This window comes from Pinus tabuliformis, chromosome J, assembly GCF_031772625.1.
Source record: "Pinus tabuliformis cultivar Carrire ecotype Pingquan chromosome J, CPIR1, whole genome shotgun sequence".
Taxonomy (NCBI): domain Eukaryota; kingdom Viridiplantae; phylum Streptophyta; class Pinopsida; order Pinales; family Pinaceae; genus Pinus; species Pinus tabuliformis.
Window position 1 is genome coordinate 606,333,461 of NC_142295.1, and position 144,179 is coordinate 606,477,639.

Genomic DNA, 144,179 nt, shown 5'->3' on the forward strand with positions numbered 1-144,179 from the left:
GAGGTATAAGGATTTTATGCAAATTTTGATTGTACTTATTCATTTTTCATGCCACTTAATGAATGAAGGCCTCCCCAGTGTTGAGCAGGGCCCAGAGACTTAGTCCAAATTGGACGAACTCCATTATCAACTCTTGTGTCCTCTATTTATGCTTCTCGTGATCTTTTCTTCATGTTTTATGTGTGCTTAAGTTTCCTTGGTTAATATGATCTTTTACATGTAATTCTTTATACATCCATAATCAAAATATATTGGATCAAGTTTGGTATCGGAGCAGGTCTTTGGCGATGCAAATTGCATGAGTATATGATAACGAGGAACACACTGCAAAGAGGTGAAGGAAAACTTAAGTCCTTTGATCCCGAAGCAGGATGTGCACCACGAAGAAGAAATATGGCAGATGAGGAAGCTTGTTGGGAAGAGGAGTGGAATTACCGCAAGGAATTCTACAACATGGCAGAGAAAGTGGACAAGCTTTTTTCAAAGTATGAGAAGGCAATGAAGCATGAGAAGAAAGATGTCGATGACCATGGATCGGTAAATCATGGAGGTGGTGGAGAAGAGTCTCCTCCCTCTCTATCTTCTATTGATAGTTCATCTTCTTCTTCTCATCATTCTCGCAGACGTGATAGACCTACATCTAAGAAACCTTTCCTTAAATTAGATGTAAAGTTTGACTTCCCTATGTATGTTGGGTAATATAATGCAGAAAAGCTCAACAATTGGATTAGACAGATTGAGGTCTACTGCCAGATTCAATAGATCAAGGAAGATGAGGCAAAGATCCAGTTGGCATCCCTTCGACTGGGTGTCATCGCTCTCATTGGTGGGATAGAAGATTGCAAGGCAACAAAAATGTGGGTAGCCTTCTCTCCTCATGGTCAAATTTTGTTTCTGCATTGAAGAATCAGTTTTACCCTTTGGGATATAAACAAAAAGCATTAATGGAATGGAAACACCTAAGGCAAGGCAATTGTCAAAATGTGCAAAACTTCAATGAAGAATTTGAAAACAAGCATTGAATTTGAGCCTTCCATTAGATTCACCAGAGATTGTAACTGAGTATATTGGTTCTTTACATAGTTAAATAAGGAATTCATTATTATTTTTTGATCCTGCTACTATCGATGAGGCCAGTGTGAAGGCCATGCATCTTGAAAGCACAAGGACACATGAACAAAACGACCGCCCAAAAAGAGTCGCAACAGTCAAGAGAAGAGGGGAAATCCCTCTTGTACACATTGTGAGAAAGAGGGAAATGATGAAGAGAATTGTTAGAAACTGCACCTTGAGATGAGACCTAAGAGGAATGATAGAAAAGAGAAGCAGAAGATAGTTGCCACCATGCAACAAGATCAAGAGTCTGAATCAAAGGAAGATGAGTAGGTAACAATTGCGAGATTTCACGAGGTAGACCAATTGACCTAGGTTCAAATTCCACAGACGAAAGGAAGATTGCAGCTATTGGAATCACGGCAGATGGACCCGTCGATTTGGGTTCCAATTCGGGTGATGAAACAAGAGTTTCAATAGATATTGCACCAAATATGAAAAAGACACCCAATGCAGCATGACTCCAAGAAATTGAGGAGAACAACTAAAGCATTCAAGAAGAGAATGTTTAGCTAAGGAGACTCCTACAAGAAGAAGATAGGGAGAAACAAAGGTTTCTATTCCAGTTGCAAGCTAAGGACGAGGCCTTGAAAAAACCACAGCAAAACCACCTTGAGGTAAAAAGTTATTCTTCGGTTTCATGTACCTTTCCTGATCCTTATTTTGGTACTTTTGAAAAACAAAATACAGGTATTGAATCCAAACTGTTGAATAAAATGGGGTATCAGGGGAAGGGCCTCGACATTAATGGGAAGGGCATCATGAACCCCATTAAAGTAGAGGAATTGTCTCATCATGCAAGACTTGTGTATGTCAGGAAGGAAGTTGGGGAATGCTCCAAAACAACCAGCGACCCACCAATGGCAGATGATGAGGGAACCTCATCACATTCCAGTGACAGTGAGGGGTCCATGAACACTTATTAGAGGAACATCAGGATAAATCACTCTAAGACGATCCAGAAAGTCTGGAAGAGGAAGAATCATTGCAACAAGGATGAACATCAGAAACCTGCATTTCAGACACTTCAGGCCCAAAACACACCCATGAAGGATCCAGTCATTGAACATATTCCACAAGAAAATCCGCTACAGGAATACGACCCATTTACTTTATTAAGTAAAAGATGGTTCTTTTAGATAGTAGATTGTTATGGCCACAGTTTGTAAATCATGCATTGCAAGTAAATGTAAAAGTGATGATGTGTTTTCCATCGCTTCAAAATGCAACGATGATGTTTGTGGCCTTTTCTTATGAGTAGTTGAGGTATTGGTTTTTATTATGTAATCCTTGACCAAAGAGTGTGTGCTATAAACTCTTGGAAAGTGAGGGGTTGTTTGAGTCATGTATGGTTGTATATGATTACAAAGGATGTACTAGTTCTGCATGCAGGTGATTGAAAGTGTGGTTTGGTGAGGACACCAGCAGTGTGTTGGATTTGATAATTCTTTTGGTGGTCCAAAAGCTCCTTGGTGGGGAGTATTGATCCAAGTGGATCTCTAAAGTACCAGTAACATGGAGAAAAGGCTCAAAATTCAAAGTGGCAAAATCTCAACAAGCTCATCATCAGATCGAGGTGTTCATCGCCCTGATCCCAACGACGTGAATGACACTCAAATATGAGCTCGTATGGAGGAGATAGAGCCAGTCAAAGTTCAGGATTGACTTGGACAAGTGGTGGACTAAGGGGGCAGCAAATTGGCCAGTTCTGGCATCAGAATCTGATCAACTTCCAGGAAAATTCATGAGGCCATTAATTTGCATAATATTCCCTATGGTTCTAGAAATTTTATTGAGTGGTTGTGGTTGCAAAGAAGTTAAAAAATGTATTAAAAAAAGGGTGGCAGGCCATCAACCTCACCACCCAAAAATCATAACTACTATACAACATTAGAAAACCGAAATATATGTTGGGGGGGCAGGCTGCCACCCCTGCCACCCCTGTGGAGCCTAACCATATAAAACATATATAATGGACCCCTGGTGGAACTACACAGGGACAATCAATGACTGGGCTGCTAATGTTTATGGCAGTGGTAGAACTAGAATACGGGACCGGTGGGGGTCAAACCCACCTGGCCCACGTGGCCAGCCCCCCAAACTGGTGGTCCCTAAAATTATGGACAACGCCAAAAAGAACGTAACCAAATAGCGCACCGTTAAAACTAGACTATGCCATATTTAAACTAGCACCAACCAACAAAAGGACCACACCATATTAAGGAGGGGCAGGATTTGATCTCCCGACCTCTCCTCAATGACCGACAAACTTTTCCATTGCGCCAAACAGACTCACAAGGTAAATTCCACCTACGAACTTGTATAAGAGTTGCCTTCGCAAATGCACTTGGGGAAGAGACGACGTGGTTTTCGACGAAAATTAATATTTTATTTGTAGGCAGCGAACCTTGAACCTGATAGGAGGTCGGAACCTTGCCCCAGGGAATCTTGGGGGTATCAAAATGATTCTGAGAGGTGCGGGAAGGATTTTTCTTAGAATTGGGTGTTTGGACAGGCATTTTTGCACGATTTTTTGCCACGAATTCAATGGTGTTGTCTATTTCTGCAGCTATTCTCTCCATTTCTTGTCCATCTTCCAACAAGGAGGTATATGGAGTTTATGTAAATGTTGATTATACTTATTCATTTTTCATGCCAATTAATGAATGAAAGCCTCCCCACTGTTAAGCAGGGGCCGGAGACGTAGTCCAAATTGGACGAACTCCGTTATCAACTCTTATGTCCTCTATTTATGCTTCTCATGATATTTTCTTCATGTTTTATGTGCGCTTAAGTTTCCTTGGTTAATATGCTCTTTTACATGTAATTCTTTATACACCCATAAGGAAAAGATATTGGATCAATGGCATTCAAATTATTTTACTCTTAATGACTTTAACTTTCAATATTTTCATTATTAGTATTAGATCTCTTAATTATCTTTTCTTATCATCAAGATTAATTCCAAGAAATAAATTGAAGAGAACATATGATATAGGCACGATGCCATCAAAAAACCCCCCTTGAGGGGAAAAACTGATCACAAATTCTTCATTCAGTATATTTTTGATGAGACAACCATGACCTTACAAACTAGACTAGAATCCCTCCATCAAGTCAACATTCTTTCATTGTGTTTGCATCGAATGTCACTCAGTTTGCACCACGACAATATCACCGAGACCAAGATATTAACACTGTAATAGTATTGAGACCTCATCAGAGTTGGAACACCGAACCCTTGTCATTGTGGTTACATCGAGATAGAGACTGCATCGAGACCATGTTAGGCACACAGATCTTCTTACTATGATGAAAAATTTCTCACTGTTGTGATACCAAATTTGTATCATTATATTTATACCAAGATGTATTGTCAATTGTTCTTACTGTTGAGGCACTAAGATTGTGGTAGCCAAGAACCTTAATCCGCATTACCTTACTGTGGTGCCCGAATTGAATTTCAGGGATAATTTGAGTTTCTGTGACTACACTGAGATCATCCCTATTCTCTATCTAAACTCCTGTAGTGACACCAAAATATTACTTCTGAGATTCTTGTCTGAACTTTGTTATAGCACCAAAACCGTCCCTGTAACTCCTCTCTGAGATGGCACCGAAACTTTTCTTTTGATATATGAACTTCTATAATTGTTCTAATTTGAAGAACTTACCCTCATATATATATTTGTTTCCATGCATAATAGGCTGACATAACTTCGTCGAAAGGTTGTGTCTCCATATATGATTAGGCTGACATGATTTCTCTTGAACAAAGCCAAAATGGTGATGATATATTTGAATCCGACAGAAGGAGACTTGATGGAGGATTCTTTGAATAATAAAAAAAATTATTTTGACCCAAATAAATAATCATAAAACCTACAATGGAGGCTTGACCTATGACAATTGACCCAAACATGAAACACATTCTTTAACAAGTCAATTTAATTTAATAATAAAATTATTTTTGCTTTCTTTTGATAAATATATTACATTTTGACTTCAAGTACGTTTATGAAGACCGAAGCTAGTTACATTTTCCAACACTCCCTCTTAACTAGGGAGGTATTCATATTTACATATAATCAAAGAGGTACATGGAAGATCTAAAAACACGTCATCTATGAAGAAGTTCAGGCACCGCAATTCCATGGACTAGATTCCTGACCAGGGAAATCTATCCATTGGTCTCTCAACAATTTAGGCACTGCAGTGCCACAGACTGGATTCATGACTAGGGAAATCTATCCGGGTGGGACTAATATGGACTTAAGATTTCACCCTCTCTAGGTACCATCAGGCTCACTTTCTAACCATCAACCCAGGGACTTAGGTGCGTATCCATGGTCAAAGCTCTACGAACGATGCCACCCTCCCTACTTTGGGACCTATACATCAACACAAAGTGTCGACCAAATTTCCTCCCATGAAATGCTTCGCTCACAAAGCCTCTCCTTGATCCAATAGATAAAGGACAACAAATCTCTCCCGATCAAACTAATCGGTAACCAACTTTCTATCAAAACCTTCGAGAGATTTACTTGTACAAAGACAACCCCAATCAATAATATACTTTCACATGTACATAATCAAATACAAACCTCTGGGCTCTTCCAAAAAACTTAATGTTGCTTCTCATATTTTCATAGTAGAACTATCAACTACATCTTTAACAGAATATTCATCAATCATACACTTTCCTTTCCTACTCCATATGAAACAACATATTCTTCAATTGGATCATGCTTTCCTTCTTTCAGCAACACCTCAAAATGCATTCTCCAGTTTCCTTCTCTCACTCATGGCCTTCACTAAAATTTATGGTTGTTAGTCATAGTCTAGTGCATGACACATTAAGTAGAGAATCATATCTATCACCCAATCTTAAACGAAGAGGATCTAATTATTCGGGTACAAGGAATATTCTCAACCATCCTCTTATCCTAGGGATATTTCATCCAGGCTCCCTCTTAACTTAGGAATTTCTACTTCTTCTTTACAACATCAAAGAATCTTTCATGGATTCCATCCTTCTTATCAAAATAATTTGTATATCATTCTTATCACATCAAATTTACTTACGATCATCTTCACCAACTTGAATATGATGCACCTACACAATTTAGATAGCAAGTACATCCAAAATTATAGAAGCTTAAAGTTAGCCATATAAAAAACTTATAATAGCAGAAGCATTAGCCTTTTCAAGCATAATTAGCAAGAGACTATATTTCAACTTCTTACTCAGGTTTAGTTACAAACCTTAACTCACATTCATAGCTCATCAATCAAACTCATTATATCTAGGGTTTCAATATTCTTTCAACGACAAATTCCTTCATATAGAAAACCCTAGAAACAAATCAAATCAATGAATCTAACAACTTTCAAAATTCATATGTTAGACTCCTCACTAAGATTTTCATACATATCCTAGATTTCATATATGAGCTTCAACAATCAAAACCAATCACAACTTAATCAACATCATGACTAGTATCTACTAAGGTTTGATGTAAACCCTAGATTTCAATCTACAAATTCTCAACAATCACTATATAGATTCATTGATACATACTTATAGAATTTAACTAATACTAGGGTTTATCTACAAGACCCTAGATTTTCAAAACATCATCCTAGACCATCAAACTTTGAGTAAGGCTTGTTTCCAAATGCTAGGACACATGAGCATTAACACTTAGGTTAACACATATATCTAGGAATTCATCAGCATATCATAAGCACATCATATGTTAGAAAATATTAATATGTTAGACATATATCGACCTAGAACAGGCTAGGGTTTCAACAATTGTTGGGTGCAGCCCAACTTGGCCCAATTTTTGGTCAAAACTACACATTTTATGGAGCAGAGTTCATTGTACTATGGAGCTATGTATTGCACGATGTTTTAGGGGCTTCAGGGTGGGTTAAAGTCCCTACTTTTTGTAATGGGTTCGGGCAATAACTGATTGTTTTTAGGAGGACCATGGTATTTTGATGTACCCGTTGATGTAATTAGTATATATAGGAGAAAAGATGTAAGTCGAAGTAATAGAGGAATGAGATGATAGGAGCATAAGAATTTATCTCTATAATCTGTGTTTGGGTCTTGAAGGAAAGGCCTCGTAGCTGAGTGCGTGGAGACCTAAATTCTACAGCTCAGTGTGCAGACACCTACAACTGGGTGCGCAGGTCAAGGATTTCTACACTGTTTCAAAGAATTAATATAAGAAGTACAATTTTGATGGACATAGATTGCGTATGATTATTATATATCTTTTTCTTTCTATTCAGTATTTTGGGTATATTTTACTTCCACATAGTATTGTTTATTGTTTTTAATGGCATGGTTAAGTAGATAATCCAATCCTACGAAGTAATCTATGCATGTTAAGGATAAAATAACATAAAAATACCACATCAAATCATCGCTCAAGGATGTAGACACCTATTTATGCATCCTACCATAATCACTTCGGGAGAGACTGCGAAATTCTTGCATATCGTTGCCGAGAGGGCCAGTGATTGAGGGTTTTGTTGGTGTGCAGTAAAATCTGAACCAAGGTCATCCCAACTAAGCCAACAAATGGTTCTGTTGCCAGGACCGAGATCTATTTGAGGAATATGTTTATGTGGAATCCATCAAAGAAATAAATTTAGGATTGGGTATAATAGAAGGAACGTGAATTTGCAGACCAAGAGAATAAAAGCCCTCGTTTTTCAGCGAAAGGTGGTTAGAGAAGTATATTTTTGAAGACCAATATGAAATATTCTTCAGTTAATTTAATGTTGAGCTATATGAGTGGATATTAAGGTTGACTAAGAGAAAAAAAATGTCTTAAAGGAGACAAACCTAAGGAGTGGACCCATGAATTGATACAATGACTCAGGAGTACCGACAATAGGATTTCAAGAGTTGTTGATTTCTGGATTGATAACATATTAGGAGGATTTTTATTGAGTTCAAGGTAGACTAGAATGTGTCCTACAACGAAGAAGAATGGAATTTTTTCAAAGGACCGTGAGGTAAGTACTTGAGATCTTTGAAACTCTAGATTAAGATGTTTTTGTGTGAAAGGAGAATTTTACAAATGTAATCAGATTATTAGTTACTTATGTTTGGGAGAAGATCCAAAGAAGATACTGGAACAATGCGAAGTGGGAAAATATATAGAATAGACACTAGAAATAGATCTTGTGGCCAAGACCCGAAGAGTTTTATAGAAACTGATTATAGCCCTCTTTTAAGTGAGTCTGAAAGTGAAGAAACCTCCTTGAGAACCCTGAAGTAACTCCATAGTATTCACTTTTCCATCCTGAAAGTTTTCCAAAGCCTGAATTGAGTAGTAATTATGGTGCTTTTTGTTTTCCCTGTCCCCCTACCCCCACCGCCCTCCCCTTACGAATCCCCCACCCCCTCCCCCTCCCCCTCCGAAAAGAACTATGGCCAATGATATTAAGCTACATGTTTTAAAGGAACTGGATCAGAGGATCCAAAAGAGTTCTAGTTTTTATGCGAAGCAGTTTGGACAACAAAGCAGGTCCATGATGAAAATATAAATAAAATGCAACTTGTCACGACATTCTGAGATAGAGAATTGACATGGTATATGAAATATTCTAGCAATCAGATCATATCATTCGTATATATTAAAACAACACTGGTGAAAGAATTTAAGAAGCCGAAGTCTAAGTCGCAGTGCATCATAGATTTAAAAGAAATAAAAAAAAAGGCCTACTGAGTCTGTTTGGGAATTTGATCAAAGATTCAAGGTATTATTGGATCATGTGAGCTTTGACATAGCTTCACAACAGCATAAGGAATGGTTCATAGTTGTGTTACTTCCACATATAACATTTCCTTTGACGTACAGAAGATAGAAACTCAAGACGAATCTTTAGAACGTGCGATGAAATTAGAAGCTTCGCCTATAGGGGATACCAATGCAGGTATGCAAAAGATCCAGAGTTAGCTGGAAAATTTAACTCTGTAGATACAAGATATGAAGAAAAGTAAGGAAGTCAGAGAAGAAGTGTGGTGTACAAATTGTAAATCAGAAGGTTGTTCTAAAGAACAGTGCCCTCTCTTCAGAAACTACACAGATAGTGGAGCATTGAATCCTTTGAATGTTGGATCCAACTTATGGTGCGAGATATGTAAAAATAGAGGTGAACATTGATTAGAAGATTGATATTTGTTACAAAAATATGTTCAGACTCCAAGGAACCTATACTGCAAGTTGTGAAAATCAGTGGGACATGATGAAAACAAATGTCGAGCCTATGAACTAATGATGGAGCGAGGTGTTGATGCATATAGAATGAAGGTAGAAGAATAGGGACACGAAGATTAGAAACATCATAATGGTTGAGGAGGAGGAGATGGTCAAGGATGTGGCCACATTATTTGTTATAATTGTGGCCAAGCAGGACATTTTGCAAGAGATTGTCAGAATCCCACCACCACATGTAAGTATTGCAAATCCTTTGATCATGTTCTTGAGGAGTATTATGTTCTTATGAAAAATATGTAAGAGAAAATGAACCAACAACCAACAAAAAACCTACAAATGATGTCTGTGGAACCGAGGACCGATGAACCTCGCGTTAGTATTGTAACAAGGAGTGGAGTTGAGACTAGAGATGATAAATCAGATGGAAAGAAGGAAGTTGAAGCTACATGAGTAATAAATAATGCGAAGAAAGTTCCTTCTTTCAATGTTCAGAAGGAAAAAAAAGTGTTTATGGAAGCAAGGAGAATATTTATGCATTTTGGGGCCTCAACCTCTAGCGCGCAACCAAAACCAATGTAAAAGAATAACTGCGACATAATATTAGTTGCGACACAAGATGTGGATCTAGGTATTTTAAAATATTTCCTACAAACTTGCATAAAGATGTTAAGAAACCAGAAAGTTGTAGAAGGGCTGCAAGAATTGATAGATTCTTGTGCTTCTAAATAAGTACCGCGAAGTGACATGTGCGCAGTTAACAATTTACATCGACATAAGGGGAGGACTAGAAAAGAAATGAAGGTCACTACACAAATTGGAGAATGTGACATGGATCGGGTTATTCTGGATTTAGGATCTGATGCCAATGTTTTACCAAAGTAGACCTGGGAATTAATGGGTAAGTCAAAGTTACAATGGTCACCAATTTAGTTGAGAATGGCCAACTAGCAGAAAATATTCCCTATGGGGAGGTTATCAGGTGTTACAATAGACATTGAAGGAGTACGCACTATTGCAAACTTTGAAGTGATAGAAATTGTGGATGAAAACAACCCCTATCCAACATTTCTTGGATTGGATTGGGCATTTGATAATCTAGCTATAATCAACTTAAAGAAGAGGAAAATGGTATTTGAAAAGGAAAACATGAGAGTAATTGTTCCATTGGACCCATCAGAAGGGGTGAGATATACAGAACCTATCAGAAATGAGTATTTCGCAATAGATATAGACAACATTTATCAGATAACAGCCAAAGAAGAGGAATGGATTAACCCCACTGTAGATGGAAAATTGAGTTGGGAGAAGGACAGTTCTTGTACCTCAGATTCAAAAGAAGAATTGGAAAATTGGTAGAATAGGCTACATGAAGTGTCTACAAGGCGATGTGCAAGGATCACTAAATCACTTCGTTGTATAACTTCTGAGGTATGTAATTTGCCTTACTATGATGGTTTAGGTAATGTAAGCACTTAAATTGATGATTATGAAAGACAAATACCAGAAGAACACAAGTTTCTAGCTTTGGATGTAGCCCTGAGATCTACCCCTGCTAGATGGTGGGGTGCACATAAAATAAATATAGCAAATTGCCAAGAGTGTCGAAGATTAATGTGGATCAGGTTTGGCTTAGTAGATATAGAAATAGAAGTGAAATATGATGGCAAATATGACCCTAGGGAGCATATTCACCGATGCACTATAGTATGGGAGGAGATTCCACAGCAGAAATTGGTACACAAGTTTATCCACATATTAGTGACAATTACTATGAACTAGTACCTAGAAACATAATTGCACCATGATACTGTAAATTGGGAAATTTTTTTGATAGGTTTATATTAACGTTTAGTTTTGAAGATGATTACCCATGCATAGACTCAACTCTTCAAACAATTAGAGAAACGATATTTGGAAATAGGACCCCGCTGACATGGCAGCAACTGGATTGGACTACGTAGGTAGAACATTCACTGGAATGCTATAACATTATTGCAGAAGAAGATGAATATCCATGCAATAGCGATATAGCAGAATCAGAAGGACACCGCGAAGTCACTGGTCCTGAGCCAGAAATACCAGATATAGTGAAGACATTAAAGACTAATAAGGTGAATATATGATCAAAAGAGGAACCGAAGTTCACAATAATTGGAGACTATTGGGATGAGGATACAGTTAATAACATTACAGAGTTGCTACATGAATACCAGGAGTTGTTTCCCACTAAGTTTTCATAAATGAAGGGTATAGTAGGAGATTTAGGAGTTATGAAGATATCTCTTAAGCCTGATGTGAAGCCAGTCAAGCAAAGACCTTACAGATTGAATCCAAAATATAAGGATAAATTAAAAGTTTAGTTGGATAAGATGATAGCAATAGGGGTCATTGAACCTGTGAAAGAATAAGAATGGGTAAGTCCCATGGTGGTACAAGAAAAATCAAGGAGAAATCAGGATCTATGTTTATTTAAGGAAATTAAACTATGCATATGTGCATGATCCCTTCCCTACACCCTTTACAGATAAGGTGTTGGATAATGTAGGAGGACATGAGGCCTACTCATTCTCAGATGGATTTTCTGACTATCATAATATCAGAATTTCACTAGAGGATAGGCATAAGACCAAATTTGCAACAAAGTGGGGCTCATATCAATATACAGTGATGCCTTTTGGGTTGAAGAACACCCCTACTATATTTTCAAGAGTTGTGGTCGCAACATTCAAGGAGTACATACACAAATTCCTAGAGGTATACTTTGATGATTGGACAGTCTTTGGACTGTTGAAAAAGCATGTTGCAAGCTTAAGGCTTATGTTGGACACATGTAGGCAATACCAGATCTCATTGAACTTAAAGAAATGTATATTTTGTGTGCCTTTTGGCATACTATTAGGGCATGTTGTGTGCAAGTAGGGTTTGATGGTGGATCCCGCGAAGATAGTTGTCATTGTGAACTTACCTCCACCAAAAATAGTGAGACAGTTGTGCACTACATTGGGACACATTGGATATTATAGAAAATTCATTAAGGGGTATGCGCAGATAACTGCGCCAATGGAGAAACTATTGAAGAAAGATGTGACTTTTCAATGGAATGAAGAATGCCAAAAAAGTCTCGATATATTGAAAGAAAAGATGGTAACTGCGCCTATATTGGTTTTCCCATATTGGAATAAGGAGTTTCATTCGCATTTAGATGCATCTTGCATAGCTTTGGGATTAGTATTGACATAGCTTGCTGCAGGAGAAATCGATCACCCTATAGCTTTTGCAAGCAGTAGTTTGTATAAAGTGAAGAAGAACTACACTACAACAGAAAGAGAAGGTTTGGCTATGGTATATGCATTGCAAAAATTTAGACATTATTTGTTGGGATCACATTTTAAGATGTTCATAGATCATTTTGCATTGAAATATCTAGTGAAAAGCCTGTCCTAGGAGGGAAAATTTGCAAATGGCTATTGTTCTTTCAGGAGTACGATTTTGAATTTGTTGTTAAACGACGAAGGTTGAATGTGGGCCTGATCATATATTAAGGTTGGAAACAGGGGAAGAACCAAAAAACATTGAAGATAATCTACCCAACATGCAGTTATTTGCAATCATGATTGCAGATGATCACTTTGCAGACATTATTCAGTTTTTGGCTATAGGAATGGCCCCTGCGGAATACACTACGCAGCAGAAGAAGGAGTTGGTGGTAAAAGAAGCGGAATTTTCGTTGATAGTAGGACATTTGTATAAGATGGGAGAAGATGAAATAATGCACAGGTATGTCCCCGAACATGAAAGAAATATTATTTTGGCATAAGGTCATGGAGGTGTAGCTGGTGGACATTATGCAGGGAAGGCTACTGCGCAGAAGGTTTTAAGAGCAGGATTATGGTGACCCACAATACACAAGGATACAAAGGAGTATTTTCAAGCATGTGATGTATGTCAGAGAACTGGGAAGCCATCAAGAAGAGATGAAATTCCATTGGTGCCACAGGTGACTTTGCAGGCCTTCGACAAATGGGCCATTGATTTAGTTGGACCTATCAAACCTCCTGGGAAGAAGACCGGGGCAAGGTATATAATCACAACAACTGATTATTTGACAAGGTGGGTTGAGGCACAAGTAGTAAGGGATTGCAATGCAGAAATTGCTGCAAAGTTCATTTTTGAGTATATTTTGTCTATATTTGGGTATCCAAAGGTATTGATGAGTGATCAAGGACCACATTTCCTGAATAAGACCATTGTGGCATTGGCTGAATAATTCTAGGTGTATGATCAGAAGAGCACCCCATATCACCCTCAGGAAAATGGCACGGTTGAAGCTTTTAACAAGATTTTGGAAAATTCACTGACCAAAGTGTGCAATGTGAACATAGATGACTGGGATCTAAGAAGTCCAATGGTGTTATGGGTTTGTAGAACCACATGCAAGAAGATGGCATTCCAGACAGCTTTCAGGTTGGTTTATGAGCAATAAGTTGTGATTCCCATGGAGTATATTGTGCCAAGCTTAAGGATTGCAGTCTTTATAGGCATGGTCGACCCTGACATAATGGAGGAAAGAATGGCACAGTTGCTCGCATTAGAGGAAGATAGATTTGTCCCAGGATTTCATCAGCAAGTGCAGAAAGTAAGAGAAAAACTTGGGCACGACTGACATATCAAGCAAAAGGTGTTCCAGGAAGGAGATCTTGTTCTTTTGTATGACAGTAAATTCATAAAGTTGCCAGGAAAGTTTAAGATGCATTGGTTGGGCGCCTATATCATCAAGCATATCACAGATGGAGGTGCATTTCATTTGGAGAAGTTGAATGGACAATTTATACCAAGGAGGGTGAATGGCAGTAAGTTGAAACTATATAAGGACAACCCTCCCATGGCAGCTTCACTCTAAAAATACATAAAGGAGGAAAGTCTTAGTGCCACCTGCAGTTGAAAGTGGGCACTAGACTATAAACTACACTACAGAAAAGGGATTCGACATAGGAAGGTTACTTCATGACAGTCAGGAGTATGTCAAAGTTCGTAAAGAAGGATTGTTCACTACAATGAAAGGTGCATCAAAGTTTGCTGGAAATATGACCATTAAAAAGGAAACTAGCCATTGGAGTGGAAAATTGCATTGATGGAGACAGGTTAGCAAGGATCCAGGGATAGATATGTAGTTAATAAATTAAATACCCGAAAAATATAAGATAATGATGGGGTTAGAAGATCAGGAAAGCTATAAAAGGGCACGTCCCACCAAGCTTTTAGCACTTTGCTGACTAAGAGCTCAAAAATTGCTAAGTATTGAGAAATTACAGAATTTGCGCTATTGCATGAACACTAAAGAGCTCATCCACAAATTCAAAGAAGGTGGTATAGAGGGAATTATGGAATCTACAACACCATCTAGTACACCCACAACATCGCTCCTCACACAATGAAGATCGCTAAGGAAGAAACCAACTAAGGAGCAGAGAAAAAAGAAGAAGCAAGATAAGAACCTAAGAAGCCTGTTGAACCATGGCCAGATCCCCACTCTGTAAGAAATAATGAAGAAGAAGTAGAAAAATAATAGATGGATACAAAGAGCAAAATAATCCCGTCCATGTTGTCTCCATATTTACCACCTAGGAAACCCAACGCCAAACCTATCAAAGACTCCAAGGATTTGAAGTATGGCACATTTACACCATTACTACCAGAAAAAATACCATTTGAAGGAGAATTGCTTGAAACAATCCCACAGTTGAAGTTCGAGGATAATGACTTCAAAAACCATAACAAATACCCGTAGTTCGCACCAAGAAGGTACCTGAAGCAAGTCCATTACCCGAAGAGCAGAGTAACAATATTGGAACCACATTAGTGGGTGCAAGGGTTGGAGCGATCGGGCTTATTGAACATGCTAAACATGCCACACTTCGACAGAAGTACACCTAACAAGGCCTACGTAATACAATTGCTTGTGTTGGTGCATGACAAATGCCTCTGGTTGGGAAAGAGGATCCCCATTGACGAGATGATAATATCGCAGATTACCAGGTTGCCATACCAAGGAAGGGACCCCGTTGAAGAGTTCGTGGGTAAGGATCAGGAAAAAGTGATAGTGCAGAACATGAAGGAGAAGTTTGGCTTAGTCAAGAAAATGTGAGGCTATGACATAAATTCGATTAGTGACCAATAATTACGCTTTGTCGTGCATGTCTTAGCTAGGGAGATTATGCAAAAATGCCAAGCCAATGAATCCCCACAGTCATTGTTTCCTTAGCTGCACTGTGCAACAACAGGGTCCAGTACAACTAGGTTGGATATCTATGAAGATAATTCCTAGAATATTTTCGGGAAGCTTAAGAGGAAGTTAAGACCTTTCATTATGAATGGTTGATTTTGAGCATAGAATTGTTGGCATGGAAGGAGCCTGAGGATTCATATTTTCCTCCCGTAGAAGCAGACATGTGTGAAATCACATAGTATTCCTCATTCTGGTATACCAAGGAGACATCACGAGCACAGGAGAACGAAATATTCTTTGTCTTATATCACATGGATTTACGCATGGTGGTAAATCAACACCCCAGACTGTCACCAAGCTTGTACTAGCAATATAAGTATGTTGCGAAGTTTAAAGCAGACTTTCATAGGATATATACATAGGCTCGAAAGGATAAAATGAATACATGATATCCTCTACCATACTTAGTCACCCAAGATGATCTTGTGACATCAATACAGCAGTGGTCCATAGAATGGATGATTGCGATGGAGAAAGATGCAAGAGATAGTGAAATAGAGGAAGAAACTTCGCAGCATGGGGAATCAAGTGGAAAAGATAAAGATAAGGATGGACATGACCAAGAGCATGACAAAGAGCAGGCCAGGGAGTAGACAGAGACAAAGAAAGGAAAGAGGAAGATGCATAGCGAAACTTCACTGAGCAGAAAAAAGAAGAAAAAAGATAAACCCAAGGCCGCAATGCCATTGTGCCTTACTGATGGGGGCCTAAATGAAATTGGGGAGAAAATTGAAGAAGTCATAGCAGAGTCATAGAACAAAATAGAGGATCACTACGGTGTGCTCCTGAGAGGTGTTGAGCAGAGTATTGCAGAATTGAAAATATTGGTGCAAACATCCAGACAACTAGCGCAGATAGGCCAAGGACTCCATCCACAAAGACTAATAGAGATGACATTTGGGATGAGGATAATGTAGATACCTGTCGGAGCTCTGCAGTTCGAATCTGTTGAAGTCAAGAAGCAGGCAAAAGGTTGGGATCATGTCAATATGAACATGGCAGTGTTGCCCATTCCAATATTACATGACCTGCACCAAGGCATCACAAATGAGCTAAAGGAGTGTGAACAATGCACCCCACACTTAAATATTTACGTAGAACAAGAGTGCACTGCGCTGAAGAAATCACTCAACCAAGCCATTAATGATAAGGATCAGGCAAAGTTACATCAACAGAGATTGAAAGAGGTGGTCGAAGCCACTTGCAGGGAAGTTCCAGACATGGATTTCTACAAGGAGGAATCGGTAGAAAATAAGGTCATGAAGTTCGACATTGCAGTCAAGGAATCAAAGAATAAGATCACATATGTGTAGTTCGAATATGAAATAAATATTAGTGAGATGAAAATGAAGTTGTAGGCAACCACGCCACCAGAAGTACACGAACAGAGGGAGATTGACCTAAATACTGCAGTGACAGGCATCTTCGAGACAGTGGCAGAGTGTGGAAAATTATTGGATGAGACCTTGCAAATTTGGACTTCACTGCAAGAATATCCGAACATACAAAAGATAGAAGACAACATCCAGCAAAAGCAGAAGCAGCAAGAGGAGATTCAGGCAACTGTGAAGACTTTACCAGTTTCGCAGAAGCTCGCCAGAATCAATGAAGGCAAGGCACTTCAGAAACAGATAGAAGAACTCAGAAGGGAAGAGAAAATTTTGACAGAGAGAACTCAACCATGGCAGGATGAGGCTCTCTAGTTATCACAGGAAGTGGATGAGAAGCTCCAAAAGCTTCGGCAAAAAGAAGGAGCAGTGTTGTAGAAGACTGCAGGACCAGTGATAGAGGCACTACTGGAAGTAGTGCATAGAGAAGAGAAGAAGACAACAAAGATACTATAGCAGTACAACGTCGCTTACAACAACATCGTAGCAAGGATTCAAGGAAAAGCAACTAAGCGACTTGGGAAGAGTCACATGTGAGTGTTGGGGGCCTATTAGGTGCAACCCAACTTGGACCAAGTTTTGTTCAAAACTTTGCATTTTAGGGAGTAGAGTGCGCAGTACTGTAGAGCTATGTACCACGTTATGTTTTATGGGCTTTGGGGTGGGTCAAAGTCCCTACTTTTTGTAACAGGTTTGGGAAATAATTGATTTTTTTTAGGACCATGGTATTTTGATGTACCCATTGATGTAATTAGTATATATAGGAGAAAATATTTAAGTCAAATTAATAAAGGAATGAGATGATAGGAGCATAAGAAATTATCTTCATAATTTGTGTTTAGGTCTTGAAGGAAAGGCTCCATAGCTGAGTGCCCAGAGACCTAAAGTCTGCAACTGAGTGCACAGACACCTGCAGCTAGGTGTGCAGGTCAAGGATTTGTACGTTGTTTCAAATAATTAATATAAGAAGTACAATTTTGATGGACATAACTTGTGTATGATTATTATGTATATTTTTGTTTTTGTTCAGTATTTTGGTTATATTTTACTTCTGCACAATATTTTTTATGGTTGTTAATGGCATGGTTAAGTAGATAATCCAATCCTGTGAAGTAATATATGTATGTTAAGGATAAAAGAACATAAAAATACCACATCACATCATCCCTCAAGGCTGCAGAAACCTGGTTCTACATCCTCCCATAATCACTTTGGGTGAGACTGTGATCTGCTTGCAGATCATTGCCAAGAGGGATAGTGATTGAGGGTTTTGTTGGTGTGTAGTAAAATCTAAACCTAGGTCAGACCGACTAAGCCAAAAACCACATGGACACATGCCTAGGGTTTCATTACTAGGAATCTAAATATATAACAAGGGTTTTTCTTATGGACCCAACCAAACCCTAAATATCTAGGGTTTCATAACATAGTAAAGAAAACCCTATTATTCCAAAATTTCAAAGGTTCAGGATCTCAAGCAAACATCATACAACTCTAAGTTATTATTTCATGATCATACTGAAATCCAAAATAGGACATCATAAAAAAAAACTTCAAATAGAATTTCACAATAACCCTAAGCAGACTAGGGCTTCTCACATTGTTAGTATACCCTTAGGTTAGGATTTTCCAGAGAACCAGTTTGGGATTCTTTAAAGTCAATTAAGAATATGAGGGGTTAGATTTATCAACTGATGAATCACCCAAAGAAAGAATCATTATGATTCAATATAGATAGACATAATGATGTTAGTAATATATGAGTAAATATTTATTATAAGGAAATAAATGTCTTGTAGTTTAAGACATACCTTTGTTCCTTGACAAACCTTGTAGGGACTCCTTGAAGTGTCGTGATATTTTGTACCTATAACAAATACTTATAGACAAAGTATATGATACCTAGAATATTATTTTAGCTCTCAATGACGTTAGTAATATATGAGTAAACATTTATTATAAGGAAATCATTGTTTTGTAGTTTATGACATACCTTTGTTCCTTGACAAACCTTATAGGGACTCCTTGAAGTGTCATGATATTTTGTACCTGTAACAAATACTTCTAGACAAAGTATACGGTACCTAGAATATGATGTTAGCTCTCAATCTATATTTTCTAACAATGGAGGATGGAATCCTTTATATAAAAACCAAATTTTTCTTTCCTTCTAATTTTACTTGACATCCTAGATTTCTTTATAAATCCTAGAAGATAAGGGTTAAGGTTCTTGTATGTTCTAGACTAGGATTATGTGGACCATCTAAGATAATAAAAGCTTATAAATATTTGTACCTTAAGTTTACATACCTTGAACTTCTTTAATTGAGAGATCAATGTTTCATAGGACTTGATGCTCTCCTTGGAAACTGTAAACACATTGTTAGAAGACTAAAGCATAGAAATCATAATACTTACTTGAGTTCCTTGAGATGGTTCTTTGTGCTTTCTAGACTTCAGGTTCTATTCAAATTGAATACTTCTTGTAGTCATAGATACCTCAGATCATTGGTGGGTTCCCATAGGAAGCTATTTCGAGATCCCTTTCCTCAACGAGTCGTAGAACGAATGTGCTACTTCATTGTATACACATATCACTACTTCAATCTTATCACTGCTTCAGTGCTTAGTGCTTCAACACATCAATGAGCACAAATTATTCTTCATGACTGTGAATGTGACTTATTCCATTGTTGAAGTTGTTTTGAATTACGAATTCAATTGATTAAGATAATCTAAATTATCCTATTATCTAAATTTCTTCACTGTGATGAAATTGAACTTCACACTGTACTTACTTTTGAGATATCACTAAAGTAAAACCTTGTCACTTGATTTGTCTTCTTGAAACCTTTTCTGTAATTTAAGTGAAGTATCATTCCTTGACTGTGATTTTACCGATCCTCATACTACTTCAAATTGATCCGAACTTGTCACCTTAAGGAATATTGGGATCCTCCTTTTTCTTCAAGGTGTGAATGAATTAGCTCACTGTAATCTGTTATCCATCCTTTCAATATAATGCTTCAAAGATTTATGAGTGTTCTTCAAACTAACTTTAACCTTGACCATAGCTCTGAAACCCTGTTGAGAAATCCATAGAGATGGAAGTTAAATTATTTTCCTCTTAATGACATTAAATTGTGATATTTTCATTATTAGTATTAGATATCTTAATTATATTTTATTATCATCAAGATTGATGCCAATCAACAAATAGAAGAGAACAAAAGATATAGGCACGCTGCCATGGTAAAACCCCCCTCGATGGGAAAACCCAGTCACAAATTCTTCCTTCAGTAGATTTAATATGAGACAACCATGACCCTTACAAACTAGTCTAGACTCCCTCCATCAAGTCAACCTTCTTTCACTATGTTTGCATCAAATGCCACTATGTTTCCACAAAGACATCATCATTGCAGTATCACCGAGACCGAGATGTTACCACTGTAATAGTATTGAGACCTCATCATAGTTGGAACACCAAACCCTTGTCATTGTGGTTGCACCGAGATAGAGACTACACTGATACTGTGTTAGGCACGAAGATCTTCTTACTGAGATGAAAAATTTCTCACGGTTGTGATACCAAATTTTGTACCACTGTAGTTATACTGAGATCTATTGTTGATTGTTCTTACTGTTGAGGCACCAAGACTATGGTAGCATAGAACCTTAATTTGTATTACCTTACTATGGTACCCGAATTTCATTTCAGAGATAATTTGAATTTTTGTGATTGCACTAAGATCATCCTTGTACATTATTTGAACTCCTGTAGTGACACCGAAATATTACTTCTCAGATTCTTTCCCGAACTTTTTTATAGAACCGAATTTGTCCCTGTAACTCCTCTTTGAGATGGCATTGAAACTTTTCTTCTTAGATCTAAACTTCTGTAATTATTCTAATGCAAATACCTTACCCTCATATATAGATTTTTCCATGCATAATAGGCCAACATGATTTCTCTTGAACGAAGGCGACATGATGATGATCTATTTGAAGACGAAAAAAGGAGACATGATGGAGGAGTCTTTGACTAATAAAAAAATTGATTTTGACCCAAATAAATAATCCTAAAGCTTACAATGGAGGTTTGACCTATGAAAATTGACCCAAGCATGAAACCCACGCTTTAACAAGTCAATTTAATTTAATAATAAAATTATTTTTTCTTTCTTTTGACAAATATATTACATTTTGACTTCAGGTACATTTATGAAGACCAAACCTCGCTACATTTTCCAACAATGTCATCATGCAAATGACTAGGTAACCCTAGGGACCCAAGCATAGATCCTGGTCACATGGGACCAGGGTGCTAAGGTTAAAATGCCAAATTAGAGCATTAACGAGAGCATGGTCACATGGTATACTAACATTGATCATATGGAAGATGTAACAATTGTATGAGATGGAGTTAAGGTCGCATTGTATGACCATCCCTAGTCATTTGGAAGATATAACAATTGTATGAGATAGAGTTAAGGTCACATGGTATGGCCATCTCTGGTCATATGGAAGAAGGAACAATTGTATGAGTTAAAGTCACGTGGTAGGGGCCTAGCCATTTGTTACATGGCTCACATTTTAATGGATGTCGTCCCTATTGTAAATTTGAAACCACGGGCATTTTGGTTGGCCCTCCGCAAGCCTAGGACCATAGAACCACGACAAATATGCACCCAAGCTACTTAATTTAAAAATTTGTGATCAAGAAATGTATTGGTAGCTTGTGAAGTCTTAGTCTTTGGAAGCAAATTATTTGAAGTCCCGTTTTTTTGAGGAGTATTGTGATGAGGCTCTGCATTTCATTCATTTTATTGGTTGGTTTTTATTCGAACCCGTATCACTAACTATAACAAACCTAAGTTAAGTTTCCATGTAAATAAAATCAAAACAAGGTCTTGGGACATGTATTCCATGCTGAATGGAGGGGAAAATATTATATTGGGAATCATTTGTGGTTTATTATCGGCTATGGAAATTAGCACTGGCATTAGAAAAGGCAAAAGACAATAAATAGAAATTTAATATAAGAAATAAAGTAAAATAGGAGAAAAGGAAGATGAAGAGATAGGAATATGAATGCAAGGGAAAATGAAGAAAAAGGGGAGGAAAAGAAAAGAAAAAGGGAGGAAACATTCTAGCTTTCTCACCTATACAAGAATAAGCAAGAGAGGGAGAGAACTTGGACACAAGGAAGGAACAAGCAAGCAAGAAAAGGATAAGGAAGGAACAAGCTAGGGAACACAAAAGGAATTTTGGACAACAACAAGGGAAAAAAATAGTTGTGGATTTGTAGGTAATGGTGTGCATATGTGATTTAGCATGCTAGGATTTGATGCATGGTCTATGCATTGGTTTATTGGTCATGTTTGTTGTCATTGGCATGGGATTTTGCTGGATTGATAATGATGTACAACCTTTCCTTTGCCATTCCTGGATAACCATGATGTAGTGGGTTCCCTATTTCAATTAAGCTTTGGATGGCCATCATATTTTGGATCCTGGTTAAGGTGGTCTTAGAAAAATTACCAAGGGTTAAGGGTGGAAATGGTTTCCTCCTCGAACTATAGACAGGTGGGTGGAGACAAGAAAAATCCTCTGGGTATGGTGAAGAAATTATGATGCATCCAAGCTTGTTTGGTTTTGGTAATTTCTAGACCGGTTTAGGTGAAATCACTATGGTTGAGGGATTGAGGTGGTTTATCCTCTGGATTCACTGGTTGATTTTTTTTGTTTATCCCATGTGATCCCACATTCATGCTTGGAATATGGCATGGGGGTGATTAGCTGAAAGAGACGTTTGGTTCAACCCAATCTATGGTTGGGTGGTACATGGAAGTCCTTGACTTGGTTGGTTTTATGCATATGTTATTATGTGTTATTTCTTATTGAGATCAATGAGCACATGTATTGGTTATTGTGTTGGTTTTATGACTGGTTTGTCATGGATTCATTTTGGTTAAATGTTGGTTATAGGCATGGTTAAATGATGTGATATTGTTATGGATCTTGTTCATGATTCGATAATTTATTGAATGACTATATGAATGCATGAGCTACAAAAGTGTTGTTGCAGCTAACTTGAAAGTGTAGTAGGCCTTCTTGATGATTCTTTGATGAAACTAATGAGACAATGAACATATATGAATTCATGACCTTTAGTTACTATGTTTACGAAGTGTTTGTCTAAATGTTTATCATGTGTTTAGTAAGCTTGGGAAATATCTAAGCCTAAGTATAGATTATTTAGACGTATCATCATCATATACTGGATTCTTGAAAGTTATCGGCAATGGCCTGTAGTCTAGCTCCGAAATTTAGGAACTAAATCCACGGCCTCAGGCACAAAACTAGAGAATTCTGACTGTAGCCACACAGAGGATGAATTGTGCATATGGATGGAGCCTTCTAGCCAAATGGACTGGACTACATGTGTGCGGCTAGGAAGTAAAGCTTGGTAAAAATATAGTTCCAGCTCAGGGAAAGATCATTAATGGATGTTGTTTGACATGTGGGTGATCAAGTGTCCCTAGGAGGTTGCAGTAAGTTTCATGATGGTAGACCCCACTTACATAACTGGAACTTGGTTGTTGGGTCATGAATAGTAACTCTTGTCTCATGTTTACCCGCGTGAGCTTGTAAAAATAGGTAAAAGTGGGGTGGGGTTTTATACTAACCTTTGATATGGCCGTAGTATAATACAGTGGTGATAACATAGTATACTCCACATCATTGCTGTATATTGGTTTATATAATACATGTTTGCATGCATAGTGACATGGTGTAACAATATTGGCATGAAGGTCCATATACTTGCTCAGATTTCGAGTTGCAGCGAATATAAGTTCTAGTGCATTAATTTACAAGCACTACATATATCTCGGTTGGTGTTGCACTGGTGTTTTATTCGCTGAGACCCTGGTTTAAGACCCCATGGTAATTAGGTCGGTGCAATAATTTTTTTTTAATGTGAGATTCATTTTGTAGAATGATTAATAGATTGACAGTGAACATTCTGTCACACTAGCACTGTAATCTTTGTAGTTTTTAGAAGTGTTCCTAGAAAAGGGGCATTTTGTAGAACACTTAAATTAATATATGGTTTAATTTGGTTTCTAAAGGTTTTTGGGCTCATTATTGGTCCAAATTGGGTTTGAGAAGAAGCAGGATGATCAGGGCTTAGAGGTGGATGCTTTTGGAGGCTTGGAATTTGTTTTGACATATACTTGATGATCTATAACCGTCTTTGGTGTTCTGAAGGTCTATGAGTAGGTTGTAGTGGTTTTGAATACATGATGAATATAGGTTGTAGGAAAGGGTATGTTTGACGAGATGGATGACCAAGTGTGGACAACAACATGAAAACTAGTGGTATTATTTTATACGAAAATTTATGGCAGTGACTAAAAATGGATTGAAGTGACAGTGGCTACAGGTGTTGCAATGACAATGATTACATATTAGGAAAAATTTTGCAGTGATAGGGATTGACAATGATTACATGTTGTGTTTGATTTTATTTTTATTTTGATTTAGTGATTAAAAACCTTATCTGATGATAGTGGATCTATTTTGAAAATGATATGAAATAAAGTTCCACTAGGAGTTGAAGAAAGAGGTGGGTGCCTCCACTCAGGTTGGAGCCTAGAGCAAGTTGGATTATGCTCATCATCAAGGTTGTAGGCTCAGTAAGGTTGGATCTTAGACTAAGTTGGAGCTTGCTCATCATCAAGGTTGGTTACTAAATCATGCAGTAACATACAATGAGCAACAAATTACATTCTTTTGAGGTTGGTGCCTCAATAAGGTTGTAGCTTGCCACAAGTGGAAACTTGCATATCTTGGCATGGTTTCCTCTAGCATGTTGTAGCATGAAAATATAAATGAATTGAAGCTAGAGAATAAGAACATTTTTGGTTTTCTCCCACATATATTTCCACATGAAATTTTGTGCCTCTTATATGATGTGATGACTTCTTGATATGTTATTGATATAATGGTATCTTGATGATGCATTGTTCTATTTGAGTATATGATGCTTATGGTTATGATTCATTACTATATGATTGTTTGATTATGAAAAGTTGTGTAATGGTAAAATTGATCTCACACTTATTCACCCCCTAGTTCTCAGTGTGACCTTTGTGCCAACACTATATTTTCCACATTTTATTTATTACATGCATAAGTAGAAGAAAAAACAATTAATAATTTTGGAATCTAAGGAAATTCACCCTTTTAGTACATATTACGATCTATTTTTATCAAATATGTTGTGATGAGTTGTGTAGTGGAATATCCATGGCAGTTTATAGATCACTCAGAGCCAAAAGAATATTGTAGTTATGATATGGTTGTTGGGATAAACATCCAAATAATATTCCACAACCATTTTATATTTGAAACACAGTGGTTGAATTTTAGGGAAATTAAAATTATTTCTATTAGATACACTTAAGAGCCATTTAGCAACAAGTGCATTATTCAGAGCCAATAATATCAAGGTTGAGATCAAAGGTTTGATTTACACTACTACCTCTTTCAATATTGAATATCCCCTTACTTTTTTATTTCAACTTGAAGGCAAGGAAACCTATTGCACAAATCTATGAAGAGGTAGCTTAGCATCTAATCTATTAGAATTCTTACCTGGGTAGCTCTCATACAAGGGAATGCACATGAGACATATTTATATACGCCCTTGGGAATTTATCATCCTTCTTCTCTTAATTATAATTGTCTTATTCGTATCTTCACTCATCAACACAAGGGACTCCACCACCTCTCATGTTAGTTCTTTATAAATCCCTTGTTCCTTAGTTTAGAATCATTTGAGTACTCTTAATTTCTCTCTTAAGCTAGAGACCTTTTCTTTGGCAATAAGAACATGTTTTTGGATGAAAGTAACATTTATTTTTTGTGCATTTCTATTGTTAAAATAATTAAGTGTTGTGAAAATCATACATATACCAGAAAAAACAAATAATCATGTGGAGGAAAAGATCACTTATAACAAAACTCACAAACCTCTACTTAATGGGTATCTTATCAAAGAGATGTTGCTATTGCGGTTTAATGAAGAATGAAACTTACAGAAGTGTGCAATCTATGAAAAATCAAACCTTACAAAACATCACTATAACATTGCATTGTTATGATGAATCCAAATACCATTTTAATCAAAATATTAAAATATGAAATATCACTCTAACATTGCATTGATATGATGATTCTGAATACCATTTTAATCAAAGTCTTAAAATATTAAATATGAAATATATGATTACATACAAAATCCAAAAAGCAAACCATCCAATATTTTTGTTAAACAACAAGGCTTATACATAAACAAAACAAAATTAGCAAACTGAAAACAAAACTAGCACACTGAAAGGACAACAAGGTTAACATCCAAAACTAGCAAACTGAAAGGACAATTCTTTGATTAGTTTAAAATCTCATATGTGTATTAATATACCACACAACACTAATATATAATATTAATAGTAAGGTGTTAATTAATACATGGTATAACCATTAATATTAATTAATATATATTAATACTAATGAATAGGACATCCATTAATATGATGTAATATATGGTAATGTTAATATAAAATATACTCGTTAATATTAATTAATATATAGTAGTATCATACCATAACACCAATAAATGCAAAAGAAAAAAACATATCACATAAGAGGGAAAACATGAAAGAAAATCCATCAACCCCCACGCTAAATGGTCACTCAGATTGATATGTATGCACTTTGTTGGATTTATTACCTAGGCATCAAATGCAACGAGACTTCATTACTTCCCGCATGGGTGGCTACAAATTTTATGGATCCATGGAAGAAAATTGGTGATAAAACCCCAAATCGACTAATGATTGAGTTAGTCTCTTATTTATAATTTGAATGTATGCAAACTAGTTCACCACCAATGCATCTTACACACTTTCAACCTAGATCCTATAGAACAATTTTCTTTGGCATTGTTTATCTTATTGTTGTTCTACATTAACTTTACACCAAGGGATATATATTATTAGAAATATGTGGAACCCTAGAAATGACACTCACATCTAAAATTGACCCTACAATCCAAGACAAAACAAAAAGGTTGCATGCAGTAACATGAAATAAACATCAAAACATTTTTACAGTAAACCATAACAAAGAAACTTAGGTGTGTGTGGCCATGTAAATATTTGCTCAATGTAATCTTACATATTCATATCACAACAAAATCAATTCAAAAAACAACCTATTAGCAATCCTAAAAAGAAATCCAAGAAATCAACCATACAACAAACACTATGCGATCATATGGATCCATACAGAGACACATAATACCCCAAGAGGAGTGAGGAAGGGACCAGTAGGTAGATTTCAAAAAATAGAACCTGCCAAAAAAATAAATTCCACAAAAAATGGATTTCTATAACAACATATATCAACTACGAAGAAATTATTAGGCTCGGTAAGAAAATTGGCCTAGTCGAAAATTAGGTGGAGTAAATACCAACCATAAAAATGTGCCTAGAAACTTTAGTTTAAAAAAATAAATTAATCTAAGCTCAGTTAGGAAAAATAATTAAAAAAGGGCAAACCAAAGGCAAATTTAACAAAACAATAGTCAATTATAGTTGATTTCATTGTTTGAGAGCTAATAGTGAAGTTAGAATTTTAAGAAAATACATTCTTGTAGAGAAAATTCCCATATCTAAAGAGAAGCCTTAATGGCTACTAGATCTGATGACATATACACAAAATAATATGTGTTAAAATCGAAGAAACTATTGTTATTAAAAAATTACTAAATGAAGTGGAAAATAGAAGTGCTCTAATACCATGTTAGAATATTGAGAATATGAATAATCATTCAACAATATAAAATAAACATATAACCTTACCAATCTAACCTCCTATGCATATAATAAAAAAACTTAATCAATATAAGAAAGGACACAAAAGACAAAAGAAAAAATGCAACATATTTACGTGGTAAAATCTCAATTGGAGAAACATTCTGGAGAAGATAATAATGACTTTATTATCTTCAGAAATGTCCAATCTTACATAGAACAACACCACACAATGATGAGACTATCGTGTTTTTTGTGTGTCCCATGGGATTCCCTAACCTCTATTATATACAAAGAGATATGGAGGCATTACATCCCAATAATACATGCGGGATAATGTAATTTCATCTCTTTATTAAAAGGGTATTTTACTCCATCATGAATATGGGATATACTTATTTTCATAAGATTAAAGTTTCTTTCAACATAACATGGACATTAATACCTTCCAAAGGGAGACATTCCAACACTTACAGAAATCCAATTTATATTCAATCTTGGGATATGGAAGGCCAAGGAGTGTTTTAATACTTTCACCCACGAGGTTCAAATTAAATTTTCCTTATCTTATGGTTCTAGATTTTTAGTCATCTCCTAGGTAAATATCACCACCATCATAACTTTCATATCCACAAAACCTGTTATGAAACCAGCTCAAGAAAAGATAGAAAAGATAGATCAACGCCTTAGAATTCAGCCTCTTCGAGGGGGCAACCTCCTTTACATTACATAAATGAACAATTCTTGGATGATACAAATGAAAAGACCTCCTTTCTATATATAGGAGTCTAAGGGGTCATAACATAATTAGAGCCGACATAACAATAATAAAGTAAGGGCACAATAATAACAATAGTGGGCTTCTATGGGGCACAATAGTAACAATATGGGCACTACATGGGTACATCAATATAATAAGTGGGTTATACTAATAACAATAAGGGGTTACACTAGTAGTATAGGGGCCTAACATGTCCCTCTCCTTCAAAAAGCGTTGTCCTCAACGCTTGAGTAATTCTTGATGCTTATGTATAAAATTCTTGTCCTCCCATGTGGAATATTCAGCGGGTAAGTTCTTCCACTTGATGAGATACTCTGAAATTGATTGTTTTCGTAGTTTTCGGGTTCTTGTTTCTGTGACTGCTCCAGGTTCCAATATGATTTTTCCTTCCTCTTCAATTTCTGGCAATATTGTTTGAATTGGGATCTTTTGCAACTTTTTAATAAGTGGCCATACTTCTTTGTCCTTCTTCCATTCATCCCTTGCTTCGTTTATCCAATCTGGTTGGATAATAGAAATAGCACAAAACAATGCTTCCACATCCTCATCCTTGAAGAGTCTTCCCATTCGGTAAGGTCGCCATTTTTTAAGTTCATGTAGTATTGCCAACATTTCCTTCTCATAAATAGCTTGCTTTAGATGTAGCAGTAAAAATACCCAATCGCCTACATCAAAACATTTTTCACTATGATGTTGATCTACCTGTTGTTTCATTTGATTTTGCACCGAAGTGGCGTTATCCTTTAAAAGTTGGAGAACTTGTTGTTGATGCTCGATGTGATCTTTCACTGCTTGAACCTTTTTCTTCTTGATATGTCCTTCTATCTTTAGAGTTTGAGGCGTGGTAATTTCTTCCAATCCTTTACAAGATATGGTCGGATTCATTTCTTGACGCTTGATGTGATCTTTCACTTCTTGAACATTTTTCTTCTTGATATGTCCTTCTATCTTGATAGTTTGAGGAGTGGTAATTCGACCAGTGAATTACAAGATATGGTTGGATTAATTTCTTCTTTCGTGATGTGATCTTTCACTTCTTGCACCTTTTTCTTCTTGATATGTCCTTCTATCTTGAGAGTTTGAGGAGTGGTCATTCTTGCCAATAGTTTACAAGATATGTTTTGATTCATTTCTTCTTTCTCTGGGGTCGGGTCCTGGCATATATCCTCTTCTTTTGATGTTTCTTGATCCTTTTCTTCCTCCTCTTCATACTCTATGTAAAATAATTTCTTCTCAGCACACTTATGACCTTTAGTGCATTTGCTATCACAATTGTAACAAAGCCCTTTTTCTCTTTTTTCTTCCAATTGTTGTGGTGTAACCCTTGTAGGTTGTGGAAGGCTAGGAGAAACAACATGTCCATCTTTATAGTTGTGAGGGGTAGACTTCCTTGTTTCCATAATTTTACTTTCAAATATGTCACAAAGCCTTTTTACTCTTTCAAATTGTTGTGGTGTTTCTCTAAAGAAGGTGTTGCTCTTTGTATCCTCATAATGTGCTATCATTTCCTCCGTGAGAATTGACCACGTAACAAGTTGTTTATGAGAACAAAGCCCTTTATACCATAAAAATTGATCCGGTTCTAAATATGAAGATGCAATACATACCTTTTGTAACAGTGGTACAACATGTAAATCAAAATATTGCTCCATCTGAAGTATCCAATTTACCGTATCCTTGCCATCAAACTTCCTCATCTTGCTTTTTCTTGATTTTAGGACCTCGATCTTGAAACGACTGTAACTCTGTACTTTCGGATATTTAAGTTCTGAAATTGCTACCTGTAGTAGCCCTCTGTGTCCGTTTTCCAATGCCACAAGTCTGATCCAATTTGGATACTCCAAGAAAGAGTTATGCACAATCTCCCAAGATGACTTGATTATAGACCTTTCCAGAAGAGCGAACTTGTATGAAGTGCCACGTGTCAATTTCTCGACCTATGGATCTGAAAAATGCATACAAGAAACTACAGTTCGTCCTCTTTCTGTACCTTGTTACGAAATTTCAATCCGATCCTCAGAGAGAAAGTTATGACGATTTTCCCCAGGTCACCTGTTTTGAATGTAATTCAGGAGTCTGCAAAAAGACCAACTTCCTCAGATCATATCTCCGCAAATATCACGCGAAAAGCTCTGAAATTCGGACCCAAGGTTCAACGCGATTTCTTCTGAAATGGGTTTTTTTGCGACTTCTGAAACGTCACAGAAAAAAAGTTATAGCGAAAATTCCACAATGACCTGTTTGGAGCAGCGAAACCTTAGAATCCAAAGCTCTGATACCAAATGTTATGAAACCAGCTCAAGAAAAGATAGATCAACACCTTATAATTCAGCCTCTTCGAGGGGGAAACCTCCTTTACATTACATAAATGAACAATTCTTGGATGATACAAATGAAAAGACCTCCTTTATATATATAGGAGTCTAAGGGGTCATAACATAATTAGAGCCGACATAACAATAATAAAGTAAGGGCACAATAATAACAATAGTGGGCTTCTATGGGGCACAATAGTAACAATATGGGCACTACATGGGTACATCAATATAATAAGTGGGTTATACTAATAACAATAAGGGGTTACACTAGTAGTATAGGGGCCTAACAAAACCACTCCTTGTGAGGAGTCATATGAAAAGATGCACCTGAGTCCACCAGCCATGCCTCATGATGTCCATGGGTGCTTGAAGAAGCCAATCACACACTCCCTTTTTCATTTAAGGAGGTTTTTTCTTCCGTAGAAGGAGCATCATTAGATCCCTTCCATTTCTTAGAAATTTTGGATCTACAACCTTTCTTGTAATGCCCTTATTTTCCACATTTCCAACATACCTTTAAAAACATTCATGGAGGTTTAAATCTTCCGCTAGCTGATTTAGATCTCCCACTTAAGGACTTACTTTTCTTTATATTCTAGAAGCATCCTCTTATAAACATGACATCTATAGTCTAAATTTCTATATTTTCTTCCTTATATCCTTCAATAACAAGGATGAGACTATTTCATCAAAAATTAAAGTAGTTGAATCACTACCTATGGCGACAGCCAGATTATCCCATGATTTTGATAGACAAAAAAAAAAAATAATACACTTATATTAATCTAAAATCTTAATATCAATAAATACAAGTTGACTTACCACAATATTGAAGGTTTTGAGATTCTTTGTAACAAAGTCTCCATCCTTCTTCTTCGGGGTATATAACTTCTTATGTATGAACAATTTGTTCATAGGGGACTTAGACAAATACAAAGCCCTTAACTTGTTCCTCAATTCCTTCATTGGAAATTCTCGTAAAACGTTCACTAATATTAATTTTGAGAGTCACAACCATATTTTTCTCTTTTCCTTCCAGTTAAACTTGGTCTAGTCTTCTGTTGACATCCTCGTAAGTCTAGTAGCCAGATCCTCAATGATTTTCTAACCTTATTCCACCAAAATATCTTCCTTTTGAGCTTCCATGGCTCAAAACTATACCCATTAAATCTCTTGATCTGTATATTCGAATTTCTCACAATTTCTTTTCACCAAAAGAATTAATTTCATAGATTCTCCACAATAATAAGGTACACCATAAGCCTAAGCCAAACTCCTTAGTAGAAAATACATCGTCTTGAATATAAACTAATATGATACTAGATGTTAGCTTCAACCATGTACATTTAAATGTTGCAAACATATTATCAATACAAAATAGAAAAGATACAGTGACATACACACTTGTTAATGTCTAAAAAAACTAGAAATATTTTATAATATCTCCATTCTTTACAATGTTTCAATACATTATGTATACTCTGTAGCATCCATAACCCTTAATCCATGAACCTTGGATTATAATACAATTATAGTTAATGAACTGTGATTACAAAACCATGGGTTGAACCACCATGCACTCCAAAACTGATAAAGGTGAAAACCTTGTACAACCCCTTAGGCATCGGGGGTATCAACCCCCTTTTATGACCCCCTGAATAGGGTAGGCTATTGCTCCCCATGACCCTCCTACTATACCTATTGCATATGAAACGCACATGGATATATTCATGCAAAAAATATAACACATCCCCAACATTATGAAGAAGAAGATACTGCCATTTGTAGCCTCCATACCAACACTAGTAGTGGGGAGTCTACAATCATTAAATGTAAGAGATTCTCATATAAATAATAAACAACCATTCAATTATTTTCTATTTCTTTTTCGTAGTTATAAATTGGAACATAACACCTAACTTGATATATTTTAACATTGGAGACAGCATATGTTCTTTGAATTGGTTTGATTTACAAGATATCAATAGGAATATGAAAAAAAATAGAGCAAAATCTACACAAAAGCTTGTAAATTGGGTAAAACTAGCAGTAGTTTGAGAAATAGAGGAACAAGTAGTAGATGAAGTAGATCAAGTAAGATACTCCTAAGCTATGAAGAATAGCCCAATCAATTACCTAAATAGATTACTTCTAAGCTATGAGAAATAGTCTTATTGAATATGCATCTCTATTTGATTGTGCTTACACTACATGCATACTGAGGTGGTAGCTTGAATAAGAAGCACCCTACATTAGTTGTAGAGATATGCTTGTACAATGTCGAAACCTCTTTACATACTAGTAAATTTGTTTTTTAAAATTATTTGCAGCTCTTGACAACTAACCAAAAAAATTCACATACACCAAAAAATAAAATCACATCAAAATAAATTAAACCAATAATTGAACTGATAAAATTAAAAAAAAATTGAAAAATAATCTATTTAAAAAAACCAAAATACATAAATAAATTAAATTATACACTAAATTTTGGAAATAAAGTAATTTTTAAAGAATGTTGTTTAACTTCAAACCAAATACTATAGTGTATAATATAAAAAACAATCCCAATACATAAATATGTTATTAGTATAATAAAAGTAAACATTGCAGTTATTTCATAACAATGTACCATTAGATGAGGAAGAATATTGTGATAAGATTTAACGTATGCTGAAGTAGTTCTAATATTTAACAATGTACCATTAGATGAGGAAGAATATTTGTGATAAGATTTAACGTATGCTGAAGTAGTTCCAATATTCACTACTTCAATATTTAAGAATATGGGTATATTTTTGGATTTCACAAGAATTTGTACATGTTGAATAATTAATATTGATGTATTATAATGATGTTTTTAGAGATAGTTGTTCTCTAGAGTAAAACTCCTAATAATAATAATAATAATAATAATATTTACTCTAAATAATAATAATAATAACAATAATATCTTTAGACAGAATTGAAGCAAATCTGAGCACACCAGAAGATCTTGGACACCAAAATCAATACCCATGCTTAGATCACCAAGGAGAAACATGAGGCCAACCTTAATCTCTTTCCTCACAGAGTTTCATCCCTTTAGGAGCAGTTCAATGACCTCTCAAACAAATGCAATCATGTCCAAGAGTCCATTGACACCCTGAAGTACATCCTGGAAAAAAATAACACTCCTAGAACCAGCTCAACAAATTTAAGGAATGCAGGTGCTGAAGGCAATCCTGAAGTATCCATTGCCCACCAAATCAGTCATATAGACATTGATTAAGCATGACTTGCAAATTCTTCCTTCTACTGTTTCAGTTTGTTAGAATCTACACTAGTTCGATATTTCAAAAAGTTAAGAATGATAGAAGAAAAAAAGATTTTGTTCCTCCTGTTATATTTCCCTACTCTTCTTCTCATACATGCCGCCTTGTAGCAATGGAGCTTAGTCTCCCTAATCTTTTTGAATACAAACAGCAACCGATTATGTAAAATAATAATAATAATAATAATAAAACAACATTTGTGATAATATTAATAATAATTGTTAAATAATTAATTATCATATTGTATGCTCTACCCACATATTCAAATATATATGTGACATGATAAGGAAATGGTGTGAAAAATGATACTTAAGTTAGAAAGCTCTTCTACATATATTTATTATGCACCTTTCATCATCTGCATATAGTATTCCTATTGTTATTGGTCCCTACTTCTAGTTAGTGACTATAGTTATCACCTCTTGGCCAAAAAGATTTGAACACACATTGTTAATTATTAAAATCTTAGATTCCTATATTGATATTGATTGAGGGCACTTCAATGGGACGCAATTCCCTAGTGTATGGGAGTTATGTTTCCATATTTCTATGATTATTAAATCAATTTAAAAGTAAACCATTTTTCGGTGGCACAACCTTGGGGTGCTTATAAGGTATTGGAGTCCATGTTTTGACTACATTGTAGGCTCTCACTACATTGATGTTTATGTTTTGACTAGGTTATTGTTCTAACCATATTGCGGGTTTGACCATTGCTAACACTCGCACCACGAACATCATCCCTACCACCTCCGCCTCTAACCTTCTCACCTTGCATGGCCACCACCTCTACTTTCTACATTGAACTAGAGCCAGTGGAAAGTTTTGTTAAATCTAACAATGAAGTGCAATCTCAAGATGTACTAAAAAAATAATAATAAAATTGATAGAATCTTGCCATAGGCCAAGATAAACGTACACTGGTTTAAATGCGCCTCTACCACTTGCACTCCATACTTTTCTATTGATATTAATATTAAGATAGGTTGCCTTATACTTGAAGCATCTGAAACTATTTATGTCTCTAACCGGGGCTCAATCTATACTATGGCTCTATAATTTATGTGCATGGTATGTGACTTATATTTTTTACTTACCAAATGAGCAAGGGTGGAAGATGTTCTTACAAGGTCAAAATGTGATAAATTGTGATTTAGTGGCCTAGAACTAAAAGAGAGGTAGAACCAATTTTTGCGGTGAAGCAGTTGTAATTGCAATTGCAATTTCTTATATAAGTCTTTGTAATAGTCTAAGGTAATTAAGTGTAGAAGACGAGTTATATATAAAAAGCTCTTTAAGATTATTCACGTAATTTGTTAGCTATGATTCAGTTGAGAATTCCACATTTCTAGGGAGTAAATGATACTAGAGTGAATATATAATAGAAAGAAAGAAACAATGGATTTTGGTGATGTTGATTCCACAACTTCTCTTTTTTATTTGCAATTTTTTTTTTCAACTTTTTATGATAAAATATGTTTGAATTTTTTTTTTTTCTTCTTTCTAAATATTATATATATGAAAAAAATTTCATTAAATTTCTACTTATTATTGACGAATCAAAAAGTGAATCTTGTGGGTGATTGAATAATTAGAGAACCATAAAAATTGTGTATTCAAAATGATACTTTAAGAATTATGAGATTTCTAATTTTTTTGTATGGAAATGAATAGGAAAAATTTTAGGGGTTAATATTCATAGGTGGACTAATTTTCCATACTTTTCCTAAAAAAGAATCACCAATTTCTATTTTTTCTAAAAAAATTGCCCAAATTTTATAGTATTAAATTATTTTATCTTTAAAATCGCCAAAATTCTATACAAACTAATATAAAATCATTAGAAATTAAAAATTATCATCAAACAATTTACAATTTGCATATTAGGGACTAGTAAGATTTGCCAAGGTTTCTAAACTTTAAGATAAACTTCCATCCTTAAGATTTTCCCCGGAAACAAAACAAGCTCCTCAGAGACAATACATGGTACTAGAGGAATACCATCTGATTATGAATGCTTCGTCTTGTTCATTAACTTATCAAAATACAGAGGTTCATTATTAGTGAAGGATTGACATATCTAAGCAAGCCATCTAGAATCATCTCAAATATAAAGTTTCATGGATATTTAACAAATGCTATTAATCCAAAACTATTGATGTGCTCTTATGTATATTAAGTATTAATGAAGATGAAATATAAGTCTCAAACATATAATATCTAGGCCAATTGCATCAGAGCATTAATGGGGACCTTAGTAGGGAAAGGGAGCAAAACCACCTAAGGTTGTTTATTTAGTAGGACCATGGTAATGTAAATTAGTAGAGTCATAGAATAGGAAAAGTAACATGCAAGTGGTAAGCGAAGAATGATGAGAAAACTAAGGAAGACATAGATATGATTGAATCTCAAATTTACTATAAATTGTATGGAAATGCATCTAGTTCTCTGTGGTTTTTTTTTCCAGTGAGGAAGTCTTCTATTAAGTCACGATAGCTAGGGAATGTTGTGAGTTTTACATACTTGTAGCTATGATCTATATGAAAAATATTGAAGCCCAAGGAAAATTTGAGGGGTTAAATTTTGCAGATGGGATAATTTTCCATTTTTTTCTCAAAAATGATTCACCAATCTTCATTTTTTATAAAATTGATTCACCCAAATTTTATAGAAGAAAATTATTTTACCTTACAAATTGCCAAAATTTTATAGAGACTATATATAAAATCATTAGAAATTTGAATATTTTTACAAAATTATTGCTAAACATTTTATAGTTTTCACATTAAAGACTAGTAAAATTTGTCAAAATTTCAACAATTCCAAATAATTTTTCATCCTTCAAATTTTATGTGTGAAAATCAAATGCCTTAAAATAAAAGAATATTGATGCAAGATGCCTTCAAATAAATTTGCCTTAAAGTAGAAGAATATTGATACAAGATACCTTGATATAACTCAAATGTTAATGCTATCAATGGTTTTGGAAACAAAACAAATTATCTTAGATTGTTTCCAAACTATCTCATATCGGGAATTGAGATTATTAAAACTTTGGTTTACTATTTTCTTTGGTTACAAGAGTGATACTTACATGTGGCATAGTGCATACCTTTATCGTTGCCATGTCCTTGTCACGCCATATACATATCTACTTAAAAAATTATTGTAGTATAGTGTGTGATTAAATTTATATTTATAAAGTATATGAATCTAATTTTAATAGAAATAAATAAAAAAATTCCTTTTTATATTTCATAGACATATATACTTCAAATATGTTGTATTTTAGTGGGTGAATAGCTTTATAACAGATATTTATATTGAATTTTATTAGATATAAAATAAGAAAAATGAAAAAAAAAATTATGAACACTTTCACATTGAATAGATATAAAAAAATGTATTTAAAATTAATAGTAAACCAATTTTAATCTTATAATAAAAAAAAATCAAATTGATTGGTACCTGGTTTTTTTTTCTTAGCATTTATTCATTTTAGATCATTTTTTTCATTCTCAAGATCATTAAGGTGAACATTAGAATACACTTTGACAACCATGTTAGCTTACATTTCGTAGTTTATTGTTGGATCCCATAGTATATTAAGGGATTTTCAATTTCTTTATAGCATTATGTACAAATCAACATGTTCTTAGCCATCTATACCTATCAATTGTCTTTTCCCCAAGGTAAATATTTCTCATACAAGTCAAGTGATAATAGGAATAAAAGCTTCACAGGCTCACTATTTCAGACAATAGAAGGAAGATTATTCAAACTCGTACAAGAATGATTGGCTCTAAGAATGAAAACTTGAGTCTTAGCAGTAACTTCCTCGGTTGATAGAATTCTCAACATCTTTAATGGTCATGAATATAGTGTTGATATTAATAACTCTAAATCTCTTTGGTGGTCATGAAAATAGCATCCTCTGCCTTATAGTCAAAACAATACCAAAGAATCCCAATATGTGAATTGTTTACTGAGTCTACCACCCTTCACACATTTGGTGTTTGTGCCATTTTTCATGTGTCTAAGTTTATCACATAGAGAGCATTGAGTGGATACTCATGTTAAGTTACCAACCTCTTGTTTCTATGTGGCTTTTCCCTATCATGTAAACCAAATGAAGCCAGGTTAGCATTGCCATAACATGTAAACAAAGTGGAGCCTTATCACTTTCGAAAAATGTAGAAAAATTAATGAGGTCAATTATTTAGAAACAATAATATAGGGTTTGTTCTTTTAATTGTATGGCCACTTTGGCTATTTTTCAGTTTTATGAAAGTTTAAATTCAACAACTTTGATAAATTTGTAAGTGATTTTTGTAGAACTTGAATAATTGAATTATACCAGAGATAAATAAGGCATGAAATGGTTGGCTAATTATCATATTGTTATGCACATGAAAAATCACACATTTTTCTCATTTAGAAATAAAAAAATAGTTGTGTTGTAAATTTCAAGGTTGAAAATGTTGTTTCTGCCTATTCTAATGGTAGGAGCTTGGAGTTATTGTTCATAATTGACCTCCACTCATCACTAGTTTGATATTGTAGAAACAATGCAAAAAATGGTCTCCTGGACTTCTCCATTACTCTTCTATCGTGAGGCATGGCAAGGCCCTTCCGTGTTACTTACATTTACATGTTATAGGATTGAAAAGAATTATGGATGGTCCTAAATACAAATGCATTATAATTTAGGGTATTACTTTAGAAGTAGCACATAAGCATAAATTTAAACTAAGGCGCCAACTAGTTGTTATGCAACTTTTCGTTGTTTCATTTCATTTCAAAATAGATAACACAACTAGGTCCATGTGACACATGGATTGTTACAGGACCATTTCCCAAGAAACCTCATGACAATATGTAGACCATTTTTTAAATATACATTTTTCGTATTTCATAATAATGTGGAATTTTGAGTGTGTCTGGATGTGATTTTATTTGAGATATATTCAAAGTTTGAATTAAAATTATTCATTTAAAACTATGTAAATTATTTATTTTTAATGATTTGTTTGAAATTCCTATTATTTAAGAGCATGTGTTTCCTCCTAAGTGGTCACAGGTTCAAAACCAGAGGGGGCTAGAGTATGTATGCCTCCGTAGATTTAGCAGTCAAATCACTGCGCGGAGGTGGGTCCCTTGTCCCACAAACAAGGGGGTCTTATACACTAATGTGGTATCTAACTTGGTCATGACCTTAAAATTGTATAATAATAATAATATTAATAGATGGTCGTGGATGTATTATATAGTAATTTAATTCAAAATACAATTTAAAATATTTAAGATAAAAATTACAAAAGAATTTGAGATTTTAAAATGATTGTATAACATTTAAGTAATTATTACATTTTTAGTAATATAATTGTAAAGTTTATTAATATGGTGTTTGATAACTTGATTTAAAAACAAAACTATCTTGTAATATATTAAAATATTTCGATTTATATAATAAAAAAAGAGCATGTCAACTAAGGATTCTTATTTGATGTCCACTTAAGAGTTGAACTCTAGGGATGCATTTTGATTTACTATGTCTCATTGCACTTCTTGAAGTGTTTCTTCATCATTGACCATTGCTCTAAAAAACCAACATAAATCTAAGGAAGAGAAAACATAGAATGTGAGCTCTTAACAAGACCCAAGACTAATTCATAAAGCATATTGAAGTTTTCTTCCAATTTTCTATTTGATTACTTTAATGGGCCACAACTTCTAATAACTTTGCATTCCTAGTTTCTTTGAGAATCAATTTGAGTTGTCATCCTACTAAGTAATGAGAAAATGTCACTTATAAATCATCAATCTAGTTGGTATTCATCTACTATGCTCTACAAAGGTTCGACATTTACAAGGGATACAACAAGTAGATTGATTATGGCCCTTCATTGTTTCCTAAACATTGAAGTTGAATCAAATTTGAGAGCTAGAGGTAATTCCTATAATCTTAAAAATTGGGGACAACCAATACTTCCAAAATGAGGGTAGAACATAGGGTTGAGCACTAAGAATGAAAGCCCAATACACTTAGGAATATGAACCAAAAGCAAACCATGGGACCCTGCCTGACCTCTAGGCCAAGGAGAATGGGATTAAGCTTATAAACCCAACCCTGCCAACATTCTATAAGACCTACAGAGAACATTTTAAAAGAAAAATATCTAACCCAATGGGGTTTTTACTTGGAATGAACTTGGGTCAAGATGCTCTTCGAAATAATAATGTTTCATAAACTCATAACTTAAAAATGTTATGGAGCCAAGTGACTCATAACTGATGTCATTAGGGTAACACTGGAAGCATAAATATTCTCGGATGTCTGATGTAGCGTTCCCACCATAGGTTCTGCCGCTTAAATCAAACACACAATAAAACTCTAAAATCCACACTACAAGAATTTATATAACTCTCAAATATAATTTATTAAAGACATAAAATATTTACAGGAGAACTTCTCATTCCTCACTCTCACACTTATCTCTCCTCCATGCCTCATGGGCTCCTCTTAATTTATACAAATGGATTAGAACCCAAATAGGTTCTAGATCCCTTAACAAACTCCAACAATATCTCTCTTGATCCCTAAAATCTCCCATCCAAATCCTAAAAATCCTCTAATTCCACATTTAACTCAACTAATCCTCTATTCTATGATTCCCTAATCCCTAAGATCTCTATGAGATCTTTACAAGTCTATCATCACTCCTATTCTCTCATAATTGAGAATATTTACAATTAAAACCTCACACACAAATTTTCCACTCAATTTATTAAAAAATATACAAATAAATTAAAACATCACACCCCCTAATCAACCCAATATACAATGATTATCTAAAGCAAGATACTCCTGCATCAATGTCTTTCGATTTGGTGTTCACACAATGCTTTGATTCACTTTGCAATGTAATTATTATAATACTAAAGAGTTTTGGATGATGATGATTCATGCCCATCCTCAGTAATAGGTACCTTCTTGCAATGTATAAGATAGAATACCTTAATGGATAAATAAAGAAAATCAAATCAAGCATTTTTCAATTTTACTCCTTATTTGATCTCCCACATCAAAACACAACCCCATGTAATGGCGACTTCATATACTTTATAATTATGAAATAAGTGCATAAACTTTGATTGAAAGTTTTATTGACAAGGTTTGTGATTACTTCAAATTATCCATCCAACATACTTGGATATCTAAGACTTTGATATTCTTAGAGGTGGTATTGTAAGGCCTTAAAAGTTATTGTAAGTATATGTAATATTATATTATGGAAGGATGATGATTTTTATTGTCTATTCATTATATTAATATGCATCTTGAAACAAAACTTGAGCATATAATGTGGCATACAAGCAAGATGTTTCCTCCAAGTGAGGATTTTAAAGGCATTGATGAGGATGATGAAGAATTTCCTCCAAGTGAGGATTTCAAAGGAACGGATGAGGATGATGAATAATTTTCTTCAATCAAGCATTTTAAAGGCGTTGATGAACACAATGAAGAGTTTTCTCCAAGAGAGGGTCTTATGGGCATTCATGAGAAAGATGAAGATGATTTTAAAAGTACTAAAAATGATTATGATGAGGGTGGAAACATTCTTCCCAATGGGGAATCTAAAGGAACTAGTGGGGATGATGATGAATTTTCTTCAAGTGGGGAATTTAAAGGCATTTATGTTTATATTGTTGACGGTAACTTGCATTCCTATTAGATATAAATTTGATGGCACTAATAGTGTTAAGGGTGATGATTATTCTCTCAAGTGAATACTTTCATGACAGATCCAATGGAAATGGTGATGATGGTATTCATTTTTCTATTGAGTTTCATATTCCTCTTATCAATGATATTACTAATGAAGTTGATGATGGACCTAGAAATGAAGACCATGTTGTAAGTCATTTAGGTGCAACAATTCAAGATAGTTGACGTTCTCTTATTGGGTCTCCTGACAATATTGAGTATGATTATAGTGAGGATAATATTCCTCCTAGTTATGAGGAAATTCATTGTATCAAGGATGATTAAATGATGGAAAAATTGCAAACAAATATTCTATGTAGGACTAAGAATAGACATTTTTATGAATCCAAATCATTCCAGTTATACAAGGTCTAAGAATTTCTCATGATATCCAGTTCCATTATTGATTTGATTTAAAGTGAATGTTGTCAAAAGAATTGCTTGAAAGGAATAAACTTCATGTATGCCTTGGAGAAAAGGAAGGTATATTTGTTAAAGAAGAAATGCATGCAAAATTCATATTTTTAGTGGGGCTCATGATATCTACGAACACAAGTTATGATTATCATATTGGGAATATTTTACTAAGAAATTTCACTAAGTTTCCAATCTTTGTATATTAAGAATACAAACAAGATTGGAAAGATATCCTACATTATATTCAAAAGTACATCAAATGAGCAAGTGGGAAATTAAAAACCACTATATTTTCATGGATGCATGATTTATTTTCCAAACATGGAGAACGTTTGCTAGATAAAGAAAAATCACATATTCTAGATAATTTCTTGAGATGGGAAGTCTATAACTTATACAAAGAATATGTTGAAGGTGTTAAAGGAAATGGTAATTACATTGCATATGCATATTTTACAAGCATATGGAAGAAACTATTCAACAATGTTTGTATCCCTAAAAGGTTAAGGATGGGGGTTTGTAGTATATGTGCTACTCTTAAATAAAAAAGAGATAAATTTAAAGGGGTACAAAGAACCATGTATTTACAAAATTATTCGTTTAATTTTATAGTTATCAACTATAAAAATGTATTATCAATACTTCATATTTATATTATGTGTAGATTCCATTGTCAAGCAATTTAAGAGCATCACAATCAACAGTCAAGTGAAGGAAAAAGTTGTACAATAATCGAAAGAAATTTCATGATGTTCCACATAAATATTTAGGTTTGACAATTGATGGTATGGAGCAAAAGAAAACACTTCTACCACATTTTGTCTGCACACCACAAAATTCACTATTCAATTTCACTTGGTTGCTTGAATGATTTTTAATAGAGAATTGTGTCTAAGGGTTTACTTTGTAGGTCCAAATATTCATAATTATGTAAATCAAACCATCACCATAGTTCATCATGTGCTCACTTATTGGTATGGTAATCTTCCTCAAGTTTTGTATCTACGATTGCACAATACTAGTAATGAAAGAAAAAAAAAAAAAAAAAAAAATATATATATATATATATATATATATATATATATATATATATATATATATATATATATATAGATAGATAAGCATGCTTGTTGAATTGGGAATCCTTCAAAAAGTAAAAGTCGGTTTCCTTCTTGGTGAACACACTCATAACCATATTAATCAAATGTTAAGTCGTTTTTAGTAACATTGAAGAGGAAGAATGTTGGGAGTTTTCCATCATTAATGGAATGCATTAAGAAATTATACATTCCCATTAGGGGAATTTTAAGGTTTAAAATGGGCTTCCTAAGGAAAATAATAAAATAAGATCTATAAATTTTAACAGAAAAGAAAAGAAAAGAAACTATTTTATTGTATTTTCAACTTATCTTCTTATAGGTTTACTCCAATGTCAAGTGTAGATAACTATTGAATGCAAAATTAAATTTTGCATCCATATAACATCTATCCACTCTACATATTTTTTAGTAGAGCAACATCTTAAAAAATTAAAAATACATGGGAAAAATGTGTTTCTTGAATTTAACATGTTTTATTTTTTCATTTTTTTTAGTATGAGTCTATTGAAAATTATGTATAGTGGGTGCTTGTTGGATGTAGAATTTCTTCAAAAGTACGTGTCCAACAGGCACCCAAACTTGAAATTTGAGTGAACCTGTAAAGAGATGAGTTGAAAATACAATTAAAAAAATAGTTTTCTTCTTTGTGCTCCAAAACTTTTTTCCCATGGGGATGACATCATCATCTTGAATCTTATTATTTTCTTTAAAGTTGATTTTGTTAGTAATTTTTTTGTTTTGAGGCCCATTTTTTGCTTAAAAATTTCCCTAATGATAACCTATTTTCACATATTGGAAAAAATTGTTGGCATGCGCAAAAAAATTATGGGATTGCATGGTGAAGAAAAGTGGATTGAATAACTTAATGCCATTGGCTTCCAACATCAATTCTATATCAAAAATAACAATGGGAAAACACTTATATGGGTAAGATATATTCAATTACTACATAATTAGGGCCTTCATCATATTTATCATTTTTGAAGTTCATTCCAAATCACCCAATACTTGCATCAAAGTTATTGTTATTACAATCAGTTGCTAAAATCCATAATGTACAAAGTAATAATAGATATGTAGATTATTTTCAATGCTTGGAAGAAATTTAAAAAAAAAAATCAAATTAAAGGTACATATGAGTACTTTGATGTTGCTGAATATATTTGGTGAGAGTCTTGTTTCGATGATAAAAGTGACATAATTTCAAGCTCAATAATGGAGATACATTGTTGAAGACTCTATTTATTTGGCCACATAATATACGAAATGACTTTCAGGAAATAAACATTGTTGAACAACAATAATCTCAAGGTATTGTTGTATCTTCATTAGTAGAGGAAAGTGAAATGTATATTGGTTCTATAAGATCAAGTGCACAATGTGAAGTTGTGGAAGACATTTTCATGGGATTTGTATGGTATATTAAGGAGGGTTGCATGATTCCATTGTTAGTGGATGGAGACATACATGGTTATCCATTCTAGCTTTCCAATATTATAAAATTAATTAAAAAATAATAATATGTTGCAACAATAGAAGTACAATGGTATGCAACAAATGCTTACACATTGAATGTTGTTTATAATCCAAAGATGGTAATTGAGAAATTAATTAGCAAAAATGGAAAAAGAAAGGGTCCAAATATAAATGATCGTTGCACTAACCTCTTAATATCAGAGGCTGTTGAACTACTTGTTTATGACTTCAATTTAACAAAGAGTAACTCTTCGCTTCAAGACCACAAAGATTATCAAGAGGTTGCTACCACAAGAAATATCAGCAAGATGGGAGTCTGTTAAACATAGCCATAGGGCTAGACTACTTTTGACATCTATAATTAGGCATACATGTAGACCTAGATGGTGCACTGGTTGATAATAGGGAAGAATATAGGTCATATAAATTTTCATCCAATCATTTATTTGAAGATGATGTAGATTCTAATGGTGTGTTAGAATATATGATTCAATTTGAATAATTGTATAAAACATTGTATGTATTCTTTATGAATATGGTGTTTGCGTGGTAACCTGACAGGATTTATTTAACTTGTATATGATCTTACATGAAGTTTTGAGTCATTTTTGTGTTTGTTGGATTATATTTTTTAATTACATAGAATATAATAAAAATTTTAGCTCATTTCTTTTGAATTTTAGCAACTCAACAATAAATTTGAGAAATAATTTATGTTTAGTTCAAAATAAATAGTACTGAGCTTTTGATTAAAAGTAAAAAAACATTTGCCCCCAATAGTAGCTCACTTGGAAATTCCTTGTAATGTAAAGGTATGCAAGTGATGAAGGTCTCATGATCAATCCCCTAACTTCCTAATTTGTGTTCCTTCTTGGGGGCTGAGGTGGTTACACCTAGGGGTTATAGTGGAAATAGTCGGAATCAACTTTGTGTCACACGAGTATGAGTCCATCCCAATTGCCAATTCCTATAACATTTTAAAAAAAGTAAAAAAGATTAATGTTGAATTTTAAATTGCATGGTGATATTATCATGCAATTATGTATCATCTTGTGCTTGGAATGCTAAGCAAACCCTAAATAATGAACATTTAGGGTTGTTTTTGTGGACCATAGTTTAAAAAATGTTGCAATCTTAATGCCCATTGAAATAGTGGTGTTACTGATTTTTTTTCAATTATACAAATTATTCAGATTTATGTTTAAAAAATGTTCCAATTTTAAGCTTAAAAAAAAGACGTGAGCGACTACTAGCACTACTTTTCAATTTGATGGTTGACTTTTAAGTTTTGGTTGTAATGATATTAGTTGTTAACGCTAAGATTTCAAATGAACTATAATTTTAACCTTAAAAAAATGCTCTTAATAGAACCATATTTTACTTATGTGTTGATATGTAAAGCTTTCTTAGTAATGATAATGGTTTTTTATTTATTTATAATGCCATGCTTGAAAATTGTTGTATTTTTAACCCCAAAAAGGGGGTTCTGTTGGTAGCATCAAATTTTGATTTAGGATATTATCATATTTTAGTCGCAAAAATAAGGATCTTGAGAGCTAAAGTTCTCATTTTGAGGTCAGAATTCATGTTAAGTTGATACCTTATTCATTCTTAGAGCATATTTTTCTAAGCCAACTACATAGTTGACTTCTCTTATTATAATGGATTCCATTATAATAACAATATATCGATTCCCTTATCTTAAACATATATGTTAATTCACTTACCAATAACTTATGCACGTCCTATGTATCAAACATATGTATGTAATAATACATATCAGCTTATGGGACAATCTTATTTATGCCCTCAAGATCTTGTCTTAGGAAGGGATCTATACTATTTGAGATTGTTTGATCATAAATTCTAGAAGAATCATATCATATGACATCACAAAATATGACATTACAAAATAGGGTTATGGCATTTAGAGAACTAAGGAGATATCTGAAACATCAAATTTTTAACCACTTCTAATACATGATTGAGAGAGGGATTTGTTCAAAATGGATCTAAAATAATTCCTCCAAACTTTATATAAAGAAAAAATGACAAAAGTCGAAGTCAATTGTCCATTGGAAATTACCTTCAAAACTAAAGGCCAAAGACCTCCTTTTGGCCTCACATAGATGAAACAAATCACTTGGTTGGGATGCAAAGGAAATAATATAATTTAAATGCTTACTTGATGCAAAAGCTACCCAAGAGAGATGGAGAAAAAAAAAATGAAAGAAGGATGCAGTATTGGAAGAATGAATACTTGGAGTAAATAAATGTGCTTACATATTAGACCATGAAGAGGATTCCTTGTTTTGCAAGAGGAAAAGATTCTCCATGCTAAAACAATCTACCAAATACCACTAGCGATTAAGAATATATGAAACTTACAATTGCAAGTGTATTATAGATCCCATTTGTAATAATTCATAACCACAAATAGAAACCATAAGTTGTTACTTTTCCCATTTGGGGTTTTTTTAAGAGTGAATGTTATTATTGATGGTGATTGATTTAGTTTCTTTATGTTTGACTTAGTAATTGTTATGTTTAATTCCTTATATTCATTATGGTAAGTAATTTTGACATTGTCTAAAATTGATTCACAATGAATCCATCTTTAGTCCATTTTCCTTATTAGGATTAATGATATTAGTAATTAAATGCATAACATTACTATTAATTTATTGAATCATTAATTTGGTAGAGAAAGTTAGTTTTTGCTCAATATTAAACTATGAGTATAAGTAATGCTTCCCACACTATCCTTTAATCAAATCATTTTCTATTAACCTGATACATCCAGGTCTATTCCACAATCAATTCTCTTATACCTTAACCAATTCTCCTATAATTTGTACTTGATTAATAGTCCAGACCATCACTCTCCTGCTTTTAGTTCAACTTTATGGTGAGCACTTACATCCATTTTTGGAACTACCCTTGTATTCTATAGTAAGTCCACAAGGAATCAAATTGCTCTCCCATGCATTCACTTTGATAACTCCTCCTAGCCACACACATATAAACAAAGGGACACATAAATACACACTAGTCATAATGGCATTTGATTCTTTTAATTAAAATCGTATAATATTAAGCTGGAAATTTAATTAGAGCACACTTATATTTATGCAATGCATATCCAACGTGTACACCATTGTAATATGTATTAACAGTGTAGCATTAGCTTTCAACCGTCCACCTCTACATTACATAAATATGTATTTCTTTGTACACGGTTTTCACTTTGAATTTAAGTCTTTGTTGATAAAATGATGGATTTGATATTTGAATAAAGAGATCGTGTTCCTTAGCCAGCATACGAAAATTATAGAGTACATTTATTATTTGGCATTTCAAAATTGTTGAGGTAGAGTGGATTTGTTTTTTAAGTGAGCATTGGCCTAAGCATTATAAATCTAACAAAACAATTTTGTAACACTAATCAAAATACAGATATATAATATATATATATATATATATTCATGTCAATTAATGCATAAAGAAGATAGAAAATTATTATTGTTGTGTATAGAGATGTTTTATAAGGGAAATGTTGTCAAGTAACATTATATTTAAAAATAATAAAATAATACTTATATTAGCAAATTTAAAAATAGTAATAACAAAAAAAATCAATATCAATCATATATAAATTATTTCAATTTTCATCTTAATTTTACATCAATTTTTTATAGAATGATAAGTAATTGAAAGTAAAATAATAATAATAATAATAAATAAATTCATTTTAGTGGGAGAGAAATATGTAATTTATTCACTACTTAATATGGAGTTAAAATATGACATGTAAAAAAAATATTGATATTATATGATTTGTAATTTATTTTATGATCAGTGGATATGTAATATTTAAAACAAGATATATATAAATAACAAAAAACTAATGCCTTAAATAAAATATTTCAATGTCCATGTTAAATAACATACTAGTATTTCAACTTTATATAGAGAACAAATAAAGTAATTTAAACTAAAATTTTCTTATGTTTTCATATTTCATTGTAAGGGACATGTGTAATTTACTCAATTATTAATATGGAGTTGATATAAAATATTTAAAAAATATTAATAACAAAAAACCTTTTAAGGTTGGTCATCCATCAAATATTCCAATATGCATGTTGAGTAAAAGATTTTAACATCAAATATGTATATAGATATAGAAAGAGGAAGTGTAAGACAATTCTTATTATGTTGATATATTCTTTCTAATTCAAGATATGAGGGGGTTTTGTAATTCCTTCAGTGTTTAATTTGTGTGTAGAGAGACTAGAGAGACTCTCTATCTCTCTCTCTCTCTCTCTCTATATATATATATATATAATCATAATTTTCATTAAAGAGATATGAAAGTTACATTCAAAATATGCAGACAAGTGCATGCAAAACTGGGTTGTCTTTATGCACAACCATCGAGCAAAAGATCAAAATAGAAAGTCATTTAGGCCTTTCCCATGTCTAGTCAAATAAGTCTATCCATACAAAACATAAATACATAGCCAAAAAACAATAAACTACCAGTCATCTCAGGAGTGTATCTTAGAGAAAATACATCAAAAATGAAATGTATTTTCTTCATTCGTGAAGGCTATCCTTCTACATGCCTTCTATGAAAGGCTAATGATAGTACTCATTAAAAGTGTCATATAGCTACTCTGATCTTCCACATTCCCAAATTGTGATCAATGCTCGCTTTAGAGTGGGCATCTGTAGTAGTGTTCCTTTCTCTGTATGAAATCTGATCAAAACGATGTTTCAACTGTAATATTTCTTAAATATTCAGTATCAGTGTGTGCATGTGACATCTAGTGATCTCATTGAACCAATTGATAACAATCAAAGAATCCCCAAAAATATGAACATGTTTGCAACCCTTTTCTACAACAAACAAGAGAAAAATCTTTGACTAAGATTATGCATAGTTATTAATTTGTACCCCTACCTAATCCACTTTGAAGTTTGAAGGACTGGTTTTCCTTTAGAAATAAAATGCCCCCCCTACACCCCCACATTCATCCCGGCAAGGGAATCCCCATTGAAGTATGCCCTTGGGGAAGAGTGATCAACTTCTTCAATAGTAATGTTTTGAAGATGATGCACATTAAAAACTTCAAAAATTAGTCCATATGTAGCTAGAGCTTGTGTTTCATTAAGAGTTGTAGACTTTTCCTAGAAAATATCATTGTTCTTTGTAATCCACATTCCCCAACTAATTATTCGTAGGAGATTTCTGAGCTTTTAGGCGTTGTGTAATCCCACCATGTTTGCTAAGCTTCCATCCAGGAGGGACCCTACCATAGGGCATCAAATACTAGAATATATCTAACAATATTCCAAACAACCTGAAAAAAGGGCAGACAAGGAAAATATGGTCCACTAACTCCTCTGCATTTTTACACAGTGTGCACCAACTAGGCCCAGTCATGAATATCTTTTTTATACTATCACCAGTGGGGATCTTGTCTTCCAAAATACACCAATGAAAGAACCTCTCTTTTACTGGGCAACTTAACTTCCATAATTTATTTCACTACAAAGCTATATCCCCTAACTCTTTGTGAGAAATAATAAACAGATAACTCATCTTTGGAGAATATTCCTCTTTAGGGGAGTGCACTTAACACAAAGCGTCAACCCTATCCCGAAGATGAGCATGTGAAATATTGAGAGAATTTGTGTAATTTTACCACTGACTTGAAAATGCAATCGAAAAATTTAGCTAATTTGCATCAACCCATCCATGAGCCCATATGTATGTTTGAGCTAGATCAACCATTTGATTCAGTGAATACCTACAATTTGCATTTAGGTATTCAACAATCTCTTGTGGCAAAAGATAATATATATATATATATATATATATATATAGAGAGAGAGAGAGAGAGAGAGAGAGAGAGAGAGAGAGAGAGAGAGAGAGAGAGATTATCTCCTATGGATATGTGTTTTCTAGTTTTGAATATGAGGTCCGAGCATGTATTGACATTTAATGTGAAGAAATGTGAATCATAAATAAAATATTTCAATATATATATTGTATAAAACAATTGAAAAAAAACTATAATTAAAACATTTTGTTAGTGTTTTTCTTAAAACCAACATAGATTCATCTTACCTTTGGATCTACCAAGCACCAAGAGGAATAAAATCTCTTGAGGTGCAAACCTTTCCTCAAGTTTTGCACTCAAGAAGAGGTTTGCATCTTGAGAGTTTTGATCCCTCTTGATGGTTGGTAGATCCAAAGTTAAGATGGATCTATGTTGGTTTTAATTCCATAGAGCATCCATGTTGATGAGATGAACAAACTATAGGCTTACCATTTATGGATTATATGGTATCACATGACCTTGAAGAAACTAAAAGCACTTTGAGGAGAAAGCAAACTTAGCATGCTTAAAGAATTAAAAATAGAGATGTTAAAATACCTATGTGACATTCATGTGCATATTTTATTAAAATTTGATAGATAAAATCAATAATTTCAACAAGAGGATAGTAGACTTGTGAAAAGACCTTGATATTTCTATAAAATTATTTCTTTTATTAAAGAGCACTTTCTTGAATACGAAGACTCTCTTTCCAGTCTTATGGTAGATTGGAACGATAAAAAAGTTCAACTCTTGTATTCGGGAGAGATTAATTTAGTTAGACGATCAGGAATTATATAGGCTCACTCAAATTATGACTTAGTAGCTAGTTGTACGAAGAATTGATTATGGAGGAGGAGGCACTAGCTAGGCTATACATAGTTATCCAAGAGACCAAGAAAGCACAAGCATATTCTATTTCCATTATAGAAGAATATAGTATTGATTGAGAAAAGCACGCTTAACTCAACTTACGAGGACCATTCTCAATATATTTAAAATGGTAATTTTGACAAACATATTATACGTAGAGATTCCAAACTATTGAGACAAATATGCTACAATGACCAAGGCCTGTGCAATAGACATTGAGAGATTCTAAACCCTATTGTAGTTGAATGTAGGATTGTTATTGCATATTTTGACACCCTAATATTAATAGATGCTCTTATTTGGTTTTATCCCTTGCATTCACATCATCTACAACATGGTTCCTTCCTAACAATCCACATGTTATTTCTACTCATCAAAGGAGCATGTACACACATTTGAACATGTCCCTTACCCTGAATGCTAACAGTTTGAAGCATGTAATCCTATGGTTTCGTTCCTTTCATTCGGTTAATGGTTATGACAATATACTTCCATTTATGTCCCTAATGGTAGCTTTTGGTTAATCTTTTAATCTTATTACTACTAAAGGAGAACCTCCCCCTTCTCCTTGGAAACCTAGTAAATTGCACAAAAAAACTAGAGATTTTTGTTTTCTTTCTCATTGTGGCTTTAGTTATTGATTTAATGATTTATCAAGAGCGTTCAAAAAGTATAAAAATATCATTGTTATAACTTTGTCTCATTTCTACGAGCCCTTGTGGCACAATAATAATCACGATAATTCCATCTACCTAGAAAGGGTTAAATCATGATTACTTAAAGCATTCTAGAGCCATCCATGGGAAGGGAAAGGTGGGGGTTGCAGTGAGGAATTTTCCCCTTTGTTTGCGATATCTTTAACCATTAATTCGTGAGACCATTTGATAGGTCAATGTGACTGACAAACAAGTCTTAGGGCTAGAAGGGATATATCTCAAGTGTAATTGAAAATGAGTAGATGGAATGAAGTTTGTAAACACATAGACAAAATTAGTTAGAAACTTGTAGCGAATTCACACCAAGTGCTTCCTTCCAGTAGGAAGAAAGAACCTTTTGTGTTGTATGCCCCAAGTCATCATACCAAGTTCTAGCACTAGTTGGGGTAATTCCAAAATCATCTTATTTCCAACCAGTTCCTACTTCTACAAAAAAAGACTATAAGTGCCCATATAAAAGAGGAAAACAAAAGCACATGAGTTTCCAATTTCCATGAATAACACTTATCTTTAACTAATGAAGCATATACATAGGCTTCTTTGAAGAAGAAGATATCTCTATACTAATATTAGTAGGTAGCCTACAATCAATCAACTTAAGAGATTTTCATATAAATAAAAAATAATCATTTACTTCTTTGAAACTTTTATTTTGTAGACATGGATTGAAACATAACACCTAACTAGAGATGTTTTAACACATTGAGCATTATCAAAGAAGGTATTCTTTGTTATATTTCCAATATAATCCTATAAGATGAGGCATAACCAAATTTAATTTTTGGGTTTTAATTGGATAGATTTATATGGTGCTAGTAAATGAATGAAGAAACCCAGAGCAACACCTACACGAAAGCTTATAATTTGGTAAAAGTAGGTGGAGAAGTAGAGGAGCAAGCATTAGAGGCAATAGATTGAGTAGCATATTTAGTGTTAGAAGCAAATACACTAGATACAAGAAAGGAGAATATGGGTTCACAATCAAATAATTATCCAAATAAACTATTTCTATGTTATGAAAAATAACCCAACCGATTTCCTGAATAAACTATTTCAAATTATGAAAAATAGTCTTACTGAATGTACCTTTATTGGAGTTTATGCTGCATAAAAGTTATCCAAAAATAACCTTACTGAATGTACCTATATTGGGGTTTCTATTGCATAAAAGTTATCAAAATGACCACATATATGATAAGCACCTTGTATTAATTACAAAGATATATTTATACCAGGTTAGAATCTCTTGTATTAATAATTTTATTTTTAAATTTTATATATATATATATATATATAAATCCAACTTTGAAAATCAAACAAAATAATTATAAATCAATGTCATCCAACTCCGAATCAAATTCGAAGCAAATAATATAATCTACTTCCATATGTACAAACAAATATAACATCAAATGTAATTCCACTACTTAAATATGTCGCTAGTACCACAATAGTAAAAGCTGCGACTATTTCATAGGAGTGGAGCATTAAATAAGGAATATCATTTGCGATAAGAATTAATGATGAGCAAATTCCATATTCATCAGTTAGGTAAAGAAAAAAAGGGAAAAAAAAAAAAAATATGATGTGACATGACAAGGAAAAATGATACATGCAAGTTTCATCATTTCAAAAGAGATCATAGTGTTAGTGGGCCCCATGGAACATGGTTTTATAAAGAAGATAGCACAACTAAAGAAACAAATGAGGTGGTCCCACAAAAGAAGATAGCACAACTAAAGAAACAAATGAGGTGGTCCCACAAAAGAAGAACTAAGGAAACAAATGAGGTGGTCCACGGGGCACATGGTATCGTATGCCGTTGTTTCCTTGGAAACCTCATGGCAATGTGTGCACCGTTTTTTTAAATTTCATAATAATGTGGAATTTTGATTGTATATAGGTGGAATTTTGTTTGAGATATTGAATGTAAAGCTTGGCTAGATTTATATTATTTATATTGCAGTGGTATTATTTAGTAGGTTAATACATAGAAATAAACTTTAAAATGTTTAAAATTAAAGTTAAAAAAAAATTAAATGTTAAAATGATTGCATAGTATTTGGGTAGTTTTTATATTTTTAACAATATAATTATAAAATCTATTAGTGCGATGTTTAATAAATTGAGTTGGTAATATAATTATTTTATTATATATTTAAATACTTGCATTTAAAAATAATTATTTGATAATTATTTGAGACTTGGTTTTTGAGGATGCATTTTTATTTATTGTTTTCCTTTATACTGGTTGAATGGTTTCTTTATTGTTGTCACAATGTTAAGGTTTTTTAGGTGGACTGTGATCCTTCAAGCATGCAATACCTATGTGTTTTACTTTTGTCTCATGGAGCACAAAGTTACCTTAGCTAGACCATGCCTCACAAAAAGCTCACTTATATAGTCTCTCTACCATTAGGTATTTAGCAGAATATCATAACTCTTAGTTATTTATAAAGAAACAAACCTTTGACCTTCTTCTATTATTAATTAATCAACCTTACAACAATTCATCGAGATAATGGCTCAAGCTACAAGAGTGCAAAGCCAAAATAATCAAAATATAGAGGTTCCAACCTTGTTCCACTCTTAGACCCCACCTGGGTCTCCAACACCTTCACAAATCATCTCAACACCCTATGGGTCGTCTTGACACCCTCTTGAGTTGTCTCAACACCATGTGGTTCATCATCACCCTACTTAGCCTGTCCTCAGCTGGTTGCAAGTCTCATCTCATCCTCGGCTCAAGTTTGCACGATCATAGGCCCCCAAGCCTTCCTTCATTTGGTTCCTTCACACTCCCTTTCGCCTTTGTTTGCGAGCTCGATTATGCTATTGAAGGTTAGTTTCGTTCATTCAAGTTGTGCTTCCTCATTCATGTGACTCCTCTTACTTATACAAGTCATGCCTCATGTCGTTCCACCTTTGCATGTGTCAACTTGCCCTTATGTGTTGGGCACCTTGGTCCATACTGACTTGTCGTTCCACCCAATGGCCACATCATTTTCTTGTCATGTGCACATATCCTCTCATAACACTTAGCCACTATGCCTCTTGATTAGTCATGCATGCCACTCGTATGTCGCTTGGGTTTTCATGCTACCAAGCCAACATGGCTCTCAGTTGGTCATTCATTCTATCTTACTTGTTTCTCATCCTGCCATGCTACCAAGTTGACATGGGCCTCGGTCAATCATTTAGGGGACTTGGCCCACCTCTCATTCCATAATGGCACCCTCCTCTTGGTCCAACATGCCCCAAGATGACCTCCTCTCATCGTTCAATTGCTCATCTATGAGTGTTTTGGCCCGAACCTTGGGGTGCTAATGTTGCCTCTCATGGAATCAACTTGGGCCTTTTTACCCATTACTTGGCCAAGTTGGGTGCTCGGTCACTCACATCCATCATGCCACCAAGCTTCCCACACGCACCCAATGGCAACCCCAAGTGTTGGTTTTCTGAAACCTTGTGTTAACGTGTCCACGCCCAACATCCTCTTTCATCACGTTTTTTGTGATATTTTAATCGCAAATCATGTGATGGAGATGTCACCCATTAAGCACACCTTGTTTAGATGTGTGCCCAACTCTAGGGCCCAACATCCTCCCCCACTCAAAGTCATTTTCATCCTGGCAATAGTTTAGTCACAACACTCCAATCATCTCCCACTAGATATCGTCATCATGATGAAGCTCTTTGAATGATATCTCTAACTGCATCTCTAGATGTTTGTGTTTCCCTATGCTACACTTCTAATTATCTACCCTTAGATCACCCAACCCATCATCATGGTGTAGGGATACCACCCTACACATGTTAAGCTTGTGGTTCGCTTATTAGTAGTGAACCTCTAATTATCTCAATGTTGGGTCACCATTCCTACATCTGCTCAATATCCAAGACTCATCCTTGACACTTGGCTTGCCCATTGAGCTCACCCATTTCCTAGGTTGATCATGTAGCTAATCCGATCATCACTCCTACTTAAAGAGAATGTACCTCCTCCTATCATTTGGTCCTTGTTTGTGCTTATGTCTACTAGCCTATCTCAATGCCCTTGTTGTTTCTTCTTGATGTCCCTTTCCAATTATCCCTTGTGGTTGAGATGGCTCCCCTCTATTACTCTTGGGAGGAAACACCACATGCCTCCATCGACCTCTTCTAGTGAGAGGGGGCTCGAAACACCCCACCAAGGCTCTGAGCTACCATTGTGTTTGAAGAGTAGTCCTGATCAAGATAATTCCTAACTGCCTCAACTTTTCTGTCAATACATCCCATACTATTCAATCCTCCTAGTGTTAGCTAGAAATCATATATGGCCATAGCATATTTGCGAGACTCCACAAAGGAGGAAGGATCTTTACCTTCCTCTTCCACCCAATTGTTGGACCCAATTCCTTCTTAATGATTTTCACCCATGTTATACATGGCGCATACTCGAGTAGGATCCCACTTCCTCCTTCAAGAGTTAGTCTTCTAGAAAGACTCTCTATATTCACCACTAATTGGTTTCTTTTCTTAGAATGGTGATGTTGACTCACCTCTTGTTGAATCATTGTTGTATATAGCCCATCATCAGATAACTTGATGGTTGTCATCCCGGATCGATGCCCTAAATTTATCTTCCTTTTTAGTGGAACATGTATGGTTGTTTCTCCTCCTAGAAACACTAACTCTCCCCTAGAAAGTGTTGGCATTTCCTTGGTTTCTTCTGTAACAACCCCTGGTTGATTTTCCATGTAAATAAAATAATACCAAGGTCATGGGACATGTATTCCAAGTTGAATGTTGGGAAAACAATTATAGTGGGAATCGCTTGTGATTAATTAATGGTTATAAAAATTAGCAAAGGAATTTTCAAAGGCAAAGTGGCAATAATTGGCATTTATTTATGAAAATAAAGGAAAATAGGAGAAAAGGAAGGTCAAGAGATACAAATTTGCATGATAAGGAAAGTAGAGGGAAAATGAAGGAAAATGAAGAAAAATAGAGGCCTCAATGATAAAAAGGCTTATGAGGATTAGTTCAAATTTTTTGTCAGTCCAGTTTTGTCTCTCTCATTCTCACATACTCTTGCACCCTTAAAGAAATCTTGGAGCACTTGGGCTTTCACTTGGATTTGGATAAAGAAGGCGAAGGAAAGTAGGGAAGCATAAGGAAACAGTGGGATCAAAAGTTACAAATAGATTTTTTTGCAGGTAACAGGTTACATGTGTGATTTCCTTGTTGATTTTTGGATGCATGTTATATGCATGTGAGTCTCTGTTTATGTGTTTTCATTGGCATGGAGATTTTCCTAGATTGACACTGGGTTTTAGCCTTGCATTTCCATTTCATGGATATCCATGATGTTGTGGTTTTCTTCCGCTTTTTTTCTAATTGGTTCTTAGGTTCCTTATGTTTGTGGGTTGGAACAAATGCTCTGGAAGCCATGGAACAACTTGGGTTGAATTACTAGTTCCTAGAGCTGTTGGTTGGGACAAACGCTCTTGAGCCCTTGGTGGGTTGAGTTACTAGTTCTTGGAGCCACAGTTGGAACAAATGCTCTAGAGCCTTGGAAGGTTGTAGGTTGAGTTACTAGTTCCTGGAGCCCTAAACAACTTGGGTAGAGACCGATCCAGTTGATGTTAGTGATTTCCAGACCGTAGAGGTGGAATCTGTGATTGAGGGTTGAGGTGGTTTGGCCTCTGGAAGCCTTGGTTTGGTTTTATTTTGGTTATTCCATGAGATCCCACATTCATTCTTGGAATATGGCGCGAGGGCGATTGGATGGAAAAGAGATTTGGTTTAGCTTAACCTATGGTTGGGTAGTATGTGGAAATCCCTAACTTGGTTGGCATTTTCACATGTTAATATGAGATATTTTCCTATTGTGATATATGAGTATTTGTATTGGTTATGATGGTGATGTTATGGTTTATTTTCCATGGTTTCTATGCTAGTTATTTGTTGGTTATATGATGTATTTGATCTATGTCTCTTGACATGTTTTGATAAGTTATGGAATGGTTGATGAATGCATGGAATGACAAATGTTATTGCAACTAGTTAGAGAGTGCTTGGAGCCTTCTTGGGATTCTCAAATGAAAACTATCATTTTGTGATTAGATATGCATTCATGACCTGTAGCTTACATGTTTTCCATATATTTGACCAAATATCTAATGTGTTCTAGGCAGTATAGGTCAAGTTTCTGATTCAAGTTTGAATGTTTAGATTTGCCATCATGTTGAATATGATTATGGAAATTTACAGGAAGTTATGAGCAGTGATCTAGAGGCTAACCTGGAAAAGTGGCTCAGATCTTGGGAATACTGGCATAGAATAGGGGAACTTAGGCTATAATTGCATGGAAGCAGGCCTATGCGTGCGGTTGGAGGCCTACAACCACACCCTTTCCTTGTTGTGCATGCAGTTGGGGTGTTAGGTCAGTGAAAAGGGGTCCCAGCTCAGGGATTGATCACCTGGGGTGGTGGTTCAACTCCTGAGTGATCTGTAGTTCTTGTAGGATGTCAGTAAGTGTTCTGTTTGTAGGACCCACTTCCTTAAATGGAAAACTGGAGGTCAGGTCATGTCATAGTGACACTTGTCTCATGTTTACTTCGACGAGCTTGTGAATTTGGGGAAATATGGGAAGGGTGGTTACATATTGGTATCATAACTTTCAGGTTCAAACAATTGGACTGGATGGGCTAGATGTGATATTTGTGCGTGCATGTTAGTTGGATGCATGCATTGTAGTGGTTGTGGTTGTCATGTATACTGCCAGTGTTACTGTTTTAGTTATCTTGCATGATGTTGATAGGTTGATATGTTGATGTCATTATGACTGTATATACATGTATATCATGCTAATATGGACTGATTTGTGCGGATGGTATAGCCTCCCCTGACCTTCAATAAGGTATGTTTGATTATGTTTATATTTGGTTTATCTGGCATGGTATGTTTGCAAGAAGAAGAAGATCATATATGACAAGTAGAATGGTGGATTATAGTTCACATGACTCTCCTTACAGATCATCTGAGTAGCCTGGGGAAGAGTGCTCTCCTGATATAGTAGATACCTTGAGAATTCTTAAGGAAGAAATTAGAATTTTCAAGGCAGATAATGACATAATAATTCAATCACAAGAAAGGCTTGTGAGAGCTTAGGAAAAGAAAGCAAAGGTCAATGCAATGATTCTTCAGAGCTTGTTAGATTTGCAGAGACATGGACAGCTAAGAATCAATTGGAAAAGAGGAAAGGAAACATGGGGCATAAGGTAGCAGGTTTCACGGAGGGCACAGGTCAGACACGGATGACATGATCAGAGGTGTCAAGTGGATGGATACACCTTATGGGAGAGGTAGTGGTTATGGGTTATATTCTAGTTCTTGTTTAGAGAGACATCATGGTCATCATTGCCATCATCCTTATAGGAGGAGTGAGAAGCAATACTTTCCATATGAGTTTAAGAAATCCAAGCCTCCTACCTTTGATGGAGAGCTAAAGAAACCGGAAGATGCAGAAGTATGACTGCTTGGGATAAAGGAGTTCTTCAAGTTGCATGATTATTCAAAGAATATGAAGTTTGAGAGAGATATTTTCAGTCTCAAGGGAAAGTCATATATTATTAGAGAACTTTTGAGGTCTAAAATGGGCCTCCTAAGAAAAATGTACAACCAAAATAAAATTTATAAGAACTAATAGGATTCAAGATGATGATATCAACCATGGGGGATGATTCACTATTTTTGGGATAAAAAGTAAAAGGATTAAAAAATAATAAAATAATAAAACTACTTTTTCAACTTTTATTTTCAACTTATCTCCCTAAGGTTTTACTCAAATTTTGAGCGGGAGTACTAGGTGGATGCAAAATTTAATTCCTCATCCAAGGAGTACCCATGTTGCATACTTTCGATGGACCCTACTACACGAAAAATGAGAAATACATGAAAAATGTGATTTCATTCGTGTAGTAGGGTCCATCAAAGGTATGCAACATGGGTACTCCTTAGATGAGTAGTCAAATTCTACATCCACCGAGTGTTCCTGCTCGAAATTTGAGTAAACCCATAGGGAGATAAGTTGAAAATACGAGTTGAAAGAGTAATTTTTTCCTTTTTTCCTTCTAAAATTTAATGATGTAATCTAATCTTATTTTATTATTTCCACCATTATTTTATAATTTCCTTAGGAGGCCCATTTTAGACCTCAAAACTCCCCTAATTCTAGTGGGAATATGTGAAGCGTGTCAAAGGAATCAAGACATAGGAATTGAGTTGACATGAGTTTAAAAGACTCTTCAGAAAGAAGAGCTTGTCCGAGAGATACTACGAACAAAAGGATAAGGAGTTCTATGAGTGTAAGATGCTTTCTATGATAGATGAAGAGTACACAACCAAGTTTATGGAATCGTTGCGGTATGTGCCATATCTTAGGGATGAGAAGACGAAGGTTCAAAGATTCATCAATGGGTTACCTTTAGAATTTAAGGATCAGATTGAGTATGATGAGCCTCAGTCATTGGAGGAAGTCATTGGAAATTTTAAGCATTGTTATGAGTAGTCTAAGCGTAAGTATGAGCCTAAGTGTGATTGGAAGGGGAATGATATGTGTTATATGGGATTTACAATTGCAGACAAAAGTATATCCCCTAGGTTGGTGGCTAACCTAGAACAAAAAAAAAGACAAGGAACACAATGTTTTTCTTTAAAGTAAATAGAGGACAGATTGAGGCCTACCTAAAATCCTTCGCACACTTCAATCCTTCTTGAGCTTGGAAGCTCCAATTCTAGCTCTGAATGCCAAAATTAGAACATGCACAGTCAAATAACACAAGCCAAGAAACTATGAGATCTATGTAGTATCATCTAAGCACTTCATTCAATAGATCAACATGGTATAGTAATAAGTGAAATAACAACATCACATATAGGAAAACAATGAATTATTTTCATTAATATAAATGGAAGGAGATTACAACCATAAGTAGCAGTTGATCTTGTAGAAGAGCCCATCCAAGTTGTTGACCTGTCTTTTCCTTGTCACAATATGCACCTCCAATCACCCTAAATGCATGAAATGATGACCATTCACTACAACATCATAGGGGAAAAATCACTCTCCAAAAGCCAACCATCAACCACATAGAAGGATGGGAATATATAAAGAAGTAAGGTAAGTCGGGAGTTATTATCTTATTACCAATCTAGGGTTTGAGATCCACCTTTAATGGAGGGATATAATCAAAGGATAAGTGGTGAAAACTCCAAAGTAGGGAAGGATAAGATTTGAATGTTTTATCCAAGGTAAGTAGTTGAAACAACTTCTGGAAACTCCTAGAAGGGGAATCTTCTCATTCTCCCATATTTCTAGAACCAACGCAGGTGCAAAGGGGGGCAACCTATTGGTGATCAATGCAGGGCACAGTGGAGAAACTTGTAGGTGATCGTACCCCTGTAGGCATACATGGAGTGTTGGTCCTAAAACTGGCGCAAATGATGCAGTTTAGGGCTAAAACTCTAGGGGATGAAGGGAACATGATTAGGGATCTGTGCAAGATGGTGACAAGGGGGAATATTATGTTGATTGATCCCGTTAGGAGGCTCAATTATCGGATGTGACAAAATGGCGTATAACAAAATTCCCCCATAAAGTGCAAAGTCAAAGGTGATGACTGATGACTAAAGTATTTTACCTTGTCACAAGTCAGGATCAAGGACAACTAGCGAGCTTCATCTGTTACAATACATTTATAACATTACATGTTTGTTTGCTGAGAGAGGCATACCCATACTTAGCTCATAAGCTAACATAACATGTATATTGATCAAAAGACGCATTCACAGATGTAACTGGTGGACCCATGACTGGATCATTGTCTATATGATCACGACCATCATACAATGTGATCTTTGTATGACTCCTGAAATTGTAGCCCGGATGGATGAAACTAGATCCAAGGTATTCTATCTCATTCACACGACTAACCAATGTACGAGTTTAACCATGTGAATCAATGAGATGGAGTCGAACATGGTAAACACCATCTGATTACTGGCCAATGATGTAAGTCATTAATAGATGTGAGAAACCACCTGTTGAGTCTTGAAAATGTCATTCATTTCCATTACACTTTCACTATTATGTCCATTATATCACCTCCATTTCACCTCCATTTCACTACTATGTCACCACATTCATCCCACTTTCATTATCATTGGGCCACATTTATGTTTTTCCAATCTTTATTAATTCTAAGCCTTTTAAGTGAATTTGTGGTTTAAAAATTAGAAAATAATGTGCATATGCTTATACCTAACAAATGGGTTGAGATTGTTGACATGTGTAGGTTGAAAGGAGGCTTCTAGAAGACCCTTATGTGGCACTCTAAGGCCAAATTTGAATTTGAGTGGAAAGAATCATGGGATCATGAGGATATGTGTCACATCTCCTAATTGTATTGTAACTCTAAGAAGACATGTGTCTTATCAGTTTCTATTTTGATTAGGACTCTAGAGGTAGAGGGAGAGATTCGTGGACTCTCATTAATGAGATGGCTTCTCATCTTTTTGTATAAATAGGAGATCTCTCTCCTTCATTTGTTAGTCTTTTAGCTTATTAGCCTTTAGCTTGTGAGTTCTTTAACTTGGAGTTTGTAGTTCTTCCTTGATGGCTTTTGAAAGCTTTGGAGAACTTTGTTGTACTTTGTAATTTTTAAGAATTTGAATAAAGCTTTGATGTTCTCAACATGGAAGGAGATGTGAAGTAGATGTCATGGAGCATATTAGAATGTAAGGTAGAGTAGATTTCGTTTTGTAAATTTTGCTTTGATTTCATTATGTCATTTGATTGCTTTCAAGTTTGGTAGATTAGATTTTTTATTCATGCAATTTTAATTCATGCAAGTGTGTTCAACCGGTTGATTGTAGATTAGTAATGCACATAGCTTTTTAATGACTAATGACATGATGGAATCATCTTGTCCTTCTGCTGATTTGTTTTCTGAGTTCTAATTCCAACACTGTTTATTTCTTTCAGTTTTGTTTTGTTCATTTACTTTTCTGCAAGATAGATATTAGACTTCTCATGTCATTTTCAGTTACCTCCTATAGCCATAGTGACTCAAATGGTGAGGGATTGAAGTATGAATGCGTAGTTTGATATTAGTTTATTTTTCTGCAAGTTAGTTATTGAATTGCTCATGTCATTTTCAGTCACCTCCTATAGCCAGAGCGACTCAAATGGTGAGGGATTGAAGTATGAATGCGTAGTTTGATATTAGTTTATTTTTCTTCAAGTTATTTATTGAATTGCTCATGTCATTTTCAGTTACCTCCTATAGCCAGAGCGAGTCGAATGGTGAGGGATTGAAGTATGAATGTGTAGTTTAATATTAGTTTCATTTTATGCAAATTAGATATCAGATTGCTCAATTTGTTTATGATTACCTCCTATAGCCAGAGCGAGTCGAATGGTGAGGGGTCAGAATATGACTTGATGTAATATGATTTAGTTTACTTTGCTTACAGTTTTTGAATTGCTTTAAGTTCAGTTTTCTTTTTATACAACAGCAAGGATACTGGGTTTCATAGTCACTAGCTCATTGATTGGTTGTTGCATTCTATTTTGATTGAAGTAGCTGCATATTTACACTTTTGTTTAAGTACTAAATCCATCAATAACATGTTTTGAGATCTTTTGAAGTGCTAAGTTTTGGAAGTTACCATTAGGGACATAGGCCTTGTCTTGAAATCTCTATCCATACTGGTCCTTTAAAAGTATTCTTAAGACCTTAGAATAGGATTTCCATTTGCATTAGATACTTTAGGAAACCAACAAAAAAAAACCCCAAAACAAAATAAAATCTATAAAACAATGAAGTAAGAAAAAGGTTAACTAAGCACATATGGTGCACCACACTTCATCAGTTTACGATACGCAGATTGATAATTTATGTAGAGCAATTTAAGACGTTAAATTGACTAGACACCACCCATGATGTTAATGGCTCTCAAGGTACTATAATACAATCTGTATGGTGTGAGTAAATGAGTTGGTGTCGAACACCACACATAATCTTTTGGTCGAAGGCCATTGATGTAAACCTATCGCCGAGAGCGACGAAAATTTCCATTGATGTAAACCTATCGTCGAGAGTGACGAAACTTGCCATTGATGTATGTAATCACTAAGGTACCAAAGGTGTGTTTCTAAGTCAACTTCTTAGATGACGTGTTGATGTCGATAGGAAGCGACCCATCACAGGAGGGCCTTGATGTATCCCCCTTCAACGACATGAAACGGGTATCATGATTGAGACAGAATGATGATGAAATGGAACTAGATTAGGAAAGATAGACATGAAATGAAGGCTTAAGAGTATTATAGTAGAGATCAACTGAATGACTTCTCTTGAACACACTGGTGACACTGAATGGAGTTGGCAACATTGACCAAAAACTGAAAATGGAGGCTCTGAAAATGGTACAATAACCAAAAGAATAGAAGATTACCCAACCCAACAGCCACGAAGATGAAGTGGAAGAGTGTCATGGTCAAGAGCGACTCACTGCCATTAGTAAAACATAATCCCTTTTTTTCCCAATTTCCCCAACCATACTGTTCAGTACCTCTTTATTTTTTAACAAGCTCGAGGACGATATCATATGCTTGATTTGTAAGTTCATCGTTCAGATGAATCCCTCAGAGTATATTTAACAAACCCTGAGAAGGATTGGTTCAACCCTGTCATGATTGAGGAGTCCATCACTGTTTGATGTTTTAACGAGTCCAGGGAAGGTAAAACTCGACATATTTTTCATGTTTAGAGAGTTTGAAAAAGAGGCAAAAAATAAAACTCCAAATTTCCCTTTTCGTAAGTAGTCCCTTAGGTCCTTAAGTTAGAAATCAAAACCCAAGAGAAACTCTTAGCCATGTTCGAATAAGGTATTCCTTTTTTGTAGCTAGTCTATCTCTGTCCGAAAAAGGGTTAAACTTATACTGAGTAGACATCTTTTCATTTACTTTTATGAGTTTGAAAAGACAAGTGATCGACAATATTTTCATATTTTAGGAGTCTGAAGAGTTGAAAGAGGCCTCCTCCTAGAGGAACGAGTGGTATAAAGCATATCAACTATTTCCAGTCACAATGGAACTGTTGAAAACACGTAAAGTCAAGAGGTTGGCTAATAAGGCCACTCGTTGCAGCGGTTCCTTAGGTAAGGGTAAAACAACCAAGTGAAATTGTATGATCAGCTAACTAGATCGTGAAAATGGAATGAAAAACCAAGGCTTATATGGAAAAACAGGCTGATAAAAATGGCAATCACAAGGGATAAAATGGGAATGGTTTCATTTTTACAGAAGCTTGAAACATGGGAAACTATGCTTGAAATTGGTTTCATTTTTACACAAGCTTGAAACAGAGAAAAACTATGCTTGAAATTGGTTTTCAAGCCCCAACATAATGAGTCAATTCGAGGTACATGCCCCCCAAGCTTCATTTCATTCACCTAAGTAGACTAGCAGTTACTAACAAGTGGATGGAATGAATTTTCATTTACGAGATCAAGTGAAAGACTCAAATGGTAATTTAGGGGATCTAATCAAAGACTCAAATTGAAAGGGGATCTGTTTCATTTTTTAACGAGCTTAACACAGGAAAAGAACTCTTCTCATAGGAACCTATTTCATTTTTTAACGAGGTTGACATATTAAAAGAACTATCCTCATAAGATATTGTTTCATTTTTTAATGAGCTTGTCACAAGAAAAGGAACTCTGGTCTGAAAGCGTGTTTCATTTTTTAAGGAGCTGTACACAAGAAAAGGAACTTTACTTAGAGGACCTTGTTTCATTTTTTAACGAGATTGACACAAGAAAAGGAACTATACTCCAGAAATCAAATCATGGCCTCCAAGAGACCATGGCTTCCAAGAGGTTCTCATCAAATGGGATAAAAATGCTCTGGAAGGGATAAAAGAATCCAATGGAAAGATCAGACTCCAATGCCCCCAGTAAATGATTCACCTTATTACCTACTAGATCAAGGCAAAAAGAAGTTAAGCAGATAGTGAAACGTTCATCTTTAGTAGTAGGTATGTGAATGGGATAGGTTGCCACATAATTAACCTGTGGCGGGGAATATACCACTTGCACATTCAAAACACTTAGGGAATTAGGATGATTGGAGGTTAATTCAGGACCAACAAATGAAAGTTGATAGATAGCCACAATCTGTCCATCATATGGGAAGCACTGATTCAAGTGGATATTGGTGGCCACCTACCAATTCCACTTGGACCCCCACCATTGCTTCTTTCAGTTTTTCAGTTTCCTTAATTATAGCACAGTTTACTATTTTTAGCAGTTTTTTGGGTCCTAAACTTCCGAAGCTGTTTTGAGGCCCTAAACAACGTTTTTTAGGAAATCTACTGCCAACAATTTTTTGTCTAAAATCATATTTTCCGTCGTAGTTCTTGGAGAAATATTTCTAACGGGCTATTATGTGCATCAAACGGAGATAATATGACCAAGTCGCAACCCTGGGAATTTGGCTGTCTAACTCACCCCAACGGGGCCCATAAACTCTTGGTGTTACATCTCCTCGGGTTAGGGTTTTGGTTGTTTAGGGTTTGCTCTTATTGTTCAATAATAAAAAGGCCCTTGAGCCTCATTGTAAGACAGTTTAGAGGCATGTAGCCACCACATCTCTTCTCAGAGATAAGCTACCATCGCCCTAGCTGGTTTATTTCCATTCCTGTTTGTAAGCATATTTCAGTATTTTACATTAATGAAATGAAGTATTATTTCCGCTGCATCTCTGTGTTTACAGTTATCTCTATAATTTGTTGCGTTCTTGTTTAAATCCGGATCAGTGGTATCAGAGCGGTCTGCTTTTCTTCTCTATTTTTTCTTTGCATGTCCCCAACGAGGTCAGGATATAAGGAGTTAGGGCTTGAACTGATCGAACCTTTGCAAGACTAGCCTCACAAATCCTGACGGCCTCCCATGGTGGATGGAAAGAAAGACGAGGGGGCAAGAGATCCTATCAAAATCTTTCTCTAAGAAGCCCCCGAGCAACAAAGGAACGCGATGATGGACAACTTTGCCCAGATCCTTCAGTGCTACCCAGGGGCGACGCATCAACTTCTAATAGCAACTCTGGAAACGCCACACCATTTAAGGTACAAGTTAATTTTGAAATCCCCATATTCCAGGGTCAGATAGACGTAGATGCCATCGATAAATGGTTAAATGTGCTAGAGGGTTATTTTTCCGTTCATGATTTTTCCAGTCGGGAAAAGATTTTTTTCACTCGTCTCAAAGCAGCCCCCCACGTCAAGGATTGGTGTGAAACCTACTGCGAGCAGAAGGATGAAAGTACAAGCACACTATTTTCAGCCGCACCCACTTGGAATTCATTCTGGGATGCCATCAAGGAGCAGTACTACCCTGTTGGAATCTATGAGGATCAATACATAAAGTGGACCACGCTGCAGCAGGGAAGGGACCAAGACGTGCCAGAGTTTACCAATATTTTCCATACCCTTCACACAAGTTGGGTATCAAGGATACAGAGTATCATTTGGTACTCAAATATCGTGGCTGCCTGCACAAGTACATACAGGAAGAAATAGAATTCCTGAACATCTCCTCGCTCGGCACAGCATACCGGTAGGCCATCAAGGTCGAGAAAAAGTTTAAACAGAAGAAGTGAGACTTTGGATCTGCGAATCCAAAACAAGGGAAAGGTGCTCCCAAATTGCAGAACAAAGGACAAAGCCAAGGCGGGGCGGCCCAAGACAACCCGCAAAAGCTGCAAGCAAAGAAAAACACCGCGAAGCCGAAAAAGGACACGGGAAAGTGGTGTGAGTTCCATAAGAGCTCCACTCACAACACAAGTGAGTGTCGGTCCAAGCAGTCACTGGTGGCCGAGCTAAAGGTTTCAAAATTAGATGCATGTTCTGACTCTGAGTCAGAACCCGATAAGGGGAATGACAAAGGGAAGCAGATTATCAATGCAGATCCCAATGCCACCATTTTTGCCACGAAGATCCAAAAGGAGGAACCCGAAGATCCAGAGGAGGAGGAGCGTCTCTTCCACTCCCAAATGTGGGTAAAGGGCTCCCTGCTACAGTTCATTATCGACATCAGGAGCTAAAAGAACCTCATTTCAGCAGAGGTCGTGAAGCGGTTGGGCTTACTGACCACAGCACATCCACAACCGTACACCATTAGGTGGCTTCACCAAGGATAGGATCTTCGCGTGAGCCAACAGTGTCACCTTCCATACAACATCAAGCCCTTCACGGATGAGGTATTGTGTGACATTGCTTCCCTTGAAGTTTGTGATGTATTATTAGGACAACCATACTTGTGGAAGCAACATGTTGTGTATGAAACAAGGCCCCATGCTGTTATTGTTACTTTCAGAAATAAGTTGTACAGGATACCAGAGGTAGCACCGCCTACCGGCATCTCTTTGGTTACTGCAAAACAATGCAGTAAGCTCATTTCCAAAACCGGGAAATTTGTTTTCCTGATGATACGCCCTCAAGGAAAGAAAAAGACGGTGGCCACGACCTCCAGACAAGGCCCCTTCACACGAAAACTACAGATGGAAAAGGTCATGGAGGAGTACGAGGACATCTTCACCTCCCCCACAGGGGTTCCTTTGCACTATCAGGTCAAGCACTCCATTGATCTGACCCAAGGTGGGCTGCTTCCCAATGGACCAATCTATCGGCACTCCATTCTAGAGAACGATGAAATCAAGAGCAGATTCAGGAGCTGTTGCAAAAAGGTCACATCCGTCCAAGTTCATCACCCTGTGGGAGCCCGATCGTGTTGGTACAGAAGAAGGATGGGACTTGGAGACTCTGTATTGACTATCGGGCATTGAACAAGATCACTATCCATAATAGGTACCCAATCCCACAGATTGATGACCTCTTGGACCAACTGAAGGGGGAAAAATATTTCAGCAAGATCGATTTGAGGTTAGGATATCACCAGGTACCAATCGAACCCTCTGATGTGTGGAAGACTGCCTTCAAAGCCAAGGAGGGCCTTTTCGAATAGTTGGTTATGCCTTTCGGATTAACAAATTCTCCTGCAACCTTCATGAGGCTAATGGATGACATCTTGTGGCCATTCAACAACTCATTTGTAGTGGTATACTTGGATGACATACTGATCTTCAGCCAGATTTGGGAAGAGCACCTCCACCACATCTGACAGATTCTCCAAACACTGCGGCAACACAAGTTATGTGCCAATTTGGAGAAATGCACTTTTGGCATGACCCAGGTTCGGTATCTGGGATACATTATTGATGAACACGGGGTGCATGTGGATCTAGCCAAGATCCAAGTCATTCTGGATTGGCCATCTCCAACCACTCTGACAGAGCTTCGCAACTTTCTAGACCTTGCCAACTTTTACCGCAGGTTCGTGTTGGGATTTTCTCATATCACTTGGCCCTTGAGTCAAGTCACCAAGGGGGGAGCAAAAGAAAAATTCTTTTGGTCTGAATCTCAACAGAAGGCATTCACAGAGTTGAAATATCGCCTCTGCTAGACACCAGTTCTTGCATTACCAGACTTGCAACAACCATTTGAGGTCAAGACGGATGCCTCTGACTATGCTATTGGGGCAGTCCTTACTCAACACGGGAATCCAGTGGCATATCACAGTGAGACACTTTTAGACACAGTCTAGTTCCCACTTATGACAAAGAGATGTATTCCATTGTGTAGGCCTGCTGACAATGGAAGCATTACATTTTGGGGAAGGAAACAGTCATCCACACAGACCACCGACCCCTGCAGTTCATACAGACCCAAGGGAAAATGCAGAATGATCGCCATCAGAAGTGGTCCACATACTTGCAACAGTTCCATTTGAATATCAAGTATAAGAAGGGCAGCACCAATAATGTTGTATATTTCCTTAGTCAACCACCGATCATGGCGTTAACCATCGTGCTCAACTCTTGTGGTCACGAGACTTCTGATTGGCCACTTCTCTACAAAAGAGACCGCGAATTCGGCCACACATACCAGACACTCTTGGAGGGTCAGCATGTTCCAGATTTTCACCTCCAGGATGCCCTGTTATGCCACCTGGGTCACCTTTGTTTTCCTTCAAGCAAGCGTGCCAAGATGATTTGGGAAGCACACTACATTCGGGCTGCTAGGCATTTTGGGGTCGAAAAAATGATGGCAGTACTGCAGAAGTATTTCTATTGGCCTAATCTTCAATAGGATGTCAGAAAGTACATCAAATGATGCACTACCTATGCCATTGCCAAACTGACCATCAAGAAGCAAGGCCTCTATACCCCACTGCCTACCCCTAGTCGACCTTGGGAATCCATCTCCATGGATTACATGTCAGGACTTCCTTCCACTAAGCATGGAAGTGACTATCTTTTGTGGTCATCGACAGGTTCTCAAAGATGGCCATTATGGCGTCCTGCAAGAAGAATATCACAGCAGAAGCCACTACTAAACTCTTCTTTGAATGAGTGTGGGTACACTTTGGGATCCCACAGTCTATCATCTTAGATTGGGACAACAAGTTCCTTAGTACATTTTGGTCCAGTCTTTCGTCGATGCTGGACACCAAACTCACTAAGTCCACAGCCTTCCATCCTCAAACTGATGGTCATACAGAGGTTTTCAATAGGATGATTGTACACATTCTGTGTATGTACAACTCAAAGCATCCACGCACATGGGACAAGAGCCTCCCCTATGTTCAGCACAGCTACAACCAGGCTCTCCACAGCTCAACTGGCCACAACCCTTTTTAGGTGGGCTTGGGATTCCAGCCACTATGTCCCATTGATGTGGCCATGTCATTTGCAGCTACTCACGCAGATTCGGCTCATGTCTAGTCCGAAACAGATAAGGCAAACAACTTCATTAAGCACATCCAACATATTCACCAGCAGGTCCATGACATTCTGGAGAAATCAAATGCCAAGTACAAGCAGCGACATGATCAACATCGGGTGCCACACAAGTTTCAAGTGGGTGACAAAGTCTGCTTGCATTTGCAAAAGGAATGCCTTACCGGAGCCTATTGGAAACTCAGACCACTCTGATATGGTCCTTACACCATTACCAAGGCTATGGGAGACAATGCATTTTAGCTCAGCATTCCCCCATTCCTTGGCCTACACCCAGTGTTCAATGTGGACCGCCTTCGGCCATACTTTCCACCATTACCAGACACATCCGACATTGCAAGATAGATCACACCCACAAAGTTAAATCCAGATTGCATGGAACAAGCTGCAACTGATCAAATCATGGACACACAGATCAAGCACACTCGCCAGAAGAATATCCAAATGTATCGAGCGTCAAAGCAAGCCAACTCCTTCACCAAGGCAAGTGGCTCACCAGGAACCAAGTTCAGTAGAAGTTCCCTCATCTCATGGAGGAACTCAACGCAATGGGGACCATTGCTTCCTAAGGGGGGAGGAATGATCTAGGTGGATATTGGTGGCCACCCGCCAATTCCACTTGGACCCCCACCATTGCTTCTTTTAGTTTTTCAGTTTCCTTAATTATGGCATAGTTTACTATTTTTAGCAGTTTTTCGGGTCCTAAACTTTCGGAGCCATTTTTAGGCCCTAAACGACATTTTTTTGGGAAATCTACCACTAGTGATTTTTGGTCTAAAATCGTCTTTTATGTCATAGTCCTCGGAGATATCTTTCCAACAAGCTATCATGTGCATTAAACGGAGATAATATTACCAAGTCGTGACCCTGGAAGTTGGTTATCCAACTCACCCCAACGGGGCCCATAAACTCTTCGTGTTACATCTCCTCGGGTTAGGGTTTTGGTTGTTTAGGGTTTACTCTTATTTTTCAACAATAAAAATGCCCTTGAGCCTCATTGTAAGACAGTTTAGAGGCATGTAGCCGCCACATCTCTTCTCAGAGATAAGATACCATCGCCCTAGCTAGTTTATTTCCATTCCTGTTTGTAAGCATATTTCAGTATTTTACATTAATGAAATGAAGTATTATTTCCACTGCATCTCTATGTTTACGGTTATCTCTATAATTTGTTGCGTTCCTATTTAAATCCGGATCAAGCACATCACTTGAAAGAGTGTGGATACAACAACATTCATAGCATAAACATAGTCGCGCGCTAGGAGAAAATTGAAGTCCAAGGGTCTCTGACTGTTAGAGTCGGTCTTTACATCCCTCCGTCAGAGATCAATTCTCTTATTGCATTTCATTTTTAGGTGTCTCATTCAATTCTTTTATTTTCATTCTGCTAGGGGCATGCCATAATCTGATGGGAGGGTCTTGTTATTCATTACCCCTCATGCCTTATACCTGCTGGCTCAGGTCTTTTAATCAAGCTTTTAAAGTCACTTACAATCATGTTTTACTCTTTTGATCAGCAGAGTCATTTTAGTTACTAGGTCTAGGGTTTCACAAATTGTGTCTTCAAAGTGTCCAACTATGCTAGAAAGCTAAAGGGAGGTTTTATTTCACAAAATTTTATCGTCATATGGATGGATTATGACTTTTCTTCAAAACTCTGTTTTGAAGAAAATTCGTCATTTCGTTTTGTAATAAATTGCCATGTAATTTTCAAAAAAAATTCAGTTGTTGAAATCTCCAGGCGCAGCCCTAGTCTTCCTTTGTCAAAACCCGATGCCACCATCCCTGCAAAAATCAACCAAGAAAACATTATTTCAAGCCAAAAATCAAAAAAAGAAATTTGAAAAACAGAGTTATATTAAATGTGAAAAAGTGCCGAGCTAAACATTACAAAGATGGGTTTATGAGAAACAAAAATCAAAGTCATGTCTTTATGAAGATATTTCCATGAGATCAAAGTCATTTGCATTCAATAAGATCAGAAAAAGTTGAAGTTTGTGGTGAGAGGACGATTTTCAAACCCCAAAACTGTGTTCAGAGTGCGCGTGGCGCATTGGGTAAACGCGCGACGCACACAGGCTGCGCGATGCATTGGGCCTCCTGCCACAGTGCTTTTTTTCCATTGGCGTGACGCATCCACGAGTCGCGGTGCACTGAGTTTGTGCGCGGCGCACAGAACCTCCAAAGCAAAACTCATCAGGCTTCAATGAAAATCAAACCCATCCCTCCATTAGCCATGTTCATTGCTTGAAACATATTTTGTTGTGCCAAGAGGTCAAAGGATATCAACTTGAGGTTTGGAGGAGCGAGTTTCTTGTTTGAAGAGCCGAGACTGTGCATTGGAGGAGGTCGCGACGCATTGGAGTAGGTCGTGGCACACATAAGGCGCGCGGTGCATTGCGTGAAATTCCACAATGTAAAATTCCACTGTCGCGACGCATCTAGGAGGCGCGACGCACTGGGTTTGTGCGCGGCGCACAGAGCCTACAGGCCAGTTTCATGCCACTTCGGTCATCAAAACTCACAATTTCTTCTGCTCCAAGTAAGTTCAAGAGCTCTTCTAGTGAATTTAACTTGTGTGGGGTGTTGTTTAGAGGGAAGAGTTAAAGGTTTAAGGTGTGAGAATATAAACCCTATATATTAAAAGTTGCTCCTTTGGTGTTGAGAAATTGGTGTTTTCAAATTATAATTTTGGTGCCAAGTTTATTTTCCCACTTGTGATCCCTTCCCTTTTCATAATCCTGTCATTGTAATTAATCCCTTATCCTCTAACCTCCCATCCCTGCTTCCCATTTTCCATATCCTAAGATCCTATCATTCCCAATCATTCTCCCTTTCCCATATCACTTTCAAAATCCCTAAATTCCCACATCCCTCAAAGTGACTGTTGCACATTTTAAATTTCACTTGGCAAGCTCCATCATCCACTTTTCCCACTGTCCCATATTCTTCCTCACAATCCCTCATTTTTCCTGTGGCACATTGGCATTGAAAACACATCACCTATTTCTCTTTGCCAAACCAAACACCTACTCAACATACACATTGCAACACCATGACAGAGACAGATTCATCATATGAGCAAGAATATGAGAAAAATAGTGACTCAACCACTGATCTTAATGTGCCGAGAAGGCCTCAAAAAGGTGGCAGACATGTCAGAAAAGAGCCTACTTCCTTAACTCAATTGTAGGCCTACCCGCTTGCAATGACATGCTTTCAACAAATGTCATTCTTTCAGTATTATGAGATGATTGCTCAGATCTAGCATCATAAGGAGTTAGTTCGGTTGTTTGTTTTACATTTGCATGATAGTCATGTTACTCTTGCTGGAGTAAACTTTACCTTGACACCAGAAACCATCTCTCAGGCCACAGGGATACCGAATATAGGGGAAGAGTGGAACAAGAGGCAGCAGCTGGATAGATCATATTATGAACCTTACATCAGGCCTAGCTATTTGAGACACCTCAGAAGAGTATTCCCATTTTAGTTTCTGAAGGAATCTTATGCGCCATTGATGAGACTCATTATCAGATACTTCAGTTGTGAAGGTAGCTTCTCACGCCTCTATGCATACCATATCAGGTTATTGGTGCATTTCACGAGAGTGAGGTTCATGAACATTCCATATTTCATGTGCCAAAGCATCAAGAGGATGACCACTCTTGTGCAGAAGAAGACTTCGGAACAACAGTACAATAGCATTTACCACTATGCGCTCATCAAGATCATTGTTGTGCATCAACTTGGTTTGCAGGGTATCACATGGGAAGATTTCATTTCCCGTGAGTTTTTTACAACTTCAGTAGTTCATCAGGAGGTTGTCCATCATACCGGTGAACCTTCATATCAGCATGGAGGTCAGGAGGCAGAGACTTCTAGTGTGCCAGCATATGTCACCTATCATAGAGGCACGAGAGGATTGTTTGTAGCAGCAAAGCGAGTGTTATCTCCACCCGGGGTGGAAGGGGCCTCGCTTCCTCCATCAGCGCCACAGGTACAGGATAAAGGCAAGAGGCCAATGTAGGATGAGGGGCCTTCAGGTGAATGAGAGACCGACTTCATTCTCATTCATGATGATGATACAGATACGGGCCCACCAAGTGCACATCTTAGAGAGATCATCCAGGAGCAGTAAACAGAGATCAAAGCCTTATCCCTTGACTTGGAGAGGGATAAGTGGACTATGAAATACCTGGAGCAGAGGAACAAATAACTTGAAGATCAGCAAGCAATCATGGAGTTGCAAAACATCCGCGAGAATCGCCAAGCTGCACAAAGGAGGAGGATTGAGCCCACTTCATTGGAGCAAGAGATTAATGAGGATCGGGAATCTTGGCTCGAAAGAATCAACATCCACTTGGAGAGACTGCTGGACAAGGCCGATAGAGATAAAGCATTGTTGAGACACATGGTTTTCCATTACAGCGCGCGACATATGAGTTCCAAGGCACGAATAAAGAATCTAAAGGCAAAATTGAAGAAGGCGACAAAGAAGCAAAAGAGGCAAAAGGAGCATGATTGACTCCAAATTTTGGCCGAAGCTTCTTTGGCTGAGCATGGTTCTTGATTGGGGACCTACAGCCCAAATTTCAAGAAATTTGGAGAAAATTGTGTCAATTTTGAATTTTTTGGCTTCAAAACAGGTTTTTCTGCCCAACGCGTAGTGCCACTTGGCGCGCGCTTATAATTGGGAGGTCCTCTGGAGGAAAACTTTGTATTTCTGAATTTTTCATCAAAATTTGTGTATGCTCATGGATTACCTAAGGATTTCATCAAGTTCTTGGTTGCCTAAAGGGTCAAAAACACCCTAAAAATGACCTCACTGCCCCTATTTTGACACACAGGAAGAAGTCTTGGGAGATTGAGGTTTTGGAGGGGAAAATGAGATCCAAATTTAGAAAATCCACTTGGGTTGGAAAGTAGACAAGTAGGGCTTTCCAACAAGCACACTTTGGCTCAATTTGAACTTCAGGAAGTGCCTCAAAATCAGCTCTAAAGTGGCACGCATAGAGAATTTTGGCATGTTTTTCACTCAGCAGCTCAACATTTCGCCCAGTTTTGACCAGTTTTACTTTTTGATGTAATTATTGATCTATCTTGATGTAACTTGATGACTATGATGTAATTTTGGCACATATTTACTTGTTCTAGAGGATTCATTCACTAAAAGGTGAAAATTAAATGAATGAATCAGTTTCCTAGCATATAGGGGTAAGTTGTTTGACTACCTAGATTTCAGTTCCTTGTTTAGAATTAGTTCAAACAGCTCCTAGAATGATGAGCTCGACCCCTAGAGGCAAGGGAATGGGTTGGGCTAGTCTATATCATGTATTTTCTAAGTCATTTTCAGGGTTGGACACTTGGGATTGCTTGGCACTCTATTGTACATTTCATTTCTACAATTTTGGCAAAGGAAAGACCAGGGTTTTGCGGCACTTTTTGGGATCCATGTGGCTCTATGTTTTGATGGTGTGTTTCTCTATGTATTTTTAAGTTCACTGATGTTTATGTGTATCATTTTCCCTTCTCTTGTCTTCTGCAATTAAACAAATGAGTGATTAAGGTAGAATTCATTGGAATGCTATGCTTTGCCTGGAAATTTTGTTTAATTATTCATGTTTTCATCTGTTTGAGGAGGAATCTTGAGACCTTCTTGCCCTCCTTGGCTCCTCACCAGCCTGATCCACCGATTCATTCAATCCAAAGCATCAAAACTACTGCCTATCTTGCCCCTACCTGAACTCTGCAAAAATCTGGACTCATCCTCAGACCTAAGATTTGCCTGTCCCTTTTTTCCAACAAAACCCTCAAAAACTCAAATTAAAACTTTGCACTTTCATACCTAGCCTAATATCAGTTGTTAAATCATTCATCTCAAGCCCCATCGATTATCTTTCGCTGAGATTGACCTAGAGAGAGCCCTCTCCTGTCCTCGTAGGGCTAGCTATGAGGCTGAGCGTGGTTTGATGTGGACCTAGAACCTTGTCTTTTCAGCCTGAGGCAAATCTAGGCTCTAACACTGACAACCATAACATCAATACATACAATTTTTCCTCCCAAGATAATAGGAAACTGAGGAAGGATCCCTAAGGGTTGACTGGTTCTTCTGTTAAAAGCTAACAGATTCAGAGCAGCACGAACACAAGTTGTGGGGAACCCAAAGCTTTCCAAGCAGAGGAGGATAAAATATTAACATAAGCTCCCTCATCTATAACATTGTGATGGATGTCCTTATTATAAGACTTTACCATGATCTTAAAATGCATGTAATAAGGGAGACGAGGTTCTGTCAATCGACTCCAATCAAAGGCAATGAATCATTTCCTTGGAGGGGGTTTTGTAGCGATGGGATAAATGCCCCCTTGTCTAGTAGAATCAGAATAAACAAGAAGAACCTGAGTGGTATTATCCTTACTCTCTACGAGAAAAGTATGATCAATTGAAGGTCGAATCTGGTCAACCATTTTATCAACCAATGGTTGTTCAAGAACAAAGTCATGGGATTCACGTTTAGAGAGAGTGGGATTGATGGGGTTCACATTCTGATCAATCACTTCATCAACTACTGGAGGATTGGGAGAAATATTTTGGTAATCAGTTGGAAGTCGTGGTTGAGAAGCTGTAATATCTTCCAACACTTTTGAGGCTTCATCCATATAAGGAAAAATATGAATATGATGATTCCCTTCACATAAATTATAGGGAAATCTAACTTTACCCTTTTTCCCATGGACCTTACAATCACTAGTTGAATTTTTATCACTAGCATGATCTCCAGAAGTTGATTACAAAGGCCGATGTGAGCTTGTAGACCACATTTCTAATTCCTTGGGAATACTAGGACAATCTCTAAGAAGGTGGTCACCCTTACATAACATGCAAGGGAATTTAAATTTATGGGGTTGATTGGAAGATTTTTCCATACTAGTTGCATCCATATAAATTGTTTCTTGGTTGCCCCCTTGCTTATTTTACTCCTTCTTCTTTGTCCTTTTCTTCTTAGTCTTACCTTCCTGGTTACTAGATTCAATAGTTTCATCGGGCAAAGAGGAAGAAGGGGATGAAGAAACATAGGTGAAGAAAAAAAAGGGTCAATTTTAGGATCAACATAAGGTTGATGTTGTTCAAGTGGAGGAGAATTTAGTTGAGAAGCAGTTTGGACATTCAAAACCATAGGGGTTGAAAATAACCAAACTAGCAAACCAATGGTAAATCCAGGAAGGGGCAACATTGCCATTAAGGAGCACCAATATTTCCAAAAGAAGGAAAAGGACGAGGATTCTTGTTAGAGGGGTTCCCTTGATTGGTAGACTTTGGAACTTCTTCCATTAGTCTCAACCTAAGATCCACTAAGGAGTTGTTGCATGGGGAGGATGTTGTTCCACAATCAATTAATTGATTTTAGAAATTAGAAACACACACAAAAAAAGGGGTAACTAGGCATAACGGTTTACCAATCAATCGTGAACTGCAATAAACACCTTGGTGAACCAAGGACTTAATGTATGTGCATGAAATCTCCATGAATTTTGTGTTCGGTGGATCACAGTATGCAAGGCAGTCAACTCAGTTACTTATGGATGGATAACAACCTATAGGGGACTCCCAAAATATACTCGAAGCACATGGGAGTGGAGTCCGTAGTAGTGCTTTCTAATGTGTAATCATTCGATGAGAGTGTTCCCATATAATTTTCATGCGTGGAGAACCGTCTTATATACCTGAAGGTATGTGGAGAACGATCCTATACACTTGCGCACGTGGAATGGGATTTCACCCCTGGGATGCAAAGGTGGAAAACATCGACAACTCCTCCATATAGCAACATTGGAACATGTCTCTATCCTAGACCTATAAGTTTTTGCATTAAGTTTCAAATGCTCCTTAGGTTAATTGAGATGAATTTTAGAGTTGATCTTGAATTAGATTTCAGTTTCAAGGCTCAAAACTTGATGTCACCTGAACACGCCTATGATGCAACTAATATGAAAAAAAGAACTATTTTCATTTTCGATGAAAGTTATATAGTGTAGGGAATAGGTGCAAACAATGATGCAACAATCAAATATGTAGTAAACAAGAGCTTCCTAACCATATCTTTCAATTCCACTATTCCAATTCAATTCAAAGCATTAAAAGATGCCAAACCATGCAATGCAATCTATGCATGATTCCCTTGAAAACTTAGCAAATGTAATGGATACACAATTTCCTTTCTTTCTCTGAAAATGAGAATTATAATTATGCAAATGTGATATATGCAAGAAAATTATTCAAAACAAACACAAGAGGATTTCAATGAAATCAAACGCAATCTGAGATTTCATGAACAGAGGACTCAAATTGAAATTGTGTGAAATTTTCAAAAATCAAAAGAGATGACACTCAAAGGTGATTAACACTCATACATAATTCTGCACCCCCTCCTCTCCCCCCCCCCCGCCCCCCGCAACCCCCCCCCCCGCCAACCCCCGCGCCACCCCCCCGATCATTGAGGGGGAAGAAATTTTGCAAAAATGAAAGAAAAATTATACAATTTCACACTAGAGAATTCCAATTTCACACACAAAACCCTAGATGAAAATGCAAAGATTTTTCTTTTCAACACACTTAGTTTTTGAAATGAATAAAACTAAGATACAAATGTTCAATTGTGCTTTTCAAAATGAGGACTAAAACAATAATTCATCTAAGAAATCAATAATCAAATGGAAATAGTTTGCAAGCGACTAAATGATAAGAACAAAGAAAAATCAAAACCAATTCTTACCAAAAGCAAACAACACAAATGCAAACCAAATGAAGGCTTTAGAGAGACCACAAGACACTCAAGATTCAGGGAAGTTCAACTGGAAGTAGGCTGATCAAATAGAGGCTCAAGAACCAAGGAAAAATTCATGCAAAAACAGGGGCCAACGCTAGTGCAGAAGAGGCACCAATGCATTGCAATGTTGGTGTGGAGTGGGCTAGGGTGATGTGAAATTCTCTGTCAAAGTCACAGAGGCTGCGTTGGGCCCGGGAAAGAGGATTCCAAGGGAATCAAACACAATGAGCAAGGAAACCACCAAGGGAATACTTCGTTCCCCAGTAGAGTTGCCAATTTTTTATACAGGATTTACGATTGCGGACAAAATTATATCCCCTAGGTTAGTGGCTAACCTAGAACAAAAGAGAGACAAGGAACACAATTCTTTTCCTTAAAGTAAATAGATGACACAGTGAGGCCTACATGAAGTCCTTCGCACACTTCGCTCCTTCTTTAGCTTGAAAGCTCCAGTTGAAGCTGCGAATTCCAAAATTTGAACATGCACAGTTAGATAACACAAGCCAAGAGACTATGATATCTATGTAGTATCATTTAAGTACTTCATTCAATAGATCAACATGGTATTGAAATAACAATATCACATATAGGAAAACAATGAATTCTTTGCATTAATATAAATGGAAGGAGATTACAACCATAAGTAGCAGTTGATCTTATAAAAGATCTCCTCCAAGTTGTTGATTTGTTCTTTCCTTGTCACAATATGAACCTCCAATCACCCTACATGCATGAGATGATGACCACTCACTAGAGCAGCATAAGGGCAGAATCACTCTCCAAAATCCAACCCCCAACCACATAGAAGGCTGGGAATATATAGAGAAGTAGGGTAAGTTGGGAGTTCTTATCCAATTAACAATATACGGTTTGAGATCCACCTTTTATGGAGGGATAGGATCAAAGGATAAGTGGTGAAAACTCAAAAGGAAGGAAGGATAGGATATGAATGTTTTATCCAAGGTAGGTAGTTGAAACAAATTCTGGAAACACTTAGAAGGGGAAACTTATGGAATCCTGATCATTCTCTCAGATTTCTAGAACCAACACAGGTGCAAAGGGGAGAAACCTGTTGGTGACCAACGCAGGTCACAATGGAGAAACTTGTAGGTGATCACACCCCAGTAGGAATACAAGGAGCGTTGGTCCTAAAATCGGCTCAGATGATGTAGTTTAGGTATAAAACTCTAGGGGATGAAGGGAACATGCTTAGCGATCTATGCAAGATGGTGACAAGGGGGAATAAGATGTTGATTGATCCCATTAGGAGGCTCACTAATAAGATGTGACAAAATGACCTATAACAACAAGATTAAAGGAAAGTGGGATAAGAAGTGAGGAATACATCAAGATGTAGGTAACAAAGGGAATGCAACACCATACAAGAAGTTCAATGTAGTTGACAGAGGACATGGGTCTCAACCTGAGGAGAAGAACAAAGGTGATGGAAGGAATCCTTTGCAATGTTGGACTTCTGGTGGAGAGCATTGCAGGAGATATTTTCCACAACATCAGGGTGGAAGACCTTAGATTTACAGTGCTTAGGGGGCACAAAAAATTGGGGATGTTTGGAAGAGTATTCCTCAGATTTATGCAGTAATGGATAATAGGCAGGCTGATCATCAAGAATCCATTATTGAGATAGAATGTAAGCTTTGTGATCAAGTTGTTTCTATTTTGATTGACCCTAGATCTAACTATATTTATATCAGTCTTGACCTAGTGGATAAGTGTTGCTTGAATAAAGAAGTGCATGCATAATCTTGGTTAGTGCAGTTGGTTACAAGGACCAAGAGAAGATTTCATCATTGGGTGAGATCTTGTGCATTTGAGCTGAATGGTATGCCTACATCAACACATCTAAATGTGCTTCCTTTGGGTTCATACAATATGCTTTTGGGCATGGATTGGTTTTTCATTCACATGACTAAATTGGATTTCTATGATAAGGCTATTGAGTGCCTAGATGATGATGGAGAAAGAGTAATATTATAGGGAAAGAAGAAGCCTACATCAGTAACAATGGTTACAATTATATAGGAAAAGTGTACTTTCAGGAAAGGATGTGTATTTTTTGCAGTTCATATTTCCAGTGACAAAGAGAAGGACGTTGAGGATGCTTAAGTCTTGAAGAGGTATCATGTTTTGCAGTAGTTTCATGATGTATTTCCAACAGATATTTCATAGGTGCATCCTTATAGGGAATTAGACTTTTCCTATTGAGTTAATGTCAAGAGCAGCACCAACATCAAAGGCACCTTATAGGATGAGCACTCCATAGATGGTGGTGCAACTTAGGGAAATGCTTGATAAGGGATACATTAGGCCAAGTGTGTCACCTTGGTGTGCACCAATGTTGTTTGTAAATAAGAAGGATGGTACTCTTAGGTTGTTCATTGATTATAGGAATTTGAACAAGGTGACTCTCAAGAATAGGTATCCTTTTCTACGGAATGATGCTTGTTTGATAAGTTGAAGGGATAAAAAATGTTTTCGAAGATTCACTTGAGATTAGGATATACCAGGTATGCATAAAAGAAGAGGACATCTACAAGACTGCATTTTGTACCATGTATGGGCATCATAAGTTAGTAGTGGTTCCTTTTGGTATTATTAATGCTCCATCTACTTTTGTATGTTTGATGAACAATGTGTTGCATCCTTATCTAGGCAAGTTTGTGATAGTGTTCATTGATGATATATTGATATATTCTAAGAATGACGAAGAACATGCAAAGCACCTAGAAGTAGTACTATTAACATTGTTAAGAGAGCATCAATTGTATGCCAAGATTAGCAAGTGCAGTTTCTTTCAGGCTAAAGTTCATTACTTGGGACATGTTGTTTCCAAGTAAGGCATAACAGTGGACCCAAAAAATATTAAAGTTATCATGGAGTGGCCAACTCCTAGGAATGTGGACGAGGTTAGATCATTCATAGAATTAGCAAGTTACTACAGGAGATTCATTGGGAACTTCTCAAGGATTTCCTATCCTATTACATCTTTGCAGTGAAAAGGAAAGAAGTTTCAATGGAATAAAGAGTGTGGAGCTAGATTTGAGTAGTTGAAGCATTTTCTTACAAATTCTTTTCTCATGAAGATTGTAGATCTTGATAAGGAGTTCGTCATTTGTGCAAATGATTGCAAGAGAGGACTTGCTAGAGTCTTGATGCAAGAGTGACAGGGGGTATGACATGAGTCAAGGAAGTTGAATGAGCATGAGCAGAACCATGTGACTTGGGATCTTGTGTTATGCTCTTAACCTGCAAAATGATACCCAATACAAAATATGCGAAGAAAAATACCCAGAACACAGAATAGCAATGATTTTATTATTCAGAGAGTAATGTTCACTTGCCTCTTCGAGGGGGCAACCTCCAATAGAGTAGAGCTCGACTACAAAATAAGACACTATGCTCCTCGCAGGGAGTCTCTATCCTTTATATATGACTCATACATGCAATACCACGGGCCAATACCGTGGGTTTTATTAATACCATCTATCTAATACTACGGCCCATTTGCAACTAACTGTGGTTCCGTCATTAATTGCGGATTAACCACTTACAATTATTAATATGGGCTTTATTGACTCTTGACTATGACATGATCCCATTACATAAATAAGGGGGTTAGGGTGGGACCCTAACATGCCCTCCCCCTTAAGACGAGCCTTGTCCTCAAGGCTGAAGCTGCGGAAACTGCTGAAGAATAGTGGCTGGTTCCCAAGTTGCATCTTCCGGAGAGGTGTCTTTCCATTTGACGAGGACTTCCTTAATCATGTGGCCGCGCAGTTGCTTGTCTCGTGTGTCTAGGACCTGTTCGGGTTGAAGCCAGATGGACCCTTCTTCGTCCAATTCAGGTAGACTGGTCTGAATTCTACAATTGTTCCCAATCACTTTCTTGAGGCATGAGACATGGAAAACTGGATGGATTTTTGCAGTAGGTGGCAAGGCCAACTTGTAGGCCACTTCTCCAATGCGCTGAAGTACTTGATATGGTCCGTAGAATTTGGGAGAGAGTTTCTGACACCCCTTGTCCTTGAGTGATGTTTGCTTATATGGTTGTAGCCGTAAAAAGACCTGATCCCCTTCTTGAAATTGGCGCTCTGAGCGATGTTGGTCTACCTGTTGCTTCATGCGGTTCTGAGCTTGATGAAGATTCTCTCGAAGATGGGCGAGCATGGTTGCGCGGTGTTGTAGGAGTTGATCCACTGCTTGTACTTTTGAGCATCCCTTGAGATACGAAGTAGGTGAAGATGGGAGTTGACCATATACTGCTTCATAGGGAGTCATTTTGGTGGTGGCATGATAGTTGGTGTTATACCACCATTCAGCCAGAGGTAACCACTGTACCCAAAGGTGTTGCTTTTCTGAAGTGAAACACCTAAGGTAGGTTTCTAGACATTTGTTGACGGCTTCGGTTTGACCATCTGTTTGCGGATGATAGGAAGTACTGAGTTTGAGTTGAGTGCCTTATATTCTGAAGAGTTCTTGCCAAAAATTACTGGTGAAGATCGGGTCGCGGTCGGACACAATAGAAGTGGGCATGCCATGCAATTTGAAGATCTGATCCATGAAAGATTGAGCAACCAAAGTTGGTGTAAACGAGTGGGGTAGGGCGCAGAAATGAGCATACTTCGACAGTCGGTCCACAACCACCATGATGACTGACTTGTTCCCTGACTTTGGAAGACCTGTAATGAAATCCATAGAAACCTCCGTCCAAATTGAGGCCGGAATGGGCAATGGTTGTAATGTGCCTAGTGTGTTGACGGTTTCCCTTTTGTGGCGTTGACATACATCACATTCTGCTACGAAAGTAAGGATGTCCTTTTTCATGCCTGTCCAAAAAAATGATCTTCTGGTGTGAGCATACGTCTTCTGAAAGCCTGAATGTCCTGCAATGGGAGATGAGTGCAATTCTACCAAAATGGGACTTTTGAGGGTGGATGTTGGTGATATTACAACTCTGTCCTTGTAGCGAAGAATATCATCCTACCACGAGTAGCCCTTGGTGGAATTTGGATCTACGTGCAATTGAGAAATGAGTTGGGAGAGTGCGGGGTGTGAAAGCCATTCCCTGCGAGCCTCTTCAATCCATTCTGGAATGGGGAGGGAAATTGCTAGCAGAGTACTTTCCTCCTCAAATTGGCAGGATAATGCATCTGCTACACTATTGTCTTTCCCTTTCTTGTAAATGATCTAATAATCATATCCCAGCATTTTGGCTAGCCATTTATTTTGTTGTGGGGAGGATAGGCGTTGCTCCAAAAAATATTTAAGACTGTGATGATCTGTGCGGATTTGGAAACGTCGCCCCAATAAGTAAGGTCGCCAGGTCTCGACTGCATGTAAGATGGCCATCATTTCCTGCTCGTAGGTAGATTGGCCCAGATTCCTCCCACTGAGTTGTTGGCTTGTGAAGGCCAACGGTCATCCTTCCTGCATTAAGACCGCCCCAATACTTGTACCCGAAGCATCACATTCAATGACAAAAGATTTGGTGAAGTCAGGGAGTGCTAAGACTGGAGTGGAACACATGGCATTTTTGAGAGCTGTAAAGGCCTGTTGTGCTTCCTCATTCCAGAAGAATGAATTTTTCTTTAGGAGTTGGGTGAGGGGCTTCGTTATGTGACCATAGTTGCGGAAAAATTTACGATAATATCCTGTGAGACCCAAAAATCCTCTCAAGCTCTTCACAGTCTTAGGTTGAGGCCATTCCTACATTGCCTGGATCTTTTTGGGGTCCACCTTGACACCTTCACGCCCCACAATGTGGCCCAAATACTCTACTTCTGCCATTCCAAACGAACACTTGGACATCTTGACAAATAATTTATGCTTGCGGAGCAGTTGCAAGAGTAGATCTACATGCTGAAGATGTGCGGCCCAAGTGCAACTATAGATGAGGATGTCATTGAAGAAGACAAGGACAAATTTCCTGAGATATGGTTTGAGAATGTGGTTCATAAGGCTCTGAAAAGTAGAGGGGGCATTACAAAGACCAAATGGCATGACCAGGAATTCATAATGGCCTTCATGAGTTCTGAAAGCAGTCTTGGGGATGTCGACTTCCTTCATGCGAATTTGGTGATAGCCTGAGCGAAAATCTAGCTTAGTGAAGAATTGAGCCCCATTGAGTTCATCCAGCAAATCATCAACCACCGGGATGGGAAATTTATCTTTGACTGTCAACTTATTGAGGGCCCTGAAGTCGGGACACATCTACCACTCCCCATCTTTATTGAGCACCATGACCACTGGGGATGAATAAGGACTAATGCTGGGATGAATGACACCTGCTTCCAAAAGTTCCTTGATGATTTTTTCTATTTCATTCTTTTGGGTGAACGGATATCTGTATGGGCGCACATTTGGGGGTTGGGCCCCTGGAACCAAGGTGATGCTATGATCATGTTCCCCTCACGAGGGTGGAAGCTCATGAGGCTTGTCAAAGACAGGCAGATGGTTATTTAAAATCTGTTGCATCTTAGGATGAATTGGCAGAGGCTTTGTTTCGACTGCCTGGATGGCATTAAATTGAGCTACAACTCCATGATTGCCCTTTTTTAACAATTTTTCCATCCTATGCGAGCTGATGATAGAGGGGGCTCCCGCCTGGAGTCCACGGAGGGTATGTGTGTAGTTGTTCTACTTAAAACTCATATATAATTCCTGGAAATCCATTGTGATTGGCCAAAGAGTGCGGAGCCATTCAGCGCCGAGGACAATGTCGCAACCCCCCATGTGTATGGCAAACATGTGGGTTTTCAACTGATAATCCCCCATTTGAAGTTTGACATTTTCACAGCGACCTTCACATTTCATTATGCCTCCATCCGCAATTTGAACTTGGAAGTTGGAAACTGCGCGTAAAAAACAATGCACTGCTTCTGCGACTTTTTGATCGATGAAATTATGTGTACTTCCACTATCAATCAAAACTACTACCGGGCGATGTTTAATAAAACCTCTGATTTTGAGAGTTTGAGGGGAAGAAATCCCTACCAACGCATGCAGCAAAATAACTGGTTCGTCAGGGACATTGTCCTGTTGGTTGTCTTCTTCTAGCGCCTCATGGTCCTCAAGTGGTGAATCTTCCTCTGTTGAGCTGTAGTCAGTGGCATCTATTTGAAAAAATTTGGGCTCCTTGCATTTATGACCTGGGGAGTATTTTTCATCACAGTAGTAACATAGTCCTTGCTTTCTTCTTTCGGCCATTTCTGCAGGTGACACCTTTTGGACCTTGAGTGTTTGAGTCGTGTTGTGAGCCTGTGGGGGGTGACCTTTAGCGGAGAAATTTGGGCGACTGTATTGGGCTGCTAATGCACGTTCCATGTTACGAGCTACCTTGCAAGCCTCCGTCCATGTGGGAGGGTGGTGCAGTAGGACTTGAGCCTTGATGGCTTCCTTAAGACTGCTGATAAAACATTCCGTGTAGAACGCATCTGAGAGACCCCAAGTGCGGAAGGCTAAGGCTTCAAAAGCTGTAATATATTCATCCATTGTACCAGTCTGTCGGAGCTTAGTAAGACGACCCAAAAAAGAGTCCTCCTGTTCAAAGCGGCCTTGAAGAGCTTTTGTAAATTGGGTCCAAGTCCTAAAAGGTCCATTGCAACGTTGATGCCATTCCCACCATTGCCACCTTTCATTGTCCAAGTACATGCTCCCCAACATAAGCTGAGTTGCATCATCTAAGATACGATTCAGTTTGAAATACTGGTCCATTTATGCTATCCATGCTAACGGGTGAGAACAATTAAATTTATGCATATCCAACTTGGGAGGTCGCTGACTGGGTGGTTGGTGGGTGTGCCAGATGTGAGGAGAGTGGCTAGACTCACCCTCATTGTATCCATTGCCATTATACGCCTCCTCGTGGGCTTGCTCCTTGTCCTTCGGGATGAGTTGCACGACCTGGTTACTTAGTCCGTTAAGCTGAAGGGTGAGGGTGTGCATGGATTCTTCAAGTTTGTCAATCCTTTCATTGGCCATCGCTTGAGCTCTAGTTTCTACCATACACCAACCTGATGAAAATTTGGGACCACCTAAAAATTTTCACTAATAATTGAATGGTACCACCGTGCTCAGCTCGTCGTCGTGATTCTGATGGGCTAGATCACCAATAAGCGCCCCGGAAGATCTCAGACTCTTTTTTTTTTCTTCTAAAAACTCCTAACGGAGTTTTACTCCTTCCTTATCAATACTGCAGTGGCCAAATCCTCAAAATGTCAATGCGGCCAAAAGTCCTGCGAAAATTATACCCCGGTATAGGAACCCTTCACAACGACTCCGATCTGGTGGATCTGAGAGATCTGAATGGCGGATCTAATGGCGGAATAGACTGCTTCTGCGGATCTGATGGATCTGATCGGAATGGCTGATCTGCGAACTGCGGGACTGATGTCTGCTGCTGCTGCCTTTTGCACAAGCGGGTCTGGAAGAGATGCTGTGTGATCCCCTGATAGAAAAAGGGAACTATGGTCTTGAGGAGTGTCAGGTGCTACAGATCGCAATATACATAAGGGTCTGGCAGTAGTACTCGGCCCAATGTTTCAGGGCTCTAACTAAGGAGGATCGACCGTACCCTTAGCCGTACAACCCGACTACCCTATCGTACGGTCGAGTAATCTCCCCGAGTGCTGTTCTCGGTGTACTGTAGCCGCAAGACGGCCAACGGTTTATATATGGCGAGGTTTCAAGGGAGCCTAGGGGGCTTCCAATATACCCAGAGGGTATGTGGAAGACAATCCGTGCGCGGTTCTGTCTAATGTGCTACTACTCGAAGGGGTTACAAGGGAGTCCAATAGACGTGACCACCTCTTGTATTTCCTGCGTGCATGCCTCCCCAAATCCGCAGGTTTATGCGCTCAATGATAGATCCCGTGGTTTAAAGACGCTGGAACACGTCTCTAGCAAAAAAAAAATTTGCTAAGAAATGGATATCCCACCAGCCCTAGAAAGTGCTCTGATACCACTTGTTATGCTCTTAACCTGCAAAATGATACCCAATACAGAATATGCGAAGAAAAGATACCCAGAACACAGAATAGCAATGATTTTATTATTCAGAGAGTAATGTTCACTTGCCTCTTCGAGGGGGCAACCTCCAATAGAGCAGAGCTCGACTACAAAATAAGACACGATGCTCCTCGCAGGGAGTCTCTATCCTTTATATATGACTCATACATGCAATACCACGGGCCAATACCATGGGTTTTATTAATACCATCTATCTAATACTACGACCCATTTGCAACTAACTGTGGTTCCGTCATTAATTGCGGATTAACCACTTACAATTATTAATATGGGCTTTATTGACTCTTGACTATGACGTGATCCCATTACATAAATAAGGGGGTTAGGGTGGGACCCTAACATCTTGAGTTGGCAGTTATCATTCATGCCTTGAAGATGTGGAGACATTATCTTCCTGGCAGGGGGTTCGTCTTGATGAGTGATCATAGTGAATTAAGGTACTTGTCTAACTAACCCAATATGAATGCCAGGAATACTAGATGGTTGGCTACCCTCAACAAGTTTGACTTCGAGATCAAGTACATCAATGACAAAGAGAATAGGGTTTCAAATGCTCTCATCAAAAGAATGCAAGTTAATTACATTGCAATAGTGAGTTCTTATGGGAAATAATTGTGGGAGCAGATCTTGCAAGCTGGGTAGAATGATGACATGTATCAACAGTTGAGGCATAGGTTATAGCAGTAGGGTGAAGGTGATAGGGATGAGGAGTATAATATCAAAACATGTTGCTTGGTCAAATTCAGGAACAAGATTTATGTGCCAGATATCAGTCAACTCAAGTAGATTATCTTGAAAGAGTATCATGCCAAGCTGTATTTAGGTCACCTAGGATATCAGAAGACTCTGACAACAGTTAAAAAGTTCTATCATTGGCCGAACTTGAAGAAGGAGGTGAATGAGTTTGTCATTAAATATTTGTACTTCCAACAGGTAAAATTAGAGTGTAGGAATCTAGGTGGTTTACTACAGTCGATTATGATTCCGAAGTGGAAATGGGAGGTCATTTCCATCGACTTAATTACAATATTTTTGAGGACATTGAGACAACATGATTCCATCATGGTTGTGGTTGACATGTTAGGTAAGGTAGCACACTTCATTACAATTAAGTCTACAAATTCATCTAGTGAGGTAGCTCAAAATTTCATTAGGGAGATAGTGAGATTACATGGTGTTCCCAAGAAGATTATATAAGATAGAGATTCCAAGTTCACTTCCAAGTTTTGGAAGGAGTTATTTGCAGGTTTTTGGGACAGAGTTCACTTTCAGTACAACTTATCATCCACAAACAAATGGATAGACAAAGAGGGTCAATAGGATTCTTGAGGACATGTTGAGGATGTATGTTATGTGTTAGCAAAAGAAGTGGGAAGAGTATATTCCACTAGTAGAGTTTTCTATAATAATGGGTATCAGGAGTCCTTGAAGATGAGTCCATTTGAGGTTCTTTATGGGCAGACTGTTAGAAAAGTATATATTACAGAGAAATAGAACACATAAAATATTGAAGAAACACAAACACAGAAAATGCATAAAACAAGAGAGACCTAGATATACATGGTTCACCCAATTTGGGCTACGTCCATAGAGAAACAACCAGTCCTTCCTTTTATATTATCCAACAAAATGAAGAGATACGACCTACAACAAATCTGTTGTAATTTTCTCTTCGCTCTCACACAACCTCCTCTCTCTATCTCGCTCAGAATAATAATACAAAACCGCGATAAAATTTCCTCATATAAATAAAGGTTTGTCTTCTAGGGGGAAAACCATAAATTAACATAACTTCTATCATCAGATCATCCACGTAATGAATGACCCAGATTAACTGCAAAATTACAATATTTTATAACGCAATTTTTCATATACTTTTAGCTTCGGGGGCACTACTCCCGAACCCACACCAAGGGGGCGCTCATTAAAAGTGGTCATCACTCCCCCCTAGACCCCCCCTGATGGCTATCATACAAGTGGCGTTTTCGCCCTATTGAGGAACTGGGGTCCAACGCGATTGAGACCTTTGAATCAAGAAGATAATCAAGCTCCACACCCAATAATCTCCCACTTGGAGGCTAATTATATGAACTCCATCATTGCTTCACTTGCTGGACAATGAATCTACTTGGACTGGACATTTCTCATCTTCATCATCATACTTGAAGACCAATTGAAACTAAGAAAAATATCAGTTTCTCCCTGGTTACAACTTTTGTTAACATATTTGCATGATTATGGCTAGTGTGTATCTTTTCCAGCTTCAACTGTCCATCTTCCAACACTGACCGTATGAAATGGTACTTGATTTTTATATGTTTAGCCTTGGAATGAAATGTTGAGTTCTTTACAAGATGAATGGTACTCTGGTTGTCACTATATAACCTTCCCATCTCCTGCTTCTTTTCTAATTCATTCATAAACTGTTGTAACCAAATCATTTCTTTACTAGCCTCTATAGCATCAACATACTATGCTTCTGTTGTTGAAAGTGCAACAATGTTTTGCAATTTTGAAACCCAAATGACAGTTGTTCCACCTATAGTAAACACACACCCTATGGTGCTTCTCCTGTTATCTCTATCACCTACCATATCTGGATCAACATATCCCTGTAGAGCAATGTTTGAACCACCAAAGCATAATTCTTGATTTGTGGTACCTCTCAAATACTTGAGAATCCGTTTTATTTCCATCCAATGTTTTCTCCCTAAATTGTTCATGTACCTTCTTACAACTCCCACTGCACGTGAAATATGAAGCCTTGTGCATATCATTGCATACATTAAGCTTCCAATTGCTAATGCATATGGAACTTTAGACATATAATCCATCTCTTCTTGGGTCTTGGGACATGTCTCCTTACTTAGTTTGAAATGGCTAGCCAAAGGTGTACTAACTGGTTTTGCATTCTGCATATTTAATCTTTCCAACACCTTTTCTATGCACTCACTCTAAAAGAATGTTAGTTTATGATTTTTCCTATCTCTAGTTATTATCATACCAAGGATTTGTTTTGCAACATCCAGATCCTTCATTGTAAATGAATTTTCCAATTTTCTTTTGATCACATTTATTTCCTTCATGTTAGACCTTGCAACAAGTATGTCATCTACATACAATTGAAATATAATATAACTGCCATCATTTTTATTTTTAGGATAAACACAATGGTTAGAGTGACATCTACTATAGCTTTGTTCAACCATAAACTTGTTAAATTTTAGATACCACTTCCTTAGATCTTGTTTTGAGCCATACAAGCTCTTCTTCATTTTTCACACTAATTTCTCCTTCCCTTTAAGCTCACACCCTTATGGATGCTGCATGTATATTTCTTCCTCCAAATCCCCATGGAGAAATTTTGTCTTTACATCTTACTACTCAAGATGCAAATCTTTTACTACTACTAGAATTAAAATAGTTCTGATCGAAGTCATTTTAACAACAGGAGAAAAAATTTCATCAAAGTCTATACCTTTCTTTTGTGCAAACCCATTCACTAAAAGTCTATCCTTATACCTATGTTTTCCTCCATCTTCTTCCTTCGACCTGTAAAGCCATTTATTATACAATGTTGTTTTACCTGCAGGAAACTTGACTAAGTCCCATTTTGGTTATGCATCAAGGAGTCCATCTCTTCTTTCATGGCTAACTCCCACTTCTTCCTGGTTTCTACCTGCATTTCTTCTTCATAACATTCTGGTTCACCAAAATCAGTCAACAATACATAATATAATGAAGGAGAGTATCATTCAGGGGGTCTTCTTATCCTAGTAGATATTCTAACACCACTTTCAGGTGTTTGACATTCCTTTGCTGTTGTGGTTGTTGATCATTATGATTTTTAGACATCTTTAACTTTTTTTGTGATCTCATCAAGCATTGTGTATTCTTTATTTTCCTTTTCCTATTTCTTTCCCTGCATCTAATCCTTATACAAGACATTTTCATTGAATATGACATATCTACTGCTAATGATTTTGTAATTTTCATAATCATATAAATGATAACCAAAATCATTAACACCATATCTAATAAAGGTACACTTATTTTATTTTTCCTCAAGCTTTGTTCTATTTTCTTTATTGATGTGGACAAAGGCTTCACAACCAAAAGTATTTAAAAATGATTAGTTTACCTTTTTACCTATTTGTGCCTCCTCTAGAATACCACTATCCAAGGAACTTGAAATCCCTCTGTTTATTTGATAAACAACATTATCTACAACATCTGCCCAAAATTATAAGGGCAATCCTGCATGAAATATCATGCACCTTCGACTCTCCATGATTGTATTGTTCATCCTTTCTAACACACCATTTTCCTATGATGTTTCTGGAACTATCTTCTCTCTGTGAATTCCATGCTTTAAAAAATACTTATCAAACTCTTTGATGCAATATTCACATCCATTTTCTGATCTGAGACACTTCAACTTCTTTCTTGTCTCATTCTCAACCAAAGCTTTCCATTTCTTGAAAGTATAAAATACATCATATTTATCTTGAATACAATAAATCTAGGTTTTCATGGATGCATCATCAATAAAAGTAACATAATAGCGAGAGCCACCAAGAGATGATACCTGAGTAGATCCCTATACATCTGTATGCACAAGCTCTATTGTTTCGCTCTTATTTTCTTTCCCAACTCTGAGAAATCCGACTCTCTTTTGTTTTCTTGAGTGAAGAATCTGCATCACCTTCTCACTCATGTGCCTAAGCATATGACGCCACAATTCTATATCTTCTCCTATGGAGGTTAAAACATTAACAAAATTGGAAATACCATCGCATAAATACAATGCACCAACCTTTTCTCCTTTTGCTATTACTAGGGATCCTTTAGTGACCTTCCAAGTTTTGTTTGTAAATGTAGTTACATAACCTTCACCAGCTAATTTCCCTATTGAAATTATATTTTTCTTTAGATCTGGAACATGCCTTGCCTCCTTCAATAGCCATTGGTTTCAATTCTATTGATTTATAAAAACCTTACCCATTCCAACGATTCTACAAGGTTTATCATCACCCAAATGAACCTGTCTAAAATATCCTTCATCATAGTCATGAAAATGTTTCTTATCAGGTGTGGCATGGAATGAGTACCCTGATTCTACCACCTAGACATCAATAATATTCTCTAATGAAAGAATCAAAGCATCTTGCAAGACATCACCTGTCACATTCAGTTCAAGATTGTTCTATTATTGTCCATCTCCTTCTTTTACCTTCCAAGATTTGCAGTCTTTCTTTAGGTGTCCTTTTTTCCCACATTTCCAGCACACTATCCCTGATCTGAACTTGGATATACCTTTTCTTGATTTACTGCGATTTCTTAGGCTCTTTCCACTTTCTATTTTTCTTCCCCTAGTCTCTGTAGTGAAAGCATTACTTGATGTCTCATTGGAGCTTTACCATCACATTTCCCCGCTAACAATAACACCATGGGGACTTCACTAGGGGGGAAATACGATACCATGTGCATTCATATTGGGGGATATATATTGAGGAAAAAATGACATAATATATTGAGCATATAATATGGGGTAAAGGGTTTTTATATTAGAAGGTATAAAAAATGGAGCCCAAAGTTATTGAAAAAATATAAAGGGGTATAAATAATATTAATAAAAAAATGGATACCTAAAATATCTAGTGAAAGTAGGGGTTTTTTAAATTGGGAAGGTTTATTCGGTTTGTATTGGTAGGGGGTTAAATCATGTTATTTTTAGAAGTATTTTCCAATATGTAGTCAAATTAAGGGAATTGTTTAGTATGCTATGAACGCATGTGCTATGTCAGAGGTTCATTAAGTGAATCCCCCATGGATAACACCAACAACATCATCAAACTTTAAAGTACTAGATCCAGAGACAGAGTTACTAATGGCCATAACTAAGCCATTCTAAATTTCTAGTAATGAGCATAGAAATAACAAATCCCTAACTTCATCATCAAAATTTACCCCTACAAAACTTAACTGACCGATAACCATGTTAATTTCATTTAAATGATCAACAACAAAACCACCTTCTAACATCTTAATATTAAATAAATGCTTCATAAAAAATACCTTATTTGAGGCTGAGGGTTTTACATATAGTTTGTCCAATGCCGATATTAAACCCTCCGTTGTCGTTTCCTTTGAAATGTTGAATGCCATTGACACTACCAAACACAACTGTGTTGTTCCCAATGCCTTTCTATTGAGAATATCTCATTTTTCATCCTTCATACTATTGGGTCATGTTATATTCTTTCCACAACTAGCTCGCCTAGTTAACCGGGGGTTTAGAGGGGGAGCGAAGCCCCCCTTTTGTTGCGTAGCGGGGGGTCAAAGGGGGTTTGAGGGGGGCGGTTAGCCCCCCTCTACGGAGTCCGGGGCAGCGCCCTTGGGAATTTTTTTTGGACCCTATATTAGGTGGGCGGAACTACCTATGGTTTTGTGCATGGTTTTCACACATGGTTTTGGGCACAATGGTTTTTAGTCCATGATATTGGATGCTTCGACATGTATATATGTATTGTAACATTGAAAGGAACATAATGAAAAATCAATCTGGTAGTCCCGGTTTTGGGATCCAAGGGAAAATCTCTGTGTATATTTGTATTATGTGTTATGCTCTCGCTATTGTTTATTTTATGTTTTTAGATTTTGTATGTAGTTAATTTCTGTATGGGGTTAAAACCTACATTTGGTATTAGAGATGTTTTGGCTTCAAGGGGATGCCTTTGTCGCTGAGGGGTTTCACTCGGGCCTGTGGTAGACCCTGTTCAGTGGGAGATCTGCGGGATCAATTCTGGTGGTGAAAGAAGATGGAGAGCAGTGGAAAGATAGAGATCGAGAAATTTAATGTTCAGAGTTTTGAGTTGTGGAAACTCAATATGGAGGATCTGTTGGTGGATAAAGATCAGTTGATCATGGTACTAAACCAACAGGAGTGTCTGATGAGAATGGAAGAAGTTGGATTGGAAGGCAAAGAGCACAATACGATTGTGTGTCTCAGATTCATTATTTCTGAATGTACCAAGGGAAGCTATGGCTAAGGATTTGTGGGACAAGTTAGGGAATTTGTACCGATCTAAGTCTCTGGTGAATAAACTGTTCCTAGGGAAAAAGTTGTATAACCTGAGGATGAAAGATGGAGAATCGGTGAGAGAACATCTGAAAGCATTTAATACTGTGGTAAGTCAGTTATTATCTATTGATATTAAAATTTCAGATGAAGATAAGTGCATCAGTTTGTTGTGTTCTCTACCAGACTCGTGGGATAGTCTAGTTATTGCAATAGGTAGAAATGCAACTACCTTGCAGTTTGATGAAATAGTCTCATCCTTACTGACGGAGGAGATGAGACGGAAAAATATGGAGAGCCAGAATGGTGATTCCTTGTCTATACGAGGAAGGTCCCAGAATAGAAACAAAAATAAGTCATTGAGTGGGAGATCTAAATCTAGATGGAGATCTAAATCTCCAAGAAAACTTGTAAAGGTGTGCTGGAAATGCGGAAAGGAAGGTCACTACAAAAGGGACTGTAAATCTAAAGCTCTTGACACAGGAAAGGGATCTGATGATGCTCCTTCTGCAGAGGCGAAAACCACCTCAGATGAAGGTGGGGATGTGTACTTGGCTTCTTCAAGTACACATGTATAGCACGAGGCATGGTTGATTGACTCAGGTGCATCCTTTCACTTCACTCCCCTTAGAGAGTGGTTCTGTGAGTATGAGAAATATGATAGTGGTGATGTCTTCTTGGGGGATGACAGGAAGGCTAGAATCATTGGTCGTGGAAAATTCAAGTTGAAGTTGTAGGGTGGAAGGATTAGAACACTTCTTGGTGTTTTGCATATTCCTGCATTAGCCAGAAATCTAATTTCTGTAAGCAAGCTGGATAATGCAGGTGTAAAAGAAGTGTTCGAAAAAGATACCTACAAGATGGTTCAGGGAGCACTCGTATTGATGCGGGGAGTTCGGATTGGAAATGTGTACAAGCTGCAAGGTAGCAATGTTATTGATGGGTGCAAAAGTTTGTGGTTCTTGAAAGTGGAGCAGAAAATCTAGTGGTCTATGGAGAAAAGACCATGCTATGGCATCAAAGGCTTGGACATATTGGAGAGAAGGGCCTTCGAATACTTCATGGTAAAGGTATGACTAATAGCTCTCTGGATTTTGATTTCTATGAAAATTGTGTATATGGGAAGCAGAATCGGGTGAGTTTCCCCTCTAGTGGTAAGAGGGCAAAACAAATATTAAAGCTTGTGCAAAGTGATGTATTTGGAACTGTGAAGCTTCCATCACTAGGTAAGTTTGTGCAATTTGGAACTGTGAAGGTTCCATCACTAGGTAAGTTTGTGCACTATGTATAATTTATATATGACTTCTCAAGGAATACATGGATATATTTCCTTAAGAAGAAATCTGAAGTCTTTGGATAGGTTTAAAGAATTTAACGGTCTAGTGGAAAACGAGACAGAGAAGAAGATAAAGGTGTTGAGGATAGATAATGGTGGAGAGTTTTTCAAGAAGGAATTTGAAGAATTCTGTAAGAAGTGTGGTATAGCACGACAAAACACTACTCCATACACACCTGAAAAAAATGGAGTTGCAGAAAGAATGAACAAGACATTGGCGGAAAGGGCAAGAAGAATGCTCAGTGGTGCCGAGCTAGGACAAGAATTCTGGGCAGAGGTAGTGGAGATCGCATGTTACCTGGTTAATAGATCACCTTCATGAGCGTTGGAGGATAAGACTCCACAAGAGGTATCGACTAGTAAGAAACCCTCTCTTTCACATTTGAGGGTTTTTGGATGTGATGCATATGTACATGTTACAAAGGAGAAAAGAACAAAGTTGGATAGTAAATATAAAAAGTGCACCTTTATTGGGTATAAGGATGGTTTAAATGGTTATAAACTTTGGAACCCCGTAACAAGGAAGGTTGTGTACAACCGAGATGTGGTGTTCAGAGAGGTGAAATATGTTATTAAACATGAAGTCCAACCAAAGGAACTTGAGAAGATAGAGTTTGAGCTAAAGGAGGAAGAATCAAACTCTATAGAAAAAGAGGAATCAGGAGATGAACATCCACAAACTCTGGTTGTGAGAAGATCAGTTCGAGAAAGAAGGAAACCAGAAAGGTAAATTCCATCTGCTTTCTATTCAAATTTTGCTTTATCTATTACTGATGATGATCCCAGAACTGTGAAGGAAGCAGTGGATTTAGAGGATGGAAAACTATGGAAAGAGGCCATGGTTGATGAAATGACATAGTTGCATAAAAGTGAGGCTTGGGATTTGGTGGAGTTGTCCGCTGGAAGGAAACCCATTGGCAACAAATGCATGTTCAAGAAGAAGACAAATGCAGAAAGAAAGGTGGAGAAATACAAAGCTTGGTTGGTAGAAAAATGTTATTCCTAGGTGCTGGGAATTGATTTTGGTGACATTTTTTCTCTTGTTGCCAAGGTAGCTTCTATTAGATTACTTTTATTTGTTGTTGCTGCTTTTGCTTTTGAGGTAGAAGAGATGGATGTGAAGACACAATTTCTTCATGGGGATCTGGAAGAAAAGATCTACATGAAGCAACTTGAAGGCTTTGCGGGGAAGGGTAAGAAATAACTGGTATGCAAGTTAAAGAAGTCTCTGTATGGGTTAAAAATGTCACCAAGGATGTGGTATAAGAAATTAGATACATTTATATGGGGACTTGGCTTCACCAGAAGTAAAGCAGATCACTGTGTGTATTTTAAATTAATTTTTGGCTGTGTTATTTATCTGGTCTTGTATGTGGATGATATGTTGCTGGTTGGAAATCACAAAGAAATTACCCAGGATTTGAAGACCCAATTGTCCTCCAAATTCGACATGAAAGATATTGGTGCAGCAAACTATATTTTGGGCATGGAAATTAAAAGAGATCGGGAAAAGAGGAAGCTCTGGTTAAACCAAAGGAAGTGTGTCAAGACAATACTGCAGAGGTTTAATATGCAGGATAGTAAACTAGTGAAGGTTTCTATTACTGGAGGTGTAAAGCTATCTGCTAAACAGTGTCCCAAGACATAAGAAGAGGAAGAGGACATGTCCCGTGTTCCATATGCAAGTGCAATCAGTAGCCTGATGTATGTGATGGTCTGTACTAGACCACACATTACACATGCAATGGGATTATTGAGCAGGTTTATGTCAAAACCAGGGAAGGATCATTGGAAAACAGTGAAGCGGGTGTTCAGGTATTTGCATGGAACTAGTGATTATGGTTTGTGCTACCAAGGAAGACCAGGATTCGACAGATTTTTGGATATCTGTGGCTCTGTTGATGCAAACTGGGCTGGAGATCTGGATAAGAGAAGATCTACAAGTGGGTATGTGTTTAACCTATTTGGAGGTGCAGTCAGTTGGATGAGTAAGAAACAATCTGTAGTGGCATTATCAACTACAGAGGAAGAATACATGGAAGCCACTCATGCAAGCAAGGAAGCAGTCTGGTTGCAGAGATTGTGTTCAAGTATGGGGTTAGTACAGGGAGCTATAAGAATAGACTGTGATAGCCAAAGTGCAATTTTCTTGGCAAAGAACCCTGCTTACCATTCAAAGACAAATCACATTGATGTTCAGTATCACTTTGTGAGGGATATGATAGAAGACAGAAAGGTGTTGCTGGTAAAGGCGGACACTTTGAAGAATATTGCAGATGCATTGAAAAAATCTGTGAGCTCTAAGAAGTTCTCTTGGCGTAGAGAAACAATGGGCGTTGTAGGGTTGGATAAATGACTAAGATCTCCTGTGGTCCCTTATGGAAAGAAAACAACAAGTGGGATAATGTTGGGTTGTGTTATATTCTTTCCACGACAAGCTCGCCTAGTTAACGGGGAGGTTAGAGGGGGGAAAAGCCCCCCCTTCATTGTGCCGATTGTATAGTGGGGGGGGTCACAGGGGGTTTGAGGGGGGCAATTAGCCCCCCTCTTTCTTTTGGACCCTATATTAGGTGGGTAGACCTACCTATGGCTTTGTGCATGGTTTTCGCACATGGTTTTGGGCGCGATGGGTTTTCTACAAATGTTGATCCAATAGAAAACCTAAGTTTACATTGTCTCGTTACTTGTAGCTTTGTTTTATCACACACCCAACCTAACGGATATGGCTTCTCATGAGGATTTGTTTATAATCCCAACTTCTTTACAATTGTTTCAGAAATCAAATTTACTTGTGATCCACTATCAAATAAAGTATCAATCTTATTGTGTTTGGAAATTACTCTAATATGAAAAAGCTCATTTCGTTCCCTCTCATTACTTTCATTATCAACAGATTGTGCAGAATTACTTGTGGATGCTTCAGAATATTTACCTTTAATACTTGTGGTTGTAACTATTGTTTCATCGCCTGAATCTGATCCAAAGTCCTTCTAAATACCAATAGCATTCTTTTTCTTCTTTCCACCGAACTTCTTAGGTTTCAATTCTGGATGCAAAAACCAGCAGTGTGCCTCATTGTGTCCTTCTTTCTTGCAATGAGTGCATGAAGGTTTTATCCTTCTTTACAGTGTTTGCTTTCCTCTCCTTCCATTTCAGTTTCTTCTTTTCCTTGCTCTTGCTTACAGAATATTTAGATGTTCCCCCAACCTATGGGTTTACATTCTTACCTCTAGCCTCTAGATGTGTGGATTGAACTGATACATCATCTAAGCTAGTGGGATTAAACATGAGAATAATATGCTTTAAATAGTTATGAAGACCACCTATATACTTCAATATAGTCTTAGGTGAATCTAATTATATACCTAGAGTTAAAGCTCTCTTTCTGAATTCCTAAGTATTACTTTGTACACTCTGACCCTTCAACTGTCGAAGAGTTTTCCAACTCATCATTTCCTGCTGCATGTACGCTAAAGGATATAATTGCTTTTTGATAGCAAAAACAAATTCATTCTAGGTAGAAATCATTTTACCGTGTTTTTGCAGATCATCTTGTGTCTTGCCTTCCCACCATACTAGTGCAATTCCTCCAAGTCGAAGGCTAGCCAGTTGAATCTTCTTACTTTCTGAATCAATGTTCTGTACCTTACAATATACATCAATTTTGTCTTATCCAATTATCTAGCTTTTTTGCATTGAGTTCTCCATCATAAATTGGCAAATCAAACTTCACATCTAATTTAATCAAAGAAGTTTTCTTATTTTTCTTATAAGGTCTAGTTTTATGTGAAGAAGATGATGAGGATGATGAAGGTGATGATGGAGGAGATGGTGGAGGAGGTATTTCTCCTTTTCTTTTGCCTTCTGGAGGGGAAACTAGAAAATGTTCCTCTGCTCCTTTGTCTGGTTTAAGTGTTGAAGTGCTTTCACCTCGACCCTTATTAAATTCTAGATACATCTCTTCCACCATGGCTCACATGGCCATAAAACTATCCATGAACTGAGATTCTGATCCCAATGGAGTTTCTTCTACCATTCTCCTTTGAGAATAGACTCTTCCAATCTCTGGATTAGCCTCAACAAGTTCTCCTTCTCCTAGTCTGAGCTTTAATCTAGTTAGCATTCAAAATCCAGCACTTGTCTAACCTTAACAAAACCAAACACTCTAATACCACTTGATCTGAAAATGAGATCTTAAATCAATATTAAGGTATTACAGACTCATGTGCAGGAATTCCTATATTACTTAGTGAAACAAATCGAAAATATTGCGAATAATATGGACAATTAATAGTCAGAAAACATAACAGACACACACATCAACACAACAATTAATCAAGGAGTTCACCAGACTTCCTGGCTATGTCTCCTGGTCCAGCTTTCAGTGTCGACCTCTATATTATGTCTTCAAGAGCAGATGATTACAAGTGTGAGCTCAAATAGAGTCTCAACACAACAGTGACAAAACAACAGGGATTTACTCGAAATCCTCGAGTCTAAAAGAGTGCATAGACTCTCCCCCTTGCTCTCTGTCTTCTGCTTTCTCTTGCTCCCCTTCTCTGTCTATCCCTATTCTGTGCTGCCATTGAATGACTTTTAAGCCTCTCAACCCTGTCTATTTGCCTTCCCTCTTCTAGCTCTCTGATTCCTGGCCACTGTCCCTTCATCTCCTTCTTGAGCATTTAACAATCAATGCAAAACGCTCTAAGTTATGGTGGTCACATGTTTCAAACGGAAAGGACCACTGGCGCGGGTGAAATCCCTGGGAATACATTTCTTTGTTTACACAGGAAAATACACCAAAATAGTGAGATTTTCCGCCAAGCCGGACTTCAAATGATATTGAATCCGACCTATAATCCTATCAGGTCCGTTGTTGTATCGCTATCGCAAGTCGCAAGCGCTATGGTCATAATCCATTTGTATTTGGTCCATAGCGAGAATACATGGAATACATAGGAAAAACGCTTATTATCGGACTTCAAATTTTATACAGTCGCATCTATAATTCCTTTCAGGTCTACCCTGATCGCAATCGCATATCGCATGATCCACGGTCCATTGGCATCACCCCTTTGTATGTTGCGATGCGATATTTCGATGCGATAAGTCATAATCGCATATCACTGAGTCTTTGGGCCTTTGGTAAGTCCTTCCCTTGGAAACCTATGATGCGATGGTGTAATCGTAGCCGTTGATTAGCGCGCTCGATCAACGGTTCGTGCTGTGTCGTCGAACACAGTGACATTTCCCCTTGGGTCGTCCCCGATACACTCTGTCGATGCGATATCGCCGAACCCTCTGATGTGATCCACCGATTTGATCTGGACCATTGATCTCTCCAGTCCGATGGCTCCTGTGCAGCGCCATTTGAACCTCCACTTAGCTCTGTTTTTGCCAATTCCTAGTGTTTTTTCCATGCGATAATGTTTTCTGATATTTGAAGACTTAGAGGTTTAGAGGGTTTAAGATCCATTTTGGATCAGGCAGCTTGTGGTATGTATTTTCAATTAAAACTTTCAGTCCTCAGATAGATATTTCTAAAGAGGTATTGTACGCGTTAAACGAAGATCATATACCAAAGTTATGACCTCGGGAAGTTGGTGTACCAATTTACCCCAACGAGGCCCACAGACTTTTGGCGCTTCATCTCCTAGGGTTAGGTTTTTTTGTTTTTAGGGTTTTATATTATTTCTCAACAATAAATAGGACTTTGAGCCTCATTGTAACACAATTTAGAAGGCATGTATCCACCACATCTCTTCTCAGAGATAAGCTACCATCGCCTGAACTAGTTTATTTCCATTCTACATCTAACAATTTTTAGTAGTTTGTTATTAATGAATTGAAGTTCTATTTGATTGTAGCTTTGTGTTTTTTTTTATATTTGTAGTTCATTTCATTCCTTCATAAATCCAAATCACCCAAATTTTACAAAAATAATGGGGTTACACACATGACATGACTTGATTCGAATAGCCCATACATGACTGGATTTTACAATGATTACAACAAGGGTATTTTCATGACCTTTACATCAAGAGACATACATGAGATCCATAACCATAAACCAGGACAAGAAGACCATGATACTCATCAGTAACCATCATGCACCATATAGGCATTTGTATCTAACAACCGTAACATAAATGACATAATGACAACAACATAAACATCCTCATCATCAAGAAGCAATATAGATAAGACAATGTAGCATAAAAAACATACATATCCTCCTCATCAAGTGCATTAAGATATAGCAACAATAATAAGGCGCCATCCATAAATTTACCATATGCAACCCAAACATCATTGATAACCCATGAAATAGTGACAACAACACATATATTTTCAGTTGTGAGTAATGAAATAAGACTAATCACATCAGTAATAACCATGAACTCATCATAGACACCATCATGAAATAAGGAGTACTCAAGAATACCATCATGCCAATAATGAGCCATCAGAAGCATAGAAGACACTCCCACTGAACCTGTGCCAACTCTTCATCATCAATTTTGATCAGATTGTATCCTTCTTACCAATAGCAAAGAAACAGATCATCAGCAAAAACAATTCATCACTCATCAGGAACCAATACTCTTTCATACATTATGAAAGTTTCATAAATGTACTATCAACAGATTGTAGTAAACCAATGTCAGAACCAAAAATCCAATAATGAACTGATGGAAATATATGAGGACCTCCCCATGAATTTTTGTCACGCCTTTATTATCACATAAAACCATACACGACTGTCTAAGTAAAAAACCACATACATACGTGACTGTCCTTCAAGAGAAACACATACATAATGTAAAATACTGATTTTTCTTGGCAACACCTCCCTTTGAGTTCATATATCTTGTTTTGTTAGAGAAATTAGCAGAGTGAAGAGGAAGGAATCATTCCTAACTTGTGTTGTAGATACTCAAAGGAATCATGTGGAAGAGGTTTGGTGAATAGATCTACAACTTTTTCCTTTGAAGGAATATATTCCAACTTGATTTTCTATTCAAGAACTTTCTCTCTAAGAAAATGGTATTTGATTGGAATGTGTTTAGTTTTTGAGTGCATGATGGGATTTTTAGAAATACTTATGACACTTTTATTGTCACAAAGAATTGGTACGGGTTGAGGGAAAGTGACTTGAATGACTTGTAATATTTGAATCATCCATTGAAGCCGCGTGCAATCGGTAGCAGCAACAACATATTATGCTTCAACAATTGATAAAGCATTATAGCTTTATCTCTTACTGAACCAAGAAACTAAGTGTGGCCCCAAATAGATTTCTCCTCCACTAGTACTTTTGCAATCATCAACACTACAATCCCAGTATGCATATGTGTAAGCATGAAGTGAAAAAGATGTGTTTTTGGGATACCATAATCCATTGATAACTTTCTTTATCTTACTGGGATACCATTGTCAATGTACCATAGATTCTCTTGATCTCCTGCATACATGGCTAGTCCACATTTCAGATGAAGTAATCCTACTTTTCCATACCTTAGGAAGTTTTGGTTTCTGCTCATGCCGATAAGATGGATTCATCTTGCTTCTACATTTAGTTTCTTCATGACCAAATTTATTTCAAATAGAACATTCAACCTCATTATGAATAGGGGAGAAAGAATTATAAGAAGGATTCTTTAACCTGTTTGCATTATGTTGATTTCTTGCTCCTATAGTCATAATAGTTTTATGAGAAACAAAATGGATTTCTTTGTGAAAAAAGTTATGAAAAGTGAAGCATTTACCAGTGAGGTAATAATATCTAGGATTATAGTACCTTCTTGAGTATCTTTCCCTTTGTTCATGGAAATGTTGTCTTTCCTGAATATAGCTTGATCCTTCATTCTTTTGTTGGGTCTTATTGTTCTGACAATTGCCTCCTCTTGTAGCATTGGCATAGATTTTTGTACCTACTTCAAAAGCTTTCATAGGTTTTGATTTTCATCATTTTGATTTTCATTGTATCCAAGACATGTCTTGATTAATGGAGAACATCAAACCTTAAAGCTAGATAGCTATTTAGCTGGGTCATTTCTTTAACTAGGTTGTTTTCTTTATACATACAAATTTCCTTTTCTTGATTCTTGTTTATGACCTTGAGTCTATCAATTTCTTCTAGAGCATCCATAAAATTATCATCATTATCAGCCTCATATGTACATTGTTCTTCAAAGGAAAAAAATAATTGGTATTCTTGATTAGATTCAGATTGATCATCCTAATTATTGGAAGAGCACTCACTATCATGTGTATACAAACTTTTCTTGCTAGTAAAACCCCTTTTAACATTCTTCTTTGAAAAATTATTTACCTTTTAGTTATCATAATTTTATTTATAAGGACACTTAGCAGCATAGTGACCTACTCTTCCACAAGAAAAAACATTTGAAAGGAAGTTTACCTTTGAATTTTCCTGTTCGTACTTGTAGCTTCCTCGCAAAATTAGCTTCTCCCACATCTGAAATGTATTTTTTATCTTTAGGTTCTTCCTTTTATTTTCATTTTTATGTGGCTTTGAATGCAACTTCTCTAATCTCTAATGTATTCCCATTTTTCCTCATCTCATAAACAATCAAGATTTGATGAAGTTGTTCTAGAGTAAGACTTTTTAAATCCTACATCCATTCAATGGCAGATACATTGGCATCAAAATTTGGGGTTAGTGATCTCATAATATTTTCAACAATAGCAACATCTTTAATTTTATCACCAAGACCTCTCATTGTGTTAACAATATTGTCTACTCTAAGGAAAAAATTTGCAATAATTTCTTCATCAAGCATTCTAAGAGATTCATACTAAATTTTGTATGATTGATGTTTAGCATTTCTTACCTTAGTCTCACCTTCATATCTTTGGACAAGCTTATCCCATATTTCATTTGTATTGGTCAACTGCATGAATTTCACACACTCAAATTCAGCTAATCCTCCCAAGATAGCATTTACTACCTTTGCATTATTCTCATATTGTTGATTTCTTACTTCATATGTGGGGATGGAGGTTGAGTATTGATATCCGCCTTCAACAACTTCACGTACATAAAATCCTAGTGTTTGAAAATACGATCTCATTCTAACTATCCAAAACATAAAGCTAGTTCCATTAAACAAATGTGGTTTTGTAGGAAATCCTCCCATTTTTCTCCTCCTATTATATCCCCCTTTAAGCAATCAAGATTCTTCTGAGGGACCTGCTCTGATACCAATTGTTAAGAAAAATACTGGGGGGTGAATCAATATTTTATTTCTCTTTATCTTCAACTTCAAATTCAAAATTTGGTACACTATTTTTATTTAGACAACTCATGTGTGTATGCACCTTCAGTAAATTAAAGTCTGGTATATGTAGATTACTTAATTTTCATAACTTCCATCAGATGTTTGATTTAATCATTGCATTCTTAGTTCCTTATCCATTCAGTATGCAGCAAAGATAAGATAAATCACTCAACACATATGGACACCGGGATTTTAGGTGGAAACCTAATGTGGGAGAAAACCATCATTATTGTTGCCTTTGTCTTCTTATATTATTACATTGAAAAATCATTCATTACATCATAGCCTTGTACTAGCATAGACTCTTTCCAACACACAGTTACCCACCTACATGAGGCTACAACCTCCACTCATTCTTCAGCGCCCACTGGAAGGGAGCTACAGCCTCATAATCTCATTTACTGGCTCCTACCAGAAGGGAGATCCCACCCCCTCACTGAAGGCTTACCCTCAACACCTTTTGGACCACGTTTCATAATATTTCATATTGGATCCACCTATATCAGATCATTAAAACATACACGCCACCTTTCATCAAATTTTCAAATCGGACCCACACCCAACAATATTGTCAATACCAAGATAACAATTGAAATTAACAATTGAATATTGTTCAAATCAATCAATCATTCTAATACACACATTTTCATCAACATCGAACTAATATGAACTCATTACAAACCCTAATCAAATTTACCTCTGAATATATACACGACTATTCTAAAGCATACCCACACACACACACATATGTGTGTGTGTGTGTGTGCACGCTTCCCGTGCATAAAACCTGTGTACAAATCTCAAATTAATGAATACTCAAACAATGTAAAACTGAATAACTGTATCAACCACTAAATCAATGAAATACTAAGTCACAGTAACAACAAATCACAGATATACCAATACTGAATCCCCCAATTATGCAACATCATCATTGATCAATATACAAGCCACAATTAAATAAATCCAATCCACACTATCAGATACAAACCATTCTCATCAAGACATCACTAACAAACAATAGCAAATAATACAAACTTCATAAACTCTCATCACCAAGAAGCAATTACAAACCCTAGAACACATACACAACTTCCATTAAACAGGTCTATGTATATACATTTTTCCCATGCATAAAACCTACGTACATATTTCAGTATACTAAATAAACACATCAAACCCTAATCATCAGCATATATATGTGACTAATCTGAATAATATCCGTGTATGCATGTGACATTCCATAAACAAACTTGCATACAGATCTTAAATTATTGAATTATATCATTGTTGCAAACACGACGCATGTCAAATACATATCTTTGCGGACATATTTTCAAAAAATCATAGACCTCAGCAATCATATTCATATCATAGAACCATTATAGCAATGTTAGATTCTTAAAGATAAATATATCAATCAAGCGTATCCATAAACTTTCATATCTGAAAATTCTCCTTGTTCTTAGGTGCACTCTTATTCCAAATCAGATCACACATGAATAATATTTCAAGTTCACACTAAACTTCTTGATCTCCATCTCCTTATATAGCTTTAGCATTTGCAAATACCATAGGCAAATCCTTTGGTAATTTTGTTAGTAATGGTAGACAAGATCAAATAGACCGTGTTGACATGATACCATGGGTAATTACCATGGTAATAGCTCGTAGTTTCTTGTTCTCCATGTTTCGGATTATGTACGTGACTTTTTTTCACAGAAACTACGTATGTATGCGACTCTTCTTCACAAGGGTCATGTATACTTTTCAACCTTCACCATTTTCAATATTTTATCAAGTGAAACCTGAATAAGGTTGCTAATACACTTCCTCATTTCTAAAATACCTATACCAATATTCCTGAAATCTACAATAGATCCATAATCATTATATTATAACCAATTTGACATCAAGGACATAACTTTCAAGTAGGTTTCCATCAAGGACAACACATTAGCGATAATGCTAACAATATCCCCCTTTGGAATTGATGGAAACCTCTTTCATGTTTGGAAACCACCTGCAAACACCAAATCTTCTCTCCCCCTTTGACATCAAGGAAAAAGGGTTGAACCAGGCTGAATGAAGTACTTCCCTTTGTAGAGCTCGATACTATAAGTCTGATCTACTGATATGAACTATGATGTATACATAATGACCAGGCTCCCCTTGAGCATATGTTGGACCATCTAAAGAAATGCATTAAAATTACAATACTTTACGAATCAAGTACATGACTATTTATATGATCACTCCTATAATCAATGACTCTATGATCAATCTCCCAACATAACGGGGTTATATATTGAACCCGAATTTTACAAAAATAATGGGGTTACATACATGACATGGCTTGATTCCAATAGCCCATACATGACTAAATTTTACAATGATAAGAACATGGGTCTTTTCATGACCTTTATATCAAGAGACAGACATGACATCCATAACCATAAATAAGGATAGCAAGACCATGATCTTCATCAACAACCATCATGCATGATATAGGCATATGTATTTGACAAGAGCAACAGAAATGCCATATTGGCAATAGCATGAACATAATCATCATCAAGAAGCAATATAGATAATACAATGTAGCATCAACAACATACATATCCTCCTCATCAAGTGCATTAGTATTTAGCAACAATAATAAGGCACCATCCATAACTTCACCATATGCAACTCAAGCATCATTGATAACCCATGACATAGTGGCAACAACACATATATTTTTAGTGGTGTGTAATGAAATAAGACTAATGACATCAGTAATAACCATGAACTCATAATAGAAACCATCATGAAATAAGGAGTACTCAATAATACCATAATTCCAACAATGAACCATCAGAAGCAGAGAATATGCTCCCCCTGAACATATGCCAACTCTTCATCATCAATTATGATCATATTGTATCCTTCTTACCAATAGAAAAGAAACAGATCATCAACAACAACAATTCATCACTCATCAGGAACCAATACTCTTTCATACATTTTGAAACTTGCATAATGGTACTAACATACTATAGTAAACCAATGTCAGAACCAAAAAGCCAATAATGAACTGATGGAAATATATGAGGAGCTCCCCTTGAATTTGTGTCACTCCTTTATTATCACAGAAAACCATACTCGACTATCTAAGTCAAAAACCACATGCATACGTGATTGTCCTTAAGGAGAAACACGTATAGAATGTAAAATATTGATTTTTCTTGGCAACAAATCCCTCTAAGTTCATATATCCTATTTTTTTAGAGAAATTAGTAGAGTGAAGGGGTGGGAATAATTCCTAACTTGTGTCATAGATACTCAAAGGAATCATGTGGAAGGGGTTTGGTGAATACATCTACAACTTGTTCCTTTGAAGGAATATATTCCAACTTGATTTTTTGTTCAAGAACTTCCTCTCTATGAAGATGGTTTTTTATTGGAATGTGTTTAGTTTTTGAATGCAAGACAAGATTATTAGAAATACTTATGGCACTTGTATTGTCACAAAGAATAGGTACGGGTTTAGGGAAAGGGACTTGAATGTCTTGTAATGTTTGAATCATCCATAGAAATTGAGTAAAATGGGAAACAAAAGAAACATATTTTGCTTCAATAGTTGATAAAGAAATAGAGCTATGTTTCTTACTAAACCAAGAAATTAAGTGTGGCCGCAAATATAATGCTCATCAACTAGTACTTTTGTGAACATCAACACTACCAGCCTAATATGCATCTATATAAGCATGAATACATTCTTAACTAGTTTGAGATGTGTTTCCTTAGGGTTTGTTTGGAATCATCCAACTATGCCAACTACATGCATAATGTCTGGTCTTTTACTGATAAGATAAAGCAAGTTTCCAATCATAGATCTATATTCGAGTTGATTAACTGTAGGAGATTCATCATCTTGGCTAAGATTACATCTTGTTACCATGGGTGTGCATACAATTTTGTAGTCTTCTAATCCATATTTCTTCATGATTTGCTTGAGATACTTAGTTTGAGAAACCTGAAGACCAAGAAAGAATGTTAGATCACCAAGTAAAGACATGTCAAATTTCTATTGCATGGCTGAAGAAAATCCTTGACTCATAGATTCAACATTACTTCCAAATATGATGTCATCAACATAAACCATTATTACCAAAATTTTGTCTTTGTCAAATTTTATATATAGATTGATATATGCAGATCCTTTCTTGAATCCCTGTTACTGAAGATATCTGTCAAGACGATAACACCATGCATGAGGAGCTATTTTAACCCATATAATTCCTTCCTAAGTTTGAAAACAAGATTTTTATCATTTCCAAGTATGATTCCTTCATGTTGTTCAATATAAACTTCTTCTTCTAGTTCCCCATTTAAAAATGTAGATTTAGCATCCATTTGACATACCTTGAAGTTACTAAAGTTGGCAAATGAAAGGAACATTCTTATGGATTCAAGTCTAGATATAGGTGTAAATGCTCTCTTCAAAGTCTATTCCTTCCTATTAAGCACAACATTTGCATACAAGTATTGTTTTGTTCCGAATGACTTCTCCATTTTCATTTAGTTTGTTATTAAATACCCACTTTTTCAGAATTACATTTTTATTAAGAGGCCTTAGTACTATCTCCCATGTCTATTTCTTTTTTATTTGATCAAGTTCTTCATTCATTTCCTTAACCCAACGTTCATCTTTACTTTCTTGATTCACATTTTGAGGTTCAATTGTGGATAATAAGGATAAGTGACTAGATGATCCAACAAATGTTCTTCTAGTTTGTATTCCAACTTCTTTATCACCTAGAATTTGAGATTCAAGATGATTTTTCTGAACATACCTTGATGGATTCTTTTCTAGCACACTTACATTTTCATTTTATTCTTCTAAATCTTCTCTTTCTTCTTCTCCTACAAATTATTTATTCTTAGTAGGGAGTTGTTCATCATCTAATTGTACTTCTCTTTTGGTACCTACAAATACTTCATCAATCACAACATCCATACTTTCAACAATATTTTGAAGCCTTTTGTTATAGCATTCATATCCTTTACTTTTGTAAGAGCATCCAAGAAGGATTCCTTCATCAGCTCCAAGTTCAAATTTTCTTAGCTTATCATCATTTTTCTTTATAAAACATTTTCTTCCAAAGATGCTAAATTATTTGACAATTGCAAGTTTTCCATACCAGAGTTCATGCAGGGTTTTATCATTGTTAAATTGAACACATGCCTTAATGAGTCTATCAATAGTTGTTTTTACTACTTCCCCCCAAAAGGTGTGATATGTTCCAAAATCATCAAGCATAACACGTGCCATTTGCTGAATTTTCCTATGCATTCTTTATACTACTCCATTTTGTTGAGTTTTAGATATGGAAAGTTTCCTTTTGATGCCATGTTTCTCACAAAAATTGAAAAAATCATATGATATAAACTCTCCTCCTCTATCAGATCTAAGGAATTTGATTTTCAATTCCAAGTCATTTTCCACCATAGCCTTGAATATTTTAAACTTTTCAAATGCCTCATCTTTGTACTTTTGCAAACTGACCCAACAAATTCTTGTAAAATCATCAATTAATAACATGAAGTATTGTTCACCACGAGGAGACTTTTTTCCCATAGATCCACATAAATTTTTATGACCATGTTTAAGAGATTTACCTGAAGTGCATTCTTTAGTTTTAAACTGAACTCTTGATTTCTTACCAAATTGGCATGGCTTGCAAATGTTATTTTCGGGTGGAGTGATGTCTAGCAAGTCAGGAACTGCTCCCTTCTTGCTTGATTTATATAGTTGAGAAAAAATCAGGTGTCCCAACCCTTGATGCCATAGCCAACTTTCTTCATATTTGCTCAAAAAATAGTTCCCTATGCCACCTTCTAGGATGTAGACATTACCTAGAGTTTTGGTTCCCTTGATTATAGTCTTACATGTACCAAATTCTTTCACCAAGCAACCTTTTGACCTGAAAATAACTCCATGCCCTTGATTTCACATTCAACTAGCACTTAATAAATTATTTTTTAGTCCATAGAAAAATAATACATTCTCATCTTGGAGTATTTCCTTAACCACCACAGATGTTTTTTGTTTAATGTTTGCAAGTGAATTGTTACCAAAAGTCACTTTCTTTTCCTTTTTAATTTCACTAAAAGAAAAAAACTTATGTTTGCCACATGTCATATGTTTTGAGCAATCGTTGTCAATGTACCATATATTTTGTTGATCTTCTGCATATAAGACTAGTCCACATTTTTCAAAGGAAGTAATCTTATTTTTTCCATATCATAGGAAGTTCTTATTTATGCTCATGCTGATATGATGGATTAATCCTACTTCTGTGCTCAGTTTTTTCATTACAAAAGTTATTGCAAATAGAACATTCAACTTCATTCTGAAGAGGGGAGAAATAATCATAAGAAGACTTCTTTAACTTGTTTACATTAGGTTGATTTCTTGATTCTCTAGTCATAATAGTTTTATAAGAAACACAATGAATTGTTGCATGACCAAAGTTATGACAAGTGAAGAATTGACCATTGAAATAATAATATCTTGGAGTATTGTACCTTTTTGAGTAGCTTGGCCTTTGTTCATGGAAATGTTGCCTTGCCTTAATATAGCTTGATCCTTCATTCTTTTGTTGGGTCTTACTGTTCTGATGATTGCCTGCTCTTACAACATTGATGTAGCTTTTTGTACCTGCTTCAAAAGCTTTCATAGGTTTTGATGTTTCACCATTTTGATTTACATTGTATCCAAGACCTGTATTGATTAATGGAGAATGTTAAACCTTAATTATTTCCTCTAAGGTTTCAAATCCTTTATCCTAACTAAGTTTTAGATTCAATTGTGTATTTTTTTTCTCAAGTTCCTTTCTTAGACCCATAATTTCAAGTTCTAAGTTTTCCTAGTTTTTTTCCTTTTCTTGGACCTATTTCTTCAAAACTTCTTCTTCTAATTTAGCCTCTTCTAGACATATCTTTAGCTGGGTTATTTCTTCAACTGGGATGTTTTCTTTATACATACTGATTTCCTTTTCTTGATTCTTGTTTATGACCCTGAGTCTGTCAATTTATTCTAGAGCATCAATAAAATTATCATCATTATCAGACTCATCTACACATTGTTCTTCAAAGGAAATAAGTAATTGGTATTCTTAATTAGATTATGATTCATCATCTTCATTATTGGAAGAACACTCACTATCTTCATGTGTATAAAAAAAAACTTGCTAGTAAAACCCATTTGAACATTTTTCTTTGAAACATTATTTCCCTTTTCTTTAACTTATTTTCTTTATAAAGACACGTAGAAGCATAGTGACGTACTATTCCACAAGAAAAACATTTCAAAGGAAGTTTACCTTTGAATTTACCAGTTCCTACTTATAACTTCCTCACAAAATTCGCTTCTTCGTCATCTGAAATGTAGCTTACATCTTTAGGTTCTTCATTTTATTTTCCTTTGTATGTGGATTTGAATGCAACTTCTCTAATCTATAATGTATTCCCCATTTTACTCATCTTATAAGAAATCAAGATCTCATGAAGTTGTTCTAGAGTAAGACTTTTCAAATCCTACATCTCTTCAATGGCGAATACTTTGGAATCGAAATTTGGGGTTAGTGATCTCAAAATATTTTCAACAACATCTTCAATTTTTATCACCATGACCTCTCATTGTGTTAATAATCTCGTCTACTCTAAGGAAAAAATTTGCAACTATTTCATTATCATGCATTCCAAGAGATTCATACTAAATTCGACATGATTGAAGTTTAGCATTTTTTACCTTAGTGTCACCTTGATAGCTTTGGACAAGCTTATCCCATATTGCCTTTGTAGTGGTCAGTTGCATGAATTTCACAAACTCAGATTCAGCTAATCATCCCAAGATAACATTTACTCCCTTTGAATTATTCTCATATTGTTTATTTCTTGCTTCATCTATAGGGATGGAGGTTGGGTATTGATATCCACCTTCAATAGTTTCCCATAGATCAGCTCCTAGTTCCTGCAAATATGATCTCATTCTGACTTTCCAAAACATAAAGTTAGTTCCATTAAATAAAGGTGGTTTTGTAGAAAATCCTCCTTCCATTTTGCTCCTCCTATTAGATCCCCCTTTAAGTGATCAAGCTTCTTCTGAGGGACTTGCTTTGATGCCAAATTTTAGGAAAAATATTGTGGGGGGGGGGGGGGGGGGGGGGGGTTGGGGGGTGAATAAGTTTTTTATTTCACTAAATCTTCAACTACAAATTCAAAATTTTGTACGCTACTGTTATTCAAACAACTCACCCATGTACACAACTTCAGTAAAGTAAAGCCACAGATACCCAGATTACTTAACTATCATAACTTACATCATATGTTTGATTTAATCATTGCATTATTAGTTCATTAGCCATTCAATATGCAGTAAAGAGTAGATAAATCACAGCACATAAGTTACACATCAAGACATATGGACACTGATATTTTACATGGAAACCCAATGTGGGAGAAACCTACCACTACTATCGTTTATGTCTTCTTCTCTTATTATAACGACAAAAAATTCATTACATCATAATATTTTACTGGCACAGACTCTTTTCATCATGCAGGCACCCACTTGCAAGAGGCTACAACCTCCACTCATACTCCAACACCCACTGAAAGGGAGCTACAACCCCTTAATCATGTTTACCGACTCCTACCAAAAGCCTAGCTCCTACCCCCTCACTGAAGGCTACAACCCTCGGCACCTTGTGGAACAAGTTTCATAATATTTCATACTGGATCCACCTGTCTCAAACCATTAAACATGCAAGCCACCTTTCATCAAATTTTCAAATTGGACCCACCCCCAACAATATTCTCAATACCAAGATACTAAAATGAAATCAACCACTAAATACTATTCAAATAAATCAATCATTCTAATACCATAATGTCATCAACACATAACTAATTTTCAATCATTACAATCCCTAATCAAATTTACCTCAGAATATATATGTGATTGTTCTGAAGCATACCCGCGTATATACACGCTTCATGTGCATAAAACCTACGTATAGATATCAAATCACTGAATACTGAAACATTGTCAAAATGAGTCACTGTATCAACCATTAAATCACTGAAATATTAAGTCACAACAACAACTAATCACAAACATACCAATAACGAGTCACACAATTGTGCAACATCATCACTGATTAATATACCAAGCCATAATTAAATCAATCTAATCCACATTGTCAGATACAAACCATTATGATCAAGACATGTTTGACAGAAAACAACAAATAATACAAACTTCATCAACTGTCATCACCAAGCAACAATTACAAACCCTATAACACATACGCGACATCCATTAAACAAATCTGTGTATATATGTGTTTCCCATGCATAAAACACATGTACAAATTTCAATATATTGAATAAACGCATCAAACCCTAATCATAAAAATGAATATGTGACTAATCTAAATAATATCAGAGTATGTGTGTGGCATTCCAAAACAAACCTGCGTACAGATATTAAATTTCTAAATCAAGTAATTGCTACAAACACAACCTGTGTCAAATACATATCTTTGCACACATACTGTCAGAAAATCACAGATCTCAGCAAACATATTCAGATCATAGCACCATTATGGAAATGTTAGCTTCTTAAACATAAATAGATCAATCAAGCATATCCATAAACTTTCAAATCTTTCATATTTGAACTTTCTCCTTTCTCCTTGGTGCACTCCTGTTCCAGATCATATCAAACATGAATAATATTTCAAATGCACACCGAAATCCTTGATCTCCATCTCCTTATATAGCTTTTTCCTTTGCCAATACCACATGAAAATCCTTTGGGAATGTTATTAGTAATTGTAGAAGGGATAAAATAAACATTGCCAACAATACTATGGGTAATTACGATGGTGATAGCTGTTGGTTTCCTATTTTCCATGGTTCAGATTATGTATGTGACTTTTGTTCACATAACCTGCGTATGTACACGACTCTTCTTCACATGGGTCATGTATACTTTTCAACCTTCACAATTTTCAATCTTTTCTCAAGTGAAAACTGAATAATGCCGCTAATATGCTTCCTCATTTCTGCAATACATGTACCAATATTCCTAACATATGCATTAGATCCATAATCATCATATTATAAGCAAGTTGACATCAAGGAAATATTTGTTACGAAGGTTGCCATTAAGGAGAACACACTAGCCATAACGACAACACATTTGAAATAACATCAACGAAGGTCTTAAAGGAAAACCCCAAAAAGGGTGAAATTACTTAGAGAAGTTGGAATACTGCAATAATATTATTGTTGGTCAAGCGAAATTGTTCCGATTTATCTAAATGGCCAAACTCTATTGGTGTATTCCTGCCCAACAGTTAAATGAAAGTGGGATCCACTAAAGGCTTGTAAAATTATAGGGCTCTTTTGGAATATAACCAAGAGTGTACAATTACACAACCACATCATTTTTGGAATATAACCGTGAAGCAAATTGAATCTAAGGTCTAGTCTTCCTAACACTTTTAGGTTTTAACTACTTAATCTCTGGGGAATTTTTTGTATGAAAAATATTACGAGAAAGATTCAAAGTAGGAATTATTCTTCTACTTTGCGTATATATTTTTTCCCTTCTCACCAAGGAACCATCAATAATGCAATTAATAAAAAAAATGAATACTTTACACTACGTATGTGGTTTCTTTATTTTTTAAAACCACTTGGAATTTTTTTTTAAGGGAATTCCAAGTAGGGACTGTAATTTGATTCTTCAAGTAAATTAAAGTGTGTACTTAGTAAAGTTTGCATCTCAAATGAAAAGTTGGGAACCAAAAAGGCTTAGAAATAAAGAAATTCGATTGCCATAATAAAGGCTTTGATGGGAATAAAAAATAAATTTGTGTAGAATAAATTGCATACTTATGGTTGGAACTGCTCTCAGCTATCTCTATAATACAAGGTTATTGGGCATTTCCATGCGCTTTTGCATATAAATGAATTAACAATAGAGAAATGCATTGATCTGACCATAGCTAGATGGGATTGTTTTTCTAATTCAAATCTCAAGGTGGTCAATACTCACTATAGTACATAGTGAAAGAAGCCTTCATCACACTCCAACACAATACCATATTAGCGGAAACTTCACACCTGGAACCCATGCAACACATAATTTAAAAGCGGTTTGAAAAAACATGCCATGACACTAACAACATCGGGTATTCCCCTATTTTCTATGTGAGCCTAACCAAATGTTTATTCATTATTCATATCCTTGAGTGCATAAATGCATACATCTATATATCTCAAGTGTGAGTTTTGTCTTCTTCCTAAAGCCTTAAGCCCATTTTTTTCCAACCCTACTAGGGAGATAGGCTACATTTAATAATAACAATATATTGTTAATAAATAATGATTTTAACATGTTTAATATTACTTTGCATAATTAAATAATTTTTCACTAATTTAGACTTTATGTTTTTTTGAAAGATTATAGATAATTTCATTTTTCCTCAAAATTTTGACTCAATAATTTAAAATTCATGATAAATAGTTAAATAATTCATAAAATTTAGTTAAATTACTATTTCTATTTTTTAGTTAAGTTACTTTGTATTACTTTAGAAAATAAAAAATACATCTTTGATTTATAGTGTTGTTGTTATTGGTCTATCACTAAAGAAACTAGACCAGTAGCACAAAATAAGTTGTTTTGACTAATGAATATCATGATTGTTTGTCCAAAACGTAGTTACATTACAAAATGGGGTAAGTTTCTCTAATAAGTTACCTCTATTATACAGTAAATAAACATAAATAAATAGTGATAAACATAACTAGATACATCATAAGTAACAAATTCATACATTAGGTCATGCATGAACAAAGTTAATTGGTGGTTGAATCTGCATGGATGGTTTTTGGGTGTCCATCTTCCACTTTGATCTGTGTAAACACAATGTTAGCCAAATGCTTGACTAGTATGTTGAGTTTCTGGTCAAATTTGTTCAGTTTCCCTTGAATGTCCTCAAGTTGAACCTGAGTCTTTTGTTGGGTTGCACCTTTTTCCTGCATAACCTTTCCCATAATTGTCTTCCTTTGCCAATAAATGTCAACTACACTAAGGTATCAAGTTTTCCAGATATAGGTGAAATCAGTGTCTAACACCTAATCCCCAATTTTGCCTAGCATCTCCATATTCGACAGAATCTCGTTCCTTATTTTCACCTCCTCCTTAGCTTAAGCTAATCTCTCTGGACAACTGGAGGGATACAAGAGTAGTACTACTTGTGACTTCCTTTACTACAATCTATGCACAAGAAGTGCAATGTGGTGTTGGATGCATCCCCTTCCATCCGAGCCCCACCCCTCCATCATCTTGACTGGACACAGAGCTTCTTCGACCATAACATCCCATGCCCATTATGAGAAAGTAGGGTGTCAACCTATCCATAAGACAAACTAAATATAAATGAATACCTCCCTAGACTATCAGAACCAGACAAGGTTGATCTGACTCATGGGCTATGTTTGGTTATCCTTTCCATCATTATTGAACATAGATCAAGCTTAGACAAAGCAAATGGGGGAGAACCCAAGATAGATGGGTTAGAACTCATAACACTTGGGGAAGTAAAGTACCACCTAGTACAACAACTCTAGGTGCCCAGACTCTGAGCTAGACTGCTTTTTCACTGACCTAGGCTGCTAATCACATGCATAAGCCTGTATCCATGCGATTGTAGGCGTCTAGTAGCATGCATAATCCTGCAAGGTAGCGACTGCGGGCTTGATTTCTTAGTTTTGAGCCTGCAACTACAAGATCTTTGCCACATTTTCAGGGCTAGACTCCTAATCACTTCCTAGAACTTGATGAGACTTTCCAAAATAACAAATGACACAAGGACAAAGTTGTTGAGCCTCCAAATGTCTTCAAAATGACATCCACTTTCACCTTTATCGCCACCATTTCACTCACATGTCGCAACTCCATAACCATATAACCTTTCATTAGCCACCATTTTCATAAATATATGGGTTAGGATCCTTATTTACCAAAGTTATTTATTTTATGTGTTTAAAATGAATTTATGATTAAAAACTAGGAAATTAACTTGGTTTCATGTATCTATATATGTGGCTTGAGTTTCATGACATGTGTAGGTCATTTGGAAGCTTCCAAGGCACCCTTATGTGGCATCCAACACTCAAATTCGAATTCCCTTCAAAGGAGATTTGGATAAAGGTCAAAGAAGGATATGTGTCCTATTTGGATTGTAACTCTATGTGGTGTCTCATCATTTCTTATTTGGATTAGAACTCTATGAGACACTTAGGGGATATGTGTCTCATTATGAGCTATTTGGCTATAACTATATGAGATTTTAGTGGATCTTCATTAAATAGGGTAGCTTTTTATGTTTTTGTATAAATAGGAGAGCCTTCTCCTTTGAAAGGCATGTGTAAAGTTGGAGAAATGCTCATGTTTTTAATAGAGAATTTGGAGCTTATACTTGGAGATTTGAAGATTTAGTTTTGCTTGCATATGGAGCTTCTTCATTTGCCATCCTCATACACCATTGGAATGGCCATCTAATGATTGTGAGATTTAATTGCTTTTATAGATTAAAGTTCATTTGCTTTCTTAGTATTAGTTTTAGAATGACTGTGTAATCTTTGCTTTTCTAAAAACATTTCAATAGGGAATATTTATGTAGTTTCTAATTGGATTAAGTTTAAGGCAAGGGCTCATAGTTATTTAGTTTCCTTTCATGTTCTGTTATTTACTTTCTTATATAAAACAATCAATTCATTGTATAATTGAATAAAGGATCGGGCCAAGAAGGTGATTTCAAATTGGGTGATTGAATGTTCAACCTATGCAATCATTGAGCTTTAGTTTTGCGTGCTTTTATATTTTCTTTTAAGATCCTCATTTAATTGCATTAACTGATATTCCTAAAGATCATTCTAAAAAATTGATTTAATCATATTTCAAGATTGAATGGTTGAATATTTGATACATGCAATTACTGAGTTATTTTCTGCACACTTTACTTGCTTTTCTAGGACATTAGAAGTTAAAGTATAAATAGTTGCTTACACATCATCTCAAGAAGGTAACACTTCATAATTGAATGCTGGAGTAACTAAGTATAGATTAGCTGTTTTTTATTTCACAGGTTAGTTGAATTTCATTTTCATTATTTGATTTCATAGATTAGATGAATTGGTTTTCGTTATTTTGTAGTTAGATTGATCTAAACTGAAAGACAATTTCTAGCACATATAGTGCACGCATGCTTCACAAGTTTATGAAACCCCCAGGTTGACAAATTAAATGACAGGCAATCACTTTTCCCCAACAAAAGCCTCTAACACAAAAATTGATCAAGGACTTGACATAACCAAGCTGAACCATGACAGACATTTCGTCAAACATATTGAGAGAATGCAATCTACAGGTCATGAATACATATCTGAACATAGGGATCTTATAATTAGTATCTAAAAATCATCAAGAATATCTAATGCCCTCTCAAAATAGTTGCAACAACATTTATTAGGTCATACATCTAATAACCATTCATTTACCAATCAAAGCATGATGAGAACCATAACTATAGTTTTTCATGAAACCATGCGTATAACCAGAATATAACCACAATAATAACAACGATAGAAAAACCATAAAAGCCACATAAAAATAAGTATAAATACTCTTGAAAATACAAGAGGAAAGAGCTCTTATTAACATATACAAAATCCAACCAAGTCAGGGACTTCCACATACCACTTAACCATAGATTGGGCCAAACCAAATCTTTCTTTTAGCCAATCACCCATATGCCATATTGTAGGCATGAATGTGGGACTCACAACAAAAAAACCAGGCTTCCTCAGGATTTATCGCATATGCCTCCATTACTGATCAAGGGATTTTGAGGCTTGTAGAAATCACCTACCCAACCAAGATATACCCCAATCTCGCCATTACTGGTCAAGGGATTCCTAGGCCCAAACAAAGAAACATACACTACTATGCTTTAATGCAATCCCACCAAAACCGGTCAAGGGATCACTAGGCCCTAAATAAGAATGGATGCCTTTAGATTTCTTCACCAATACCTTGAGGAATTTTCTCATCTCCACCCTTAGGATTTACCACATATCCCGCCATTACTAGTCAAGGGATTTCTAGGCCCTTGGAATTTTCCTAAGACCACCTCCTTCGGTTCCAAAACCATCTAAAAATATAAAGATCAACCAAAGAGAGAACCCCATCACACCATTGATATCTGGAAATGGAAAGGAGAATCTGAAACCACTATCACACCTAGCAAAACCAATGCCCATGACTACAAGAGAACCAAATACACACATGCATGTCCAAACTAGCAAGGAAATCATACATGCAACTCGATATCTACAAGAAATCCCACTGTAACTACTTGATCCAACTCTTCCTTGCTTGATCTTTGCTTCCCTTTGATTTCTTGTCCTTCCTTTCTTCAATGCTAGAGTGCCCCAAGAATGCTCTAACTGTGGAAGAGTATGAGAGAAGAGAGAAGAGAGAGAGAGCTCCAAAACTGAAATGACAAAAGTCTAACCAGTAAAAGCCATGAACTAATCCTCATAACCCTTTTTATTATTAAGGCCTCCTTTTTCTTCATTTTCCTTTATTTTTCCTTCAATTTCCTCCTCTCATGCAACTTGTGACCTTTCACCTTCCTTTTCTCATATTTTCCTTTATTTTCATAAATAAATGCCAATTAATGTCTCTTTGCCTTTTCAATGCCTTTGCCAATTTCCTTAGCCATAATAAACCAAATGAACACCCACTAGGATGTTTTTCCCACCATTCAGCTTCAAATACGTGTCCCATGACCTTGGTCATATATTTTTTTTACATGGAAATTCAACAAGGTGTTGTTACAAATACTAGTTTGGTGAGCCCTTCTCCAACCAAATCCAGACTTCTAAAAAACAATTGAGTTTACAAACTTTCACAGAAAAACCACTATATATAACCAGAAATTATCCAGTGTAGCAGTGATAGAGGGGTTCCTTGACTTTGCATATAAACTATTGTGCCAAATTGTATATGCCTCTATCGAAATATGAAATGGCCAATAAAGGAAACCAAAGAAACGGGAGAGGTTACCTACACATAGTCAGACACCACTTGGAAACTTTCCATCCCTCCACTAGTGAAAAAAAAATCCATACAGACCATGTGTCATGAATAAGAAAATCCCAATTGTAGAAATTCTGACTGTAGATCACCTATAATGCAATATGCTACATCAAAATAATTGATCTACTTCTACAAAAAAACTTGCGGAAGCTTAATCGATTTTGAGCAAGATCAAATAGAACACATATAACAAATGAAGAAGAAACAATCACACATGAACACAGAAGAATACTCTGGGGAAAGCCACAGCTAAATACCCCGATCTCTGTATTATCATACAAGTGGAAATATCTCTGGATTACACAAAGCGTTAGCTCACAAGCTATCCAGCTCTTGGTACAATCCCTCAATGCTGCTCATAGACAGAATAGACAACACATATGCCTTCCTTCAGTCCTCCAAGCCTCCTATTTCCTTGCACAGTTTCTCCTAGGTCCTCAAGCTACCACCTGTGTGTAATTACCTCACACACTGCTCACCAAACTCAGAAATAACTGCGCAATCCTCAAGGAAAGAATTCCTTTTGCATGCAAGAGATATCCTCAAGGGAATATTCCTGCAACTGATAGTACACTGTCCCATCCTTTGATCTCAACTGGGTCTCTGTCTGAACTGACATGCATGAGTTATTTATGAGAGAATATTCAGTTATCTGAAGTACACTAGTTGCATGCATGCATGCATTGACTAACTGAACTCACAATCAGTTCCACAAACTGTTGGAACTAATATAACTGGACTTAACTTAGTTAACTGAGCTAACTAATTACAACTCAAAGTACAACTCATCCTGATCTCCTTAATTAAGGGATAACTTCCTCAATCAAAGGGATAACTATTGCATGTCTTCACATATACTTCATGTTTGATTTTCTCTAACTAATTAACTCAAGATGAATGAATTAATTATTTTACAAACAGCTACTAAGCTCAAATTCGAATTTTAATTCACAATTTTAATTTAGGGACTAATTAAAATTGGAATGTATCCCGAAATGCTATTTATAGCAATGCTATTTTTAGCATTTCTATATTTAGCATTTCTTGTTGCTATTTTCAACACTCCCTCTCAACAAGAAAGGGATTATCTGTCACCCCGATCTTGTCTCCGTGGAACTCGAATTTGCATTTTTACAATGCTTTAGTCAAAATGTCTGCATCCTGCTCCTCGGTCAAAACATACTGCAACAACATGATCGTCTTCACCACACAGTCTTGAAGATGATGATACCGGATATCGATGTGCTTGGACCTATCATGAAATACTGGATTCTCAGAGAGTTTGATACAACTCTGATTATCGCAATAGATCACAATTGGATCCATCCTCTGATCAAACAATCCAACTAGAATTTTCTACATCCAAATGGCCTCACATGCTGCCTAACTGGCAGCCATGTGTTCAGCCTCTGTTGAGCTAAGTGAAACTGATCTTTTTTTCCTATTGTACCAAGAAACTGCAGCTGAACCAAGGTTGAAAATTCCTCCTGAACTGCTCTTACAATCTGATGGACTCCCTGCCCAATCTGCATCTATGAAGCCCTGAAGCTTCACTCCCTCTATCCATTTGTACTATAATCCATACTGAGATGTGCCTCTGAGCTATCTTAGCACATGCTTCACTACCTTCCAAAACAGCTTGGTAGGTTGAACTATAGCTTGACTCAGATGGTTCACCGCAAAGCACAAATTTGGTCATGTGTTCACTAAATACATCAATGAACCCACAAGCTGTCGATAAACAATAGCAGCTACTACCTCACCTGAAGTAGCATCCTCCTTCCTCCAGTTACCTGCTAGAGGAGTCTGCATGGGCTTGCACTTCTCCATGTGGAATATCCTGAGTATCTCATTGCCATACTTGCCTTGAGACACAAACACTTCCCCATCCTTCTGCCACACTTCCATGCCTATAAAGTAGTGCATGAGACCCATGTCTTTCATCTCGAACTCTTTTGCAAGGTCCTCCTTGCAAGACATGATCAATTGATCATCACCTGTCAATATCAAATCATCAACATAAAGAACAATGATCAACTTCTTACCTTCTACCATGATGTGGTATAGGTTCGCATCTACTTCACTCTTTGTGAAGCCCAACCCAGTGAAATAGCTGTCGATCCTGGTGTACCAAGCACGAGGTGCTTGCTTCAGCCTGTACAAAGCTCTCTTGAGTCAGCACACATGTGACTCACGATCGAAGGTCTCAAATCCTTCCGGCTACTCTATGTACACCTCTTCCTCAATCTTGCCATTGAGGAATGCAGTCTTCACATCCATCTGATGGATCTTCCAACCCATCTATGCTGATAGTGCCAACATCAATCTGATAGATGAGTACCTTGCTACAAGAGAAAAAGTCTCATCATAGTCGATCCCCTCGACCTGTGAGAAACCACGGGCAACAAACCTTGCCTTATGTTTCTCCACACTACCATCAGCTGCTTGCTTTACCTTGTAAAGCCATCGGGAACTCACCATTGACTTGTTCTCCAGTCTTGGAACAACATCCCAAACACTGTTCTGAACTATGGAGTCATACTCCTCCATCATAGCATCAACCCAAACTGGCTGCTACACTGCTTCCTCAAAGGAAGATGGTTCGATGTCTATAAATTCCCCAACAAGGGCCATGTAACTAGTGTACCACTCAGGTGACCTCCTCTGTCTGTGCTGAGAAGATGGTTGTCCCACATTCTCTCTCGCATCCATCAACAATCTGTTAGCTTCCCTTGAGCGTTTCCGCCCATCTGTGGAAGACTCTGCATGAGTGGATGTATCCACTACTGGATCCTCTGCATGCGACTGCTCCGCATCAGTCTGAGGCTCCTCCTCCTTAGGAACCAAAAGTTCCTCCTCTGCATGCAACTTGAACTCCCTCTCAAGGGATACTCACATGGCCTTCTGCTCATCGAACTTTAGATCTATACGTACCACTATCCTTTGACTGGTAGGCAAGAACACCCGATAGTTGTGGGGTGTATCAGTGTACCCCACAAGTATCCCCAACTCTGTTGTTGGCTCTAGCTTCTTCCAGACATCTTTGGTCACATGGCAAAATAACGATGAGCCAAAATCCTAAAGTGACTCACATCTGGTCTCTTCCCGGAGAAAGCCTCCTCTGGTGTCTTCATCCCCAATATACGATGAGGGCTTCTATTCTGCAAGTATATCATTGTATTGCATGCCTCAGCCCACAAATGAAGTGGTAGGCCTTGGTTATGCAGCATCGTCCAAGCTACTCCCACAATCGTTCTGTTCTTCCTTTCGGCCACCCCAATCTGCTGTGGGTTATGGGGTGCCGTCAACTCCTGTTTAATTCCTTCTGCTACATAGAAGTCCTTAAACTATTGAGAAACATACTCTCCACCATTGTCGCTTCACAAGGCCCTTATCTTCTTTCTTGATTCTTTCTCAACCAAGGCTTTGAACTCATAAAACCTTGAGAAGGTTTGATCCTTCTTTTGCATGAAATAGATCCAACATCTACGAGAAAAATCATTAATGAAAATAACATAGTACCTTTGTTTAACGGTGGAGGCTGTCGAGAATGGTCCACACACATCTGTATGAACTCGCTCCAGGATTGCTCCAGCTCAACTGTCTCGATCCTAAAAGGAAGATTTTGCATACTTACCCAAGGTACAACCTTTGCACGTTTCCACTTTCTCAAGTTTACCTTTGGGAAGTCCGGTAGAAATCTGCTGCATGATCTTCAAGGCCCCATGGTGCAAGTGGCCCAATATTCTATGCCATAGCTCGCCAATATCTTGGCTTTGCACAAAATCTGCTTTGGAACTCAATGCAGCATAGTCATCTACCTCCAGCTTGTAGAGATTTTTCACTTGAATCCCAATCCTCTTGGTCTGTCCCGTGCCAATGTGTCTCAGGAATGCCTTTCCTTTACTAAAGACTACATCATAGCCTTTTTCTTCCAACATTGCGTTAGATACCAGGTTCTTATTCAGTCCAGGCACATACTGTACATCAGTCAAGGTGAGAGGAGCTCCATGCTCCCTCTAAAACAGAACCATGCCTTCACCTGAAACATGGTACTTTCCATCATCACCCATCTCTATGCGCATCTAGAGGTCCTTATCCTCCAAGGTACTGAATAGACTCTTATCTTCAATCATATGGAATGAGGCTCCACTTTCCAGGTACCAAACACAACCCACCATCGATGAAACCATGCATGTGATGAGGGTGAAATGCAATTCGAACTGTGAGGCCGGTGCCTCACCATCTGATCCTTTCGAGGATCCCTTCTTGGATTTCTTCTATGGACAATTTGTAGCATAATGGCCCACCTCATGACAATTAAAGCATCGCACTTTAGATTTGTCAATCTTCTTCCCACCATGGGAAGAACTCGATTTGGAATGGGAAGCCTTCCCTTTCCCTTTCCTCGCCTTACTCGCTAAGGCTAGATTTCCTTCATCGTCATGCTTTGATGAAGAACCATCTCTGATGCTTCTCCTGATCTCCTCTTGCATCAAATTAGACCATTGTCGTTCCTAATCTGGCAGTTTCTCTCTTCCATTTACTGAGTCTTGGTAGCTATGCCATCTCTTAGGAAGATTAAGGAGAGCAAGACTCACCATGTCATCATCGGCTATCGTGATTCCTACACTTCCAAGCTCATCCTGCAGGTGGTGAGCTTGTTCAGATATGTAGAGATCGTGTCGCCCTTTTCACACTTGATTTTTTGAATCTTGTCTTTTAGTGCCAGCTTCCTCTGATTGTTGTTGTTCTGATATAGATCCTTCAATTTTTCCACATTGAAAATGGTGTCTGCTTCCCATGGAGACTTGAGACAATGTGGTCTCAAACTCCCTCCAGAAGAATCCTCCTCTCTCTAGCCACACATTTCTTCCATCCCACCAATTCTTGGGCATTAGCTGCTGCTGGCTTGGGGACTTCTTGGACAATGAAGTCCTTTAAACCGTTGTCCTCTAACACCGCTTCCATGCGATCCTTCTAGGCTATATAATTCGAGCTGCCATCCAGGGCATACTTGAGTCTCAAATCATTGAACGCCATTGGTCAAATAAGAATTCGATTTCTATAATCAAGAACTTCAACCTTCAAACTTCTCCCTGTATACTGTTCTCCGCTTTGATCACCTTTGCTCTGATACCATGTAGAAATTCTGACTGTAGATCTGATAATGTAATATACTAAAGAAAAATACTTGATCTACTTCTACAAACAAACTTGCGAAAGCTTAATCGATTTTGAGCAAGATCAAATAGAACACATATAACAGATGAAGAAGAAACAATCACACATGAACACAGAAGAATGCTCTGGGGAAAGCCACAGCTAAAAACCCCGATCTCTGTATTATCATACAAGTGGAAATATCTCTAGATTACACAAAGCTTTAGCTCGCAAGCTATCCAACTCTCAGTACAATCCCTCAATGCTACTCATAGACAGAATAGACAACACATATGCCTTCCTTCAGTCCTCCAAACCTCCTATTTCCTTGCGCAGTTTCTCCTGGGTCCTCAAGCTGCCACCTGTGTGTAATTATCTCACACACTGCTCACCAAACTCAGAAATAACTGCACAATCCTCAAGGAAAGGATTCCTTCTGCATGCAAGAGATATCCTCAAGGGAATATTCCTGCAACTAATAGTACACTGTCCCATCCTTTGATCTCAACTGGGTCTCTGTCTGAACTGACATGCATGAGTTATTTATGAGAGAATATTCAGTTATCTGAAGTACACTAGTTGCATGCATGCATGCATTCACTAACTGAACTCACAATCAGTTCCACAAATTGTTGGAACTAATCTAACTGGACTTAACTTAGTTAACTGAGCTAACTAATTACAACTCAAAGTACAACTCATCCTAATCTCCTTAATTAAGGGATAACTTCCTCAATCAAAGGGATAACTGTTGCATGTCTTCACATAGACTTCATGTTTGATTTTCTCTAACTAATTAACTCAAGATGAATTAATTAATTATTTTACAAACAGCTGTTGAGCTCAAATTTGAATTTTAATTCACAACTTTAATTTAGGGAATAATTAAAAATTGGAATGTATCCTGAAATGCTATTTATAGCAATGATATTTTTAACATTTCTATATTTAGCATTTCTTGTTGCTATTTTCAACACCAATAGCAACGAATATATCCCCAACTATCCTGCTATCATTATGATTAAAATGGTGGTGGTGGTACTCCGCCGTATCCAAGGCATTATCCCCCATAATGGCACTATCACAAATATTGATTACGAGGTTGCTTATTATTGGAAAGGGCCATATGACCTCTGCTACAAATCAAATACCATACAAAACTACTAAGTTTGATGAGACCTTTAACTTCTTACCATAATCACCTTCACCTTTCAACCAATGGTGCCTTTGGCCACCTGTCCCCTTTTGATCCTATGGCTCGTGGAAAATTATCACCAAACATTAAATAATTAAATTTTTATTTTTATTTTAATAGCATATTGATCAAATTTTAATATGTGTTACCCTAAACAATTTAGTTAAGACAATGTCATTGTGAATAGTAAATAGCAATTCCACCATTCTAATCACTTGATAGTACCATAAATTAACAATAGAGAAATGCATTATCCTAACCATAACTATATGTGACACAATCCTTTAACTCAAGTCTCAAATCGTGTCGAATACCAACTATAGCACTAAATAACTAGATAATTAAAATATATAAATGGAAGCCGTTACAACTACTATTAGATACGGATAATATTAAACATGAAATTTAGAGATAAATTATAATAAACTATCAAAATTAAATAAAAATATTATATACCATACAATAAATTAATGATTAATTTATTACTTTTCTGAGATGAGAATAACATGGTATTTAAAACACAAACTGAAATACAACGATAGACTTACTCCATAGTGATTATTTTCCAAGAGCTATTGAGACATGAAAGGTTGACCTATTTTTATGCTAAATTTACATCGAGATATATTACACCTCCGTTCTTTTGTTCATCAAATTACCAAATACTTCCATCCTTAAGATTTATAAATGGAAACAATAAAAAAACCGAAATTTCCTACCATACATATTTAAGAAATATTTTGTAATGTGAATAGAATATTTTAGATTTGCATAACCACTCTAATTTGTCAATTTCCATTATCTTCTCAACCTCAACTACAATTTTGATGTTAATATTTATCTTTAGTATTGCTTATTGTCCTTGCCATAGTGTAAATTTTGAGTTCCACATAGATATTACAAGGGTAATTAGTCAAATTTCCAATATTTTCTTCATGATTTAGATATTCAAAAAAATATTTCCCTATTGTCTCCAAATACGTTTAATTACATGTTAATCAAAGTAACCAATATACATTGTATTATAAATATTCTAGTGCAAATTTACCCTGAAACTTCTTAATATAGATATCACTATGAAATAACATTTATTATTTTATATTTTAAAACATATTTTAATAAACAAATTTACCTTATAGGGAAGCTGCACGACAGAAAGTTCTTGTTTTGAGCGGGGCTTGAAGAAAAGATTTAACATCACCAGACAAGATTTATATTTAAAGAAGATTGAGATATTTTAATTAATTCCAAGTGCAAACTCAGCAGAATCCTTTTTTGCAAAATTATGCCTAGAATTATGCCTCGTTTCTTCCCTTGTTTCGTAGTCAATCAACTGTATGATAGGAATGAACATGGAGAGACATGTTCCTTAACAATGGTGACCTGAAGACCACATTCTCTACATTGACCATATCAAATGACCATTCTAGACCTTACACTTTGGCTTTGATATACCATTATGAAGACCACCCTATCACCAAAGATTCTTTGTTTAGACCCTAGAGATCGGATTAGGAATGGTAAGTATAGAAAAGATGGGAGGTTATGTAGTACCATGGTGGAATTCTTACGTGTTGCAAGAGAAGGGATGGCAGTGGGAATATTAACATACAACAGGGACTTTCCTATGAATCTTGGACTTGAAAGAAGTTTGGCACAAGGTGTTGCGACAACCAGAAGATTGAATCAAATCAGATAGCTCATTCAATAATTAGACAAACACAACACTTCATTGACCACAAAGTCATGTCACTCGCAGATAGTTTGGAAGGTGAGATGACCAAGCAACAAAACAAGTTGGGCGAGGCTATGGCCCTCGATATATAACTTAATTCAAATATTCACTAATTATGGTTATGAAACAATTTCATTTCAAAATAATAGTTATTTCTATGATTGGGGGCCAAAAATAATTCATCCACACTTCCCTATGGCCCCTACATCCACATAGTTACTATTGGTGGTTTTCTCCAATGGAATAGAACAACTACTCTACCTCACCAATAATGAGAACAAGAGCAAGTGTAGGAACACTAGCAAAGACCATAACAATATTGAAACAACACTGAATGGTGGAACATATATCACTTGTACAAGAAGTAGGAAATATTAGAACTAAACTTACATATGCAAGAACTAGTGATATGGGAACAACTGGAAATGAAGGAACTACAAATGAACAATTGCATATTCAAAATATTAGAGGTGGAGTATTAATAACAGAAGAAACCACTTGAAAATAACAACAATGGCATCTCATGCATTTACATTTCCATATAATGTAAATAAAAAACTTGAAATGGAAAACAAACCTACAAGCCAATATATAAAACAAAAACAAACCAAGGTTGTCTATATCTGAACCAAAGATTGTGTTCAATCTAAATGGTTATTTGTTACAGGAGGGGTCAGAGAACTATAGTTTTTTAGTAGTAGAACAGATAAGGAACTAAGACATACTAGTAAAATTCTTGTTCACAAACCAAGGGTAGAACTTCATTCATAGACACAATATGCAGAGCAATTAAGCATGCAGTATTGTGTCATATAGCAACAAAAAATTACACATATCACATTTAACTAAGTTAAATGTGTTGACAAGTATGATTTGAAGTACCACATATTTATTACATATAATTTATATTAATGTATACCATGTAATCTTTGTTAATGTGTTTATTTGTGACAAATGACCTCAACAAATGTCATATCTATTTATATGGGCTACATGTTGTCATCATGCGCTACAATTCGTTAACATGCATTCAAATTATCATGTAGAAGATATAATGTATGCAAGAACTAGAAAGATTGACATAATTGGGGATTAGAGGTTAAAATTATTTCTTTCCTACCCATATCCAGATCAATTGTAATCCAAGTTAGGGAAGTTACAATGCTCAAATAACTATAATTGAGTGAGCAAGATATAAGTAGAACCTTGAGTTCATAATGAAAGCCTAGAAGGAAGTATAATAGTTCAAGTATCGTCCGCATGGGTGTTCCTTCCTTCCCTCCAAACAATCCTTTTGGTTGGATCGAGATTTGTTAATTGAACCATTGGAAGGCAGGCACACAGTCCAATGAAAGTATGGGAGGAGATAGTGGGCTAAGACACACTAAAAATGTTGTGTAAAGTGATCAACCATCTCACACTATCTTTGGAAAATATAGTTATAGGTAAGAGATACAACTTTTGAATTAGCCATCATCTCACAATCAAAACATAAATAGGAATTGGTCTTATAACTCAAAGAAAGTGTTGAAGAACCAGAGGAGTTAGAAACACAATAGGGGGTGCCCTTCATCTCAGGGCTTCCTGCCCAAAATCCAACCTTGTATGTCATAGTCGTAGCGATCGAGACAAAGACCATGTTGAAGAAGCAACAACATGTGCATGAAATCGAGCAATAACATGTGCATGAAATCGAGCAACATATGTTCCAGGTATTAATCACTTTATTTTCACAATAGTCCGATAAATCCCATCATAGGAATCCAATTATCTAGATTTTTCTAGACTCAATATGTTTTTAGTATTTGATTACAATTTACCAGAATTATCCAGCATATGAAACGTGTTCCACCCAGCTAACTTATTGTCCAAGAATTTATGTTTAAGATGCAATACGTTTTTGTGATAAATAATTCCACGCCAATAGTCATTTCACGAATTCATTAGAGGAATTCTAAGAAAAGAATCTTGTTTCGTGAGACTTCGCTTACTGGCCTTCAATCATTTCAATGGGGTAAGAAAATGTCTTTCAACTTAAACACCCTAGAAAAGTCATCAAGGCTAAAAGTGAGAATGTGACACTTAGATCCTAAGTTAAAAACTTCCCTTAATGGGAATTTCTTAGCTTGATGGACTAAACTTGGTTTGGAAGGTCAAATGCATGTTCGGTAGCAAGAATGGGCCTAAAAGAGTTGAAATGTACATCAGGCAAAACTAGGTTGGAAACCTCTAGTTCCTGTTATAGTCCCTTTTGCAGGAGACAATACCATTTAGTTATTAATATGTTATTCCTATTTAGAATAAAAATGAGTTGAATTAAATGCTTTATTCAATTTTGTGAAGAGAAGAGAAACTTACAACAAACTCATCGTAGGTCCACCATCCTCCTAGCCAACAGGTAGGGGAACCAACCATTATTTCTCATTTAAGGTAACAATAGGGGCACTGGAACCATTATGAAAAAAGAATCGAACTTGTTAGATCCTAGGTACATTTAGACTACAACAGAAAATAAAGGTTGATAGGGGGAAAGATAGACAAAACGAATATGTAGCTTGTTGAACTATAGTTCCCGTTCCTACAAGCTAGTAAGTTGGTGTTTGATAAGACCTCCCTCGTTCACAGGTAGTACATGCAGTATTGTTATGCAAAGGTAGTGACATCGAGGTTGTGATAGGTGGTCAAGCAGTGCTAGAGTACATGAAAATATCCATGTGGTGTGTTGTACATGACAACTCAAAATTTCAATGTTTAAGGAAGATATATATTACACAAACCAAACATTTAATGTTAATGAAGTAATGCTAGCATTACTTTCAGTTGGAAAAATATGAATGATGTAAATCCTTTCAACTTAAGAAATTATATGAAGAATATAGATTGTTGCCTCGGGAAAAGGCCAAATAAGATCACCAAAAACTATATTGGTTAAAAAAATCATTGTATCTATTTGATAAGTTGAAGGAAAATGTTTTATGAAATATGAAATCAAAACTTTAGGTTAATTTACAGAGGGACTAATGTGAATGAAATAATTTTATTACTAATAGTCCCATGTTGTAGACAGAAGGGACTAAATAAGATAACAAAAATGCTTCAACAATAGAAAAAACATCTTGTTTATAAGAAGTTTAACTTCAGCTAGATCAAAAGCACCTTATTATACCTGCCGAAGGCAGCAAGGTACATTGTTTTTTATTTTGGTCAAATAATAATAATAATAAACCCAAGGGATTAATACTAAAACCCAAAGGGATTATGAACCCAAGGGAATAATATTAAACCCAAGGGACTAATATTATAAATCCAAGGTACATAAAACCTAAGATGAATATTATAAACAATAAAATAAGCATGGTTAACCATGGGAAATTTTCATATTGAGACAATCCTTGTCACAATGCAACATTGGACCATGGTTGACCATGCTTGAATTTCATATTGAGACATTCTTTGTCACAATGTGACGTTCGACCATTGTTGGCCATGATTTATTTTATAAAACATGGTTGGCCATGGTTGACCATGATTGACCATGATTGTCATATTGAGACAATATTTGTCATAATGAGATGTTTGACCATGGTTGAGACAATGCTTTATTTTCATATTGAGACAATATTTGTCACAATGCGACATTTGACCATGACCAACCATGATTAACCATGCTTGACCATGATTGATCTTATAAAACATGGTTGACCATGGTTGAATAATATTAAACCCAAGGGACTAATATTATAAACCCAAGGTATGTAAACCATAAGATAAATATTATAAACACTAAAATAAACATGGTCTACCATGGTTGACCGTGGTTGATTTTCATATTGAGGCAATCCTTGTCACAATATGACATTGTACCATGGTTGACCATGGTTGATTTTCAAATTGAATCTTTGTAACAATGTGACATTAGACTGTGGTTGACCATGATTGATATTATAAACCCAAGGGATTATACATATAAGGGAATAATATTAAACCCTAGGAATATGAACCCTTAGATTAATAAACTCGAGGGATTGATATTATAAAGACAAAGGAATAATAAACCTAACAGAATAATATTAAACCCTAAGAATATGAACCCTTAGATTAATAAACCCAAGAGATTGATATTATAAACCGAAGGTATTAATGCTAAAACCCGAAGGGATTTTGAACCCAACGGAACAATATTAAACCCAAGGTATATAAACCCTAAGATAAATATTATAAACCCTAACATGGTTGACCATGGTTGATTTTCATATTGATACAATCCTTGTCACAATGTGACGTTAGACTATAGTTGACCATGATTGATTTTAATATCGAGACAATCTTTGTCACAATGTGACGTTGGTCCATGGTTGACCATGGTTGATTTTCATATTGAGACAATCTTTATTACAATGTGTCATTCAACTATGGTTGAACATGATTGACCATGATTAACCATGGTTGACCATGATTGATTTTATAAAACATGGTTGATAATGGTTGAACATGGTTGGCTATGATTGACAATGCTTTACCATGACTAATATTATAAACCCAAGGGATTGATATTATAAAGCCAAGGGAATAATAAACCCAAGGGATTAATACTAAAACCGTAAGGGAATAATATTAAACCCAAGGGACTAATATTATAAACCCAAGGTATATAAACCATAAAATAAATATTATAAACACTAAAATAAACATGGTTGACCATAGTTGATTTTCATATTGAGGCAATCCTTGTCAGAATGCGATGTTGGACCATGGTTGACCATGATTGACCATGGTTGATCATGTTTGATTTTATAAAACATTGTTGACCATGATTTCCATATTGAGAAAATCTTTGTCATAATGTGACATGGAACCATGGTTGAGACAATGATTGATTTTCATATTGAGACAATCTTTGTCACAATCGAAGTTGGACCATGGTTGACCATGATTGATTTTATAAAACATGGTTGACCATGGTTGATTTTAAAATCAAGAGAATCTTTGTCACAATGTGACATTGGACCATGGTTGAATCTCATATTGAGAAAATATTTGTTACAATGCGACGTTGGACCGTGGTTGACCATGGTTAGCCATGGTTGACCATGAATGACCATGGTTGACTATGATTGATATTATAAACCCAATGGATTAATACTAAAAATCCAAGGGATTATAAACCCAAGGGAATAATATGAACCCCTACAAATATGAACTCGTAGATTAATAAACACAAGGGATTGATATTATAAACCAAAGGATTTGATGTTATAAACCTAAGGAAATAATAAACCCAACAGATTAATACTAAAGCCCAAGGGATTATGAACCCAATGGAATAATATTAAACCCAAGGGATAAATATTATAAACCCAAGGTATATAAACCTTAAGATAAATATCATAACTCCTAAAATAAACATGGTTAAGCATGGTTGATTTTCATATTGATACAATCCTTGTCACAATGTGATGTTTAACCATGCTTGACCATGCTTGATTTTCATATCAAGACAATGTTTATCACAATGCGACGTTGGACCATTATTAACCATGGTTGATTTTTGTATTGAGACAATCTTTGTCACAATGTGACATTCGACCATGGTTGACCATGATTGATTTTATAAACATGGTTGATGATGGTTGGTTATGATTTACCATGGTTGAACATGATTGATTTTATAAACATGGTTGATGATGGTTGGTTATGATTGACCATGGTTGACCATGATTGATATTATAAACCCAGGGAATTGATATTATAAATCCAAGGGAATAATAAACCCAAGGGATTAATACTAAAATCCCAAGGGAATAATATTAAACCCAAGGGACTAATATTATAAACCCAAGGTATATAAACCCTTAGATAAATATTATAAACACTAAAATAACCATGGTTGACCATGGTTTATTTTCATATTGATACAATCTCTTTCATAATGCGACGTTCAACCATGGTTGATCATTATTGACCATGGTTGACCATGTTAGATCCTATAAAACATCGTCGACTGTGGTTGACCATGATTGATCATGAATGATCATGGTTGACCATGATTTTCCATGGTTGACCATGATTGTCCATGGTTGACCATGATTGATATTATAAACTGAAGGGAATAATATTAAACCCTAGGAATATGAACCCTTTTATTAATAAACCCAAAGGATTGGTATTATAAACCAAATGGAATAATAAACCCAAGGGATTAATATTAAAACCCTAAGGTATTATGAACCCAATGAAATAATATTAAACCCAACAAATCAATATTATAAACCCAAGGTATATAAAACCTAAGATAAATATTATAAACCCTAAAATAAACATGGTTGACCATGGTTGATTTTCATATTGAGATAATCCTTGTCACAATGCAATGTTGGACCATGGTTGTCCATGCTTGACTATGATTCATTTTCATATCGAGATAATATTTGTCACAATGCGACATTGGACCATGGTTGACCAAGGTTGATTTTCATATTGAGACAATATTTGCCACAATGCGACGTTGCACCATGGTTGCCCATGATTAACCATGATTGACCATGGTTGGCCATGATAGACCATGGTTGACCCAAGAGATTATAAACCCAATAATAAACCCAAGGGATTAATACTAAAACCCCAAGGGATTATGAACCTAATGGAATAATATTAAACCTAAGGGATAAATATTATAAACCAAAGGTATATAAAACCTAAGATAAATATTATAAACCCTAAAATAAACATGGTTGACCATGTTTCATTTTCATATTGAGACTATCCTTGTCACAATGCAATGTTGGACTATGGTTGACCATTTTTGATTTTTCATATCAAGACAATCTTTGTCACAATGCGGCGTTGGACCATGGTTGATTTTCATATTGAAACAATCTTTGTCACAATGTGACATTTGACCAGGCTTCACCATGGTTGGCCATGATTGACCATGGTTGACCATAATTGATATTATAAACCATAGGGAATAATAAACCTAAGGGATTTATATTATAAACCCAAGAGATTAATATTAAAACCCCAAGAGATTATGAACCCAAGGGAATAATATTAAACCCAAGGGACTAATATTATAAACCCAAGATATATATAAGCCCTAAGATAAATATTATAAAAACTAAAATAAACATGGTTGACCATGGTTGATTTTCATATTGAGACAATCCTTTTCACAATGCGACGTTGGACCATGGTTGATTTTCATAACAAGACAATCTTTGTCACAATGAGATGTTCGGTCATGATTCACCATGGTTGACCATGTTTGATTTTACAAAACATCATTAACCATGGTTGACCATGATTGATATTATAAACCAGAGGGAATAATAAACCCAAGGGATTATAAACCAAATGGAATAATATTAAACCCTAGGAATATGAACCTTTCGATTAATAAACCTAAGGGATTGATACTATAAACCCAAGGGAATAATATTAAACCCTGGGAATATGAACCCTTCGATTAATAAACCCAAGGGATTGATATTACAAACCCAACAAAATAATAAACCGAAGGGATTAATACTAAAACCCTAAGAGATTACAAACCCAAGGGAATAATATTAAACCCAATGGATTAATATTATAAACCCATGTATATAAACCCTAAGATAAATATTATAAAGCCTAAAATAAACTTGGTTGATCATGGTTGATTTTTATATTGAGATAATCCTTGTCACAATGCGACATTGGACAATGGTTTTTCATGCTTGACCATGATTCATTTTCATATCAAGACAATATTTGTCACAATGTGATGTTGGATCATGGTTAACCATGGTTGATTTTCATACTGAGACAATCTTTGTCACAATGCGACGTTGCACCATAGTTGACCATGATTGATTTTATAAAACATGATTGACCATGGTTGACCATGATTGATATTATAAACCCAAGCGAATAATAAATCGAGTGGATTAATACTAAAAACTCAAGGGATTATGAACTCATGGGAATAATATTAAACCCAATGGAATAATATAAACCCAAGGTATATAAACACTAAGATAAAAATTATAAACCCTTAAATAAAAATGGTTGACCGTGGTTGATTTTCATAATGAGACAATCTTTGTCACAATCCAATGTTGAACCATGCTCAACCATTGTTGAACCCTTAGATTAATAAACCCAAGGGATTAATATTGAATCCCCAAGGGAATAATATTCAAAGGACTAATATTATAGACCCAAGGCATATAAACCCTAAGATAAATATTGTAAACACTAAAATAAACATGATTGGCCATGCGTGATTTTCATATTGAAAAAATCCTTGTCACAATGCGACATTAGACCATTTCCAAAATACAATATTCAATTCTTTTACTTGAAAAGTAAGCCACTAAATTCATAAAATTATTATTCAAAATTTTACCTTATTTAATTAATGATTACATTGATTATTGATTATTTTAATATAGAAACCCCTACAAAACATTCCAATGATCCAAATTATTCTTCTTAGAGTTAGTAAAAATATAATGATGACATACACATATAAATATACTATATAAGAAAATTGATGTTCGTGTAAATAAAAATAATAATTTAAATAAAACGATAATTAGGCCGATAGGCCTTCCCTTTGGAACAGACTTTCGTCGTTCCTTTGTCTCCTGTGCTGACACGTGGACAGTTATGCCATCGATGGGTTTCTCCCTCCCTTGGTCTCCCGTGCAATTTTGTCCTGACACGTGGTTTCTGCAGCCGATTTTACAGTGAGTTGTTACCATTTTACGCCGGAGTTCCAGGATTATTGTTTCGCAAGATTCAGCCAAGTGGATCTGGCTACAGATTTCCTCATCTCCAAGGCTGCCAGAACTCAAATCTGATCGCACACGACTCTCTCCTTTGGTCATTTTAGTCAGTTGTTACCCCCCTATTCGTTGGGACTGTGCGTATGATATTATCGTTACAATCATTTTGGAGGAGCATTGGCAGCAGACTTACAATGAGCAGGTGCGAAGTTTATCTGGGATTGCTTCTGGTTCTGGTTCTGCTTTTGACGTTGCAATCCACAGCCACATGGGAGGAGAGTAATGAGATTGATTGGAGAAATAAGCAGGCCAGGGACAAAATCACTGAACTCCCTGGTCTGCCCTCAAATGCGAACTTTGCCCAATATTCTGGCTACATAACTGTAGACAAAAACGCTGGCAGAGCCCTTTTCTACTGGCTCATTGAAGCCACAGAAGACCCATCTTCTAAGCCTCTGGTCTTGTGGTTGAATGGAGGTAACTATGACTATTAGAAAATCAAATAATGTACTCTTGTAGTATCATTATAGAATATCTTCTGCAAAATTGTTCTTTTGTCTACCCAAAATCGAATAATTGCAATGGAGACTTATTCTGCAACGATTTGGTTGGATTGTAGGTCCTGGGTGTTCTTCTGTGGGATATGGGGAAGCAGAAGAACTTGGGCCTTTTCACATTAATTCTGATGGGAAAACTCTCCACCTTAACCCATATTCATGGAATAGATGTATGTATTTATGAACTTGGCTATTTTCATTCTTCTCCCTGAATTCATGCAGAAGGAATGATACAGTTTGTTTGTTGTTTTGAAATTGACCCATTTATCTGCAAATCATTTTTGGTATCAACTCTTTTTTATTTGCTTGCAATACAGTTTGTTTGTTGTTTTGAAATTGACCCATTTATCTGCAAGTCATTTTTGGTATCAACTCTTTTTTATTTGCTTGCATGCAGTGGCGAATATACTCTTCTTGGATTCCCCTGCTGGGGTTGGTTTTTCCTACACCAACACTTCTTCAGATATATCCAAGTCTGGAGATAAACGAACTGGTATGATGTATGGTGCTTACAGTTTAGTTTACCATTTAGTGTTTTGCAGTGGATACTTTCAAGGTAGATTAAAATATTTTTAACCCTGTAATTGCAGCTGAAGATTCACTCAACTTCTTGCTCAACTGGTTGGAAAGATTCCCTCAATATAAAAATAGAGAGTTTTACATTTCAGGAGAGAGCTATGGAGGTACATAAATTTCCCCTGTATTCAGTCATGTATTGTTAAAGTAGCCTTGTCTCTCTCTCTGTTGTTGTCATTATGTGTATGCAGGCATGAACACAATAATATCCCAGGTAAGAATACCAGTGATAAACGTAGTCCTATTCATTGCATCATATACATACATATATACAATTTTGAGTTATATATAAAATTATATATATATATATATATATATATATATATATATATATATATATATATATATATATATATATATATATATATAGATATATATATATATATATATAGTTTTGAATTCAATAAGTAAACATATGGAACTTAAAATTCTGGCAAATAACAAAAAAAAATTAGACAAATAATAAAAAGCTGAAAACAAAATCCAAATCACCATAGTTTCATCTTAACTCTAAATTTGTTAAACATAGAAATCAAATCCCTTGAGTATATACTAACTTTTCCAAATTTGTTAAACATAGAAATCAAAGAATAATCACCACAGTTTCATCTTAACTCCATATTTGTTAAACATGGAAATCAAATCCCTTGAGTATATACTAACTTTTCCAATAGTACAAAAGCTAAGATCTTCAATACCTTTAATAGTACAAAAGCTAAGATATACCATACTTTTCTATATATGTGAAGGACCTTTTTTTTTAAATTTTCTTTTGATTGGATACTTCAGGTCATTTTCAACCTTGTTATGGACCATACTAAGAACATATTGTGCCGTAAAAAGCACCTCTTGCCATATAAAACACAGTGTCAGAGCTCTCAGTGATAGTGATTTATTTATTGGTAGCTTTCTCTCACTTTCTCTCTGCCTACCCTTATGAAAACAATGGAGTAACTGAGTGTAGAGCTAACAGAACTCTGCTCAAGCCTGTGTTTCACGGTTACTTTTAAATAATCCGTAAATTTGACTTAACTTTGTTATTCTCGTTTGTCAGGGCAGAGCAGAGTCATGTGGGATACGAGGGATTCTGAGTCAAAAAGGTCAGAATCAAGTTGTTTGCACGAGGTACTTAATTAAGAAACCTGGGACCAATAGTCATCTTGTGGTTGATCTTTGAGGTGCATCGGTGGGTGTGTAATCTTATTACTGTAATGCCCAGTAGTTGGTACCTTCTGCCAATGCAGCTTTGAAACAGAAACTATGGTTTTCCTTCAGAAATAACACACGTCCAGCACCACAAATCCCTGGAATTTATGGGAATTTTATGTCTCATGCATTTCATATTCATATTTGCAATTAAAATAGTAGATGAGGATAGTTCTTGACAGTAGAGGTGTTTTCTTTATAATGAACTATTTCTTTTATTCTGGGCTCTTCACATGCTTGGTGATGCATGTTAGAGTGCCAAGTATTGTGAGTTCAGTTATTTTAGTTTCATATTGTCTAGATATGGCTCTTGGGCCTTTACTCCTTGGAAATTAGAAGTGCTATCATTTTCATTTTGGAGGACAGGTTTGTTCAGTTGACATTCTTTACTGTAGATTACAGCTGCTGGCTTATAATGTGGATAAGTTTAGGTCCTGTTCATCTTTTTCAAAGGTAAATGAAATGGTGTCATTGGTTGCCATCTGAAAGTTTTTGGTGCCTGGAGAACAGTTTTTTTGACTTATAGCTTTATCAGTGAGAAAGGTTTCATATCAAATTTCCTCGTGGTTTAATTGCATCAGCTGCTTCCTTAACTGTATTATTTTAATAGCTCAATGGAGACCGCATTCGTAAATGTTAATCTGAAAGCAGTCATAAGCAAAACGATTTGTTGTTCTTGTCTAATTTTGTGAAATCATATTAGGCTTGCTTACACCTGCATAAAAATTGCAAAATCTCCATTACCTGCATAAAAATTGCAAAACCTCCGTTAACTGTTGCAAAACTGAACTCTTATATATTTTGTTGCACCTATCATAGAATTCACACGAGACCTATAGACATTTGGGTTCAAGATGCTTAGAGATGGTTTTCTGTAATTACGTGATCTCACCTAAAGTATTACTATTATGGATTAACCCTTCAGAATTAGTGTTGGTACGTGGCATGTGATAGTTTTTGGTTCAGGATGATTTTGCTATGTTGCAATTGTTTCTGGTAGATATAGATTACTATGGATCATTCAAACTTTTGTGAGCCAAGTGTGTACATGTGTCATGAAACAAGAAGACTTAATTCTGTCAGAGAGTTGGGGATTATGGTGAGTGCTTTTCACAAATAAGATAGATCCCTTGTTTTCTCTACTATGGAAGATGCTCCAGACACTCACAATGGGTTGCACACTGCTATTAATCTGTATTCTATTACAAATGGGAGGCAGGAGGAATGTAACTGTGATGGCCTCTGTTGCTTTTCCTGGGATGAAAGAGAAGTATGAGACGCTGAGATTGAGCCCTGGGGCTTCTGAAAAAGATGTGAAGAGAGCCTACCGTCGCCTTGTGTTGCAAGTATGCAAGTATCCATTTGAAGCTATGTCTCTTACTTTCAAGATCAGATATTTTCAATAAATCTTCCATTTCTGAAGCAAATATAAAAAGAGATACAGGTTTGAAATAGAAATTAAAAATGTCAGACTTCACACATTCTTGAGAATTTTTAAGAAAATTTGTCTGGCAATATCCCTGGTCATATATAATGTCAGAAAACATTAATATTGCACTCATATGTTGATATAATCTGCTTACAGTATCATCCGGATGTTTGCAAAGGAGATGTGCGTGGGGTTCAATTTCACAAGATCAATCAGGCTTATGAGGTAAATTGCCTGCCTAAGAGTAA

General features: G+C 36.3%; 1 protein-coding gene and 1 pseudogene across 3 annotated transcripts in view; both read left to right on the forward strand.

Annotated features, from left to right (window-relative positions):
• Positions 1-140,137: 140,137 nt before the first annotated feature.
• LOC149228425 (serine carboxypeptidase-like 27) lies at positions 140,138-143,204 on the forward strand. 2 transcript variants are annotated; one of them, XM_089378197.1, is made up of 5 exons: positions 140,143-140,640; positions 140,783-140,890; positions 141,118-141,213; positions 141,311-141,403; positions 142,351-143,204. In XM_089378197.1, exons 1-5 carry the CDS (start codon positions 140,307-140,309, stop codon positions 142,431-142,433), a joined length of 714 nt encoding a protein of 237 aa, XP_089234323.1. In that variant the 5' UTR covers positions 140,143-140,306; the 3' UTR covers positions 142,434-143,204. The 2 variants fall into 2 exon arrangements, with proteins under 2 accessions (XP_089234324.1, XP_089234323.1); XM_089378198.1 differs by lacking the exon at positions 140,783-140,890 and having other exon boundaries at positions 140,138-140,640.
• A 506-nt stretch (positions 143,205-143,710) lies between these two features.
• LOC149228426 (chaperone protein dnaJ 8, chloroplastic pseudogene) overlaps positions 143,711-144,179 on the forward strand; it is a 1,239-nt pseudogene continuing 770 nt past the window's right edge. Inside the window, exons 1-2 of the transcript XR_016248352.1 lie at positions 143,711-143,848; positions 144,088-144,156. The product of XR_016248352.1 is annotated as a chaperone protein dnaJ 8, chloroplastic pseudogene (transcript). The remainder of the gene's footprint in view (positions 143,849-144,087; positions 144,157-144,179) is intronic.

Bases quoted from the DNA above. Each gene is read 5' to 3' on its own strand.
- LOC149228425 (XM_089378197.1), top strand. From the start codon at position 140,307: ATGATATTATCGTTACAATCATTTTGGAGGAGCATTGGCAGCAGACTT. The intron at 140,641-140,782 runs GTAACTATGACT...GTTGGATTGTAG, and splicing joins GGTCTTGTGGTTGAATGGAG to GTCCTGGGTGTTCTTCTGTG. The intron at 141,214-141,310 runs GTATGATGTATG...CTGTAATTGCAG, and splicing joins GTCTGGAGATAAACGAACTG to CTGAAGATTCACTCAACTTC.